General features: G+C 41.9%; 2 protein-coding genes across 2 annotated transcripts; both read left to right on the plus strand.

The window, feature by feature from the left end:
* Window positions 1-764: 764 nt before the first annotated feature.
* On the plus strand, window positions 765-48,942 carry dner (delta/notch-like EGF repeat containing). Its single transcript, XM_070829768.1, has 13 exons — window positions 765-1,121; window positions 25,247-25,591; window positions 25,694-25,791; window positions 30,661-30,824; window positions 32,897-33,045; window positions 33,873-34,026; window positions 35,216-35,329; window positions 41,904-42,137; window positions 46,243-46,365; window positions 46,519-46,632; window positions 46,882-47,013; window positions 47,387-47,633; window positions 48,316-48,942. Exons 1-13 carry the CDS (start codon window positions 765-767, stop codon window positions 48,425-48,427), a joined length of 2,343 nt encoding a protein of 780 aa, XP_070685869.1. The 3' UTR covers window positions 48,428-48,942.
* A 3,871-nt stretch (window positions 48,943-52,813) lies between these two features.
* pid1 (phosphotyrosine interaction domain containing 1) lies at window positions 52,814-82,317 on the plus strand. Its single transcript, XM_070828792.1, has 3 exons — window positions 52,814-52,944; window positions 64,689-64,835; window positions 79,679-82,317. Exons 1-3 carry the CDS (start codon window positions 52,915-52,917, stop codon window positions 80,177-80,179), a joined length of 678 nt encoding a protein of 225 aa, XP_070684893.1. The 5' UTR covers window positions 52,814-52,914; the 3' UTR covers window positions 80,180-82,317.
* Window positions 82,318-144,179: the final 61,862 nt, after the last annotated feature.

Below are 144,179 nucleotides of genomic sequence, written 5' to 3' on the forward strand. Positions count from 1 at the left end.
ATCTTTTTTTTTTTTTTAAACCTGCTCCATCAGCATGAGTCTGCGGTTTACAGACTCGGAGCGCATCACCTCCCTTGTGGCAACGCTGTCTGTTATCACTGGAAAGCAGCTAATCTTACGGCAAAGCTGATGAGGATTTTCTCCACCACCGCCACCACCACTCCTCTTCCTCTCTTTCCCGGACTACAGCCCCCCCATCCTGCCCTCCCCCCCTCCCTCCATGTAAGCTCGACTCCGAGGTGAGGTTATGGATGATGAGACTCCAAATGAGCAGAGCTCCTCTCCTGCTCTCCTCTCACAGTGTGCATGTGAGAGTAGGAAAGACAGAGGCTGTGTGTGTGTGTGTGTGTGTGTGTGTGTGTGTGGTGGGAGAATGAAGAGGGGGGGGTTGGTGTCGTCAGCCATCGTCGTCACTGTGACTCGGAGGCAGGAGAGAGCTGAGAGCCCTCCCCCTTCTCCTCCCCCCTCCATCCCTACCTTCTCTCCCTCAGCCTCCACAGCATCAGCCAGTCTGCTCTCAGTCATTCTGCCTGCGCACAGCTGAGGCTAAACATCCTAACTGCCTCCTCCTCTCCCTCCCTCTCTCTCTCGCTCTCTCTCACACACACACACACACACACACACACCTCTCAGTTGCTGCTGAGCCCAGCCAGCACGAACAGCAGCAGCAGCTTGAGCTCTGAGGAAACGGGAGAAACACACACACACACACTCAACAACACCAACAACGAAAGGAGAAAGGAGACCAGAGTGAGAGGACCGGGATGAGGATGAGTGTGTGCAGTGTGCCGGCAGGTCCCTGCTGCCGTCCCACACAGATCCTACGGAGCTTCACTCCCCCCCTGCTTCTCTTCCCCCTCCTCCTCCTCCTCCTCCAGCTTCTGGGCAGCAGCAGCAGCAGCAGCATCGGGGCCGTCCCCTCGCCCTTCCAGCTGGCCCCGGACACCCCAGCCCCGGCGGAGCCCACCCCGACCCAGGCCACGCCACGTCCGGACCCCTGCGAGGGCCGACCCTGCCTCAACGGGGGATTCTGCCTGGCTCTGCCGTCCGCTGGCAGGCCAGAGGACACCTGGGAGTACACCTGTACCTGCAGCCAGGGCTTCACCGGACGCAACTGTGAGGTAAGAACACCTTTAGATATTAGTGTCATCTACCTGTGTGTGTGTGTGTGTGTGTGTGTGTGTGTGTGTGTGTGTGTGTGTGTGTGTGTGTGTGATCTCATTCCTTAGCTTTTGCTTGAGAGGAGCGGATGCTGAGTGAGCTTGAAGTCATCTACTCCACTAGGAAGGAGTTGATGTAAGGGCTGTTTGTGTGTGTTTTACTCATTACTTCATAAAACGGAGAATAATGAGCTGGATTTGCTTATTTGTATTTTGATGGGAATTATTTCAGTCTGGTGTTTTGTTTTTGTTTTGTTGTTGTGCATATTAGAGTCACTGGGGTCCTCTATCATTTTGTTCTAGTGTTAAGTATCACCTGTGCTGCCCATCATCTCTCTGCTGAAGCCCATGAGGGTTCACCTTTGGATGACGTGTGTGATAAACCTGCATCAAAATCTGTGTTTTGATTTGCATGTGTGCCATAAAGTAGATGACGTGATGTGTGTGTGTGTGTTTGTGTGAGAGTGTGTGTGTGTGTGTGTGTGTGTGTGAGAGTGCGTTCCTGCTCCCTGCTGCCGGATGGTGTTTTTAAAGGGAGCATGTGCTGTCAATGAGACATGGACACGAGTGCTGCGTTGCTGTGGCAACAGCAGGGAAGAGCGGCAGCAGTGAAGAGATGCGAGTGAAGGCTGTAGATTTGCGTGTTTGTGCGTGTTTGTGTGTGTGTGTGCGTGTTTGTGTGTGTGTGTGTGTGTGCTGAGATACAAACTCAACTGAATCTATGAGGCGGTGAATATATTAACATGTTGGGGGACTGCATTCATTAATTGGAACATCTGGTCGGTCATGAATAAGCGCTGCTCTGTTGCAGGTTCCTCACATCCTTAAAGTTATTTATGTCCATCTGGGTGGAAGTGGTGCCTTCACAGTGCTACCTGTCTCTTTGGAAATATCAGTTCTTACCCCGTGTTGTGCACCCAACTGGACCAAGTCTATGGAGACCTGGTCCATCCATCACTAGCCTGATGCAAAAATACAAAATAGAGCATCAAAGCTCCGCTTACTAGCTTCATTTCACAGAAGAATTTACCGAATGGTTTTGCTTGGTGGAAGTTTGCAAAAAATAGATTTTACTACAGCTTTGTCTTTTTCTTCTTTATAAACCACACGTGATTACATTCCTCGACATGCCCCTGTAGCTGACCCACACACCTCTGTGTTTGCTACTTCCACCTGTTCAAGGACATTCACTGCGTTCTGCTGTTTTAACGCAGCACTTCATTGACCTCCACATAAATCTGCTCTTGTGCTGGGATTGCATGAAATCCATTGAAGTTTTACCACGGATGGTCTGTGGCAGAGCCTCTGTAGCAGTAGGCTTCAAAGGCAGCCAGGCCTCTGAGTCATGCCGGGGTGAGAGAGAGCATCCGCCATCAGCACAGAGGATAAATGAGTGTGCTGCGGCATCACGGAGGGAAACGGCAAGGTGACTGGGTGAGTTTCAGCACAGTCACCAACAGGTGGCAGCCATACCCCCCCCTTGTGTTTACATGTGGATATGCAAACCCTATGTGTGCTTATCTTGTGTATATGGACATGACAGTGAAGGGTATGTACAGGTGAGCCTGCTGGCAGTGTGCAGTCAGGATGGAAGCCATTTAGTGGAGCATTTAGCCAGGGACCTGATCACTGTCTCCTTGGCTGTCCTGGTTTCATGTCTCAGAATAGAAAGCAGGCTGCAGTTTGTTACTGCATTGCCTGCTTTCCTGCGCTCTGCCCCACACAAACCACAGAGGACGGTCTTGTCACACAGCCTGAGCTCAGGCTGGACAATACAAGCACTGAGTGGGAAACATTTAGTTTTCATGTTTTTCATACAAAGAGGAAAAAAAAAAACCAAACATCTTTGCGCCCATAGTTCTCTGCAACAACAACAACGTCCTCTCCAGTGTTATCCGTCTTATGCAGGTCCGACGCAGGCCCCAAGATGGGCCCAAGGGGAATCATTGATTTTTGCCTCCCTCCCCTCCCGCTGGTTGTTTCTTCTCCATGGAAACTGGAGCAGCAGTCGATTGAGATTTGGTGAATGACCTGATTGGCTGAGCGTGGTGCTGGTTTGCATCCCCCTGTCCTCTGCATGCGTCACAACACAGATGGTCCAGTGAGGAAGGAGGAGGAGAGATCGAAGGAAGAGATAGAGGGAAGGAGGGAGACATGAGTTGGGGTGAAAAGGGAAGGAGGGATTAAAGGCAGGGGAAGGAGGATAAGGACAAAGCAGACGGAGAGTGAGGGGGAGAAAACTATGGATATCTTCTTAAAAAGAGTAAAGTCCTTGTTTTGGATCTTAGTAGAGAAATAGTCTTATAAATGAGCCTCATGTACTCTCTCCCTCTTCTTTTATCTTTAAATTCTGTGTCAAACCTGGGGCGCCGTTCACAAAGCAGGATTAGAGCCCAAAACCCAGCTGAATCGTTTAAACTAAACTTGAATCACAGGTTTTGGGATTAAAATTCAGTCATGCCTGTTGATTTCAGGATATTCTGCAACATCTTTTTAAATCATCGGGCTAAGTTGCTAATCCTGCTTTGTGAGTTCGCCCCCCCCCCCGGCTGTGTTTCACACTGCAGGAATCAAAGCAGCCTTATGCAAAGCACAGTGGCAGGAAAACAAAACCCACTCTACTCGTTAAACTCACAGAGTTTTAATATCAGCCTGCACCTTTTCTGGATGGCAGCCCGTAAGCTGTCCTGTTGGAATTCACTGCCACTGGTCTTTCTGTGAGTTATTAGCTTCCCAGCCTCTCGCTTATTCATTATTGAAAGGCCTGTTGTGCTCCCTGATGGATTTGGTAAGTTGCTTTACAACACAATGGGCTGTGGCAGTGCAAAAAACAGCCTTCTGTCATGAAGGAAGCCCGGGGAGCTCGTGCTGGGTTTCTCAGCCATTCAGCTATATGAAAGCAGTGGATCATGGCAGGACTTGCAGACTCAACAAGGGAACACAACACGGGATGTATTCTTCATTTTACTGTTATTTGAAGAGGGGATGTGGGACTGAAGGTGGTGACAGAGGCGATATGTCCGGGGCCGAAGGAACTCGGCTGTTTCTGCAGCAGGTAGTTCTGCCTTAACCTACCAAGCTCGCTCAGAGCGCGTCAGAGCTGTGATGGACTGGAGGCATTCTGATCCTCATGATGATGAATTTCAGATCTCAGCTCAGAGTTTTGCTCATCCCAGCTGCTCTCTCGATCACAAGTTCCTCCGCTTTGCTGTCAACCGTCATTTATAGTGACTTTTGTGATATTGTGTAATTAAAGATTCTTGAATTTTGAATTCCTGAATCGTTGGGTCTCTCTTAATTAAAGAGTTTGGTCTTACCTGCTCTTTATGTAAAGCATCTTGAGACTGTTATGAATTGCCAAACTATTCCTTGAAGTGTTATTCCTTATATATATCTGGGCTGCCATCTGCAGGATTAATGTCTATGTAGGAAGATGGACATTGACTCTTATGGTTAAAAAAAACTTCATCAGGGGATGAAGAAACGTATTAATTTCTCCTGGTGCAGTTTTCATGTTTTATGAATTTGGCCTCAGTGAGAGTACGCTGACATACGATGAATCTAAAAGAACTGGATGCACTTCAGCCATATTCCTTAAATAACTTGATTTGCAATGGAACCAAGATAAATTATTTCATACTTGGCAGATTGTTTATGTTCACAAGACTCAGCATGGGACTAAGCATGTTAATTAGATGTAAAGATGGGAATGCAGCGAGAGCCTTCCATCCCAGATCCTCTCACTTGCAATCCAGACAGTTTAAGAAGTGTCAAGTTGAAAGCGACATTAATTTGGCAAAGTCAGAAAACGTATTTTCTGGACGTGACAATCGTCCCACGTACAGGCTGCAGCATTAAAACATCCCCTTCCTGACAGGACTCAGCGGAGGTAAAAAGCTGAATCCTGAAGCGGTTTCAATGTAATTGTGAGAAAGGGGAGTTTTTGTGTGCATGTGTGTGGCGGTCAGCTCTCTCAAGGCCTTTCACTCTGCTGCTACAGATCCAGCCAGAGCTGCATCCAATTAGACTGAGCTCAAAGCTCATCAGCAGCCCCTGGTCTCTTTGATATCCCAGGCTCGTTAGACAGAGGGGAGATAGAAGCCACAGGGATATATGATATGCCCCGGGCTGGTGTTCCCCAAGTCATCTGATTTTTGTTGTGCTGTAACATTTGTCTTAGTGTGCAGGATTGCCGTGCAGGGAGAGTTTTAGAGGCATTAAGCACGGTCTTAACCTTTGTCATTATATAACGAAGGGTTGCGCCTTCATTTCACACACAGAGCAGATAATTAAGATTAAAAATTTACAATGTATATGGTGAAATATATACATACATATATACATACTGTACATGTATAATTCAGTAGTGCAATTCTTGGAATTGCAAGATAGTGGTGAAGATATGGTCTTCATCTTCATCTTCACATTACCTATTCACCAAACTGGTAATTGCTTTTGCAGCCTTGAAATAAGAGCAGATTTTCTGTCCAACATTAAACACTTTAGATGTTCACATGTCAAAGTATCACATCATGTTAATGCCATGGTGGTCAAATTAGAGGCTCCTCTAAAATAATCTATAATGACTTAATAATAATAATGATAATAATAAATGTAATTCTGCTTTACGTTGAGGTCACTGAAAAGGATGTTGAAAACTATATAAAGCTACACTTGCTGCCCCTAGAGGCTGCAATGGTAATTACACTTACACAATCTAAGTAAGGCAAGTTGGACAGAATATTTTGACAATTCAGGGCCAAACATGTAGAGTTTTAATGAGTGTGGAGCCAAAGGATAAGATGTGGGATCATTCAAAAGGAAAGTTGGAAGAATTCATCCTCTTAAAACCTCTTTATGACAAAGGCACAATTAGAGATTCAGATTTTTAGTAACTGACCGAACTGTTGCAGTTTTCACCGTCGACTTGGTAAACAGCAGCAAACTGTTTGCAAAGGGAAACATGTGCATCCTCATGTAATCAGTTCCTGGTGGTTTGATGAAAGCAGGGACGTTACTTTGGTAACAGGCTGCTTATAACCCTGCCGATACCTTTGATACAGCAGCTACCCATCGAAAAAAAGAGACTCCTTTGAGCCGTTATCACTGAGCTATCACTGCTATTCATGTTCAGGTCCTTAGATGTTACAAGGCGAAGCGTGCTGCCTTTGAACAGGAGGGCTTATGGCCAATCACTTTGGTGATTTCCATATCACACATCACCTGGCCTTTTGATCTGTGGGAAGCGCACAAGGAGGTGCTGGTATGATGGGTTAGTGAGGCCTGATACATATGGATGATACAGGCCTGCAGTGGACACGAGCCGCTCAACACTGAGCTCTTGTGCTCTACGAATCGATCGCTACAGTCATCAATGGGGCTGTTATGACAGCTGAAGGTCACATATTGGATTTAGTGCCACTATATAGAGTTAGATATTTGAATTTTCAGCCATGACATTAGCGAGGGTCTATGGGTAGCAATGTTTGTCAGTTCCCAGTGTCCAGTTTTCCTCTGGTGCCACCATGAGGCCGACACTTCAAAGTAAAATACTTCCACCGATGGGGTACCGTGAAATTTGGTTGAAACATTCATGCCCCCTGTCAGATCAATCATAATAACTTTAGTGGCCCCTTTAACTCCGGTGCCATCATCGCGTCCGAATTGAACTTTGTCCAATACTTGAGGTTAATGAGGACGTGACCAAAAAAGTCTTCAATGTTTCTAAGATGATAAACTTTATACCTGCGATTCAGCAGCGTGTCAGCGTCGTCATTGCGAGCATGTTAGTGCGCTGACGTTAGCATCTGGCTCAACCTTAGCTCCACTGTGCCTACGGCCTCACAGAGATGCTGCATGGCACGGCTGCCGACTCTTTCTTTAATAATAAATCTCATTATATTTTAGGTCACTTTACCGCCACCATGACATATGAAAATGTCATGTACTATCTAACTGTGAGACAGCTTTAGAAAAATATTCACAAAACTGGTTACAGAGCAGCACAGAATTCATTTTGGGGGCAACGTGTACGCACAGCTCTGCCAGTAATAGTTTAAATATAATAAAATCTGACTACAGTCATGTTTCATCTCCGCTTCTTTCTTGTTATTTTTTTTTTTTTTAGTTCTTGTTAAATATAGTTTAATCGATTGCTGTATTTTTGAAGCACTCCTGACTGCTCACGAATCCGAAGCCCATATTTCCTATTTTATCGCCGCCGCTCATCATGAAGAGGGCTCTTATCTCCGTGTCATTGGCTCTTTAATTTTGCTTAAGTCTGGCGGTGAAACTTCCCTCTCTGTCCCGGATAGAAGAGAAGTCATTACATTTCTCCCTGTGGTTTAGTTTAGGTGTTTTTTTATTGCTTTTTGTCTGCCCTCTTTGCTATTTATATCTTTAATGGAGCAGCAAGTTGTGTCACCATTCACAGTATAATGTCAAAAAGGGCAGAGCAGCTCTTACTCAGCAGCAATTCACCCTATAATAACCCTCTGCTCCGACACCATCATTGTACCGCCGCTTCTAATGACTAGTCTTGTAGTTGTTGCTGTCAACATAATGAGTGTATGTGGCAGGAGGGAGTTGTGTGTGTGTGTGTGTGTGTGTGTGTGTGTGTGTGTGTGTGTGTGTGTGTGTTCAGGGGGGAAATCGTGAATCAGTTTGCTGATTCGAATGATTTAGTTCAGTTCAGATCAAAGATTCCTAGTCAATAACTAGTTTGTAACTTTTTTCCTGTGCTAAGCAGTGAAGATACACTTCAGTGCGTACAACAGATAAACTGAGCACACCAAATAAATGTGAGATTAAATGAGACATTGTCCTAATTATGCATAACTACATCTGTAACCTACATGAATGATGTTCACACTCCCTCATGTCGCGCCCTACGACTGCTTCTGTTGACTGTGTCTCAACAGCTCCCTCCCACACTCAAATGTTGTTTTTATCTGTGTTCTTCATATTTGTACACTTAAAACTGCAATAAATGTGGTGTCACATGCTCAGTGGACGGACAGCACTCACTGGGGATGCAGCGTGTCCTCTGTAGATGATCGATTCTGTCCGTCTAATATTCGGGCCCCTCATGAACTGCACTCTAAGTGCATTAGATTAAAAATAATTAAAAGTTCCCAAAAACTATTTCCAAGTCATTCGTACACATCAGCTGCCACCCGCTACCAGCTAAAGCGAAAATATGTGAAAACCTGAGGGGAAAAAAAACCGTATTGTTGTACCCACGTATTTAACAGTTTGTTGGAATGAGTGGGACTCAATCTTTGAACACAGTGTCGAGCTCTCTTGAACATGAAGGCCTCATCAGAATCACAAATAAATAAGCTAGGATAGATGTGGGTGGGGGACCTCAGGAGGGGGCAGATCCCCAACAACGCCAACGCCAGTGGGGCTCGGGGCCCGGCTGAGGTCACGGTTAGGCATTGCAGAGTTGGCAGGTGGAGGTTAGAGCTCTAGCAAAGAGGAAACACAAATCCATGGAGGCAGACTTGGACGTGACACAGACTCTGATCCATACAAGTGTGTTTTAGTGTGTAGAGGAGGGGCTGACAGCAGAGTTAGTGTGTGTGTGTGTGTGTCGTACTCGGCTCTGTTGCTCCTTTTCCGTCCAAAAGACGGTGACTCAGTGACAGATGCAGTACTGACTCCTGCTGTCTCCCCCTCAGACACACAACTTGTCAGTTAAGTTGATCTGACAATATGTTATTTAATGAAGCCAACTGGGAGACAAGCCAGCGTGCTGCGATGTGTTTGTGTGTACTGGTGTGTGCCCTGAACATCTTCTCTTAGCTGCAGACAATAAATGCCAGCTTAATCCAAAAAAAAAATCCCCTCAAGGCCGGTAGTGCACCTCCGACAGGGAGAGGAGCGAGGCGCAGTCACCAGCCTCAGGCGTTAGACACAGAGATTAGCTGGTATTAACAGCTGGGCCTGCTTGCCAGTTGATAGGAGACGCTGTGGAAAATTTGGCTGTCTGTAGGGGATTGTGCTGTAAAATGTATTCATCAGAAAGTACATTTTCAGCCTGAAATAATGAACGAGTTCGCCTAAAATTGGGTTTTGTAAAAAGCAATATTAATTGTGGAGGAAGGAGGGCGCCAACAATAGCTTAACACAATCAATTCCAAGTTATTAGCAGATACTGGGCTTCTCTTGTTACATTTACTGAACCAAAATTACATAGTTTACTGGAATTACCACAAGCTGTTATTTTTTCTTTTTAATTCAGTTACATGAATATGTCTTACATAAATCTATTTAGATAACGCGGGATAACCACCGCTTCAACTGGCTGAATCTTTGCTGAGGTGCCGGCAGCATAAAGATTGCAAATTTGATGATCTAAGTCTGCGGAAAGTTTTTTTCATCACGTTAATCTATTTAGAAAAATGTACTTTTCTTCAGGGCTCAAGATCAAAACTTTCATCTTCCAGTTTCAAATTTCAGCTTTTCATTTACAATTTTGTGTTGAAAAACATTTGACCCCAATTTGTCTCCATAATCCTCGTGTTGTAAAAAGAGACGTTAGTGTTTCAAGAATTATCTGAACCCACAGGGGTTTCTGTACAAATCTGCTTTTATCAAAGCAGCGAGTGTTTACGAAGGGATTTTACATCTTGTATTCAGTGTTGGGTAACTGGTGAGCAGTGACGTGCGTTCAAGTTGAGTTTGAGCCGTGGGGGAGAGTGGAGCTCTCTGCTGGGAAGAATCGATCCTGTCTGGAGCTTCGTCTCCCGCTGATTCATCCGCCTCCAGCAGCTCCACTCTGATCACATCAATCCTCATTGCTCAGCAGTCAATCCTTGTTTCTCACTCGGGGGTTTTTTACACATTCACGCTCGGTTTTGGTTCTTCAGAAATGTTCACCACATTTTAGAAAAGTATTGAAACTTTTCCAAAATAAATTGTAATTCAATGCTACTTATTGTGTGTTCTTGACAAATGAACTCAAATAATAGAAAACAAGATTCAACCAGGCGTACTGACTCTGTGCCTTAAACTATATCTTTGTCTAATAATGGAAAAAACAAACTAGAGCTTGAAAAACAGACGCTGTTATTTTCCAGCTATTAAAAAAACATTCATTTATCAGATTTCAGGATTTCAACAGGAGACATGTTAAGTTTAAAGATGCAATGATTTTCTTCATGCGATGCTTTTAAAAAAAATCATTCATTGATTTTTAAAATCAATCAACAGCGAGCTTGGGGCACATTTTTTGAATTTAGAGGCTGCGCATCATCAAAATGCTTAGAGGGTTTTAGTTTGAGTCTTTGTACTTGATGTAAATTTGGAGACCACCCCGGGATAGTGGTGCATATTTTACCCTCTCAAGCAAGTCCAGCAATTAATGAGATTAAAGAAAAAAAAGATTTTGTTGTTAAAAAAATGTCTAGAAATCTTCTAAAATGATCCCCAGTCTACCCTGCAGGACGTGTTCATTTACTAATTCATTCATAGTTTATTTTGAGTCAGTCCCACGTACACCATCCTGCTGCTGGAAATATTTAGAGCACCAAATATGTTTTAATCCACAAGCGAAAATAGTCCCAAACAAATGTGCCATTTACTCATGTTTGAGTCATTTTTGGAGAAAACTGCAGTGTCAAATACACTGAAGTTATTTATCCTTTTTTTTTTGTTAAGAAATGAAACTATATTTGAAACCTGTTTTTAAATATTCAGCAGGAACCAGTGGGCTGAGAGCCACAGACAGGACAGGAAAGTCTTTTCACGGGATGTGTTGATGATGAAAACAATAAATGAGCTTTAGGGAACAACACCATCACCTTATTACAATAGTTTAAATAATCCCCTGAATCATATCTGGTGTTGTCACTTCAGGTCATCCTTCTTGTCATCCCTCTCCCTCCCTCTGCCATTGTTGGAACACGTTCGGCAGGCGGAGCTGCAGATCGCAGTCGGATGGTTTTGCGGCTCAAACTAACTGAAAAGCTTCTTCGCTGTCATGGCTTGTAAAAGCCAAAAGTCAGGGACAGACTGGTGGGAGGACAGTGATGATACACATCCGGTGTCGCCTCCTACTATGAGGCCCAGTTATGGCCCCATTCCTCTTTGAGGGTCTCCATGGCAACAGAGCAATGACGGGATGTAGCCCAAAGATCAACAGGTGGAGAGTACGTAACAGGGAGCAGAAAATGTCAGGGCTACTTGTTGGCCTTGTTTATTCAGAGAGGGAGCAGAACAAATCGTGGCCCACATGAAGCACTCAGAGTCGTCGGTAGTAGGTTGGAGGTAAAACATGTTTCCTGTGATGCTCCTTTTGTACAATTCAGTTTTTAACAGAATTATTCCTTTGCATAATAGCCTTCCTTCTGTTCGCCAACTTCCTGAGAGCCAGGTGAAATTAATGGTGATAATTTACATTCATTTTTCTGGTGACAATGGGAACAGGATGTTCCACTTCCAGCGTCAAAAGGACTAATTCCCTGTGGCAGCAGGACCAGCTCCAGACCCATTTTTAATCTGACATGAAGCAAAAGCAGGATTTTGGTTATTTTAACATCTGTTACGTACCTATTTAAAACAATAAAATGTGACCTGAAAATCACACGCTCAGTTTTCTAAAGCGACAAAAGCCCGACGACACCTCGTGTTTTTGATTTGGTTCCGGAAACTGTTTTGCTTTCATGTCAGTGCCCGTTTAATCATGTCAGCAGTAGGTGTCACCTTTTTTTCTCATACAGTGGATATCTTGTTTTGCAAGGAGCCTTCTGTGTATGTAGGTCAGAGCGAACAGCGAGCTCGTAGATCACCGCACAGAATGACATCCATTTCTACCAGCTGGGGCCTGCGAGAGAGAAAGACTTTTATATTGAATTTAGTGTTTTTCTCCAGCAGAATGACATTTATTTATACTATAATTCACCCTTTGAACACATAAACCACAAACCATACACTATATATATATCCAAACCTGTTCCACTAAATGCACTATAATGTATAATAACTAATGTTCCTGCTCCCCAGTAAGTCGAATCACAGTGGGCAGCAACTTCTTTATGCAGAAAGTAATGATGAAACAGCATGTCATACAGAGAGACAGCTTAAAAGCCAAGAGGAGGGCTTCCATCCAAATCATTTCAAGTCCTCTGTGTTGCACAGCAGCATCTGCATCTGATCTAGTGGTTTAGAGAAGGCAGCAGCGGGAAAATACAGGAAAAAAGCTGGGAGAAAAAAGACCCAGCGGTGTTGTTGCTTCAGTGTCCTTAATATGTAACGTGTGAGTGATACACACACATGCTGTAACTACGGAAGAGTTCACAGTTCGCTTTCCATGCTGAGGAAACACTCCTGCGGGTGATAAACTATCACCGCCACCACGAAATACTGTAGTCCCAACACTGACGCAGGGCTGATGTTAAAAGTGGCGGCTAATCAAGAATAACGGTGGTGTTGTGAAGTGTCCTCTCTGGAGAAATGATGTATTGAGCAGACAGACTAGCTGTCAATGTAATGTGTGGAAGCTGCATACAGGAGATTCAATACCGAACACACGCACACAAAACGCTTCTATCTGTCAGTGCATCTGCTACAAGAGCAGCTTCTGATGTATTCACAAAGAGCCTGAAAGCTCCTCATCCATTTTAGTCCCTGTCTGATAGAATGAGAAGACCGACAACTGTGCCCCAGCCCTCGGGAAGAGACGCCCGAGTCCCCTGCAGCCCCGGCTCTTCTTGGATAGGTATAAATAGAGCCTTGCAGCACCTCCTCTCTTAAATCACTCTCCTCTCACTTAGTATTCTCCTTGCTCCTTTCCTCCTCCTTCTATCTCTCAGTCTATTTTGGCACTCGGCAGAGTTGAGAGGTAATTGTCTTTTGAGGGATAGCGTAGAGCAATCATGGGAGGTTATTTAATGTCATTTGTTTGATGACAGCACAGGGACCCTTGTGGAGCAAAGTAAGTGTCTTCCTGCTGCGTGTTGGCTTTTGAGTGACAGGTTTTGCGCAAACGAAAAATGAAGCTCCAATGAAATATGTTAAGTGTAGGAACGGAGGAGAGGAATAGACAAAGTGCTGAGATGTAAAATATATTATTTGGACGGGAAATTATGAGCATGAAGGGCAGTTTCACCTCATTAGCATGTGTTTTCCCTCTATCTTTCCACTGCTCCTCCATTTACATCCACATTATGCATGAGGGGAAGATTGAAATGTATCAACGTGCTCGGCCATGTTTGTGTAGGCTTCATGGATCCGAACTTTGAAAGAGGGGTTGCTCTTTGAAGCCACTGGGCCAGGAAGTGATGAGGAAGTTTGAGAGCGAGGGAGGGATGGTGGATGCTTTGATGTGCAGAAATAGATAACATTAAAGGCTCTCTGACTAAAACACACTTTCTGGCCACAACACACGCATCGTCCTGTGTTACTGGATGGTACATCAACTTGGATGAATATGAAGCAGATGGTTGCAGATTGAGGAGTATTCATCCCAGAGCGAGTTGGGATATGATTTTTGGAAAATGTAGGCCTGGAGGACAATCAAATTTCTGGGAGCCAAGTGTTGAGAACAATTAGTAGCATATTCATCCTTTTTTGGGGGGGTTTGGAATGAGCCCCTGCATTATTTCATATTTACCAGAGACGATAGTGAAGAAAGATTTGTGTCCATGCACGATTTCTTCCTCTCTTGCTGTGTGCTCATTAAGATGTGCCACATGGCTATAGGCAGAATATTTATTTTGTGGGCGTAAATTCTTCCTATAGATGCAGTTAATGTGCACTTTAAGTGCCCTTGAGCAAGGCTGTTTGTGGGTATCAGCAGGCAGCTCCAAGAGGGAGTGAATGAGTGTAATCCATCTTTCTACTGTTACACCCCCCCCCAGGTTTTTCCATGAATAATTATGTGTTGTTATGAGGCTGAGTCTTAAAGAATCTTACAGAATGAAACACCGTCTCTGTATAAGTGGTGGATAGAACAAAACAAGACAGATGTTCGTGGCTCACATGACTACTTGTATTTGAAAGACTCCCCACATTGTTTTGACTTCCGACTTCACTGCTTTGGTTCGCTCTCACTGCTCCCACCATCGTCTGTTTTCAGTGAAATATCTTGAATGAAACCCACTGATAAACCTATTGGATTTACATTCATCAAGTGGGCAGGAACATGACTAAATGATTCCTAATGTTGCTCTGCATGCACTGAATGCTTACGGCAGGCAGCTGTTTGCCAACATGTTAAAGTTAAAACGTTTTCGCAGGCTTAAAGCTGCATCAATTGATTTTTTTGGCCACTTGGGTGGCAAATATAATGCGCAAATATGACTGAAAATATAACGTGGACATATTATCACTGTATTTAGTTGTTTTGATGTCCTAAGACGCAATCCGCTGCCTGGTTACACTTCCAGCAGACACAGCGCAGTATTAACATTCATTTGGAGTCGTGTTGCAGAACTGTGGGCCAGAAAACCAAAATAATGATAAAAAATAATGAGCTCAGAGATGCAAAAATGCTTCATAGAGCTGAGAAGAATTGCAGTTCTCTGTGGGCCTGACTCTTCGAGCGACCCCTTTCACGCACAAGTAGTCATTAAATCCACTGTTGATGTGAAAAATGAATTTTTTTTCCAAGTCCAGCTTTAAATTCTTGGTGCGTTCTCTCTCATATGAGTCGTCTTTCATGGTGTCAGGGAGATCACCACCTCTTCCTGCTTTAGCTCTGTCTCACACTCGTCAATCATCCCGCAGAAAGCAGCACTGACAGCTGACACTCATCATCCAAGTTTGACTTCACACCCCAAAACGGCTTACAAGATAAAAGCATGATCAAATACATGTTATTGGAGGCCGCGGTCTCATCGAGCCACATATAAGCAAACATACTGAGTAGAAAACCAGCCCTCCTGTCTGAGTTTGCTGAAGGAGATCGATGCAGTGGAGTAACTGAGTGGACAGTCTGCGGCGCTGAGGCTGAAGAGCTGGATTTTTACTGGAGCCGTATCTGTTGCTCCTGCTGGTGCACTGAAGAAAGTGCTTGCTGTGCCCAAACCCTGTAAAAAACATAAAATGACACGAGGGCTCGTTTCTCTTTTCATATTCTTTTTGTACCTTTTTACAAATCATGTGTGACGCAACTTATCTATTTCTTCTTCCATTTCTTGGGATCATTAAGCTCCTACTGATCTCGGCATGAAAAAATTGACAATAGAGAAGTCTATTTCTGTTTTTGATAAATATTCATCTATTAAAGAACTTTGAAGGTGTCTTAAAGCAGTTGGAACTTTTCTCTCTGAACAGTCTTGTTTGCACCTCGGCTCTTATATCACTAGACAGCTGTCACTCTCTTCTCAGTTGATGATTTGATTCATGTCTGGCTACTTTGCACTAAACAGGCAAAGCCTAAGGACTGTTTTTTTTTTTTTTTTTATTACTCTGTTGTGTTTCTTAAACAAAGGCACCCTAAATTGGGTCACTGGTCTGTTTCTGTTGGTTCTCCATATGACAAGAGCACTAATATATTTTAATGAGACTGAGTCCCAAGACAACAACACAATTATTCAGTTTCACTCCGGGGCTTAAGAAATTAGATAGTTTTATTGTTTTACTGAAAGGTAAAGATGAGGATGTCTTTTTCTCTCTGTCAATGGCCGTGACAGAAAAAGGCTTTAAGCAGTCTGCACATTGTAAAGAAAAGTGACAAAAAGAAGGCGCAAGTGCAGAACCGTCCATTTAGCTATTAGCTACTAAAAGTTTTCAAACACTAGTTCAATCACATGCTCCTCCATTCGTGACTGTGATAGAAATGGGAAAAAGTTGTCTTTAAGTTGCGTTTGTGCCGACAGCAGACGAGATGAGGTTGTATCACGAGGGGCTTCATGCTGGGCGGTTTTCTGACTGACGGGTGTAATAAATCATAACAATAATGTCTTCCAGGGATAGTGACAGGATTAAATGCAAAACCGGGAGCTTAAAACACTGCATTACCCTGTCTTTGAATATTATTGTGTTGGTGTGCTCGACAGCGTAAGACAGTGGGTGGGCAGGTGAGTAGCTTTTTATTTGAAACACAAAATACGAAATGTGTCATGACTTTCGCTTATTTCTGCTGGAACCAAACAAGATCATCCATCCACTTTCTTCTCCTGTGCAGGCGTGAAAATGAGAGCCTATCCCAGCGGAAATACATCTTTGACAGTTGTTCAGTCCGTCACAGTGCTAAAGCTTACTTACAAAGTTATTTAAGTTTAATTTTGGAGTACATACATTTTTAGGCAAACAAATTACTAATAAACTTCCTTACTGTCACCATCATACAGAATAATCTGTACTATATCATCAGAAGGTCTGAAAACTGAAAAAGGCCAGTTTGATATTGCCAAACTGAGTCCAAAATTAGTTGAATTATATGTACAACTGTATAACTGACAAGACAATTTTCAAATGTAAACTAACATTTGCAACAACTAACTTTTGGCTATTAGGCAGCAAAAAGCATCAAATCATCCTGTGTGAAACGCAGCCAGAGCCCCAGCTGAGAGATGTCTGCTGTTTAGTGCTGAGCTGGTAGCTTACCGTCAGTCTTTGGCGCTGACAACTGTGGCCTTTGATGATTTGTGACTGCATACAAGCCACACAGCATGGCTGCTATTTGCTGGTGTTTAAGATCACCAGTGATGTAAAATATCAGCCTGCTTTCTAATGTTACGAGCGTACTAGTGGGTCAAACTGTACCTCCAGTAGAAATGGCATGGTGGCGAAAAGTATTTGCTTAACTTTCCGGCTGTGCATTTACATGTAAAGAGATTTCAGAGGCCTCCCGAAGATGGCAGACGTGCTAAATGTCAAACATTCTCCGAGTTGAAGCGAAATGATGCGAAGCATGCAGAGTTTACCTATAAATAGGTCATAGTTTGACACCATCAACGCACTTGTTAGTATTTTTTACACAGTGCAAACTTCAAAACTAAACAAAAGTGTTATTTCGGGGTTTCAAATTAAAGCCAGGCACCAGCTAGATCCTAAAATATTCTGTGAGCTCTGTGACTCATCAGGTTTTTTTCAGTTTTAATCGACACTTAGACAGTTACTCAGCTGGTTTTCCATCGGCCCATTGTATTATGAAAAGGAGCAGAGATTAGACTCGTTTGCAGAAATGTTGATCCTCTTGCCACGACGGCTTGTGAACAAAACCGTCACTTTCCTGCCAAGGATAGAAATGTTTGACACAGTCTTGAATCATGATCTGAGAATTACATAAAAAAGCCTAAAAGTGAGCTTGTTCCTTTGACAAGCTTTACAGTGAGAGACATTCTGACCGTCTGCTAGAGCAAATCCATATAAAACAGTTCAGTGGTTTCATTGTTCCTTTTCCCTTATGTGTGCATCTGGAGGACGTCCCTGTCTGTAGTTTCCACAGAGCCCCGTATGTCTCATAATTTGTTAGAGGGAAACAAAACTTCCGTGTTTGCTTGCAGACTGTTTGGTATTCAGAATTGTATTCGCTCCGGGTTCGTATATCTTGTGTCTTAATCACCAGCCGTATTAACCAATTCTCCGCTTTGTTGATTTCTTACTCTTCGGTTTATTTGGTTTTCTTTCATGCTTCGTTCGGTCCACTTCTGCTGCTCGGCTGCATTTGAATCCCTGAGTCACCCTGCTCATAAATCACGGCTGCACCGGGTGAAAGTGCAGCATATTCCTGGGAGTTACTGTCTGGACACAGAGAAGCTCAAAAGAGTTGTGTACTGTACTTCCACACATTCCTGCAGCTATATGAGAGCTGGTATTACAACAGTAGAACACTTTTCACTTCATTAGTACAGTTAATTATGCACCAGTGGCTATTTCCATAGTTTTCTGAAGTTATTTACTTCATTTCTGGATCTTTTTGGGCTGATCACATCCCAGGGCTCACACCTCATACGAGAGAGAACACCGCAGGGGAAAATGACTCTATTGAGGGATGATTTTCAAGTATTCTTTTGTCACTATCATGAATTAAATATTTTGTTTTAGCTAGATTGCGGGTGCTCATTACGCACTGCACATTCGAGATAAAAATTACTGCTGGCTATATGAAAGTTTAATTTGGTTCATCTAGCTAATTGCTGTGTGATTGATTATATAATTACACAATATTTGTTCCCTGGCTGTTATAGTCACATAATTACGGTTGTAATTCCCTAACCCGCCGTGGTGATGCGGAGTGTTTCACAGCTGCCGATCCGTGGAGAAGGATGTCGTTAAAGCTGTGTGTGTTGTGAGGCACATGGCCTGTGTTGTACTTGTATCTCTCCAGCCTCTGCAATATTTCCTGATATTCGTTCTGTTCCTCTGAGATTGCGCAGTGCAGTGAGATGCTCCAGTTTTCCTCTGTAGCCTTGAATTCTGCAAACAGGGAATGCTCGACAAATACATGCTCAGTCTGAAAAAGAAGATGGATTCAGATCAGACGCATCAATTTTTAAGCACATCCCTCATTAGTAAAACATGAAATATAAGACCCTTGTAGATGCATGAGGCTTCTGCTTATAGCCAGACTGCTGTGAGAGCAGAGCATTATCATAACCTGAAACTCTGGTGCTGAAAAGTTAGGATTCTCTGGTTTTCTTTGCCTGAACTGAGTTCTCAGTTAATGGATTCGCTGTTTTATATGAAATAGCATAATAACTGATAAAAATTCTACGTGTGTTAGCTGATGAAACTTGTTTTCTAGCTACTCAAGTTAGTACAGTTATTCAAAATGTCATCAGGTAAAGTACTCAAGCACTCACATAGCAAAAAATGTTATAACCTTTTGCATTTTGTGTCCATCTAAATCAGAACAAAATAACCTGCACACAAAACTGAGAGGTTTCTTTGCGCTCTCCGCAGCACTCGCCACCTACAGTTTTTAAACTCACCATTAAAAGAGCTGCAGGTGACCCATCTTTGTGTGGCATCACCTGCGAACCGTGTCCTTCCACTCAGTCAGGCATTTGGGCGTGAGCTCTCTCCCAAAGGCCAGCTGGACCAGCTGTACCTTCCCCGCACGGCACATGGCGTGTCAGTGAGGATACGCCTCAACCACTGAGAATGAATGTTCACTCTCTGCAGAGGACGCACCAAATGTTAATCCAAGACTCATGTAGCGGTCACTACACTTGGCATGACTTTCAGTGTTTTGTTCTACTTCCTCCAAGTGGGACCAGCGAGGATATTTGTGTGATCCATCTGTCTCTTGCAACATCTACATACATTTTAATACAGTATGTTCTTTATCTATGACAATGCATAAACGCATAAATTAATATTTTGGGTGAAAAATAGTGTGTCTTGGAAATTTCAACCTCATGACGGTGTGTTATGGAGCTAGAGTTTGAAAACCACTGCTGTTAGAGTGCAGATTATTTTATATTTAATCGTGATCAGTGGCAGTTAATGCATCAAAGTCTGCTTCAGCTGCAAATGTCTACATGTAAAGTGAAGTTCCTAAAGCCCGTCTCATGACATCTCCCCACCTCCGACTGTCCACACGGTAAAACCTCCTCTCATGTCTGGTCGTGATGCAATCTTTCTGCCAGTTAACACTTGTAACTGCAAGTTTTTCCCCATCATCCTTTGGAGTCAACTTAATAATGAGAGAAGCCACGTTTAACAAGAACGACAGACAATCTGCTCCCATCAGTGTCAAGAGCTATGGTCATTACCTCAAATGCAGTTGACAGTGAGTTGTTTACCTCCTTTTAGCCTCAGTGAGGACAGCAGCATGCAGTTAGCTTGCCTGAGACGTTCTTGTTCGGCTCTATTGTTGCAGATGTTGAGGCGACAGTTTAAAAGTTACCTGCCTACCATTCACTGCGCTTTACTGTGACACCACTGCATTACATTAAATGCACTGGTCCAGATAAAATGTTATTGCTAACCAATCTGTGTCCCTTCATCTCTGGAGGAACTTTTTATGAGGTGCATTTATCCTCCCTGCGCTCCTGCTGAGGTATTTTTCAGGTATGTGAGCAAGTGTTTTCATGAGAGAGTGATTAAGCAAATGCTCTCTGTATCTATTCTCCTTCCACAGCGGGGGGGTGTTATCACTCTGACTGACAGAGGCAAAATGGTGATAAACAGCCCAGATGAGGAAATAAGTGGATTATAAGATGGATCATCTCTCTGCAGCACGATGGGACTCTTTAGGCAAATATTGATACTGAGTGTGCAGGGAGCAGGTGTGGTGGGGGCGTGAAATCACACACACACACACGCAGAGTGTGTAGTACTGTGTGCTAATTGCGCTCACGTTTCCTAGCTACTGTATCCATGGCAACACATCTTGATCGTTACAAAGGAGCTGTTGAACAATTTCAAACTGCTGAGTGTCCATATCACACTCTCACCTTTTCCTGTGACAGTGTGTGTGTGTGTGTGTTTGCACATGTTCAGATGTTAGAGGGAGTGCCTTCTCCCTCTTTCACCTTAAATGTATAAAATCAAAAATATGAATGAATGAACGGGCTATAAGCTCCAAAGAAAGTAGCTGTGGAGTCAAGATCTCTCTTCCCATCCCAGTCATTTTCATAGTCCCTTAGTTTAAAACGCTGTTTTCTTCACATGCACAGTATTTCAGTACATAGTGCAGTATTTTAGTGTGCAGACTGAGTCATCACTACCAAAAACAAGTTGTGAACACATAACAGCACCTTTTAAACTGTGTCATGTTTTTATACATCCAGCACTAATGGAGCAACTTATAATTCATTTGGAGCTGTGTTTATTCCCACCTGACAAACACAAGTGCAGTTAGTTGCTAACTGTATCTGTCTGCTGTTTGGTGCTGAGCACGTTGTGTAGCTGGAAAATGAGCTCCAACTCAGTACAAAACTCCATAAAGCCAAGAGAACCTGCAGATTCAGGTGATGCCTCTCGGTAGGTTTGACGTTGTCATTTAAAAGCAGCTCATGTCTGTGGCCTGTAATAAAGCCCACCAATCACTTGATTGTGTTCATGTGCTGCGGTGGAGTGACTCTGGAGGAAAGCCTGATTGGAGGAGGTGGGATATTTTTGGTTGAACACTTTCAAAATCTAGCTACTCTTGCTAGTTTCTCCAATGTTACAGACCCTGCCTTTAATACATTGCTATATAATGCTCTGCTTGCATTGTGTAAATGCACCTTCTCTGTAGGGATTTGCTCCCATTTAGCCACAGGAGCATTGGTGAGGTCTAACACTGGTGTTGTTTATCCCAAAGGCGTTGGATGGGGTTGAGGTCAGGGCTGTGTGCAGGTCAGTCACGCTTTTCTACACATCAGTTTCCTCATGGATTGCGTTTGGATGGGGACATTGTCAGGCAACATATTGTATTCATCAAAATGGTGATGCAGCTTCCACTAAGTCACTGACCATATTTTAGCTTTGTCCTTGGCAGCTTCTTACACAGCGGAACATCCTCATAACTCCGGCCATTGATCTGTCTCCAGATTTCTTTGATGGATTACACTCTGCTCAGTCATGGTCAGGTTAAGCACAGCAACAACAGTTTGTAGAGAGACTAGTTGCTCTGAAGTAGATAAATCATTATATATATATGTATCTGCTTTGCATTTCCTCCCTGCGTCACCTTTTCTAATCACCATCCTCTTACTGAGGCTGAATTTATCACGTAAATCGTCTTCCAGCTGCAATATAGCTCAACCCACCAAGCGATGTAAAGGAGCTAGTAGGCAGTTTAGTAATGTTATCATTAAAAATTGTATATGCGTTATTATTGTACTTTAATTAATCTGTGTGGAGAAATTCTCTTTTTAAGCTCTCAGGGGTCAGAGGGCAGCTTCAGATCTGCTGAGCTGGATTTACTGTAAGACACTTCTGCCAGTTTTCCTATCTGAGCTTCTTATTAAAGGTTTGTGTTGTTAATTAAAGACTCTGTAGCCCAGCTGACCACTCTTTAGTGCTTTAAACACTTTAGTACAACAATGGAAAACATCATCTTACATCATTTTACAGATTATACACATAAAAAACATTTGTACCGCTTTATTTCATGGTATACGGTTTCCATGAGAGGAATAAGTCATAGACTTTGTCTTATCTAAACTTAAGGAAATATGTGTTGTTCTGCTTTCATATAGACACATTTTATGTCACATTTGACTCTCTAAATTATGCCATCAGGAATTCATTAACTGGAAGTATCAATCAATTGAAATAAATCTCATTTCCCCCTACCATTAAAACCAGATATTTACCATGTCTGAGGAAATTATAGACTTGTACAATAAAGTGTTATCAAAATGTTAATTATTGAGAATGTTTTCTAAAGTACAAAAAGCACTAAGCTTTCTAGTTGAGAGTTTTTTTACCCCACACTTATGTATGAAACTTAAAAAATAATGTGAAGCCCCCATCAATGAAGCTACAGCATATCGAATCTGTGTACAAACATTCCCTTTCCTGTCAAGGTGCCAGTCAAATCCTTCATAAAAACTTGACACCACATCGCCGTAACATCTTTGTTAATTGTTAGAAGATGTCAGATTATCAGGTGCGCTGATAAACAGCCTCCGGAAAAAACTTTGCTCAGTTTGCTTGGCCGATCTTGCGTGCTCAGCATTTGAGGTGCAGCTGAACTCAACAAAAGACTTTCAGCTGCAATTATGAAAAAGGGGCATCTCACGCTGGAACTCTCTGTAGGTGCAGTCTCACCAGGTTTAGTCAGCCATTTTTGTGCATGTAACTTACATTATTAATGTGTGGAAGATATAATATAGTGGTCATGTGTCTAGTTTACACTGCTAAATTAGATTATCCATTTGCTGAGGTTCAGCCATCCAGGCGAGGTTCATGTTGAAATCATGATGTAATCCTACAGATAAAACTCTGCTCACTCTCCTCTCTCTGGCTTCCTTTGGTGATTATATACTTCTATGCTTTGTTTTATTCCTTTCATCTCCTTAAATCCAGTCCAATTAAAACACAATGTGCAGAGATGCATATGAATGTGCTCATGTGCATCAGTGTGTCTCCCCACCTCTGTATGAAGAGCGTATCTGTGTGGGTGTGCGGGTGGCACGTCTGCGCTAACTTACTCATCCAGCCCCTCAACCAGATTACATTGATGTTGCCAACAGCTTAGCGTTGCTGTTTCCCTCCGTCTGGCTGTATTGATCCTCCCTCCTCAGGGTGGCCATACTAAATTAGCAAATGGATCACAGCACCTTGTGAAGCAATTAATGTGGCCCGGGAGGATCTCTTTCTTCTGCTTGTTGGCCCATGTGGGAATATAGATAAAGGGACTAATGTGGGTTATTATCAGTTGCTTAGAAGAAATTGATTCACATGGTTTGCCAGAGCCCGGGGCGTAGGAGCTATTTGGTGCTGGAGAGTATCGAGCAACGCCGTGCAGGAAAATAGGCCTAAATACATGGACGCGAGTGGTACCAAGCACCACAGAAAATGCAGCATAAACTAAATACTAACACCATCAAGTTATAAGTCTCGCCTGGATGGTAAACTGCGTTTTAAATGCTCAGAGTAAAATTGGGCAGAGCTTTGCTGTGGATTACGTGAGGTCAGCAAACTCAACACATTGAACCAATGGGAGTGATAAAAGTGCCGGTGATCGTGCCCTGTAAGAAAATCACATCACAGCATGAGAAAGGAAAAATGATGTGCTAATGTATGTTTTAAAAATGTGTTATCGGGATAAATGTGACACGTTTTGTGCTACAGGTTCTAGATCATTTTGTTCTGCTCTGTAATGAGTCCTGCTGTGTTCCTCCCCGTGCTTAGTTAGAGCACATTCTGTGCAGCCTGGATGGAGACTGCAAGGACGGAAGAGAAATCAGCAGTGACAGATTAAAAAGGTCACGAGCTGGACTCTGATGCTTCCTCTAACCCAGACAAGCCAACAATGTTGTTCTCTAAAGGTTGATAAAGTCAATCCCTGGTGCCGTTTGAGTGGAGATAAGAGCAGCAGACTGTGTAAGGTGGCCTGCTGGGACTGCTGTGTTTCAGAGCAGAGAGAAAGTTTGATAGAGGCATCGCAAGTAAAAACCTGAGAGAGATTAGCACTAATGAGCTGTGACTCGGCCGTGGAGAGAGCGGACTGTTAATGACGCTCTGTTGTTCTGCCTCTCACTGTTTCTTTCTCCCTTTTCCTCCCTCTATCTTTCTTTCTCTCTCTCTCTCTCACACACACACACATATGTACATCCACATGCACATACATATGCACTGTGGGATTTGGTACGAGCATCATTACCATCCTTCTGTTTACACTCTCCCCAGCCTTGGTTTCTGTTTTTCTCTGAGTTTTTATTGAAACTGTTATCTGAACACATTCAAATCAGACAGCTGGGGCTGCAGATACCTGTGAATGTTTCAGTGAATTTGCCAAAAAATAAGAGGCGGCAGGATTACAGACGTTCTTAAGCCTAAGAAGGCTCTGAAAGCCAAGCAAAAGGCAACATGGTGTCAGGCATTAAGCTGCCTAAGCAAGGCTTTGTCCCCTTTCACCTTCAGCATCCATACCAGAATGTTTTCCTCCAAATATGATCAATTATTGATGGGGGAAACCAGCATGAAGGAGGCTGTCAGAGTGCATTTTTTTCATTGCTGCATGGTGAGGAAAACCTTGTTTGGGGATAAAAAACAAGTATGTGCATGTGTGCAGGTGTGTGTGTGTGTGTGTGTGTGTGCGTGCATGCGTGTGTGTGTGTGTGTGTGCTTTCATACATATGTCTATGTGTGTGTGAAAGAGAGGGAAATTGGAGCAAGAAGGGGAGAAAAGCAACCCTGCAACAAATTATTAGGACTCAAGATGTAATAAAATAAAAGGGTGTACAAAAGGAAGCTGAGTCAGAGAGCCATAAAAGAAGTCGCTGAGTAACATAAGTGTGGCAAGTGATCACTGACAGTTTGGGCTGCTGATACACTTCCTTCCTCTTCACTGAGCCCTTTAAAATGAAGCTGAATCCCAGGTTGACATTTTGGGCTTCTATTGTCATAATTGACAAAAAGTGACAAAAAAAGGTAGATGACAGCAGTTGCAGCAATTAATGTTTTGTTCTCTCTCTCTGTCTTTCTCTCTTGACTCTTCCTATTTTTATTTATCATCTCTGTTATTTCAGTTTTTCACAGACCCGTGTGCCAGCAGCCCCTGTCTCCATGGAAACTGCAGCCGGAGTGACGGCGGGGAGGAGGGGGAGCCGGCCTACACCTGCGAGTGCACTGAAGGCTACGAGGGAGAAAGGTGCGATCAAATCCTACTGGACCTGCCGGCTGCCGAATGGGACCCCTCCACCCCCTCTGCTCCTGAACTGGCTACCCCGGTCGCCTCCACCACCACAGCCGCCACTCAGCCGCCAGAGCCAACCACCATCCCCTCCACCACAACACCAGCACCTCCCACCCTGCAGCCATGGCAACCCAAACCTGGCCAGAGGCTCCTGGTGGTGGCGTGGGAGGCAGACAGGGTGAGATAACTTCCACGCAGAATTTAAGCTCCTGTGAGTTTATCTTTGAAATGTGTAAAGAAAACACATGTGGTGGTGTTGGTGTGTGTGTGTGTGTTTCAGGTGACGGAGGGTCTGCACTGTGTGAGTCCTGAGCTGTGTGAGCTGACATCAGGAACTCTGACTCTATCTCTGGAGGTGCCTGAGGAGACAGCTGTAAAGTAAGAGTAACATTGTGTACCTTTTATGACTGACTGCTATCCTCTTATAGCAGGACAGGATTAATCAGCTCCAGAGCAAAGTTTAGCTGTGGGCCTCTAATGATGCCTAGTTTCTCCCACTCCCTTTGCTTTGTATCTATCGTGTTGCCTTTAACTACTCATCAGTTGCATTTTCCACAGAAGACAACAGATGGGAGCTTCATTATATTTTGGCCAGTGACCCAGACAGCAACCATTATTATTACTGCTGAACACTGTCCTGCCAAGCTTGTGTAAATTTGATTAACTTCACTGAGGAACACAGCACAATCATACTATCAAAACACAGGTATTAAAAGTAGAATTTGACCACAGGGCCTGTCCCCTATCATTTGAGTCTATTTTGTGTTTCAGTAGCACATGTGCATTTAATCTACTTAATACAAACTGGACTGACAGTGGTACAAAGTAGTAAAAGTACATTTGCTCCAGCTGAAGTGAAATTTTGATGTAGTTGCACTTTACTTGAGTATTTCCATTCTGTGCTACTTTATGCTTCTGCTCCACTACAATTGAGATGTGAATTCTGTGCTTTTTACTCCACTACTTTTTTTTTTTGATAACTTCAACCTGAAAAGTGCACTCAGCAGATTGCAAATCTCCTCCAGGCGATCTCTGCCACGGCTAAGCCCACCATCTTATGGGGTAACAGACTTTGACATGACACCTTCTCCCTTACAGTCAAGACGTTGGTGAAGATAACAGAAACACAACTTATCAGGAATGGAATTAATCTGCAGATGCTCTGGCTCAAAACGAGACCAAACTTTTCTACGAATGACCAATTTTGAGCCAAGTCGAAGTACAAAACGCAACTGACTTCAGCCTCGTCGAATGCCTCTTGCTCTGTGACGTCAAACTGAATCAGTTGTTGTTCACTTGCGACCCGGTTAAGAGGAGTGAGGAGTCAGCAGTCAACGCCTGCATAAAAAAGTTTTCCCAACATTGCGAATCACAGCAACCACAAGAGATCGTTCAGCATAAAGGCATAAATGCGCACAAAAAATATTATTCTGATCAGTCCAGTAGGTTACGGGATTAGCTGCGGACAGACAGACGTACGCACACAACCAAATGCATGAACCCCTCCAGGCTTACGTCTAATGGAGATAATAATTACTTCATTTGATAATGTAAAATATGAATCAACAAATAGAATATGATGTCTTCCATTATATTATATTGTAAGTCAAGATAGGGTGAGAATTCACATGAATGCATCAATAATTATGATCCATTATGCATTATTTACTTTTACTTTTGATACTTAAAGTATATTTTGACATTAATACATTTGTGCTTGCACTTTCTCACAGGACTGAGGTATTGTCACTTTTACTTAAAATATCTCAGTACTTCCTTCACCATTGATTCACTGCAGTAGATTCCACTGAAAAACAAAAAACAAAAAAAGGACGTAGGTGACAGGTGACAGCTGTGGACATGAGCATCAGTGTTATAGTGGTTTTCAGCTTGGTGTTTAAGTAGAGACACAAACTAGCAGAATCTAACCTAAAAACTTTCTTAATCCACCCTGCTCTTTGGATTTTAATCAATATGAATAATAACAAAGTTGTAAATTGTCTGTATTTGTAAAGTCATTTTGACCACTCCAATCTAAGTTTGAGCAGACTGATATTTCATAGACATTCACACACTGAAGATACGCTTCAGGAGCAAGGTGAGGTGTCTTGTCCAAGGACACTTCAAGATGCGGACTTGGAGGAGCCGGGCATCGAACTGCCGAGCTAATGAGTGACGGACGACCCACCCTGCCTCTGATCCAAAGTCACCCCGTATACTGTACAGTATACTGTCTGCTTAATTACCACGAAGAAAAAGAGTCTACATTGCACAGCATTTTGTCTGCATACTTTCCATGTAGCGTGTTTTGCTGGCAACATAACACTTCTAGCTTTTCTAAAAGAATAACCTTCATTTGAATCTCCTCTTGACCCACCTCGGGGACATGAAACACTGTTTTACCTGTATTACACCACTCCAGGTGCATTCCTCTTTTCCAGAACATGTTTGCTCATAAACAGTATTACAATTGCTTGTAAATAAGAGTCAATGAATAATGCAGAAGCAGTGGTCAAAGTGAATGTTGGACGTCCTTGATGCTGCCCCTCATTATAGATGGTGGGCACGACTCTGAGCCCTGATCACGATCGCAGACCGGGAGCTGCGAGTTAATCAGCTGCTGCTGCTTTGTTTTCATTCTGTGTAATTACGCACGACACCTGAACGCACACCCAGACGCAGGCAGTGAAGGACACTTACATACATGCGCCACTTGGAAATGAAAAAGCAGTGATCCAAAAGTGACATCGATTTAGAGAGGCTGATAATAATGTAATAAAGCCCATGTATCCCAAAGGGGGTGAAGACAGTGAGCGAGGCTGTCATACCGCTGCAGATACTCTATGTGTGCAAACAATTACCAATACAAGCTTTTTATGCAAGAATATCAACAGCACTGATGCTGAGTATCACTCATGAGAGTATTAGATGTTTCAAATAATAGTCTGATTCATGCAATTACTTTGAAACAACGATTAATTAAGCTCATAATAACCAATTGGCCACTAAATTAGATTAAAGATGAAAAATTAGATGAAAATACCAACCAAATAAAAGTAAATGAAGCCTTCCACTTTTCTAACACGTTTAACAGATAGAGTGTCATTTTAAATAACTATCCGTCGATTTCAGCTTTAAGTAGCAGTAGTTCGTTCCCCAGATACCTGAGCTCCTCATGTTGTCCCTCAGGCTGAGCCCAGACACCCTGCAGAAGAAAACCCATTTTAGGTGCTGGCAGCCTGTCCTTCGTCTTATTATTTCGGTCACCGCTCGTAGCCTCGCCTTCAGGCTCAGCTCCCTCCTCACCGCTACATTCTGGGACATTTTGTTGATCCACCTGTGATGCTCCAACTTGGCCTCCCTCATGAATGTGACCTAAAACATATCCATCTGTATCCTGAAGTGAGCCCAGCAGGCTTTTTCTGAAAGAAGTAAGGAGCAATGTCAAGTTTTCTCTTTTGTGAATCTAAATGGCCACTTTTTAAAAACTTCTTGAATACTGGCTTTTGCTCAACAGTCACTGAATTACCATTTTATCTCTTGTATACAGGCATGTGTGGCAAGTTTGGTGGCTGGTTTTTCATTTTCCAGTCACATATCAAACAGCGCGTTGTGGTTGTATTCTCACTTTTTTTGTTTTTCATTCTCTTTTTCCCTGTACAGCTCTTTCAGCTGCGTCTCTTTGTATGAAAAGTACTGTAGAGGTAATAATGATAATCACTGGTGTTGTTAGTTATACAAGCAGTCATTAAAACCGATGCACAAAGTCAAGGGCTGAGAGGATGATCACTGATTTTATATTTGTTTTTGTTAATATGGGAATGATCATTTCAGGTGTAGGAGTGAGGTCAAAGAGGTGTTAAGAAGCATTTAGCCTCGTTAAAACTGTTCAGCGTCTCTCTTACAGCCCCGGTTGACAGATTTCACTCTGCCCGGCTGTCTCTCTTTCATGAGGACAGCTTTCAGAGAGGTAACTCAGCTCTGCTCCGGTGTTCGCCGACTCCGCAGCAGGCTGGCAGCTGTTGGAGCTCAGTGTCTCTGGCAGGAAAGAATAACAATACCATGTGGTTTGTTGGGGATGTTGACAGGATTACAGGATGGTTTGTTCTCTTGATGTTTGTTGGCATCAGACAGCTTAGCCTGAGTCACTCTTATATACCTAAGATTTTGATCCTTATTAGGCTCACTTAATTCTATTAGAATGTGTTATGGGCAGATCTATACTATCCCCTCCGTTCAGCCTTAACAATGACATATTGTCTATTATTACCTATATGTCAGCTATCCACCATTAGCCATAGTAGGGGACTCTTATTAGAAGTTTTGCCAAAGTAAATATAATTTCTGCAAAAACCTGTGGGTTGGCGCCAGAGGCAAGCTTATGTAGCACCCAGTACACAAAGGGTTCATCCCATTTGATCTGCCCGCTTGATTTTAATATGTCTGATTGCTTCTTCATGGCAGTGTATGGATGAGAAACCATCGGGTTCATTAGCACAAGGTTAAAAAGGCACAGCATCAACACAAAAAGAGTTTGAGTATCAAAGTATGAAGAGCCCATTCAAGCACTCTCCCTTTTCGAATTATCTCAGTCTTGGTTTTCAATGTTTTGTACAAATTGTCTGAGGTCCTGATGTTTGATAGCCCCCGACCACACTGGCTGTATTTCAGTGTTTCCACAGGAAACAGCATCACCCCCTCTGGCAGCCATTACTCTCACCAGACCTGAACATGTTGGAGAAACTAACAGGATGAGATGTCCTTTATTCATCAGTTTTATGTTCAAACAAAGTGTCAGAGAGGTCACCCAGAGAATGGGGGGATAAGTTATTAAGCTTCTTACTGTATTCCCTCTGAAATAAGGTTGAGAAGAAGTGCAGAGGTTCACATAGACGATTAGTTCGTTTATCTCATCTTTCATGCTGATTTTGTTGACATTTTAATACTGTCTATGAAATATTTCACGATGAATCAAGTGTTTACTTAATGTACAAAATATTGCAGTATGTGGATTGTTTTGTTTCTAATCATTTTTTTCCAATATATTTTATTTATTCTGGGATCAACCATTATCTAAATGATGAATATTTAAACCTGTAGTACAACAGCCGCAGCTGTGATCTGTCACCAGTGAAAAAGCTGCACTCTGTATAAACCAGTAGTTTGGGAGGAAACTGTGGACAAAGCCCACAGTAATCAGATTGTCTTCCTGATTCTCCTCCCCTCTCCCATTTTATCGCTAACTAGGGTGGTGGTAAATGCCAGTGGAGCTCCAGTGCTGTGGCGTGTGAATGAAGAGGGTTTCGTCCGCTCCTCCATTTTGAACGGCACTACCATGTGGTTCCTGCAGGCCCCTGACGGACTGGTGGTGCCAGACCACTCGCTGCCACTGGGACAGAACTACTTCCTCAGTAAGATGCTTTTACCCACACCTGCCACTTTTGCTCATTACTTGGGAGCATCATGTTGCATTTGAAACTGAATGTAACAAATGAGCCAAAATCCTCAGATAGTTCATGCAAAATGTGTCCACATTGACAATTGACATACTGACCAGTGCACAAATAAAATAATAAACACTCACACGAGTGCAAATATTGGATGCTAAATTGCAAACATAGATGTTTTTCAGATCTAACTGGTTTTTATCCAACTATTTGAATCCATAGAACAAGATCAAATTTACAAAGATGAGAAAATGTGTCATTTGAATTATGCTTTAATTATTAAAAAATTATTTTTATCGCATCATTTGTATCCTCGTTCAACCAACAACCATAGAGGAGCTAAATAGGAAATATGTTGAAATACCTCCAAATAGCTCATTTACCACTGAGCCAAAACATCTGAGGATTAATGAATTTGAATAAATTGTATTTACAGCGTTTATTCCTGACATGTCATTGGGGAGAAACGCATAATATTTGCATACATGAGTCAGCTTTTTATATTTGCATAGTGAAAAAAACAGATATTTATGCTGATATTCCATCTGTATTCTTTTTTTATACTGAGCTTCACACACACACACACACACACACACACACGCACACACACGCACAGATTTTGTGAAAGAGTGTACATTGGTGCCAAAACCTGGTGTGAGCTGCAGTGGGTGCTGGAAGGGGGGTAATTGGAGTCTGAGTCTTTGATTGAGGGGCCAGCTGACCTCTGTGTGTGCTCAACATACCTGATGCTGTATCACTACGCTGCCTGTCTGCTGACCTTGATATGTCTGCTAACTCTGTGGCAACACAGCCCCTGCTTCACATGAGAGAGAGAGAGAGAGAAAGAGAGAGAAAGAGAGAGAGAGGGAGGTGACATTGGGGAGTTAAATCAGAGGGGAGGAAGGATAATGGGGGTCGGGAGAAGAAGAGTCAGATAAGGAGGGAGAAAGACAGGAAAGAAGAGATGGCACACAGAAAGGGATTAGAGAAAAGGACGGAGGATGCAGAAGGAGGGAAGAGTGAAGGTCAAACTGCAGGAGGAAGATGAAGGCACATGTGAAGCGTCCGTAAGGAGGAAGGAGCTTTGCACCGTGACGTTGCATTTCCCTCTTCACACGTCACCATGTCTGATTGTTCGCAATGTGCTTTCACGATTTTGAGGAGCGGTGATTCTGCAGGTCCAACATTCGATGTCATTGGGCTGCCGATCATTTGGTCAGTGGTGACAGAGAAGCACAAGTTGTTTCATCAGCCCTCTGATTGGCCGAGGGAGCTTGCATCGTCACCGTCTCGTCATTGGTGGACTCGCAGCTCATTCGCTCGGCTCGGGCTCTAAAAAATAGCAGTTAATATTCACTATGGGGCTATTTTTATCCAAGTGCCCGTGTAGCTGTCAGCTTTGATGGAAGATATGATAAGAAATGTTCTGAACTTATAGACTCAGAGAGATGAGGCGGAGGGCTGCACACTCTATCTGACAATACAGTGAAAATCTGCCTGTATAATGACAGCCACAAGGGAGTTCACTGCAGTTTTTTAGGCAGCAAGGTGGCCTTTACGGGCAGGGAATCTTGTAAAATCGATCCGAAAACATTTGTCAAAAAGAGTCAACAGCCATGCTTAGGCTGACATTGGCTAAATGCTAACACTAACATGCTGATGCTTGTTGTTGCATGCTGAGGGCAATGGTGATACTTTTAGTTTAGCAGGTATTTAGTCATAAACTAAATGGATGGCTAAATGTCAATAGGCGATAGGGGAAAAGTGAAGGGATCACTAAAGTCATAAGGATTCATCCTCAGAAGACCATGAACTATCTATCCAATAGATTTTGATTGATTTGATTTGATCATTTGATCGTTCATAGAGACACTCAGCCATCATGGGTAAATATAGCTGCCTTGTTACATATTATGCTAATAACCCCTCCATCATTAAGTCAGATCTTCTCTCCAAAGACCCGGGGATCATGTACTTAATTATGCCTGCTATCGCTACATTAATAGTTTATAAGGCCCCCATCTCTTCTGTGGCAGGTGTGTTGCGTGTAGGCACCCCCACAGCCCCAGAGGTCACCCTGCGTCTCAACCTGACGGTGAAGGCCAGCAGCTGCGTGGAGCCCGGCAGCAGCTTCAGCGACCCTCAGTGCTCCGGGAAAGGCAAATGTATCACACAGCCCTCTGAGGTGAGAAATAACGGACGTAAAATCATCACAGCAGGGGATGTTTCCTCTTATCAAGACGACTATTGAGCTTTAGTATGAAGAAAAATTTGATTTTATACCAGAATAGGAAATCTAAACAGGAACGGAGGCAGCCAGACCTTCATTCAGCCATGTTTCTTTTTGCTGTTAAAATCATAGTTCCAGCAGTCACTTACTTCACATCTGACTACCAAAACAACTGTGCAACTGCATATAAGCCGAAGCAAACTTTCCATAGTATTATAATTCCACATTATCACTGCAGCTGCATCATTGTGCCCAGCGATGGTACCGCCTTTTGATCATTATTCACAAATGTGTAGCAGAATAAAAACAACCTCTCTCTGGGTTTCACTTAGCGGAGCACAGAAAACAAAACAACAAAAGACAGAATATGCAATGGCACAAATAATAGCGGTGCCATGAGATCAAAAGCTAGTTATGTATTCTAATTGTTGGGATTTATAGTTTCATTCATTATCTGTTGTTGATAGTCAAAAATGCAAAAGCTGACAGCGTAGCAGCCCCCTTGAAGACAAAGGAAAAAAACATGGTGTAGTAGAAGGAAGCACTTGAGACTCGTTAGTCCCCTCTACATCCATGCACTTCTCTCTTTAAAGTCAGTTTGTCATTACCTCCCCCCTCGCTGTTTCAGAAAATATAAAAGGTGTCACCCCTGCTTGTTAGAGCAGTGCTATGTTACTGAATTATTTTACAATCTCACCGCTTTTCCACCGCTGTCTCCCATTGTTTCACCTCTGTCCCACATTGATTTGACGTGTGAAGTTTGTGTTCTTGTGTTTTCACAGAGCACTTTCTTCTGCGAGTGTCAGGACGGCTACACCGGGATCTTCTGCGAGGAATTTGACGCCTGCCACCACAGACCCTGTCGCAACAACGGCACCTGCACAGACGTTAGACAGGGGGGCGAAGGGCGCAACTTCACATGCACCTGTCCCCCAGGTGTGTGTGTGTGTGTGTGTGTGTGTGTGAGACCGTGTGTGCATTATGACTCTCTGTCTAGATGTATTTATTTCAGGGTTGTTTGTCGTGAAGGTCCAGCGGAGCCTTGGCCTTGGTTGGCTCTTAGTTGGTTTGATTACAGTTATGCAGATGTAAAAACTGAATCTCAATCTCTTTGTTTTTAGAAAATGTTCAAGTAAGAACGCAGGGACAGGCAGTGTGTTGAATGTTTGATCTTGTCAGATTTATTTTAGGACAGAGACTTGAAGCCTCTGGTTGGAAGGTAAATGTCAGAGGTGACCACTGATTGCCTGTCACTCTCTATTAGGGAATTGTGCTAACAAGCCCTGTGTGTGCAGTTGATGAGAAGCAGCTTTGTCATATTTAGTTGAATTTAGGTGTCTCAAATCAGCACGTTGTTTGGACACTGATGATTTATCTACTTATTTATTATCTCTGTATTTCTCTATTAGAATCCCCATTAACTCGTACCATGGCTGCTGCTGCTCTTTCTGGCTTTCACAAACACTTTAGTCTAATAATCAAATGAATCAAGTAGTCTGATTATAAACTGTTGCTTTCTTAAACTGAATTGGGCAGTAACAGATTACATGTTATCCAGATTATGTAATAAGATTACAGAAGATTACTATAATCAGACCAGATTACTTTTTTTTGACTACTTAATTACATTTTTGATTATATGTTTAAAATATGGAAATAATAATAAAATATAATTATGAACCTTCTTTTAATGATAATCTCTCCTGTTAACTCATGAAAAGTGTGTCTGTCACATGGAGTTTCTCAGACAAGTGCTCCTCTTGGCAATTTCGCCGTCTCTTTCACAAATTTACACAAAAGAAAAAAAAGTGCCCACAGCCCTCATGTCATACAAAACACACAGAGCACCCGTAGTTTGTGCCAGTCCTGTTTTCATAAGGCTACTTTGATTTAACCAGCTGTACATGCTGAAAACATTTTGAGATGTTTAAGGAGGAAAAATAGAATATCTGTGGAAGTTGTGGAATTTTTTGTGTGGCTGTATCCATGTTTAAGGTGCAATATCAAATTTAATCCAAACATTTTCAGATTAGATTACATCTTCTTTGTAATCTAATGAGGAACAGCCATGTGATTTGTATTCACTAACTGACTACAAAGTAATCTGATCCAACCTTATTCTCAGGTTATGAAGGGGAGCGCTGCCAGTCACTGGTTGACCACTGCCTCGCTCAGCCCTGCAAGAATGGAGCCACTTGCTTCAGCAGCCTGGCCGGACCTAGGTGCTACTGTCCCGAGGGTAGGAACCTAATCGCTGCACATTGAGACTAATCTGTGTTTGAGGGATGGTGTGTGGTGATGGGAGTGCCAGAAATAAATATGTTGTGTGTGTTTAGAGCAGAGATGAGAGCACAGTATTATAATTTAAAAATGCGCAGGCAAGAAATCAATTTGTATGTTACACTCTGGTGTTTGCGTGTCTTTGTGAAAAAAGAGAGGCTGAAATAGACTGAAATAAGTGTGTTCAACCTGCTGATGTTTGTGTATTTTTCAGCTGTCTGATTCCATTTGTCATACACTCCGTGTCTGCTGGGCGTTAAACAGTATCTGTGCCACTGAGATGCCTAATTTAAACCTTCCTCCTCTAGTCTAATTAGTCTTCATAGCCTCAGCGACCTGCATCAGCCTCTCTGGGGAAATCTGTGACCGCAAAACTTCTGCCAAAACAGCATTTTTCAACAAGAGCACACTAGTTTGCGATTAATGTACATCATGTACCAACAAAAGTGTATACAGACTGCGTATGTACATGCAGACGCATAGAGAAAACAGGGAAAACATTAGGTAGCAATGGACTTCACCGCATAAATAAAGAAACAGCAGATGTACGTAAGACCTGGCAGGAAGGCTCTTTCATTGTTGCAGGTACAGCTCCCTGCAGTCAGTTCATTCACAACCTGGAGGAGGCCTCACTCACACTGCAACACCTGACTGTATTGTTAATCTGCAGCTGCCTAAAAACAACAAGGAATGAATTCATAATCCACCACTTGTGTATTTATTCTCAAAAAATGAGAGAAACCGCTGCGAGAGCATTGGTGAGAACCGTGCCAGCACCTCTTAATTAGTGCGAGGACATTTTGTCGAGAGAGCGCTCATAAAAATTTCATGGGTTTATTAGATAATTGTGTGTCTGAGGGAACTTTGACTTTTGGACAAATTAGCGCACTGCGTGTTTATTCACAGGTAGCAGCAGAGTAAAACAGTTCAAGTCCACAAGTCCAAGCTCTTCATTGTCATGTACACAACAGTCATTGGCCATGAATTATGAGATTTCAGGCTCTGATGATCTCTCATATATGTATAAAGAAATATGTTTCAAGAAAAATGACATTAGAAACTAAAATATAAATTATTACAGCAACTAAAATATAGGAATATGATATAGAATAAAACATATAATACAGCATAAAGTAAACTGTAATACTGTTGTAGATGAGTTAGTAATAGTATAAACTGTAATGTAAACACATTGCACAGTAATGTAGTGAATGTATATACATGATGAGAACAGGTACACATATAGATACACTCTGTGATGGATAAACATACACTGTGATGGATACAAAGATTATGAACAGACAGAAAAATAAAGATTTATAGTGAGAAGTAAACTGGTTGTAATCAGGACCTACAAGAACCTGCATAAAGTACTTAAGGGTAAATTGACATCCATGCATCAGTAAAGAAACACAGAGCCCAAGAGTTCAGGTCTTTGCCTTAATCAGTATGTCTTTTTCTCTCATAATTGTTAATAGCTTCAATAAGAAAACATGTCAAACTTTGCAGTCTCATGATCCATTAAATCACAGGCCTTGTTCACGTTTTGAGACATTTTGACATGTCACAGTAGGAAAAGCACAGGTTGTAAATAACAAAGTTAATGATGGCTGTTAACTAACTAACTAACTAAAACAAATGAGTAAAGTTAATGCTTTACTGAGTAAAGTTGATGCATTTCATGTCGGATGTGCAGGGATACCTCAGAAAAAAGAAGAGGTCTGACAAAACAAGCTGAAAAAGAGAAGGATGTCTCAGTATAGCACACGCTGTTCAACAAGGGATGAATCAATAACTGAATCAGAATGCTGAACAGCACTCACACACTCCTGCAGGAAAACACACGCAGCATAAACGAGCATCCTCCTTTTCATAAATCTGTTCACTCAGTGCATCGTGCGGACTCAGGGGACATGTTAGGGTTAGGATGAGGTTGAGTTTTATGGTCCCGCTAAATGACAGCACGGTGTCATTTGTCTGTTGTAACATGAAAATCAGATAAAAAAAACCTGTTTATGGTTAAGGTTGGGGTAGGACTCCAAGGAAAAAGTCATTTGAATGACAACAACCATTCTGCATGCGTGTGTGTGTGTGTTTGACAAGAACGGTGAGATGAAGGGAGATGTGCGTCCATACTAATGAAAATTTCAGGGGAAGATAATTTAAATGTCTGTTTGAATACGTGGGCCACGGGCGAACAATCAAAAGCAGGGGAGATGTTTTTCCTCCAGAGTGAAGTTTTTTAACATGAAAAATGTAGGTGTCCTTTACAGTGATTTTAAATTCTTCAGAATAAGAGAACATTCATCTTGTAACAAAAAGGATTTCATTAAAACTCTAAGTCCAAGAATGCAGTACGTATCCTTTGTGTAAAACCTTTCAGTGTGTAGAACTGGCAGATATGACAATAGGAGAGAGGAGAATGGAAATTTTGTAAAAAAAAAAAAAAGACCTATTGTTTGCTGTTGTTCCTCTTACATTCAATTCCCTCAGGATCCCGTCCTTGTCTCTTCGTCTGGGGCAGCAGTCAAAAGTTATTTTCCTTCTTTTTTCTCATTTCCCTCAAGAACAGAAAAGAATTGAAGGCTTTATAGTAAAATAATAAATAGGACTCCATTTGCACAGTGGTGACCTCCATAGTTAAAGAAATGTAAGCACACTCTAACGGCCAGCGGACAGATTCCCATTTTTGCATGCAGCTTAACCAGGATGGACCCTCCCACCCCCATAAATCACCTCCAGGTTTTCTCGCAATGTTCCTGTGCAGCCGTGAGCAATAAACAAAATGATGGATGGCATGACAACTGCAGCAGATGTCATCAGACGTGTATGAACTCTGTCACCACTGGGCCAACTGTGAGAGGAAAAACCACATTTTTATTTTCTACATCATGAGGGATTCAATGATACTCAAAGAGAGCCACTCTACAGGACTAGAAGGAAACATTACATCACTCCTGTTTGTTTCCCTGCCAGCAGCATATCTCAAAATCCAACTTTTTTCCAGGTAGAACTTCAGCCAAGTAAAAACTAAACAGATTAATGTGGTGTTTGGGGTATTTGCCCACTTATTGGTTTTAACCCATGATTCTGAACAATGGAAGTGATAGAGTTAAAGTTGCATTAATACTTGTTCATCATTGATACTGTGTGTGGCCAACATCCAAAAAAAAGCCTTTTTTTATACACCTAGTCGTCGCTAATAGCTAGCTAATTTGGACCAGGCTATTTCCAGGAACAAAAGCGCTCACTCTGAAAGTTACATTATTGATGCATGAAATGCTTCAGTTGGCTGCAGTGTAAGCTCTCCGGCCACTCTTCCTTCATCTGTTCTTTAATGTGCTGTAGCAAACCTTGGAGAGAGAGCCCGTACCCAGCATGCTTTTCGGCAGTGTAACACTTAACCCTTACATACTGTTCATATTTTATGCCTTCACAGCATGGTCCAAGAATTCCCTCATAGTAAGTGTCTATACCAAACTTTGAACTACAGATCTATTTAGAATGTCTAAATAGCCTATGCACACCAAGTCTTCCTGCCATGACACTGAAATGGCAGCTCAGGTACCTTTATAATGTTATGAAACGGGTCAAATTTGACCCAAGCAGTATGTGAGGGTTAATAGGGGTCCTCTCTCCATATGCCACAATGTTTGCACTTAAATAAATAAATTAATAAATATGTCCCATTGATCTAAAGAACTCACACTTACGACTGGAGAGTGTGAAGGTGTTTGAAGGTCAGATACATACAGACAGACAGACTCCTTCTATTTTAGTGAGACAATGGATGTAATTACTAAAAGGAGAAGTGGAGTAAAACACATAAAAACCCACATTGCTCAGGAGGACTCCCTTTAATAAATTCATATGTACTATTTAAAGCTCTTTTGATGTTTCTCTGTGGGAAGTTATCTTTAGCAGAACTCAATGCTGCGCATATTTACAACTTGGCAATAATGGCAATGGAAATGACACAAACGATTGTAGAATTAGGGATTTATGAATGTCTGTACTCCTTGACTGGCTTCCAGTTTTTACTCCTATGCTCTCAGTTCAGGGTAAAGTGATGATGAAGTCAAATCTGTATGAATACCATTAATAATAAGACTTTCATGAATGTGCTCAAGTAAATTTTCCACTCTGACTCCTCAACAAAGACTACAGCGCTCATATCAACTTTCTTCCACACGCACACGCACACACACACACACACACTTCTTACACACTGACAGAAGAAAAAGTGTGAGTGTCAGTACTTTGACTGCCTCCAGTCAGAACTGGCAGGGCGGGGGAGTGAGTGGGCTAGCTAAATTTAAACTGTGAACTGCTTTTAATGTTGGCAGGTTTGAATGCCAGCAGCAGGAATGAACAGACTCCTCTCTGTCAGCCAGGTCTCAAGTCACAATGTGTGTGTGTGTGTGTGTGTATGTGTGTGTGTGTGTGTGTGTGTGTGTGCGCATGCATCTGTATCTAGAGAGATGTAAAGACAAATAAAGTTGAAATAGAGAAAGACAGACTCAAAACGTGGAAATCCTCTAAAATAACTTCTAAGGCTAAAAACAGAGGAAAGCGTGACAGAACAAATATAAATCAAAAAATTAAATGTATGCAGGAGTGTATGTAAGTGTGTGCGTGGGCTAGCATCTGTGTGTCGGCAAGCATGTACAACACAGAGGGGGAAAAGGGAGAGGAGATGAGGGAGTTTGGAAGGAGGCAGAGGAGTGAGAAAGGAAAGGATGAAGCAGTCGGAGGCAGTGGACACCGGGAGAAAGAGAAGGGTGAGATTTCCACCTGACTGCTGCATTTCACTCTTGTCTCTCTGCTGTGCTGAGTGATAAATGTCCCCCTCACACGCTCACATATAGTCTTGCAGATCAATGGATGCTTCCTAGAGATCTCTTCATTAGCTCAATGGAGTGTGCACTCCTGTGTAGTCAGCACGGGGATTTACTACACTGTTACTGTAAATCAGAGGACACACACACACACACACACACACACACACACTTAGAGGAGCCTAGCTCTGCAGTACAATGGCAGTTCTCATGGGAGGTGAAGACAGAGGAGGAGGAGGAGGAGTAGTGGTGAAGAAAAGAGAGAGGGAGTTATTTTTAGATGAGGAGGAAAGGAGAAAGCAGCAGAGGCTCCCAGGCTAATGAGGGGAGGTGAAGACGAAACCAGTGGCTTCAACACATAACCAGTCACCCACAAAGAGAAATGGAGTGCACGGGTCTGCACAAAGCACACCCCCACACGCAAACCCAGATGGGCGAAAAGCATGAGAGAAATACAACCACGCTCCTTCACAGATAGCGGCGTAACACAATAGTTAGACATTCCTGTCAACAGTAACAATTCATTCCTTGTTAAGCTTCCTGCTTTGGTCTCTAACAACGAGGAGGACGAGATAAAAGAAGGAACACTTAAATTGCTCTGGGGGGTGATTTTTGGTGGTGGATGATGACAGTTTTGTGCAAGCTTGTTTAATGCACTTGTTATTTTTCTGTTTACATTACATAAGATATTGTTTTGAGTCTCCAGAGAATTTTTTTTCTGGTCCGGGAAAAACGTATAATCTCATCTTGTGGTCAAATGCACTTCTAATGACCTGCGCAGTACAACTTTGAATCAACGTGAAATAAATGACTGGTTTACTGGTTGTGTGTGTCAGAAGTACATGTACATTTTTACCCCTGGTGCTGTGTCGTAAGATTTGATTACATGGTACCCACAGTGAATAGAGACGTCAGTAAATACACAGCATAGAGCATTAGAGACTGCATTTGGAACAAACACATTATTCCTGCTGCCCTTAGTTGGTGGCACAGATAAAAACATAGTCAAACATAGTACAAGCAGTTGTGGGTGACATTACTGGTAAGAATCATTTAATCCAGTACAGACTACCGTAAGTGCATTAAAATCATATTTTGATGTCTATGTGAAGGTTTGTGTAAGTTAACTTTTAATCAAAGTTAATCCAAAAAAAAAGACAAAACTCACCATATGTATAAGTATGCATGCATGCCTTGGTTAATTAAAGACACAAACATTTCTGGGAGCTCATTTGCATTAAGAGGTGGTCTTAGTGGGCAGATGAGGAAGTGCAATTTCATGGCAAAATGGATGTCACATATCGCACGGCAGCACCTGGTTTGCACAAATACAACCCCTGCTGCTCCGCTCTGCCCACCTTGTTGTAAGTAGGTTCATTTGAAGCCTCAAATTGAACGAACTTGAGATGAGTTTCATCTGACTTTTGCCTTCAAAATTGGAAATCTGTCTGCTCTTGCGCCTCGGCTTTGTGCTGTTTTAGTTTTGCTTCATGTTTTCCAGTAGATAAGGACACTTGCACATAATGAGATTTAGAGAAACGGTTGCACATAATATTAAGGGAACTGGCAGCATTTCCTTCTCTCCTGAGCATCTGTTTTTCCTGCAGGCATATGAGGACTAGTGGCATTGTAGGTACAGCAATGACATTTGTGTTGATTTCTTTTGATTTCCTTTTCGTCTCTGCCCACTTGCAGGCTACCAGGGTGCTACGTGTGAGCAGAAGGTGGACCCGTGTGCCTCCAGCCCCTGTCACAATAACGGGACATGCTACGCCCAAGGCCCCGGTCCCCTGGGGTTCGGCTGTAGCTGCACAGCAGGCTTCACTGGCCCTACATGTGCCCAGCTGGTGGACTTCTGCGCCCTCAACCCCTGCGCCCACGGGGTGTGCCGCAGCGTGGGCAACAGCTACAGGTGTCTGTGTGTCCCAGGTGAGCGGAAGCGTCAGCCGTCTCAGTGCCTGGTGCTTTTAGTTTGGGCTTAAACCGCTGATGTCATGGTGCTGTGAGCGTCAAGAGCTGAATTTAGCCAAAGTCAGCTAGAGGACAGCTCACCTCGGTTTTTAATTTATTTTGAACAGTATCTACATAATAAAAGGAGCATGTGCTATAGGATTCCTTCTTTGAACCCTCTGATCTTACAGTTATTTTTCACGCAGCGCTTTCCATTTTTATACACTGAGCCTGTCACAAGCTGCGATGGGACTTTATAGAATCTGAATTTATTATTACACAACGAGTGCGTGTTTGTGCTGCAAGTGGATGTCCTTGTCGGTCTCACCTACAGAAGGGTCACCATAAGATCATGAGACAATGGGCTCCTGAACCCCTCATACTTTCAAAGCAGCGAACCCTTCCTCTCCACATCATTCACTGTTGTTTTGCAGGTTAGATTTGTGATGTAGGTTTAAAAATAGATCCTGAAGTGAAGTATTTTGTATTTTCAAGAGATGAAAGACTGTCAAAATCTTTCCCAAAAGCTTCCCTATCACAGCTGATCCAGCAGGACACTCTTCTCCGCAAATATTAGACAAAATATTGTAGAAAAACCTCAAAGGAAACATGTGGTGCAGGTTATATTTGCACCACAGCTTTGACTCAGCTTTTGGACTTTATAACAAGAAATGTTGCATGTTGAATGTTGTTGTAGATGTTGAACTGGCTGAATTCCTGAGCCCTTGGACCCCTTCGGCCTGCGTCCAACATTCAGAATTTATTTGGAAATCCATCCATGGCTATGAAATATCTTCTGAATCTTATTCGGAATCATCACTAAATCTGTCTTTACAACCACCACAAAAGCTTTGCGCCAAGTAAAAAGATGGTGACTTTTAGCAGCGGCTCAGACTCAGAGTAACAGTAAATATAGTCTGGCTAAATGAGGAGTCATATCTAGACGGGATGATTGCCGCGCAGGCACTGATGCCTCTGTGATGAACTCAATTGAGTGGAATGATGACTTATCATTATCCATTGTTTTGCAATTACCTCGCTGAGACGGTGAGATAGATGACTTTTCCAGTGGCCCATAAACATAATTTGACACTTTGCCCCTTCTGCTCTCTGTTCATACCACCTGTCAGTCGAATGTATAAGCCAGTCACCATCTTGATCTCTTATTTGAGGCTCCTATTCATTCTCCTGCATCAGCAGCCTCCACGGCTTCTTCTCTGGCAGCATGGCTTTAACCAGGAAAATATTTGAAATTGAAATAACTTTTGGTTGCTTGTTCTTGACAGTTTCATCTCTGATGAATTGCTACACAGCTGTTCTTTAAATCAGTGACTTGGATTTGGAATGACGGGTGAGCTTTGAAAAGTTGAAGCTCTTTTTTAAACCTGAGAAAACTCTTTCCTAAATATCTGAACAATACAAGTTATTTCTCAAGTTGTTAATCCTGCCATAAGTCACGTTAATTCAAATGCTTTCTCTCTTGCTATGTTCAGGGGTGCAGAGCATGTGTCCTCTGCTTTCCATTTATTCGGATATCTTACATTTTCCTCCCCACAGCCTCGCTCTTATTTTTTTTTCCTATTTTGCATTTCTTTCATATTTTTCTTTGTTCTGCTTGTCCTTTTGTCCTTCCTTGTCTTTATCTTCCTGCCGTTTACCTCACCTCATTTCCCTCACATCCTCTGATGTCTGGTTGCCATGGTAAAGCAGTTGCCTTAAAAGTGTGCGTACGTGCTTGTGTGTGCACGTGCCTGTATGGCTCCCAATCCATTGTCTGTGACTCTGACTGTGGTGGTTGAGCAGATGCTGCCAACCAATCAAATGTCTCTACTCAGGCGGTCCTGTCTAATGGGATTGGTGAAATTGGTGATATGCAATTAGCATCCCAGACACAACAGTGAACGCACATACACACACATACACACGCACATGTTTTGCTCGAAAACTGACCTTTTCTTCACCTCATCAGAATGCCAGCTGGTGTCTGTATGAGTGTGTGTGTGTGTGTATGAAAATTTATATTTTTCTGTGTGTGTGTCCACACACTTGAACACAGTAGATTGTGTGCTCATCTGTCTTGTCTGAGTGTGTGTCGGGGATGTGTAAATGCCTACTGGCTTTTTGAAAGATGGCTGCTGGGGTGCTGATATGTAGAAGGATCCCTCCTCCTGTAATCCAGTTCATAGGAGAGGCTGCCAGCCCACCAGCCAGCCCACAGAAAGCAGACAGAGTCTTGGAAAGGCACTTGACATTTCACTGGCATTTCACAGAGAGGACCCTAGAGCCTCTAACTGGGCTCCTCATTAATTCCCCCTCTCTCCTTCCGCAAATACACGTTAGTGGCCTAGGGAGGCTTTTGTTGAAACTTTGTCAGCGCTGGGACCCAATTGAGAAATTTGGTGAGTCAAAGTGGGACCGGAGCTAATGAAAACAGATTGCTACACTAGTCATGCAAGGACTCAAGAGACACTGGTCCTCTGGTGATTTTGGCTCACAGTCGTAGAGGACAGAACGTTTCTATGAAGCGCAGTAGTTCAGTTGGGAGTGTCAGCAGGTTTTTAATGGTACATCAAATGTTAGATCAATGCATACATACTTAATAACTATTTGTCAGCCTAATTACTGATGATTTAAGTACACTGTGAGGTCAGTTTTATTATAGGGGAGTATTAATACACTGACTTAGAAATTATATTCTGACATTCACTTTATCCTCCTGACAAGTAGCCAAAAAACTGTAACAGTGCAACTTAAACAGCCATGTTCTCTTTTACATTATGTACGTTGCACTTTGTGTTTTTCTTTTCAGTCTCTCAATATTATTGGAGAAACAGAGGAGTAATTGGCTGTTTGTTACTCATGCACTGACCATGTTTTCAGATGTTAGAGGCTTATTCTGCCTCAGTACACAGCTGCCATCCTATGGAAAACACAGTGCACTGCATGTCATTTGACCATATGCCCAGTCCCACTGGAACTGCAAAATCCTGGGCGTACAACGTGTTCTCACACCTATTTATTGGACAATTAATGCTTGTTTAATTGGCTCATATCTGTTTATTGGCGTTGTTTTTGTATCCAAGCAGATCCAAAGGTATGTTGTTGCACTGTTAGCTGTTGTAATGTGCATTTTTTTCCCCAGTGGATCATTAGTGGAAAAGAAATATATCAAAAATGAATGTTGGAGCTGAATTTTTTGTGCAAATGTGCAGGAATTAATGGATCAGGTACAATACAGGTAACACAAAAATCCTGGACACATGCATTGATGGTGGTAGTTAGAAAAGCAAAGTTTGACTATTTGGTGACTGATTATGATCGCCGTGATCTCTGCTCTAACCGTACTGACGTTATGGTTTCACTTGGAAACTCTCTGGCATGAAACTGACAAGTGGTCTGAATTGTGCATAAGAGAAGAGGCACTGATTAAACAAGTATGTGATTTCAGATTAGCTCTGATCAGCTTTGAGAACAGCCAGATCGGATGTTTGGGGAAGGAAATCCAGATCAGGCGGTGGCTGAAGTGCTTATACAAGTAGCTTGTGTTAAGTTCCAACCACTTTCATTAAACAGTGTGAATAATGCGTGCCAGTTGTAGGACACACACACACATATGCACACTTTCTCAAAAGCTAAATAAAAGTGCACAGAGGAAGTTCAGTTTTGATGTCAACCATGGTGTGGTTGTGGGTGTTTTACATGCTAGTCTTGCAGCACCAATGGTACACCGCATGCGGATTTGAGAGTTATAGAGGTCTGAATTTTTGTCATGGCAATTGTTTTATATTGCCAGAAACATGGCATTGTTTCTAATTGAAGTTGAATTTGAGTTTCTAATTGAAGCTTTACTCCGTACTGCCTCACCTAAAGCAAACTTTGAATTTCTGGTGTTCAGCTAACCATCGGAGTGACTTATACTAACTGCTGATCACAGCTGAAAAGCATACATTTTCAGCAAAACTCTCCCCTAGATAAATGAAGGGTAAATCATCTTCTGGGTGCATCAGCAATGCAGCAAAATCACAGGATTAATTCTTCAGTGACTCCAACATTAATACATACTGTATATATTTGTCCCTTAAAGGCTACCATGGCTTGTACTGTGAGGAAGAGTACAATGAGTGTCTGTCTGCCCCCTGCCAGAACTACGCCACCTGCAGGGATCTCATCAATGCCTATGAGTGTGTCTGCACACCACAGTTTGAAGGTACGTATGCATGAATGTGTATATGTATCATATGTATCTATGTGTGTATACATGTATATGAGTGAGTGTGTGTGAGTTGCAGGCACACATCTGTAAATTAGCAATCGCGTGTTATAGTTTCATAGGACATATTCTGTGTATGTGTGTGTGCAGGGAGGCACTGTGAAATCTACAAGGATCCATGTCTGAAGATGCACTGCCAGAATGGAGGCCACTGTGAGAGCGCAGGAAACAACGCTTCCTGTGCCTGTCCTCCTGGATACCTGGGTGAGCACTAGTACCAAGATCAGCCTGATAACAGTAAATTAACTGCCTATTAGTATGTTTCATGTGTATGGTAAATTATGCTTTTGATACACTGCACTACATCACATTTTCCTTTTAAACCCTGAAGTGTTCCTGGGTTTCAAAACAATAGCATCAGGTATCAGAATACAGAGATCCATGCGTCTTATTTTCCGCTCTCGGCTTCGCTGCTATCGCTGTTATTAAACACAACCTTACCTGTCCACCCAGGGGAGAACTGTGAGGTCGACATCAATGAGTGCGAGAGCAACCCTTGTCACCATGGAGGCACCTGCATTGACCAGTCCAATGGCTTCACCTGTCACTGTCCACCTGGATGGGTGGGACCCAGCTGCGAGATCCGTGAGTCAGCCTGTCAGAAAACTCCTGTTCAGCTATTAATCTTAAATCTGACACAAGGAAAGCAATATGCCCCCCTGTGTGTGTGTGTGTGTGTGTGTGTGTTTTCTAATAGTGGTGAATACTAGCCATTACTCAAAGCTACATGAACTTTTCAAATAGTTTATTGCAGGATAAAATACCAAATAAAATCCCATAATTATTGATTTAAAGCACGCTTAACTATGAATCCTAATCAGATACACAGAAAACAAATAAGACATGATGCAAGCAAACAACAGCCACTCAAATGCCACTTTAAGAATATCTGAAATGAAAAATAAGCAGGCTACAGCCTCACATGTTTGTTTGTGTGTGTGTGTGTGTGTGTTTGCAGACCTGCAGTGGAAGCCAGCACACACTGAGGACACCCTGACCAACATGCCCCGCCACTCCCTCTATATCATCATCGGAGCGCTGTGTGTTGCCTTTGTCCTCATGCTCATCATCCTCATTGTGGGCATCTGCCGCATCAGCCGCATTGAGTACCAGGGCTCATCGCGCCACGCCTACCAGGAGTTCTACAACTGCCGCAGCATTGACAGCGAGTTCAGCAATGCCATCGCCTCCATCCGCCATGCAAGGTCAGTGACAGGATTTGTATATATTGACTGAATGACAACAAAGTCTTACACAGGAAGAGTGTTATAGGAGGATATAGGAGGATATAAAAATCCAGCCTTGTATTTTTGCTTATATAAGCATTTATGTGTTGGTACTTTTACTGTATTTAATGAAGTGATTAATGATTTTTGTACACAAAGATTAAGTCAGTTACTTGTGGTCAAGAATAAAGTGTCAAGCTCAAGTCAGTGTACAAGTCATGGGGAGCACCTTGCCTCTAAAAAAACAGTTGCTGTGTCGCTCTGGAGGAGCTTCCTGTTTTTAACGTCAAAGAAATCAACTTTTATTTATTTTTTCTTTGGCTGGGGGGCTGTGGATGTTGACTTTAAATCACAGGGGCATTTAACAGACAGGGAGGGTCCAACAAAAAGACACTACTGCGTTGCATTATGGGAAGTCCAGCGGTTTATATCGAAAAGCTATCTATCTGCTGCATACAGTAAATTTTGACCCTTATTATTTTCCCTCTTTTGTGAAGTTCCTAGAAGTTCAATGCAAAATCACAGCCACATCAAAAGCACTTTTTATAAAAGTTACTGTTTCCTCGTTGCCACCGCATCATTGACCCTGATCCAACACAGGATAGGCTACATTGTCACACCGAATACTTATGCACTGTTTGTGTTTATGCTGTCTTACTAGATTTGGAAAGAAGTCCAGGCCTGCCATGTACGATGCCACTCCCATCGCCTATGAAGACTACAGTCCTGATGACAAGCCTTTGGTTACCCTCATCAAGACAAAGGATTTGTAAAACACAACCATCCCAGCACATCACAAGCTGTACATACACAGCTGCTCATGTACACATGTTCATACACACACACAGACACACACACACACACACACACACACACACAGATATACAGAAAGTCAGTATAGATCTTGAAGTATTTCTTAACAAAAAAAGTAAAAAAATTAAAGAGCAAAACAAAATTGAATGTAAAGTGAAGAAAAAAAATCCAAAACATACTCTGTAGTAGAAGAAATCTGGAATTTGATACATGTATTTTCCTGTCAAAATCCACGATAAGGCTTTATTGTAGCATAAGAGCATACTTTGCATTACCTAAGTTATTGATAATGGGCGACACTACCAGTAACCTCTGATGTACAAGAGCGATGACTTTAGTCTGCACCAGACTGTCTGTCTGTCCACCCAGGAGCCTAAATTTCTTAGTGTAAACACAGCATACAGTACTGACAGCAGTCCTTAGACGTGTTGTAGTAATAGGTGCACTCCTCTTGGTGCATCTTTTTCTATATCTAAAAAAATCTGCAGTAGGTTGCCTTACTTCGTGCATGGTTAGATTTGATGTTCTCTCTGCATTATTTTCAAATCCTTTGTACTTGGTTGTTGTTTTTTTTCATTGCAGTTGTACTTCTCTCTATCAAAATTGTGCCAAATATCTTCTTTTTGGTCATTTGTGGTTAGTAGATCAAATACATACACGAATGAAATACTAGTCACAGAATTTATCTTTTTAAAATACATATTGTCCTGTTCTTTACATGCAAGTTTCTCACTGGTGTATGAATAGTAAAGAAAGTGGGTTTACTGGAGTACTGTGACTCTACCATCCTACTGTATGTATTTCAGTGATATTTAGGACAATAGGTAGGTATATTTCTCACTGCACACAAAAATAGTTGGTTTTAATCAATGTACCTGTTTATGCCAGTGTACAAATTCACCTCTAGTATTGACAATGTTGAATAGTTAATGGATGAGAGTTTCTTTGCTGGAGTGGCCTCCTGATGGCTTTAGGGTGGAGACGAGGGAGGAGGGGGAGAAGGAGAAAGAGGACGAGGAGACTGGGATGATATCTACTCCAGAATATATGTGCTTCTGTGTCCTGCCAATGGAAAACTCTGTGTGTGCAGCTGTGTTGTTCCTCTCAAGGTCAAGCAATGTTTTACCAATAGACTCAACTAGTCCTCAGATTGTTTTCTCTCATTTGAAACACAGCGACCACATGATTACCTATTATCTATGTTGAATGATGTAAACAATAAAGATTCAAATGAACATAATCAACAGTACTCACCTGGTGTCTCATGTAAGTCTTGTTGTCTGAACACTGGCAACATGAAATTTGCACCTAAAAATAGAATAAACTGGCCTATATGTTAATGTGTTATGTGATGTGATAAAACAAGAATATAAATCCTACCAGACATGTGAATACCAGACATATTTGCAACTTCACAATTTTCAAAACGTATTGCTGTGGGCGCGTTTTGGCCAGTACATAGTACATATAGACACCCAGCCTAAACAGAGAATGCAATATCAGAAAATGTAAGTCACTATTTATTTACTTGTTGGGTTGTATAGTTGACTGTCACTTAAATTTTAATATAGTGGTGACACGTTCTATATGTGAGATTTAGAGCCACTAGCTGTTGCACTAGATTAAAGACCAAAGCAAATATGCCCCCACAGCCATCACTGCCACCATGTCTCTATGGCCAGATCCCTCACCTGTGTCTACAGCCTCATGATATATCTAGCATACTGTGCTTCTGTGTTAGCTCACTGAGCGAGGCTGTCGCTGAGCAGCAGCTCTCACTACATCTTTACACAGCAAATAGTTGTTTACTGCTAAATTATTGTCCTGAACGTCGCATATAGGACCTTTAAAGGATAATTCCAGTTTATTTGAGGCTCTGTGAGTCATGCTAACTTTGCACTCGTAACCTCTGTTGTAGAACTTTGGGGAAATGAGGACTCGCACATAGCAAGTACAGAGAAAAACAACTCTGAGACGTCATATTCTGTTTATTTTTGGATATTTTTTGCAAGCAACTATCTAACATTTGTAACTTTTTTTCTCACAAACCATTGTGATTCCAGATTTTCGTGAGTTCACGAAAATATATAACCAGATGCTGGTGTTTATGTGTGGGTCACACACATTCCCTCACATGGCGTTTTACATGTTGTAATCACTTTCAGTTATTGTATGGAGAGCTGACTGTTCGTTCCAGCGGGCCTTGGCTTTTTCTTCCAGTTGGTTTTGAGGAAGTGAAACAAAGTCTGCAGGCTGACAGTATTGATAAGTGCTGCAAATTCATTAGATTCACAACTGGGATCACTCTCATCTGTGGGCACATCTCAATTGTCTAAAACTGGTTAGCCGCAGTTAGTCATAATGGCTGTTCCAAATGACTACTTTCTCAGAGACTCAGGGACAAGTTGTCGAAAAGATTCATGTCAAAAATATGTTTATTTGGAAAGCTGTAGGAGACTCCCACAGCTCACCCCAATATATGTTGTTTTGTTAGTCTTTGTTGCTCTGAATCTTCACCGTGGAGATGGTGAGTTAGCACCACTCATACAGCCACAATATCCACATTTATGGCAAATATGCCAGGTTGAAATAGGCTGTAATTTCCCTTTAACTCAGCCATGATTACATTAAACAATAATATGCTGCAATAAGTTTTGGGCTGAAATAATTAAATTGTTTTGAAAGCATGTGTCCTGATTTAGAAAAAACAAAAGTGTAAATGAAAACCAGAAAAAAAAAACATTTTCTACAGCGTCTGTTTTTCTGCAGTGTCCCATGGTCATACCCACTAGAATGAACTGTCAGCCGTGGGAAAGACCTTTTGTGGAGTGTTAGTGATGTGAACACCCTGAGTGACCTCAGGCTTTATCCAGATGTTCGCCGTGTAAACATCTCTAAATACAGGCTGCGAGTCATGTCACTCAACACACACACTATATTATGTGTGTACACAAACACGCACATACGCACACATTGCTGGAGCAGCAGATGTTATTGATGACGCTCACCTTTGCTTATGGTCGAATATGGAGGCCTTGTGCTTGACCTTTGCCCTCTGAATGCCATGGAGGGTCAGAGTATTTGCTGTTTGGCTTGACACGGGCCCCAAAACACATCGTCTATTACCGACATTCTCAGTCTCTTTCAAGGCCTCCACCTCGATGAACTGAGATTGTCTCACTGGGAACTGTGTCCCTTTTCAGAAGCAAATATTATCCAGAAGTAGAACATTTTGGCTGCAGTGGAATTTATTCAGTCAATATTTTCCACAAAAGAATGGATGATACTCCAGTGGATTCCCAGACCTCATTTTTACAATTACAAGGTCATACGTTTCAAAATGTTTTTGCTACAACTTGTTATTGAGAAGCTTAAGGAGATTAAAATGTGTGGGCAGGACTGCAGCAATTCACCATAGACTTTGTCCTTAGCTACCTTTGTGAAACTTGGGAATTATGAGAATAGAGATTTAAACTAAGCCAGCAGCCACTGAAACAACGCCATGCCATTAATGTTAGGTTTTTATACTCTCATTTTCATTTTAACTACTTTGCGGTGGAAAATAACATTATGGGTGCCTTTTGCTGTCCGGCTGAAAAATGATTTCTTTTTTATGTTGATTTTACATTAAATTAATATGGAAATTGGTTACTTTATCTGAAACTGTCAGTAGGAGACTTGACTTGTTTTAGTAGCTAATTTTCTTCCACTGTAGCCAAAGTTGTGTCTGTGGAGAAGGCAGCCCTAAAGACACTGTCGGTGCCTTTTGGTAAGATACAATAGGGTTTTCAGAACTTTTTCACCAGAAATAATTGGCAGAGCTGCTGCTGAGAGCAAACCGAAACAATGAACTGAAAGAAGCTAAATTGCTCCATAGCTAAGAGCACTGAAGACTTTGGCAGCAAATTCATGTTGGTTAAAGAGCAGAATTTTCATATTATTTATATTAGAATACTGATTAATGCAGCTTTAAGAAACATATTCTAACACTTAAAAATGAAACACATGATTGTCTGTAAACTGGATTTTGCAAAACAGTAACTACTTGTAGCCTAAATAATAACTTGCACAATGTGGTCAAGCTTAAAATAAAACTTTAGAAATAATTTTTAAAATCCCCCACATCATCTAAACATTACGCTATTAGCACAGCAGAAGACGGAAGTCACCACCTCCTCCTCCTCCCCTCACTGTCTGTCGTCTCTCTGACTCAAATCCTCGAATGTCTTGAAGCCCCTGAACGCAGCAGCCAGACACGGAGCGCAGGTACCTCCACCTGCTGGCCAGAGCGATAACTACAGCCAGGCGGAGCAACACATCCTTCATAACCGACCAGTCCAGACAGGAGGAGGACGGAGAGGCGAGCCGTGAAAGCGAACAGATGTGAGCCGGACTACGAAAAGACAACAAGCCGTAGTAAAGCCGGAGCGCCTTCGATTCTGCTAATATGTGGCAACCCGCGTCGGAGCGATTGCAGGTAAGATGTGTGTCTGCATGTGAAAGGCGTCCTGTCGACAGGGGCAGCGGTAAATAAACGCCACAGCCGCGGTCACACTCAGTGAAACCCGCCGCGTTGTGCGTGGCTCCAGCCTGCAGGAGAGACTTGCTACGGTTCCTGAGCAGCTGCAGATGTTTTGTCACCGCAGTGTTTGGATTTGGATGTCTTTACTCGTCTTTTACGCACTACGAAGCAGTTGTAGACGTGCAAACTATCATTTTTTTTCTGGCTAATCTCTCTGTTTCTGAACGATTCCCTGTCGGTGAGACGTTTAAACGCACCTATTCACGTTACGCAAACCGTGGGTACAGTGCAACAAACTGTACCTCCGCTGCATTCCTGCGCGAATCTGCTGCTTTCAAATGTCACAAATAAGCACAGTCCAACAGTCATCACGGCCCACAATCCTGTTTGATCCAACACTGTACCTTCACACTAACCCACCGAGGCCTTCTCCTCATGTTGTCACTCTATTTTTGCTTCATGCTGTCACGTCAGGATGCTTAATCGCTGTTTCTCCCTCCATTCCTGGAGAAATCGCTGTTTTTTTTTTTAAAGCAGGCTCTGGTCGGTAACCTGCCGCCTGCGACCTGTTAAGAAATGGAGGAGAGAAAAAAAAAAGCCCAGCGTTAATGACACGTAGTTTGGTATCCAGGGGCAAGCCGTGCACCGAGCCTGGCTTCACGTCTCCTGCAGACGTAATGCTCTCCAGATGTCGGTCTGCGGACTGCCTGCCAAGTGAACTTGCACAATCCCCTCCTCTGCCCAGGCGTCAAGAATATGGAATCACGAATTATTAAAACCGAGAGTTCCGGTGTCTCCAGATGTGGAGGTTAAGGGGAAGGGGAGGGGTGATCCCATAAACATCACATCAGCATGACCCCCGGACTCTTTGATTAATTTAAACATCCGAGCTGGAGCTGGCAATGGCCGCTGTCTGCGTCGCCTAGCAACCGCGTTCCAGAACGATCACCCCGACGGGCAACGTTCCGTGCGTTCTAAATGAGCCGCCATTGATCGGGATTAATTGAGCGCCGCGCTGTGTTTTTGTTTGGGATAAACCGAGATGCGCTTCTTGCTTCGGTGCCGTGCTCAACAAGTGTCAGGAAGTCACCAAAACGTCTCACATTTTCCGCTGCGTGCTGCTTATGGGAATCTGGGCAATGCACAAGAGTGAGTGCATCGTTACAATCATGCACCAGTGTACACTAAAAGGAAAGGTCATGTGGTGCGTGGGTGAGGTCAGGTTATTGTGCTGTGCAGTGTCACCACCGTGCACTGATTTCTCAGCAGCTCATGGGGGCGCAGAACGGGGGCACCCACATTTTCATCCTTGCACCCCAGTGTGAATGCAGCAAATATGGTTTGACTGCCGCCGCATCTGGGAAGCATTTGGACCCCGATTCTGCAACTCGCACATAAGCAGGACAGAACAGGCAGAAGCTGTCCTTTAAATTGGCACATTTCTGCATTTGAAGATCAGTTTGCTTCTCAAGAGGGGGTGCGACTCACCCCGTGAGAACAGTTGGAGGGTGTCTGAGGGGAGCTCTCTAAAGACTGAGAGAAATAACTCAACATCAGGGTTCTCTCAGCGTGGCCTTGGATACTACAGGCCGTACAAAGTGGGGACATTTATGCTGTGTTCATACCACAAATAGTTTTCATGTCAACATCCAAGTCGTTGTTCTGACTTTTCTGAAAACTCTTCTGGGAGTTTCTCAGTTTGAAAGTCTTGAGCTGTGCTGTGAAGTTAGTTCCCATCCATACGTATGGCTTGAACGCAGCATTACCAGGAAAGGAGGGTCTAAATGACGATATGGCAGATGCTATTGACTTGCATTGTGGGAAATGTGGTATCAGGCTTTAAGGAGGTGCAGCACTTGCTGGAGAAAAAAAAGGTAGGCCTGTGTGTTTTAGAGAAATCTTATTTTTTGGAACCAGCGCTTAGCTCACACCAGCCTACCTCCTGGAGAACAGCTGCTGCCAAAGAGTTTGGCATGTTTCTGGTGTCCACTTTAAAACCATGAAACAGCGAATGGCAACGTTTAACTTGATGGATGACTTAGGAGGAGAATTTGGATCAATAAAGTCTTCTCAGGCTGGTCTGTTCTGTGAATTTCCCATGGTCCACATGGACAGTCAGGATCAATTTAGGTATGAAAACTCTCACAGTGAAAAGTGGATGTAGGACAGTAACAATACCTGCCCATAGCCTGCTTTGTAACCATGCCAACAGCCACGCTTTAGACAGGACCCTCCGCCTCCGTGGAGTCAGAAATGGTGGAGTTTTCTAGGTCTGAACACCAGGTAGTCGATCTAGAACACACTAGTGTTTATAATCCTCTGTTTTGTTGTTTTCATCCACTATTGCATCCGTCCACATTGTTCTCACTTGTGCTGTCTTCTGTTGCCATAGCAACACCCGATGTCTTGCTGCATTTTTGTCTCACTCAGGTGGGAAGAGGAGGGGAGAGAGAGAGATAGATGGAGGTGTGTGTATGTGGGGGGGAGGGATGAGGAGATACAGGTCGCATCACCAATTTCAAACTGCTTCTATACTGACAGTCAGAAGTGGTTTGGAACCAAAGTGTGTGTCGAGATGTTGTGTGTCAGCGCTGCGTCATGCCTCTGTTTTTCTCTGTCCGTCTGTCTCTCTGTGTCCATATCCACGTCCCTCCTACCTCTCGCTGACCACATGCCTCAGTCAGTTTCGGGGGGCCCTTCCTCCCCAGGCAGAGGCCATGTTAGTTCAACGACAGATTGCACAACATGCGCTGGTCTGGGCACAAATGCACACACACACACATATATATACGCTCGTATGCAAGTTGGCAGGCAACATGCTTCCTTTTTGACTATCCCTATGGCTTCCAAACATGTTTATTTCCTCTTTAGGTTCCCAGTTTTGACACATAAATGCGTATGACACTGACAAATAGTGCTGAGCACGTAAAAAGATGTGGACCTGACAGCGCAGAAATAGCTGAGGTCAAAGACGGTGAGAACCAGCCACTGTCTCCGCATCTCTGCTTGTTCCTGCGGCCGCCGCTGCCTGCCTTTGTTTGTTTGTCAGTCTGTCCCTCGGCCTGCCTGCCCGTCTGTCTCTTTGTCCGTCTGAGGTTGCTTTGTGGCCACAGCTATGTTGTTGAGACTGTGGCCTTGGTGGCAAAAGGAATCCACGACTGCCAGACTGGCACAAAATTCCCATGGTTTCCTCCACACAATGTTACTTTTTTCAGCCAACACACATTTGCCTGTACAAATGGCTCTTGGCTCGCTGGTTTGGCTCTTCATCTTTGATGAATGGGCATAATCTCCTGTTCTTGGAAGTTATAATTTGTCAAGAGTACTGCATTAGACAGATAGTCTTGTGCTCCCAGTGGTCAAAATGGAAATATCTCAGCTGTGTTATTTGTTTTTTTTCTTCTCAAGGTTTTACTAGTTTTTTTGTACAGAACACTGCCATAGATCACGTTTATATGAAAGAATGAATCGATGAGTAAAGTGACAGTAAATGAAGTGGCAACTACTTATATAAGATAATCCGTTATTGATTATTTAAGTCAAGTTGAAGGTGCCGATTGCAATTTTCTTGGCCAGTTTCAATGTTTTAAAAGCTTGACTTGCCTACAATTTACAGCTTTCACAAACTTTTTTGTAACTGTCCTTTAATGAATAACTCAATGGTATGTTCAGAAAATTATGAGCAATTCCTGCAGTGTTTTTTAGTAGTGTACATGTTCATTCATCTAATAGGTATGACTATTAAATAGCTTCACTCAGACAAATCCCAAAATAAGACGGTGATCCAGGTACCAGGACAGAGTGGATGAATCTTTATTTTGTCTTTACTGTATTAAATTCACATTCATAAGTAAATAGTTTAGAATTTCACAAATAACCCCATAACTTATTTGAAGGGCAAACGTGATGGTCGTGGTTCACTGTTTATTGTTCATATGATAGCGCTGTCAGCCGCCCGCCGTTCAGCCTCTCCCTCCCCGAGCTAACCTGCTGATCAGCTCCTCTGTCTTTCCTGTCATGGGAAATCTAAGGCACTTACTTCTTTTTAATTGAACTACACTGTGACAATCCATTAGGAAGTCAGCTCCTGGGACCTTGTCTTGTATTAACTGGACTTGTTGATAGATCACTGGTCACGGTTTTGCATACGATACGTGGTCTCTTCTGTTTTGAGGCAGCTGCATTGGTAGTAGGAGCATGATGTCACAGATTATGTCACCATCGCGAGCTTTATCTTTATCTTTTTCATTCATGGTGAAGAATTTCCACATGTTATAGTTTGGACGTGATAATTGTCAGTAATGAAACGCAATTAAATTCACCCTTTTCATCATTTTTTTTGTCATTAGCAGCTGTTTTTCATGGCTCTGTGGAGACTATTTTAGATGTTGCTGCGGGTTCTTTGTTTACGCCAAAGAGTTGTCGATGTCTTTACCGCCAGCCAAAGACTGCCACCTCCAAGCTCTGAGGTTTGTGTACTTTAATGCTCACTTCCTACTGCAGAAGTAACCCACCAATCACAAAATCCAATCATTTGACTTTGCCCCCCTACACGCCCTAGTGTCCCAATCATGGTTTAGAAAAACAGGTCTTCCTGTGCGGAGGGACCTCCCACGGTGCACCCTGGGTTCTGGGTTGAGGCCGACATATTTTGTCTCATAAACTGTCCCAGGATCAGAGGGGGAGGCTGTAAACACATAGAGGGACAGCTTAGAAAGTTAAACTGCCCCGCTCCTTGCCGTGGAAGGCCCTGGAGGAGTTCATCCTACGTTTGGCTTTAGGAAGTAACTGCCACCACATGCTTGGTAAACCTCCTCCTCCTCCTGCTCTACCTGTGCTCTACCACAGTGGATCCCTCCAATAAGGTTACAGAAGGAAGGAGGTGTTTGTGTTCATACATGGTGTCTGAGGAACAAACAACGGCAGACTGACGCAAAGTTTGTCAAGCTTCAAAGTTAAGACATTGTTTGGAAAGACATGGTTTGTTGGTTAAACTGGCCCCGTTAATTTGATGTGTAACTCTAGTCCATGTGCTGTTTACTCCCTGGGAAATGGTACGATGGAGGAAAAGAATGGTTCTCCCCTCACCCATTCACAGGACATTTCTGTATGAGATGTGGTAATGTTGGTTTGAAGGATACTTCTCCCGTGCTTTCAAGGTGCCCTGAGGTGTTTTTGGCCACAAGCAGTGCAACTGGACAATGTTTTGTGGTTGGTTTCATGCCAGTTAATATTGGAGATGTAACAGTAAGTCACGCTACCATGTTACCATGATAAAAAGGCCACAATATTATCACAATATTTGAAAAATGTGCCCTCAGTAGAGTGCAGATCTCTAAAATATAATCTCTGCCTAAACCTAACCTACCTAAACCTAACCTTAACCTATAATCACTGTAAGCTTAACAAGATATTTATTATTTATTTACTTCTTTAAATCTTTTTTTATTACAACCTTTGGCCCCCCCCCAGCATGTTTGTATAGGCTCAAGCTGTGTGCACAAGGTGTCTTAAAGATGTTTATTGTAACTTTTACAATAACATTTTTTCAAAAAGCTTGCACTTAAGATGGCAGTGAAGATAACAAGACCAGGGATTTATTCCATGATTTATTCATGTCAGATTGTTAGTGGGCTATAACATATCAGGTATTTAAACTGCAGATGCTCCGATTCAAAACGAGACCAAACTTTTCTTAGTATGTCAGTAGGCATGTAATACTGCGTTAGATTTCATATTCCCATGACGGCATCGAGACATTTTTTTTTTATCGGCATTTAGACATTTTTATATATGGTTTCCTGCTGTTCCACTGATCAACAGGTGGCCAAGAAATGTAGAACTGTGCCAGCAAAAGGCAGAGACGTAAACATGGAAAACATTGTCTCAACAAAAGTTCTCTAGTTAGGCCTCAAGCATACACACAATTAATTTGGGTGAGTACTACTTACACAACTTACAAGTACTTACTTGAACACCCCTCAGGGCACCTTTAAGTTTTGTAGCACAGGAGGACTGATGTGCAGTTCAGGGTGTGAAGCTTTGTGCACTTCCTCACATCCTCAGTTGTTTGTTCCTCCTCATAGAGAGTTTGTTCCATGTCTTCATTGAGACAAATCATAGGACTCTGGTTTCTTTTAAAGCTCCGTTCTGTATTAACCGTCAGGGTTGGTTTCATGACCATGTAGACCAGCGATGGCAGTGGATAGTGGGCTGACAAGCTGGTGACATTGACAAACATTCGTACCTACCACGAAACAGTTACACTCATCAAGCTGATGGTCGTTGCTTATTGATAACAAGCAGTTTTATTACGCTCTTCTAACTCTGACTCGACACTTGAATGTTGGGCAGGTGATTCAGTTCTGAAAATGAAATGCTGAGATGCAGAACAGATGCTCTGATAGCAAACAGTGATGTCCCACTGTCCTGCTGTCTGCCAGCACCCGGCAAACCTACAACATCTGGTACGGGGCTCTGCGCACCCTTTCATCTCGGAGCCCGCTACATGTGTGTCTGGGTCGGCGTATGCAGATGTGTCTGAGATGGGCTAATGCTGTTGACAAACTGTTTTGGTTTTGAGGTCTGTGTTAAGCTCTTAACCATACTTTACATGATGAACCGCGTTTTGAGTTTTCAGGATGAACCGGTAGCCATTTGTGCATCCAACGGGTGTATTTTTTTCAGATTATCATGGTTTTTAGACATGGTACATGTATCCCTTTAACTTCTGCGGATTTCTTAACATGATTTCCAGCTGTCTGTTTTCTACTGTTTTGTCATGATCACGTCCCTGTAACTCCTATTTTGTGTGTCTCAGTAGGCGTGGCAGAGGTCTGTTTTTACCCTGTTATGCAGTGTCTTACCATGAGATTGACCCGAGAACCTCTTTCCTGTAAGAATGCACCCTCAGGGGGCCGAAAGTTTAACTTACCATCTGTGACCTGTTAAGCTCATCACTGCAGGAGGCAGACAGCACCAAGACACTCTCCAAAGCCTGTCCGCTTGATTTCTCATGGACGTGGATTGTTCGAGTATTTTCCTGAATTCAGTTAATTTCTAAATGCAGATTTTACAATTATCTAAAAGTAGAGACTCTTTGAAAAATTAGTCTTAATGGCACTTGTGATTTCCAGCAGTAATCAGAGACATACTTGGGGAGCAGCGACTCAGAATTAGTTGGCAGCACTGGGTCTCTTGGATTCAACCCTTGGTCGTCCGCCCAATTTTAAATGTTTGTACTTCTCTCAGAAAAAAAAGTTAAGCTTGTGTAAAATGTTGTTGGACAAAATTTATTGGGAGTACTGATTTTAAGCAAATATATATTATATGGGTCTTGAGATCCATAAAATATAAATAACTGAATAGTTGTAAAAGTCACATTGTAGGAGTTCTGGTGATGTTCAGCCAAGTTCCTTGTTAATGTAACTTCTTTGCGCTATTAATACACATTGATCACATGAGTACTGGCAGTAATGAGTCAGTGACGATGCTTTTACCATTACAGCCATGCTGCTAAATATGGAGACCTTTAACGTTATGACAGTTAATGTCATAACTGGCTTAAAAATGAACAAATAGTTTGATTGGATTTACACGAAGTCTAAATATATATATATATATATATAGAAAACTTAGTAAGTATAAAAACATGTAATAATAGTTTGTAATAAGCAAGGATAAATGGAAGTTATGTGAGTTGAAAAGGACGTAGACTAGCTTTATCATTACCATCATCATCAGAATGATAGAAAGTGGCAATATGTGATAATCAAAATAGTTACTGAACATAACAAATACTGACACATTTACTTTTTTCATTCAAGTGCATTGCAATGAATCTTTTTCTCTTAAGTTATGTGAATTCTGGGAAATCTAAATCCAAGATGCATGTGTACACCACAAGCCTAACATGTTTATTTTGTGTAGCCCAGTATGTCTTGGCTCTCTGACTGTAAAGTAAAAGCTGAATACTCTGCAGAGGTTCACTGAAGGAAATTTATCTCAGTGATTGTTTTGACGCAGTCTCCCCGAATCCATCAAAACTGGGAACCTGGTTTTGGGGAGAGGTCGTATGCTTCACTGACTCAGTATTAAAAAGCAGACGAGGAAAAGTTGTGGCAGTTACTGTAAATAAGAGTTACCTTTCAGACACATGTCACAGTCAAACTACTAAATTAATCAAATGATGTTGTTGAAGCTCAGAAGACCCAAAGAGCACAGGACTTGGTGCTGAGGACTTGAAGGTATCGTTCAAGATCCAACCATTCGATTTCTGATAAATGTAGATTTTGATGACCCCTCGAGTGCTCCAGTGACTTGCGTTAATTACTGCACAGATGAACCTGCTGTAACACTAAATACACGAGTTGTAGCTGCACTGAAAGTAGAGCGTTTTCATTCAACAGGAAAATCAAACACTTACATTTAAGGGTGCTCCAATCAGGATTTTTTGGGTCGTTCACTGATTATTAGAAGTAATATCGGCAGATTCTGATCACTCTCAAAATTTGCCTGTGTAAAGTCTGGTCCAGTAACAACAAATAATTTTGTCAGATAAAACTTCAGACAGACCTCCATCTCTCTGGTTTGTCTGCTTGATTGTTAGTTTTCAGGTTTTATCCAGTAAAATCCTCAGTTTTTACCAGACTGGACTTTAAACGCTGTGTACGCTCGACAGATGCTCGCCTTGTTGCGTTAGCCTCAAAGGTTTAAAACAAACTCGGCTCATCATGCCTCTGCTCACCTCTCCACCAGAATGCAACAGCTGTCTCCTTGTCGCCGGCATCGCCATTACATTGTGCACAGCCTGTCAATCACCTGTTTTGCACCATCTCATCCACTTTTTTTTTGTTTGTCTTATAGAAACTACAGACAAATCTATTAAGACTGATGAATATTGGCCGATAATGATTGATGGCGGATTGATCAGAGCACCCTTGATTTCCACAGTATGTTTAGAGGTCAGGCCCCTGAGTGATTCCTCATGTGTCAATCTTAAAACAAGGTTTCATTATGCTAAAACGGGACCATTTTTTTTTAGATCTGAGGTTTCCTTGTGACAGCAGCCATTGTTTAGCATTCAGACCCGAAGTGTAGACAGCAACCTTGTCTTGTAACGTGCCCAAAACCGACCCAACCCACACTGCCCCAACGGTGGAGACAGAAAACCTTCCTGGGTCCAAGTTAAAGTCAGAAATAGAATCAATAACAGCAGTAACTTGATGAGGAGACTGTTGGGACTTGGGAAATAAAAAACATTAAAATGCAGTGAAAATATTATGAATAGAATTCCAGTGTTACTCCAAGCGGCACTTCGCTCAATCCTTTTTGCCCCCGGTTGGGGGTGGAGGAATCGGGGAGCCCGCCACAGGCCCCCCAGCACTCCTGCCCCCCCCCCGTCCCTCTGTATTGGGGCCAACCGCAGGAATGTGAGCCGCTGTCAGGAAGCTGTAAAGTGCTGACGCGGAGGTCAGCGAGCGTTTACACACATGTGGCTTTACTTTCACAACTCCATCTCACTTTTTCTCCTTCATCTCCTCCTTGTTTTTTTCAAGGCTTATCTTCCTCTTTCCTGCCAGCCCCCCCCCCCCTTCATTATTATTCTTTTCTCAACATGAACGCTCTCCAGAGTAGGTGTGTCTGGGGGTCCAGTCGTTCTCTTTCTGCTGCAACAGTTTGCGTGTTGTAGGGCATCAGCATAGAATTAGTTTGAGGGCACTAAATTAGCCTTTTAGCTCTACGGTATGTAACGTGTCATTTGTATGCACATTATTTCACAAATCTGAAAACAACCCTCGGAACACACACCCAGAAATCTTACATTTGTTTCTGACACAGGTGAGGAAACAGATGACGATAACTCTTAAAGGGGTAGTGATTATTTAATATAGAATAAATAGTATTATTTGCTGTCTTTTATATGCAGACAAAGAACCAATGCTAGGAAATGCATAAAAACACTCAGGAAATTTTGGACTTGAACACGCGTAAAGAATTTACATAATAATATTTGATGCAGTGGTGCTGAATTTAGACAGTGGGCACCAAACCTAATTCTTTAAGCTGATTGCTTCTACTTAATTTTGCCAAATACACCAACACTGAGGGTTGATGACAGCCTGTGTTGGCAGGTTGACTGTTTTCTTTGCCTGAAAACGGTGACCACCTGCTGTATAAGAAAGCGACATTGCGCAAATGTCAAACATGGAAGATGGCTTTGAAGAACCCTCCCACTCCTGCTTTTTGTGCTATGCTCTATTTTGTAGATCCTGGGAGCTGAGCTGGTAGGTGGAGCTGGGAGGCTTCTCAGTCTACCTGCCTAACAGGGCGGCGGCCTCCAGAAAGACATATCGCCCTCCCCTTCTGGGAGTCTCTCTCTCTCTCTCCTGGGCGTGCAGCATACCTACCTTTTTCCTTTGTTTGGTTTGTTGCACCATTCAACATGCACCCCACCACATCCTCACTCATCCACACATACTTACATGACTGATCCCCTTATATGAACACAGTTCATTGATGAGTTGTTTAGATTATTCATTTTAGTTGAATAAAATAACTTTTTGCTGCTTAATCTGTGTGAGGCCTCCCTCTTTGTTGCCATTTCTGAGCCACATGGTAACACAGAACAGAGGTCACAAGTGGTCTAAAACACCAAGCACGATGAATTGATTAATAAAGGTGAGAAATAAAAATACACGTACAGACAAGACTAGCAGCTCCGTGAGGCTGTACTTAAACACGGATGTTTTGAGGTAAATGCTAACATGCTGACGTTGAGCTCGTATAATATTTACACTGTTAATTTTAGCGTTTTAGCAATCCTTTCAATAGTTGTGGAAACATTTCACTCAAAACCTCAAATGGCGCAAGAGGAAATGTCAGGCAATCACAAAAGTCATTAAGATTCATCCTCTGGGGAACTAGACTCAAACTCAGACACCTGTAGATGCAGTATTCAACTCAAACTTGCCCAGGTATGAGAAATTCTTTTCATCGACTAGCTGCTATTTCTTTATGATTTTTCTCATTAGAGAATTACAGACATGCCGTATGCCTGATTTTTCCTTAGTTGTGAAAGTCCTGATTTTATGAGCCGCTCAGTTTTGTCTTGACTGTTTTCGAGGAAGCCCAGAAATTCCACAGGGCCAGATCCACCATGTGGTTCTGCTCGGCTTCAGGAAACAGTGGCCATGCCTCCTCTCTTGTTTTGTCGGAGGCAGCGAGGGCAGAGCTCCCTTCATCTGCTCCTCACATTCCACTTTCAGCAGAATAAACCTCTCACACCGTCTCACTTCCAATCTTCATGTCCAGTTTTCACCACTGAGATGTGTGTTCTGTGTGTGTGTGTGTGTTCGCCTTAAATTTCACCCTGGTATAGTTTTTTACAAGTCAAAGCTGAAAGCATAACATTCTGGTGGTATTTCAACCCTCTGAGCCTCATGAAAGTATTATGGTGCGCCGAACAGCATGTTTTTCTACCTGTATAAATGACAGGTGGCGACACTCATCTCTTATTTTGTACTACACACCTATAAAGGACAAATACCATTAAATGCTGATGTTGTTGAGGTTGCATTTTTTTTTAGCCTCTAGCTGTGCTTATGAGGAAACTACTAGTGTTAACCTACAGGCTTATAGCTTATAGTACTGATTGTAAGTTTGCTTAAAGCACGGTGTGTATTTCTTTTCTCCATCAGCACTTCCAGACCATGCTGAAGACCAAGCTGAATGTGCTGACGCTGAGGAAGGAGCCGCTGCCCACGGTGATCTTTCACGAGCCGGAGGCCATCGAGCTCTGCTCCACCACGCCGCTTACAAAGAGCAGGACCCATGCTGGATACAAGGTAGGATCACATGGACCTAATAATCCCCAAATCCACACCCTGTTCCTGAACAGTAATTCTGTAATAGCATTAATAAAACCATAATCCAAAACCATTTTCCCTTTTCTTTTTGGACTCACAAGCTTCATTCATTTCCACAACACATAGAGAGTTTTTGAAGTTTTTGTGTCTGAATCACATCGTTGAATAATTAATATTAAATGTGCGTGCATGGATATATGTGTGTGTGTGTGCGTGTTCTGGGGTGCTTGTTTTCCTCCTCTCCTCTGGCTGTGCAAATGTCGGATGCAGAGTTTGATCCAGTGAGCCGTTTGACGTGCAGCCCATTCTCTTTTCTCTGTCCTCAAAACAGAAAACAAACAGGGCTACAGATTAAAATAGCAGCCTTGCTCTGTTATTACACATAACACTTCCAAACAAGTAACTGAGTTTGTCTTTGTGTATTTGCCCGCCTTGTGCCACAGCAGTGTAAGCACAGCAAATAAACTGAGACGACTGTGGGCACATCTGAGACAGCTTAGAGTGGCTGTGTGGGTACCAGGATTTTGTTTTGTTCGTTAAATGTTGTTTTTGGTCACTTTTGCTGCTCCATTAACAAGCATGTCGGAAAAGGAGCTGAAGAGAGTCCAACATGACCATAACTAAAACAAACAGTTCATACCTGGCAGTCGCCTTAAAATGTGAGGAAAAAATAATTCTCTCTTGAAATTAATGCCAAAACACACACGTGTGGAACGCACAGTCCCCATGCTTGTTGTTGATATCTGTGTTTTTATGGATCACTGTGCAGAGGAGTGAACAGAAACGCACACTAAAATGCTCAAGCAGTGTCACATCCCAAGTGTGCGTGATTGAATGCATGCATGTGTCTATATACGTATAATGTATGTGTCTCGAAAAAAGTCTCTCCCAAGGCAGCCATGAGGCCAAAAGTGCTGAGTCTTCATCAGCACTTCCCAAAAGCTCCTGAAGCTCAAATGTGAACATGAAGTGAAAGTCAGTAAGACGGCCTTCTTGGTCTGGCTGAACAAAGATACACACACGTTGACATGGAGACAAACAAGATGACGTGATTTATAAAATAGAAACTAATGCTGTAGTATTCAAAAAAATTACCTCTTAGTGAAGTAGGATGAGAGTAAAACAGACCACGGAACGAGACGAGAGCCGACAGATGACAGCTTTCTTTCGAGTTAAACCAGTCCTGCTGCTGTGACGCTGTTAACGCGATGCATTATTTACCACAGAGCTTTTCACCTGTAACGCCACTCCTCAACAGCTGTTTGCCTGCCAGGCACAATAACGACATACAAGATTTTCTCGTCTCGTAAATGCTGCAGTGAAATTGTTGAACCGTTTCCTTTCTCAGTGCTCGTCCACCTCAAACCATATAACCAGACCAGTAAGGTAACGTTTCACCTCCCTCACATTCTCATCAATTTTGCATATTAAATGCAACGCTGATGGAAAATGCATCACGTCTACTTCAGTCGGTGGAAAACTTTCCAAAGGTCCAGCTATTTTCTATTGTGTCGCAGTAGCAAAGTTTTTCCAGCGCAGTCCAGTTTTGGATGTCTGAATTTCCCAGAATGCACAGTGGAAACTGGCGAGCTTCAGCACTCAGTGTCCTGACTGGAAATAAAGCACTTCCTCTTTACAATACTTCTCCATAAAATGCACAAAGGTGGATGATGAAACTGACTTATGTAGCAGTTTGTGCAGTTTATTCATTGGTTTTAAAATGTGAAATGACAGTTAGATCATCTTGAGCCTGAAGGTGTTCTACCCACACCTGTTTCTCCTCCGCCCACACCTGTCTCACCCATGGTGTCACATGGGAGAAATCAATTAGTGTTTCCAAATTGGATGTATAGTAAAAGCACAAGAAATGACCGGTAAACTTAGATAATGTTTTGATTTTCAGGTGGCATCAAGAAGATCTAACCAGCTAAACTAAACTAATGATGCACAGAGTAGATATCAAGGTAGCAGCGACACACAGCAGCGTCTTGTATCGTCCGTTTAGCAATCTGCTGTGATAGAAGATAAATATTGATATATTGCCTAGGCAGCCGGTATCTCTCTCTGCCTAGTGTGAATACCAGCATCCACTCGCTGCTAGTCCTCCGTGCTCGCTGCTCTTTCCAGCGCTACAGAGAATGCCAAAGCCGCGTTGCCATGGATACCACTACAGCTATTCAGCAGAATACCAGCCACATACAAAAAAAAAAAAAAAAAATGATTTCCCTCATCTGTCTGCGACCTCCTTATATGCATGTCTGTCTGCCTCGCTGCCTGCATCTGTTGGCTTGTGTAACTTCCTGTCTGAGTCACCACCTGCCAGTCTGCATATCTGTCTGCCCACCTGCTTCAGCACCTCCACTGCCGGACCTCAAACAGACACTATTTTCCTCTCAAGGGTGAAAACCGAGGCAACGACGGTCTTTTTGCACTCCATGCCCCGGATTCCCGCTCAGCTTTTTTATGCTACGCTACAATATAACACCGTTTATTATCCTCATGGTATGTTTTATGTTCCCTCTTCTTCATTTCTCACCCCTTTCTCTTTTACTCTTTTATTCTCTCTCTCTCTCTCTCTCTCCAAGCTCCCAGTTGCGCTCCCCGTTTACAGGCAGGCAGAAAGGCTGGCTGAGAGCTCCTGTCCCTCTGCCAAAGCTAACAGCTAGCAAGGATGAAAGGCCTCCTCTCATTGCCCTGCCTGGCCTGCTGCTGTCAAAGCAGTCCACTTCACGTCCATTGAGAAAATGTGTCCAATGCACTTTACGGCCACGCCGGCTCCACACTCATTCTGCATGATAAATGGTGAAATTACTCTGGAGCTTGCTCAAAATACTTTTACACACCCTTTACACGTGATTTTTTTTTTGTGTGTGTGTGTGTTTGAGTTTTAACCTGTTCCCTAGTTTAAGAGTTAAAAAGAGCATGTATTAAACCCTCTTCACATGTCTCTCACAAAGGAATATGTGGCTCATTTTGACCTCAGGTCTCTGGCCTTGTCTCTTCGGGGTCATCATGTGTTTAGAGTTGTCTGACGAGAACCCCCGCCTGGCCAAACTACGTTTTATAAATGCGCGCTTTCGCATGCGGCCCCCTTGGCTCTGCATGTATACCTTGCATACAGTAAATGAGCGCACAAGCGTCTGATTCATGTCCACCTCACATTTGTAGCAGCCCAGTGGTGAGACAGTGTGTAGACTGTGGAAGTGTTACCATGGATGTGGAAAGGAAACCAAGAGCCTTCCTCTGCCAAAATGCTGCTAAAAGATCACATTTGTATTTATGGATTTCTCAGAGCAGAGCTGCAACAATTTTAGCTGCAAATATTTTATTATTCTCAGTTTTTTTTTAAAGCACAAACGTAGCTGTGCATATGAGAGTAGTATCAATTCAAGCCATTACTGTAAAGATATAGAAAGCCAGGATGTCCTTTAGTCTTGTGTTTCTTTGAGTTTTATCATTATATTGAAATAATCTGGTCAGAAGCTGGACTTAAAAGTTATTTTGGGTTTCATCACAGCGACAACAAGGGAAAACAGGTATAAAGGGAAAAAAGGAACAATGCTCTCACCTGGTATTTGCCTTTAAGGTGTGATGGACAGTCATAAGGCTAACTAGTATTGACAGAATTTAACTCCTGCTATGGGGCATGCTAATTCTGAGCACTGGGCTTGCTTCTTCTGCCAGGCATAATTTCACTTCTGTATCGTAAAAACCAAACCAGTGATAGCGTGTGATTCTCCCACACCGACGTCATTCACACTAGCAGTCCAGGGCATGCTGGTCCTGCCATGTCTTTGTCAGGCACAGAGGAGAGGCTTTTTGTCTCCCTGCACTTGGTATTCTGATGTCAGTCAGTGTGCTGGACGTACCATCACTTCTTCTGCAGTGAACAGAGAACAGAACGCACAGTGATGACATTTAGATGATTAGCAGCCTCCAGGGTGAGAGTGCTCTTAGTTCCCTGGTGAATGTGTGTATGTCTGTGCTTTTGCCTAATGGAGCCTTTGCGTCAGTGGTCTTGCCTTCAGTCAATCATACAATCAATCAGTCTTCATTTATACAGCGCCAATTCTTATCACTTCTCATAAAGAGCAGGTCTAGATTAGGCTCTTTCATTAAGAGAGACCCAATGATTCAAGACTTCAAAATTCACAATCCAAGTATCTCCACACAAGCACAAAGAAAAACACAAATAAACTCCCCTTTAACTGGAAGAAATATCAGACAGAACGCGGCTCAGAGGTGGACGGCTTTCTGTCAGGGGCCGTGTTGGGTGCCTCCATGTGTGTGTGTTAATAGATTAAGACGGGACGGGACCGTTGGCATGTTAGTTACGGAGGTCGCCAAAGTTATAGCCAAGGAGTGCGAAGCTAAGTTTGTGGATTACTTATTTTAAAATACTCCAAAATGTCATTGCATGGTGCTGTTCTGTGTCGGTAGTTAGAACGCCACACTACCTGTAATCTAAAATGGGAGATTAAGATTTTGGATAATCAAGATAATCAAAGATTAGGGGGAATTTGGAACTTGTACTCTTGAAACTAGTTATGTTCATGCTGTGTAAACATAATTTTAAGTATAGTATAAGTATAACGCGTGTTTGTTTGTATGGAAACTGGAAGGTCAAGGTGTATAAAGGCACTGCACTGGGTGCTGGTTTAGGTTGAGTAGCGTGTTATCTCTGCTGGCACTGTTACCCGTCAGCAGAGGAGCCAGACTGGGCAGCGGCTCAAGGCTTCCCTCAGATCCACTGATTGACCCGGACTGTTCTGCGCTTCCAGGATAAAAGACAGTACTTTCTGGACAGTGAGACCAAATGCTCTCTCAAGTTTAGTCGTCAGTTTTTTTTGGTTTTTTTTTATTTGTCTTCGTCTCCCTCTCTTCCAAGAATCTCGATGGCCTGACAAACGTGATGCATCTGCCGTGTGCTCTGTCTCCTATGACATCTTTATAGTGTCACCTGGACTGTATGAATCAAAACCTGATCCTAGGCTGATCCTCATGGACCCCATGTGGTGCTCATGTTCATCGGTTTCATTATTTGTATGTGCCTCGACCAAAAGCATGCCTTGGTAAGGAAAGAAACAACTTTTTGCATTCCCATTGCACATTGGTGTAGTATATGGCCATATTATGTGGCCAGTAATTGAAAAAGTAACTGGCACCAGTGTCCCGAGAGTCTAAAGTTAAAGAGTACCTCAGTTTAGACACACTTTATTACCCTCATTGGAATATGGAGAATCTTACCCTATAGTAGGCTGTATGGAAGGGGCTGGGAATGTGAAAGCTTCTTTCATATACACTGAGGTGCTCCTGTCTTGACATACATTGAAACACTCAGACTCTATTTTGTACTGACACACACACACACACACACACACACACACACAGCATCTTCTGACCGGGCAACACAAACAAGCAAATACACACAGCACTTTTAAAAAAAAAAAAAAAAAAAACACCCTCATCCATCTTTGCATGCCGTGGCAAGCGGAGCCAGCTGTACTCTGCTGATTCAATAAGTTTAGAGGAATGTTAACAACCTCCTCAGGAATGCTGCATTCCCAAGCAGTGGATTCCCAGTCATGGTTCCAGACGCAGGGGCCTGCTGAGGGAGAACGCCAGGATAACCTCCGTCTCTGACAGTGGGGCGTTTGTGTTTTATCTATAGAACATGCTGTAACGGTTTTATACTGGGCTCAGTGACTGTCTCCATCCCAGTGTCATGGCACTGACTGTAGCCTCCACTTGAGCTGGAATTTTGAAGGTTAAAAATAGTTTCAACACATAAAACCCACGCACATTTTTGAGAAAAATCCATAATTATAACCTATATTTATACTAAGAGGGACGTTTTGCAGTTGAAATACTGACTTGTTCTTTAAGTGTGCTGTTCTAAGTTACTTAAAAGTTTTAACACAAGGTCTCTAGACTATTCCAGAGCTTTCCACCACAGACAAAAAATAGAAATTGATCTAGTAAGTATGATTATTCAGTAATACTATTTCGTAGGGGGAAATGTCTTTTTTATGCTTCTGTTTTTGTACAGATTTTTTAGTCCCTACAATTATTTTTTTAACCATTTTATGCCTTATTATTGATGGCTATGGTGGAGAGAGAGGAGGGAAATAACATGCTACTCAAGGCATTTGTGACCAAGTGTGACCAAGTAATCGAAGGCTGCAGCTTTATAGTCACCATACAGACATCTGACTCTAAGTAAGTGAATAAAATGTTGAACTATTCCATTTTAACTTAAGCTTGTGTCAAGCCTCATAAGTGCGTGATTATGCCAAAATGTCCAGCTGGATAAACCTGCCATGAGTCTCTGCCTTATCTGAATGACCTTTCTAGAAGTTACAAGCTTCGTTTTGGACACTGATAATATCTGGCACTTTTATTACTTTTGGATAACAATATGAAATCACCACTGCCAGATATGTTTCCAAATAGTCAGCCATTTAGGCATGAGCACCAGCACTCATATTTTCATGCTGACATCTCATTTCGTGCCATTTGGAAAAGAACACAAACCTTTACTGGTTTACTGGCGAAAAAAATAAGGAAACAGATTGAGATGTGTTTTGTCTACTCTGCACCACCACTTTGTCCTTGGACCAGCGTCTGGGAAAGTGCCTGATGCAGAGACGACGAGCGCCAGCAGTGTAGCCGACTGACTGTACCTTCACATCACAGTCTGTTCCCAGACTTGATCCAGCAGGACCCGAACGCGTTCCTCAACAACTGCCCCCTTGTTCTGCTCTCAGCCCCTCTTCCTGTCGTCTCAGTGATCTTTTCTTCTTCTGTCTCCATGTTCCCAAAGCCTCTCCGCGGGGACAGGTATCTCCTCATTGATTCCTCTAAGCCCCTCTTCCTCCTCGTCCGTCTCTCTTTTTCTCATGCCTCCTCCTCTTTTCTTCTCATCCCCTCTGGTCCTTTCTCTGCTGATGGCCCGACCAGCTGTGGCTCCAGCCGCGGCAGCTGCCACAGCTCTGCAGCCCTCATACACACATGCATCCACGTGCTTCACAGTTATTTCGAGTTATTAGCTTTGCATTCATCGTTAGTTTTTATTTTTATTTCATTTTTCACTTTTTATCACCTCAGTGTAGTTTCAGTCAGTTTCCAGAGTGGGTTTACTCGTTTCGCTTTTATTGTCAGTTGCTTAGTTTTATTTTAGTTTTTATTAGTTTCAGTATTAGATCAATTTTTTCCTTTTATGTTATGGGGTTTATGGACATCATGTTGTTTTTGTGTGAATGGACCGAGATATTCCCTTCTCTCTTCCCACCGGCTCACTTGCTGGGCTGCGGATGTTTTTTCTGTCTCCCTCTGTGTATCCCTCATTTTTCCTCTGTCGCTTTTTTGCATTCAAATACTTTCTATCAGCTTTTCTCTCCATCTGCTCACAGCAATAAGTTTCTCCCTGTGTCTTCTCTCCCCCCCCCCCCCCCCCCGCAGGTCTGTTTTGGTCTCTTTTGTCTTTCCATAATTGCGATTTTCTTTTTTTTTTTTTTGCCATTGTTGGTTTTGCATACAGTGATTTATCAAAAAATGTTAAATGTTAAAATCTGTTTGCTTCATTTATCATTAATTGAAGAAAGCATTGATACTGACACGTGCTTAAAAACAGCGGTGGCAGAGTCAACGTGTTTGCATGCACGTGCCAGTGTATAATGTATATTTCAATGAGTAGTAGTTGTGGACATAGAACCTAAAACATGCAAAGACAAAAGCTAATAGGCCACCATGTAGTGTACGTGTTTGCACAACCTCCCTGATGATTATTATACATGTCTGTCAGCACAGATGGACTAAGATGGAACTAGTGCAGTGACTCCCAACCTTTGTGGCTTGTGGTCCATTAAAATCCGGCAATATCTACTTCTAACCACCAAGAATGAGTTATGGGCTTAGTATGGATGTATGTTCTGGGCAGTTCAATGAAAGAGTAACTTTTTCCTTCTCCCTAGAGGCCTATAACGATGAAAATATCCAGATTTGACCAGAAAAAGATGCAATTTTAAGTCTTAAAAGCAGGGTTTTGTATGTTCTTTTCACTCTTCTTCTTCTTGTGATCCCTCAGGATTATCTGGAGACCTCATGATGTAAGTGTGAGTCTAAGAAGGGCTGATTGCCGGCAACTGGTCCCTGCTAAGATTTGGCCCAGAGATGCTGGTTGGAGGATATTGTTACCTTTGGACAGAGCCAAACTAGCTGCTTGACCCTGTTCCCAGTGTTAAGCTAAGCTAGGCAGTTGCTGGCGGTGGCTCATCCACCTCTCTGCAAGAAAGCAAATAAGCGCAATGCAGGAGAGAGAGAGGGAACAGAATAGGACAATATCCTCCATAAACCAAGAGTCGGTAATGGTGGCCACATGTCTCACCACACATGCAAAAGTTTAAGCACGCTCCTCCCCTCTCTGTGTCACACTCACAAACACTTTCACTCTATTTCTTTGTCTCTCCTACGAAACAGGTATGCATACATGTCTAACTTCTCCAGTGGATTGTTTAAACTTCAGATTTCTCCTTCCCGTCTGTCTGTTTCGGGTCTCTTTTCTGTCAAGGTTTGCTCCCATCTCCCTCCGTGGCATTCCTCCTTCGCAGCTCCCAAGACCTTTGTTCCTGCAACTGATCTTTGTTTCTGTGTCCATATCACTTCATATGGAATCAATATTTTCAGTTTGACAGTATAGAACGTAAGTTAGCTGAGGGAATGTGAGGATAGAGGAGAGGTGAAGGGGGGGGGGGGGGGGGGGGGGGGGGGGAGCAAAACAGATGATGGGTGAAAGAGTGAGGAGAGAGTGGAGGGAAGAGGAGACAACAGAGTTTCAGAGTCGAGGAGAAACACATGGAAAGTTGAAACAAAGGACTCTGTAGATTTCTGGAATGATTTAAGCTGCCTGCCTGACTCGCCAGTGCTGAGACAACTGGTGAGCAGGCCGCCGGAGCAGAGGACAGCAGTGGGGATGGGTATCATTAACACTTTAACCATACTGCTACTATCACCAATACTGCTTATCGGTCCCATACTTAAACAGGTCCTTTTGTTGTTTTTTTAAGAGAAAAAAAAGAAACACAGTAAGAACAGAATGAGCATTGTCGGCATGAACTCTTGTGAAGTGCAACCAGACTTTTGAGTGTCTAGTTCTTGCCACCATTGTCATTAAGAGCAAGGTGTGTGTGAGAGGTGAGAGAGATCTCTCCTCCGGATTGGGAAAAGCCAAAATGCATCATAGAGGATTGCCTTATTGGCAATTAGAGGTGAGATAAAAGGTGCAAAATAATGTTTTTGTTGCCTAAATTAATGAAGTATAAGTGCTCCAATACTGAGAGCAGAACTGGTAGCATTGTGGCTTATCATTCGACGGCCCTTAACTATTTAGCCTGTTGAACACCTGGTTTTGGTAGCCATCCCTAGACAGCAGATGCGTTCTGGTCTGAAACTGGTGGCTAGCTAGAGTGGACAGACAGTCCTCAGGCGGTTTGGCTTGAACCTGAATCCTGAAAGCTGCTAATTTCTTCACTGTCAGTGAGTCCGACCCGAATCACGTCTCATCTCCGGCTGCAGAATTTACAATCATTTGAGTCAGCGCCTCTCCTCGTTGTTCCAATCGCATCCCATGATTTGTACATTTGGAAACCGTCCTGAAGCACTCCCACACTCCCACTAAGATGCTCACACACACTTTAGCTGTTAAAAAGTCACCCACTAACTTGTCTCAGAGCCACCTTTGCTCACTTCCAGACACACAGATGCGCTCAGAACTGCTCGTGTTTCTGTTAGCATTTAAACGCAGTTGCTTCAAGGCCTCGTGTTCAATTCAGCTGGTGTCAGATGTTGGATAAAAAACTGTGCTTTCTCTTTTCATGTAATTATCTGCATCTCTCCCTGGTTTCTTTCAGCCTGCAAAGTATAATTTTCCATAATGTTTGTCTACAAACTCAAACAAGATTAAGACGATGTACGGCACAGTTAAGGCTGTAATAGTGTGTTTTCAGTATTACTACATTAGAGGGTTTGGTTTCAACTCTGAACCCTATTTTTAAGAAAAGCAGGAAAGAAATTTTAGAGGGAAGTATCAAAGTAACTTCTCCAATTTAAAACAGATTTCTTATGATGTGTTATTTCTGCTGGCCCAAGTTCGTCTTGTTGTCTGCTAGATTATCTGCCTTTGTACACTATTTTCTATGTTTGTGGCTCAGCTGTTTCTTGTTACTGTTTCCATGTGTGTTACCCGCAATTTCAAAATATCCCTGTTTTACAAAATTGGCAAGTATTTCATGTAATCAAGGTTAAAAGAAAAAAAAAAGTATGGACAAAATGTCTCTATTGCTCAATTCACTCTGCACAATCAAATTCATTTAAGTGATTAGATCTCGTAGAAAACTTCAAATGTGTTTGTTTCGTAGCTTTCCCTTCTTGTCACTATAGCATGCCTTTGTGTATTACTGGGGACAATCATGCATGCATCATGTTTTGAGGGGCAGACCTGACAATGACCCTCGCAGCCGTTTAGAAAGTAATGCTGCCTGTGCCCTCCTGTGCATGAAATTGTTCCTGACATTTGCCTCCAACATCATTGGTTTTCGTGAATATTGCATCATGCAACTTTGCTAAATGACGGCAGGGCTAGTCTATGAAGGGCAGGAGCGTCCAGTTAATTACTGGAAGGGCAGTCAAACTGGCCAAAAATGACATTAGATTATTCATTCATTATCTATACTGTTTATCCTTAAATTTACTGGGGGGCTGGAGCCAATCCCAGCTGCCATTGGGGCGAGAGGAGGGATATAACTGGTCGCCAGTCAATCACAGAGCTGGTTTTTAGGTTTAGGTTTTACTCAATGAAAATCTAGTCATTTCTTATCATTAGGGGTCTGTTTAGAGGGACGGACATCCTGTGAAGGGTTTACTGTACTTATATGTGGTCTAACTAACAGAATGGTGTAAGTTGTGTTGACGACAACCTCTCAGCAGCTTCATCTATCCTCTCAGGATCCCGCTGGTCCACCATCCCAAGTAACAGGCAGTGGATGTTTTCTTCTATGATTTCTGACTCTGATTCTGGTATTTGATATTTGTTTTTCAGTGGCACCTGTCAGGTTTTTCTAGCACTGTCACTCTAAGTGTCTTGTTGGTACCAGGGAGCACAATTATTTAGTTTATGTCCATTATTCTAGCAGTGGTGTTTCTGCCTGTGGTGATGATGGTTCTGCCCCACAGCCAAATAATTTTGCTTAGGGTGTCTCACACATATTGGATTTATACTAAGCTTTGCTGTTGCAGTAACAGGGCATTAATGATGCAACAACCCTGAGCCACAGCTGTCATTTGTGTGACTCAGGATGCTGGAATGATGGCAGTATATTCAAGCAGATGTCTACCTGTGATTGTTGGCCAATTCTTTCAGTTCTGACTACATTTTCTCAAAGTTGAACCTGTTCACCGTCATTAATCAGCAGCCACGCCTAATGAGCTCAATTCAGTTTCACATTTAGTGGGCGTGCGTTCAGCTTTCCTTACACAGATGCTACGTTCATCTGCAGACCACGGTTTAATACCAGCTGTAAATGGACTCAGTGTTGCCTTTGCCCTGAAGGAAAAAGTGCCAGCACAGTTGAAATGGGTGATTCAAGTACTGTAAACCAAAAAAAAAATCAGAGATCCAGAGTTTTGATGCTGTATTAACACAGCCTCATAAGTAGTTAATAAAAAAAGTAGTACTTATAAGTCAGTAATCTCTCTGCTCGAGCAACATAACAATTTCCTCAGCTGCAAGTTTGGTTTGGGCTGTGAAGATACAAACTCTAGTGTTTGCTCAGTCTGGTGACCTCCACACCTCACACACTTCTCACTTATCTTTCTCTCCACCGTAAACACACACACACACACACACACACACACACACATACATATACATATACACACCTACCTGCCTTTTACTAGCTTATTTGGTTGTTGTGCTTGTCTGGAAAGTTGATACTTGGAGAGACATTTATCGTTCAGCCCAGACAGTTCGAACTGGGCCCTTGCTTGGCCTCTATTATGAGAGTCACTTCCATGTTTCTCCTTCCTTAAAACATCCAATGGATCCTCAGAGGAAGCTTTTTACCCTCCTGTGAATATTGCACTGTTCAAAACCAGCTAACAGGTAATGCCAGACTGAATAATGAAGTCTTGTCATTCACTGTGAATATCAAGCTGCTACAACTTTTCACCAAGCTCTCTTGGCACTCAAAGTTGTGATTATCATGCAACCAGGTGCATTAACAAAATCACTCCCTAGTTCTCTAAGACCAGAGACAGTAGAGCAGATGCATATAGGTTGAGAGAAAACCTTAACCGCCTTTTTGTGTTTTGGCTCACTCCCACTTAAAGAATTAAACCTGGCAAAGCAGTCGGCCTTCATTCAACGAGGAAGTAAGCAATCAGTAGAAACAATTGCAGTTTAAACAAGTAACTCAATATCTAAATAGGAGGGGCAGAGAAAATAAGTCCACAATGATTCTTTATTGCTGTTTGACATACAAACAGCACATTGTGGATGGTTGATGTGTCCTGGCACAGTCTTTGGATTTGTTGGCTGGCTGAGTGACTGACCGCCTTCTGGCTGCAAGCGGGTGTCAGTGTGGTTGACTAGCAAACCGCCCTGCCTCCAAGCTGCTCCTGCAGACCTGTGGTACTCAGCTGAATGATGGATCGGGTGCAAAGGGTGCATGTCCCACCCCGCGGTCACCACTAATGAAAACCAGGCATGAAGAGCCAGCTGCTTTCTCTCCCTGGATCTCTGACTGTTGCCTATAGGAAACTGGGAATTAGTGTCATGTCGCGCTGCATTCAAGGTATTTAGAGACTAATCCACCATAGTGGTAGCGTAGTTATGTCATGTAACTACCCCTAAAACCACAATTTGTCATTTTGTGTATGGATTTAATACATGAGGTACAGTGATCTTTAAAGGTGTTGATTTTTCTTCTTCAGACAGCCAGCTAAGATGTTTCTCTTTGCTTCAAGTCTTTATGCTAAGCTAGGCTAATAACCTCTTGACTCCAACTACGTGCTCAACCTACAGACATGACATTGATATCTGTCTTCTCATCTCACTTTTGGAAAGAAAGTGAATTGGCATATTTTGTAAAATTTTGAACTGGAAATGAAATGCTTGATTATGACTTTTTGCTCTGCGGCTTTGGGGTCACAAAGAGCGCATCATTTTACAAAAGAATTACTCTATGTTGAGTGGAGCCTCACCAAAGATATTGGCACCTGCATCGTGGTAAATGCTACACCTGCCCCCCATAAGACCAATTCTGCTAAAGCATAATGCTGGTGGACTCGACGACGGAGTGACTGGCTGACTGTAAGACATCCTTACTCTGAAAGATCCCATTCAGTCAAAATCACAGCAGAGAACGGGGGCAGGTAGACCTCACAGTTATAGACTAAACAAAACTAGTGAAAAAAGAGAAGCAGTCAGATCATGTGATGAATGAAACAGCACCTGGGCCGCTGCTTTGTATCATTTTCCAGAGTCCTGTGTCAATCTGGCATTAATATCTATTGATCTGATGACTGGACGAATGCTGCTGTGGGATAATAAAATACAAGAACTGAAAAGACTAGTTTACGTAAGGGGATAGAGTTAGAGTCCACAGACTGGGTTGACATTGGGAGGATGTTCACTGAACCTTGAATGCAGGCCACATATTCTATAATTGTTCCAGACTCACATCTTTCCTGTGGTATTCGCACTAACCATTGCACTTATGTTATCTGCAGCCATGTGTCAAATGTGTGCTGCATGTAAGCCAGCTGTAATGAACTCTTGGGAGAGAGGAGTATTCCCCTGCCCCAGTATAAACACAGACAGGAGTGAAAACTCTATGAGTGTTTGACTCGTAGCAGGCTCCTCCTCTGTGTATTTTTATAAAGCTATAAAGAACGCCATGTAGAGAAATCGCACAAGTCAGCCATTATTCCTGGACCGCTCTCGAATTGGCCACGTTCCCATAAAGAACCCCAGCTTTGTTCACTTCTTAACTCTCTCTCTCTCTCTCTCCTCTTATCCCTCTCCATCTCCTCAGTCTATCGCTCTCCTGGTATGCAGTGTCATTACTATGGTATTCTAAGGTCCTTGTTGCAGCCACAGCTCAACATTGTGTTATCTTTCTCTTCTGGAAGCATGTCGGCACAGCAACCACAGAAAATTAGAAAAGCCTCTCATCACCACTACAGACAGACTTAATGCACCACAGTTTTTTAGGTTAATTAACATAAAGATGTACACTGAACATGGAATCAATGAGTTCACAGTGAAAGCTTACCGTTTGCTTCTCCTCGATTAGCTTCTCATACAGTTATAGTACTACTGTAATGCACTTTATGGTGGTATCACTCAGAGAACCCCGGCCTGCTCCAGTTGGTGTTACTTTACAAAGTTTTACTCTCTTTTGCTTTTATTCTTTTTCTCTTCCTTATAACTTTGTAAAGAAGAATGCTTTATAAATAATCCCAACAACAGGGCTCTTATCAATATGACAAGGAGCAGTATAGTCTCATTTTATCTGAGGGGCTGGATTCTGTTAGTTCAGTCAGTCAGTCAGTGTATTTCTAAGCAGATATTTGGTCTTTCCACATTTTAAAGCTGTTTTTGATGGCATCTTTGTTGTTTTCCCTTTGCAGCTGTGACTTTTTACAAACCGTAGCTGAAAGCATAGTGGTGTGTTTGTAGCCAACTGCATAATTATGTTTCTTACATGTAAAAAATGTGGAAAAGACTAGTCTAACAGAATCCATGTGTGTCTCGTTTCCTGCAGGTGGCCTACCTGGGTAAGGTGACTATTTCTGGGACCCAGTTCCTGTCTGGTTGCACAGAGTCAGCGGTGGTGGGTCTGGTGGAGCATCGTGCCCTGGCCCAGCAGCAGGGCACCTGGCCCACAGGCAACTCTCTGCTCGAGATTCGGCCATTCCAGGTGCGTCTTCACCACTTGGACGAGCACGGCGAGGCCTCAGTAACCATGGACACCTACCAGGTGGCACGGATCGCATACTGCACAGCCGACCACAGCGTCAGACCCAACGTATTTGCCTGGATCTACCGGGAGATCAACGACGACCTGTCCTTCCAGATGGACTGCCACGCAGTGGAGTGTGAGAACAAGTTGGAGGCCAAGAAGCTGGCGCACTCAATGATGGAGGCTTTTCGCAAGACTTTCCACAGCATGCGCAGCGATGGCCGCATCCACAAGAGCGGCTCATCGGACGACTTTGCTGAGGACTCATCCACCCCTGAAGACTCGACTCCAGATGACGGTTGAACTAAAACTCACTTAAACTCCTGATCCCCATCCTAACAAAGCGAGGGGTGACTGGAAGGATGGACAGATTACCAGCTCTCTCTCATTCCCCCTACTATCACTTTCTGTTGTCAATTTGGAACAAGATTAACTGACCCTGTGAACCAACACACCCAGGATAATGAAGTAGCTTTTAAATACTGTAAAGGGAAGATAGATGAAAAAGGAGTTCCGAAAGACCCACATTTACATACAGGGATAGCAAAGTGCTGCCACTTTGAATAAATGGCCCTCAAAGACCCAGAGGGGCCTTTCAAGCACCTCTGTAAATGCCCTCAAGAGATTGACTCAACATTTCCATTTCCATTTTCAACCACTGTCACTCCTGCACCCAGCAGAGACACTGTTTGTGGTTCTTAAGCTTTTTCATCCAGAAAACAACAAACTCAAGTCCCTGTTTTCTGACCCCAGCTCCTGACAACCTATTGCTACTCTTGCCATGTAGGGACCCATCAGAGATAGGCCTGTGACCTATTATGGGTCCCAACCCAGAGTTTATAAGACTGTTGGAGCACATAAATTCTTTAAATGTTTAATTATGTGGATCTCTGTTACAATGCCTTCGACCTTGGTAATAGCAAATGAGGATGTGAAAGAAAAGCTACGCCTTTAAGCACTATTCATATCATCGCTTTGATACCTTAGACCAACCCTAAAATTATTCGCCGGCATGGCTGTTACTCATGTGGACAATGGAGCCAGAGCTTCTATAGCCGTCTCCGTTTAATGGGTACTTTAAGTTTAAGAGTATTTTTCAGGCACCTGGGAGAATATACCGTAGGTGCTACATAGATTTTAGAAGTCCTCACTGGGCTCAAAGCCTGGGCCTGTCTGCGACACCTTAAATGTCCACATCTGACTTTTGTTTTGAATATACCAAAATTCAGGCTGGATTCTGCCTGTCAGATTATGTGCCTCACTTTCCTCTCACATTAGTTTGGTCTCTTACCCAGGTCCCAGTGTGTATGTGTGGCCATTTGTGCGTGCCAACCTTTTTCTTTTTTGTTTTTGTTTTTCGGTGTGTGTAGGTGTAATTGCTTACTTCTGTACTTTGTGTAAATGAATGTACTCGTGAGTGTTTGCATCTCTGTGTGTGAAAGAGAAAAGAGGCGGAGGATTATGGGCGGGATATTGAATTAATAGCTGGAAGTGAAAACTTCTCATCGCCCCGGAAGCGTCCATTTTTGATGCTTAAGGAGGCATTTTAAAATCAGACACGGTACTGTGACTAATTGCCACGTTTTCTTACTTTTATCTCTTATGAAATGAAAACTCGAGTATGAGAGTCTGAATGTGCCAGTCACTGAGGTTGTACGGCCCGAAAACGCAGCCGTCCACAATAACAACCGACACCTCCCGGCCTCTGCTGAATGTATGATGAGTCCAGTGTGCATCCAGTCACTTCAGTCACCCATCGTCTCCCCATGCTATCACAGACAGCTGTACAGGGACAGTCAGTCAGTGACCAGTCACCCTGCTGCCCTGCATTACCCCCTCCAAGTGACTGAGGCACCATCGTGGGGCAAAAACTCATTAGAGCTACTCGCCATTTTCCTCTTTTCTAACTGGACTGTATTGAACAGACTGGACGCTATCAGTGGGACACACACACACACACTCAAATATACACACCTACATACACATTATACAAATGTACACAAACGTATTTGAATCTTGCTCAATAAGCTTATGTAAATACAAATGTATCACTTTCCAAATATTACAACATAAATGTTGATAGCTATTTTAAATGATAAAAAAAATGAACCATCATACAATACAGAGACAGTGTTATAAAGCCTACTGTGAATAATAAGTGGAGAGCCTGATAGCGGTGGCTGTGTGTGCGCGCGCGTGTGTATGTGTGTGTGTGTGTGTGTGTGTGTGTGTGTGTGTGTTTGGCAGGGATTGTATGTGGTGGGAAATGTGGTGAGGGGTGCGTATGGACAGGCCAGAGGGGGGAGAGTGTTTATAAAGCTGTAGATTACTATGTCATGTCTGTCTGAAAGCTCAGACGCGCTTTAAATGTTTGACAAATGTTACCTTAAGTGTTTTCTATACAGTGTTTGCAAAGATCAAGAAACAATTGCATATAAAGTATTTACCAAGACCAAGCGTGTGACGGTGTGGTCTGTTTTGTCTCAAATCCTCATCTCCGTCATTCGCTCTCTGCTGTCACCAGATCTTGGCTGAAAGAAGTTTTTATTCTTTAAACTCTGCTTGAGTTTAACTTACTGGATTCCCCGCTGCGGCTGCGTGTGGGAGGATAAATACAAAGCATGTTCAGTTTCAGAACAAACAAAATGGGTAACCAGATGATGCTCTGACTGGGAGCCAGGACAGATGTAAAGCATAACCACTCATTCGACCTTCTTGCACACATGTTGCTGCACGCTGGAATGTGATTCTCCTGAAGGTACAAAATGTGTTTTGGTTTGTCGGAGATGCTTTAAGGAGCGTTTGGATGTGACTTAAAGCCACAATCTAACACAAAAGCTATTCATTCTCTGTTTTCATGGGATCATAAATGCCAAGTGTAGGTGGGGTTGAAATATTTGAAATCGCACACACTTGTAGTACAATCACTACGCCCCCCCCCTGCTGTGTGTGGTCACGATGCCCTGAACAAACTCATAAACACAACTTAACGGTACTTCCAAGCGTGTCTCAGGTTTAAGTGTGACACGGCCTTTGTCAGTCCTCTGAGGGAGGTTTTACTCCCCCATTCTTCACATTCTTCTGACTTCTCAGATCTTCCGTTTATTGTGTTGTTGTGTTCAGGCCTCCAGAATGTGGCAGCCCTTTTCTCTTCAAAGTGCCCACATCAATAACAAGATAACTAGCTGCTCTCTGCTTCTGTGGCTGGCGATCATTTTGCAGCTTAAGAGCTGCAGAGAATTGGAGGCAAAATGGATGCTGTGAAGAATGTTAATGTGCGTTGAATGAGAACACTGCCTCCCTCTGGCAAGAAGGGCTACAGCCTCTTGCTTTGAATATTTTTCCAAAGAGGCCTTTTCATGTTGTCATAAACGGTCCAACTCATGATGATAATCATCACTTTGCATGTGGCAGGAGTGAAACGGATTCTTTTACTGTTGCATCGTTGGTTTATTTAGGGTAAAATATCTAATGCCTTGTTAGTCTTGTACTGTCATCCTCAATCACATGAAATAATTTGACCCCTATACTGATAATCACCTCCGCACTAGAAGTTTTATAACACTATGTCAACCTTCTGACCCTTTCTCTTCCAGCTCACTGTACACAAGCTTCACTGTGAGATGCCTCTTTGTCTTGGATCTCTGCTGCGCGTACAGTCTCCGATCGCTCTTCACTGTGCTCTTGTGTCTGTCTGACCCACTTCCAGCAGTGCATCAGTACAGAGGGGCCCTGTGGGGCCCAGAAAGAGGCCACCACAACAGCCTGCGTCTCCGCTCCACTGAGGCGTCAGTCAGTCAGTCAGCTCACAATACCACTCTGTTACCACTCCAGCTGGCCGCTCTTCCTCCTCCAAGTCCCAGAACCGCCAAGGGCCCACACGCTTGAGGTCCGGCTGGGGAGAGGAGCAGTGCCAACACTGGCCTCTGATCAGACTGCTCTTATTCTCTCACTATCTCTGCCTTATTCTCGTTTTCTCTCGGCTGCTGCTCCCCAAGCAGGGGGCCTGGGCCTCTTGCAGAGAGTGTGGTGGAGTACTGTAAACATATGTGTGTAACATATGTATGAAATGGGCCAGGAACTGCACACATTCTTGCTGCCTCTGGCTTGACTGATAAAGCACAGTTTGCATTACATAATGCAAAGAATTGTGTAGTATAAGTAGCGTTGGGCTCCTTACTCGAAAAATGTATTACTTATTGTTTGTTACTTGTTTTAAAAGTGATATCACTGCTTATTGCTACCTGTGAACAGTAATTTGTTACATTACTCCTGGCATTGCCTTTCCCTTTTACCTCACAGGTAGGTTAATTGTGTACTTTCTTCTGTTTGTTTCCATCTTCTGCTCGCTAAGTTGTTGCTTGCTTACACTGATGTACACTGATGTGCAGGCGCGTCAATGACGGAAATAAATCCGGGGACATCAACAGAGAGGAAGTCCCGCCCCTTCCAGTGGGCCCCATGGGACCTTATTCCAGAAAAAATATTTACAGTCGTCAACAAAGATGAGAAAAATAATTTTTTGATCTCGTTTGAATTGTGCCATGAACGACTCGTATGATGTTCATCAATTTAAAACATAATTTTGCAGGTGAAGAAAGTCACAGTTTGCCGTAAAAACAGGAAAGTAACCACTCAGTGAACTTCATCTTCTCATCTTGAATAATATATGTCACCTGCGTGCTTGTTTGTTTGCTAGCTAACTTTGTTATGTTCGAAGCACAAATGTACCATTATCTTATCTGAGTGGTGAAACAATTTTTAAAGTTTCAGACATTCAATTTTATTTTGTAAGTGGAGAGAGTAAGCATAAGTGTTTGATTGTAGCCAGGCAGCTACAGTAGTAGTCTGTAGTACTGTGTATAAAACCACAATTAAGATAATTGAAAACATAAAAATTAATTCAGTACCGGCACTATATTCATTTTTGTGCACACATTTTCATTTTGCCCTTTTTTTAAGGCTCGAGTAGTTTGGTATGGACAAGCGCCATGTCACCATGCTGTTACAGAATTAAACTTTTGAGAACTTGTAAACCAAGACTATATGTAAAAAACAGTATGCATTTCTTTTTGCTGAAATGTTCTGAGGTAATGTTAAAAAAAAGAAAAGAAAATATGGATAACACTTTACTTTATGGGTCCCTAATTTCACAATAATTTCAGAGGAAGTATTCTGGAAAGAAAGTGTTGTAGTATTGCGCTGTAAGGGGAAAATAGGGATTTTCCTGATAGAACTGCTCCATTTAAACCCCCAAATTATCCATCAATTATTGATTTCATATTGAAAAATGTACGTAATGTTCAGATTTTCCTCTATTTTCCCTATAATTAGGGAAAATTGCATAATTCTTTCCAGTAAACGTCAGAGAGAATCTTTGCGAAAATGCAGACGTATAAAATAAAGCATTACCATTCAGAAAACTAGTTTAAAATGTAAAGTACTGAAGGCAATGTATCTACCAGACGTGGGGATGAATGATGACAAAGACAGTGTCTGTTAGATTCTTTCTTTCTGACATACAAACCATTTCCTCTGATCATGTCCAGATCCCCCCCTGATCCCTCCTGTTGGACGGAGCCCTCAAGCCTTCATATGATTTAAGATTCCTGTCGTAATGAAATGTGGACTGGAATGAAGGGGGGGGGGGGAGAGCGGGTCACAACCTGAGACTCCAGACTCTCTGTTAGCCTAAGCCCTGAGGATTCAGTGCACATCGCTGCTGTAATACACTTAGTCACATACAGATGAGATGTGGCCCTGAACCCTGGGGGACAGGAAATGTCTGGACTGAGATCCAGGAGGAGCTGGTTTGCCAGGAACAGGGGATAAAAGTTTGAGAGCAACAAGCTAAAATGGATTTTGGGGGACAAATGTCAGCGGCTCTGCCTGCAAAGAGCTACTGTGCACCGTTCTGATGCGATTAAAAGTGTTATTGTTCAGAGTTTAATACAAGTGAACAGCGCTGAGGATACTGAGGGGTTCTGGCATGTTTAAAATATATTGTACACGTAAAAACATCTGACTTTTCAGGTGAAATTTACATTTTCATATGATATGAAACTGAATTCAGGGTAGAATAAGCAGCAAACACTAGTTACCTAATAACTTTTTTTTGCTTTCTTTCCCAAGAGTTAGATGAGGAGATCAATACCACTCACATGTCTGTGTGCTAAATATGAAACTACAACCAGCTGCCGGTGAGCTTAGCTTAGCATAAAGACTGGAAACAGGAGGAAACAGCTAGCCTGTCTTTTCCCAAAGGTCACAAAATCCCCACAGCAGCGTTTCTAAAGCTCACTTATTAGCATGTCACGTCTCCTTTGTTTAATCTGTACAAAATCTGTAGCCTAAAATGGTGTGACTTTGTGGTGATTATGTTAGACTTTCCAAAATTTCAAACCATTCCAAAACTAGTACGTTTGTTCTCATAGTAGTTTTTCAATGTTGCATTACTGAACTAAGCAGTTTAAATTATTCTTAGATTGTATGTAATTGATGATTTTATCACAGGGGTTCATTTTGCATTTGGACGCAAACACATTTGGATGATTCAGTGCCAAAGAAAGAAGGGAGAAGTGAGACAGAAGCGGTGAGGAGACGTGGAGGATAGTAGAGGAAAGTGGAAAGGAATGCGTGCGGGAAAAAGTGGGATAAATGGGTGACAGGAGTGAAGAGACACGGCTCATCTGGTTGGGCATCTTGCACCCAGATGTCGAGTTGGGCAATCCAGCTCTGTCACGTTCTGCTGGTTCAGAAAATAAGCAACTGTCCAAACTGTCTCATCGCTTGTCAGTGAGGTCACAGACACAAATAGATAGATGCATGAAAAGAGAGAAAAAATAACCCTTAATAATCTAAACAGAGCTCAAGACTTTTCTTCATGCAGCTGATGTTACTTTCTTTGTCCACTTGGTGTCATCATGGTTCAGCATTTAAAAGCAGGGTGCTCACTGTTAGACTTCAATAAGATTACAATAATGAAAATAGATAAATACTGATAAGAATACAAGCATTTCCAAAAGTTATTTTAATTGTTGAATTAATTATAGCTGGCAACCAAATCTATACTTCGAAGGGAGATCTGTAAATGAGACAGAGTGAAAAATTTGATTATTACATTTCTCGTTTTTGTTTTTTTTACCTCATTACAGTGTGACCTCTTTGATGGTGGGAGATGTTCAAGCGAAATTACTGAAACTTTTCAAATGACTGAGGTAAGACAGACTATTTGAGGAGTCATCCCCTGAAAATGATCTAAATGTTAGAGGTGCCAAGAGGATATTTGAGATATTTCAGTCTCTTCTCAGTCACTGCAGGGTTTCTTCAGTGAAAATGTCATGATTTCTGGGTGGATGCCCCTTCATATTAGCTTCCCTTCCCACATGTCAAAGCCTCTGTGAGGAGCACAAAGATGAGATCACTGAGCATTGAACACATATCAGCGTGGAAATCCACCATACCGCAGATGATCCGGTTTTCAAATCAGAATTCAGCATGTGGCCAGATAAGACCTGGATAAAGTGACTTTCACCTACAAACAGAGATGCTGCTAATGTAAATTTGAACTCAAAACTTAAAAAAATATATATTAAAAGCGTTTTATTGTCTAAGGAGGCAGCAACATTTTGCTTTAGCAATGATGGAAGTGAAGAGAGAATTTCAGCTGAGACGTTTCGCTGCCTTCTGAGGTGGTGGGCTTCCTGTGTGGCTCAGCTGGTTTGATCCTGAAGCCCAGAAAGCTCTGCAGGTTGTTGGGAAGGAGGAAGGTGGAACTTATAGCACATCTTCAAAGCGTCTGTGAACACAGGACAGATCTCACAGCACCGTGCTATCGTTTCATCTGACTGTGTGTGTGTGTGTATGTGTGCATGTGTGTGTGTGTGGAAAGGATTCATAACCTTAATCCAGGAGGGGGAAATGGATTTTGTGTTTGTCATCAGTGATAGGATCGAAATATTTAATGCATACAGTAGATATTAAGCACTGTGTGACACTCTTCCAGTTTCAAAGGCTTAGAGCAGAGTTGGCCATATTGACAATGAGATAATGCTGTGGCTTCATATGTTTTCTATAGAGTGTTTGGTGACTTGAAATCACCCGCATGTTTATGTGTAGAGCAAATAAGAGGAAAATAATCTGTTTTCTTTGCTGACTGAATGTCAGGCTGAAGCAAAAACATTCTTTTGGAATATCTGAGATCCTCAGCTTTGTGTATTTTCAAGGCTTCCATACTGTAATAATGTGGATTTACTGTACAGTTGAATAAGAAATGCAGATGTACAGTAAACTCAGTGAGGCAGAAATAATTCCCCCAACAGTCAAAATCTGATAGAAGTGAACTAAATTCTATTTCAAGAGTTTTGGCACCAAAACCGAACAACTGCTTGTTTATTAAAATCAAACCAGAAGACAAAAGGGTTTACAAATCACTGGTGCCCTGGTACTATCTCAGCTTGGCTTGCTTTAAATCTCAGATGTTGCATTCAAACAAAGACTGTCGTTATTGTGGCACAGACTGCGTTGAGGGATTTTTTAGTTGTTGCATTCCAATAAAAATGATGATTCTTTTATCTGGATTAAAATGAAAAGATGCTCAAATACTCCACTGCAGCAGTAGATAACAATTAATGTAGGAATACAAACAGCATTCTGCTTTTCAGGGAAAACGATGGAACAAATCTTATATAGTGAAAAATCCACAAGCTACTTTCAGTGGGACAGAACCTAACCTGGTAGTAGTGCTCTACTATTGGCCAGTTCAGTTGTGCTCTGTGTTTACAAAAACACTGACAAAGATTTTTCCTGGTGAGTTTCCTCTCCTCCTGGGATATGACTTTTGTACTGTAAAATAATCCGCATTATAATTAGTAAGTAGAGTGTACGTTAAAATAGTGAAAAACACCTTAGAGTCCTTCATTATCCTGGCAGCTTTCTGCTCTATGACCAAAAATGTTTGATCACAACAACATATGATAAAGCTGTGTCTGTGTCCGAGCTCTCTGACATGAGCAGTTACTTCACTGCTTTACTTGAACCTTTGAGAGACGTGATAAATTCAAGAAAACGACTTAGTGGGAAAAGCACAGGTATTACTGATAACTGTAGCTCTATTAAGCCATGACAGCGAGCCAGAGTGCTGAATAACGGGGCCCTGAAGCTGAAGCACGTAAATGGATATTCGACAGAAGCAAAGGATTCTCCCTCATGTCTCTCGCTGTCAATAGTGTGCCACTCACTTATAATTACTATATATGAGCAACAGGATCTGTCAGGTCGTTTTCAGTTAGGATTGTGGTGCAGGGATGCAGCTGGCTCAGAGGCCTCAGAAGCAACGTGGTGCTGTCAAGATTCACCGCTGACTGACTGGCACTGATGCAGGCTCTATATTCTCATGCTCGTTTTCATTCACTGTGTCTGATGATTGTTCGACGATCTGCTGAACGCCCCTTTGACATTGCAAGCAGCTCAGGTGATTCATCTCCATTTCCACATTCAAGATGACCCCGAACACAGTGGGCGCGCTCTTGCAGACATCGAAGGCCATCCGGGGTCGTGTGTAGGAACGTCACCGCCGTTCATTTTACAGCCATCTGGTCAGAGTGAGGCCAGAGTGAGCCGGAGTACAACACAATGCGCACTGACTCCTCTGTAATCAGGTACAGGCTGTCTGCTGTCAGAACATATGGCTGAGCATTGCAGTGTTGTCACTTGTAATAAGGTTAGCCATCGTCTGTCTGCACACTCTATTGAGGATAATCACCCTGTCTCTTCTCTTCACTACACAGGGACTGAAAAGTTCACAGGTCATTCTCTATAGATGACAGGGACGACGCAAACTCTGCTACTGAAAAAAAAAAGCAGCCTGGATTTGCAACCTTTAAAGACGTTCGCTCCTGTCAATCTCAATACACTATACATTCTGACCTCAGGCCTTCTCTGTAATTGCAGGTTACATAATGTTACATTAGTCTTATGTGCTAAAGATGCTTTATAACGTATGTTTTTGTGTGTAAGCGAAACCTTGTAAAAGCACCCTGACAGCAATGAGTCAGTGCAGTCTTTGGTGTAATTTGCAGTAGTTGAAACATTTCAGTTAAAGTGAACCTAAGTACATTTGCTACCGTGGCTCCATGTGATGATTATGTTAAACATTTAAACACAGTGTGACAGTAGCACATGTGCAGCGGGGTCATAAAGTCAACAGAGTGACTCAGTAACATTAGTCATCATAAGCTGCTGCTCATACCAGACTGTGTGAAAGCTGAAGTGAGCAAGAGTCCCTCAAAAGTGACATGATTGTACTTTTACTACTAAGCCACAGGATACAAATGCTGGTCGTGCATTTAGTGTCAAATGTACAATATTCTATAAGCGATTTTATATTTCGTGAGTAAAATCCTTATTTGCCAAATAACTCTAGCTGTCACATCAATGTAGTGGAGTAGTAGTAGTAGTAGAGCACAAGTGTAATCAGTAGCATGAAAGGTAAAAATATATTTTAGTGCAGTACTTGATTAAATGTACATTCCGCCGCTGGTAAGTAGTCTGTACATCTTCTAACTTTGCTTAAATTGTCTGAAATTACCAACGTAGCAATACTGATGTGTGTTATCACCTGCTTTTATCTGGCAGGTCTCACTCAAAGTGTTCTTCTTTTTCTTATGATAAAATGAATTTTACAGTCATATCACTGTCACATTGCTAACTGGTAGATTTAATGAGGAACTTTGCAGTTCATCACTCGAGGAAACTGCCATTAGTCACCTGTCTAGTAGATAACTCCTGTTTTGTCTGGCCTGTGTATTTGCACGATAACTTATACCAGTGAGGGCTTTTATAAACCTGTTTTTCTTTATCAATGAATACATTACTGAACTGAGCAACTCTGCAGCCTGAATTATCATCTCCAGTCTTTCCTGCAGCAGATCCTCAGGTGGCAGGAGTTCTTTCCAGGTGATCTTGTTAAAGCTCTGCACGTCGCGAACATTCACAGTTTCGATGATACAAAGCACAGCATCGCCTCACAGAGAGATGCTGTATGACAACAGAAGAATCTTTGAGAAGCCACGGAGTACACTGGGCTCACATTACCGCAATCCATCTGGCTCAGAGGAATGCAGCTCACAAGATCAGAGGCTCAGACATGTCCGTGGAGTCACTGCATAAAAAAACAATAGATATCCACTTTCGGTAAATAAGACACCCTGCCCTGTGTTTGGGAAACCAAAGTCCACTGTGGCAAAAGCACATTTAGACTGAGTTTGAACCAGAGAAACATGATGCACTGTGCGAACAGGGTCACAGGTGAGTGGTCAGTCTGTATGCTGATGACGCAACACTGTGAAAATCCTTGACTCTGTTTGAACATCATCTGAAATCCGAGTGACTTCATTTGGCCTGTTTTTGTTGCTAAATCGATTTACAGACAGAGAAAACTTCAGTCGTGATGGTTTGGTTGGTCACATATTCGTCTATGTTATTTAGCTTTATGGCGATATTAACTTTGTACGTGTTAATGTCTGTCTGAGTTTGTGCACTTGGCATTCAAGAACAGAGCCAGTGACAGAGAGAGACACTTAGCCAGCTTAGAGCAGGTCCTCAGCCACAAAGGTCCATCACCAGTGATAACACTTCAGACATCTGACACAACTGATTGAACTGCAGAGGGCTTTCTGTGTGCTGCTTCACTTAATCTACTGAATTTATACCAGTAAAGGCTCATTTTACTTAATGGTGGCAAACAGAATACAGTAATGACACTGATTCATTTCATCAATTTGTTGCTGGTAAGAATATCGACTTAGTTTTTCCATCTGTTTTCTCTGCAGGAACCTTAAGGTGTTAGTATGGTAATTATCATTTTACTCTCTTACAGTACATGTTTTCATAAATCTGAACATGGAGCTCTTACTCAACTACTTTGCTGAGTTAACGCACTATTCGATTCATGTCAGTCGATATTGTCATCGTAGTATTTTGGCGTTTTATGACATAATTCTTTTCCAGGTTTTTGCTTTGAACTAAACTCACCTTACTCCCTTGGTTAACCTTCTGTTCATGAGTCCTGCCATGTGGCCGCCTGGTTCAACTCCTATTCTCAGTATGTCCGGATGAATTCTGGTCACTCTTTCCATACTGGTTCAGGGACATCAGCCTCCAGCCAGGGAGCACCAGTTCACTTAACCAACCTCATTTGTTGCTGGCCGTCGCAGGCCAACTCAATCTGTGTTCGCTTTGGCCTCAAGGTTCACAATATTTTCAGTCGTCTGTGTTTGCTTGGGAAGCTTTTTGGGGTTCTGCCCAGCCCGGGAGCCACAGCAGATCCATGCCAAAGTCTTCATCAGACCACTAAATATTAACTTTTGGCCATATGTTATGCAGCATGTTTCCTTGTGAATTTTAACTCCCAAAGCACTCAGCTTTTTTTTTTTTTTTAAAGTGACAGTTGCTGTAGAGGTCAGGACAGCTTGTAAGGTTGTATCTCCATTTGGTGTCACCATGAAGGACAATCTGTTGGTCTATAACCAGATACCTTGTCAGTTATCTTCATCCTTTATTCAAGGACATATGTGTCCTTGTGTGCGTGTGTGTATGTGTGTGTGTGTGTGTGTGTGTGTGTGTGTGCGTGTGTGTGTGTGTGTGTCAAAGTGATTCCTGGAACACCCCCTTGTGGGTTATCGAGATTTTCCTCTCAACATCCCACATCCCACCCCATCTCTCTTGGAGAGTTGGTGGCAGGAGGTGGTGCTAAGGGATGAGTGTGTGTTTGCGTATGCACATGTGTGATATTGGTATCTTAAATGATCATTTGCATTATGTGCATTTGCCAGTAATTATTAGAAACATATTTCCATGGTTTATGCACTGTGCTGCGCCAACATGGATAAAAGTGCTCATGAAGATCAGTAACAGTAGACGCTGTTCCTTGACCCACTGTGAGATGGACAGCTACCTCCAACTAGGTCAGGACACTGTGTTAAGTTGAATAAATAAGGCATGGAAACCGCATCGGGGGATGACAATGACTGGAAAATACAGAGGTAGTACTTGAACCAAATGGACTTCTCTCATGAATAATAATATATCTATGAGGGTAATTTAGGGGACACAGGCAAAGACAAATGTCCCATCAAAGAGGAAAGCCGGCTTCACCTCTGTTGGTAATGAGAGGCTTCCACAGCTTCAAGGGAAGCTAATCCACAGCTCAGGAACGAAACAAGATTTTTTGCAGCAGGGGTCTTGTTTGTGCAGCTAACCAGAATTTGGCTGAAAAGTATCTCCTCCACAAACGCTGTGAAGTAATTCATTCATGTACACATGCATATTTTTGCACGGAGATACTGAGAGTGAGAGGAATGACATGGTTACTCTCTTTAGTGCTTTACACAGCCAGGTGTGGTTTCCCAACACCACATTACCTCTTTCAGCTTTACTTGAGAAAAGGTATAACTACAACACAATAGAGCAATACAAGCTCTACTTAGATTTTTGCTTGGAAAATAAAATGAAGGAAATTTGAAAGCAAGTATGATTTATTTATATTTAAGTTATTTAAATGAATACATTTTTGGGAAATAGGCTTATTTGCAAATAAATGTATTTCCCAAATTGTCATATTATTCCTCCAAAACCAGCACACAATCTTAAAAATGTTTAAATATATATGCTTTTATATTACATGAATTGCTGTTCAAATGCAAATACATTTGCCAGTTGTCTAACACTTCATTTGTTTGTCAGATGCACTCACATAAATGAAACTCATCGGGTTTACTACATATTTAATAATAAATCTTAGTAATAAAACCACATCCAAATGAGCTCAAAGTACGTCAGTGGTGGTGTATGCAGGTTGAAATGTGGACAGGCTGCAGTGCCATCCAAATATAATCACATAACCTTAAACTAGAATATCTGTGCGATTCTCTCCTTAGTTTTGCTTTGGGTGACAGCCAATCTCCACTCCTCAATCTCACCATACTTATTTAATAATATTGGATTTCTTCCCTCCCTCCCCTCTCCTCCCTCCTCCTGACCTTTCTCTGTGATTACATCACAATTCCCCATCACCGTGCTGACATTTCCTTGCCTACCCTCTGTGTTCATTACAGGCCTTGCGGGAGCAAACAACAAGGCCAGGTGAGTTCAGAGGCCAAAGAAGCCGATTGGCCTGCGTTGAAACGGTGGCGGCTTTCGCTGAAGGAAAGAAGAGCATCTGTTTGGCTCCTTGGGACTGAGAGACTCTCAGGATGATAGCAAAACATATAGATACAAAGTCTACAGTGTCAGAAAATGGCATGTCCAAAAGACAGGCTGAGGTGAGCAACTTTTTACTAATCAATCAATACCAGTCAATATTAAGGTCACATAAGTGGTCTGTGTACAATGATTACTGATAACAAGCTACACAGTACTGATACTGCATATCAGTGAAAGTGAAACACTGCAGATACTAACCTTAAATATGACCAAATAATCTTTTTTTTTACCTTTTAAATGCACTTTTAACTCTATAAATGTTTGCATGTTCTGCCACACCATAGTGTCATGTATCATGTGCGGCACTGGTGGGCTGCTGGTTGATTCTAACTAACCATCCTCTTTCGTTAGCTGTGTGGCTGGACTGTTTCACTGTGCTGCACCAGCAGACGGATGTACTAACGATGTCATTTTCAAACATTATGCATACTGGCTGTGAAAAAGCGTTTTATTCATTGTGTGGCTCAGACTGAGCTGGTGTGACTGATGGATTTAATGCGGTTACCTAAAACGATGTAGTGTCTGCACAGAGGGTCTGATCACTAAAAAGGAAAGTGTTTCCCTCTTTGGAAAAGTCTTTTTACAACTTGACCTGTGTGTCAATGTTACAGTCATTTGGGTTCCATCATTGTAGGAGCTTATATACTGTATCTATCTGTATTATCACTCATGTGTTAGTGCTTGCTGTAACACTGTAACGTATTACTTTTGGCGACGTCTCTACAAAAACCACAGAACACAAAACACTGACTTACTCAAGGTCACTCTGACTGCATACGCCATCAACATATCACATGAATATAGTGACCATTTGAATCAGGAGCCAAAGCTGGTGAAGAGGCGATGATATAAGACCCAGTTGATGAGTTTTTTGATATGTGACAAGAAGGGCAGGCCGCTTTCCAGCTGGATTGCAAATTAATTTTTGATGACGCATTTGTCAAATGCGATCGTGATAGCTTTTTTTTTTTTTTGGAAGCTACAAGGATTTATTCATCTTTCCTACAGGACCCTTTTCCTGACATATTCAAAGTAATGTCAATATAATAAACACAATAGATCATCTATACGACGCTTTTATTATTTGTCTGTGAAGTGAGGAAACAATTAAAAGGCCTAAACTACTTCCATAACGCCTTTTAAGAGCTGCTGAACTTGAGCACAAAATAATGTAATATATTTTTTTTATATTTTTTATCAGGAAGCCATGTGACCTTAGGGTTATCCGAGTAATTCTCAGATATTTTTTTCAATAAAAGTTATGATGCTACAAAGTTACATTTGATTAGATAGCCAAAACAACATCTGTTATCTGTTACGTTTGCAATATATTATGCTGTATATACTAAATTTCATATAAAGCAAAACAAACAATAAAAAGAACAAATGTTTAGAATACTTGTGAGGACAAAGCAGCTGCTGAATGGAAGAATGGTGTGCAACATTAGATAACAGAGGGGAAAATCACAATTTTACACTCCCTAATAAAGTGGATGTTTCATACCAAAACAGTGTAAATAACACAACCTCTAAGTACGAACACACTGACAGTCTGACTTGAGTGTGCAGCTGAAAATGCAAATGAACAGTTAAGTATTTTGTTCACTGTATCCTCAGGCTGCCACTGCACTAACGTGCACTTTGAGTCTGTGGCACTGAAAACATCCCTCTGTTTATTTCTAACGCTTAGTGGTTTTGTGTGACTGACTTTGTACCAAAGCTACTGTACCAGGAGCCAGGATTATATTTCATGCCCTGTGCGGTCCATGATAAGGGGAAGAAATGGAAGAGCTGATGGGATATGAGTCATGTCTGGAGAGAAAAAATAACACAAGCTCCAAAAATCACTAACGTCCTCTCTCTCTCTCTGTTTCTATCCCTCTCTCATGCACCACCACGAGGTCAGGATGCATACACTTGAGCACAGTAGTGCCTGATTAATTGCCTCCAGTCTTCAGTGTCTTGGTGTCAAGGGTCACTCACTCATCCTCCGCGACAGACCAAAAGCCAAGAGCATACAGCTGCTTTACATAAGAGCACAAGGTTAATATTCATAAAACTTAATAAATGGAGAGGTGTCCCTGCCATGAGACTTGCTGCTTGATGCATCATCTATGTGGGAGTCTATGTAGAGTTTGGGCCCCTTCAGGTGAACATTAGATGAACAACATCCCTTCAAAGATCTCTTTTTTCTTATAAAGCTAAAATATAGATGCCATTTATGATGTTGTTAAACGATGCAAGAGTGGATCTGTGTCACTGTCACACACAAACAGGCACCGAGCCAGATACCGCAGGACATTTTCAAGTCTGATTTTGTCAGACTCTCTGTAACTCGCTCGTCTCTGTCATATTTGGCAGATGTACAATCTGTTACCTAACTGTACCTCATCTCCACTATCTTACATTTTTTGACAAGCAAAACAAGCAAATACATAGATAATCTAATCTAAATAATTAGATTTACATTATATTTGGTCATAAACCAAAAAGTACTGGACAAATTAAACATTTGAACTGGTGTGGTGTGTGATACGGTAAGTTAAGGGACGGCCAAAGTTATTAGAGGCAGTCCATACAAGAGTTGTTAAGACATTTCACTTAAAAACACAAATGTCAACCTCATGGTGGTGCAAGAGGAAATGGCATTAAATATCACGGGGATTTATCCTCTCACCATGATTGATTAACTTAAACTGCTCTTGCACTCAAGATACTGACACTATCCCTGCCTCTTAGAAATATATGTTTCAAGCACAAGGCTTACATATGTATATTTTACCATCCGTACAGCCAACAGAGTGGAGGACTTTCTGCTGTCTGTAGGATTCTGCCTGTTGGGGCTGTTGGAGGAGCCACAATGCCTTGCTGACTAAAGTGAACACGCCACATGAAGAGCCATTCATTTTCCAGCTGAGTGGTGCAGTTAGCCTTCTGACAGGCCAGTCATCCACATGGTTGGAGAGCGAGGCTGAGAGCTGGAGGGGCACATGGAGGTGGAGAGCCAGAGGGAGAGAGACACAAAACGGACAGAGAGACAGCAAGAGGAGAGAGACCTCGGCTGAGGGGTTAATGAAGTCCAGCAATCCTTGAGGGCAGATTACTCATCTCTTAACGAGCTTGCTCTATCACCCTCTCCACCCCTCCATCACCACCACCCCATCTCCTGTTGACTCTCGCTACTACCAGTCACAACTGATTACTGTTTCTGAGTTTACAGCCGCAGGTATCCAGTCTTTTGTCAAACTCCACATGCATGAGGAAAGTCAGAAAAAGCAATGAACTATGTGGACAGAATGAGCAGAAAAAACTTTATGTGATTAGGTTATCCAAGGCAACATTTGCTTTAGGCCTAACAGAGGTTTAGCTAAACTTTATGAGGGTGGAGAGGTTTGGGACCGTGACTGTGATGTCATGAGCTCTGAGTCTGAACCTGAGATGATTTTGATTCCTTTATCAGGGACTCACCCCAGAAGTAATTACCTCTACTTTAAAATGGTACTCGTGAGCTCATAGTTACGACATGGGATGTCGCACACGACATGCTTGGCATTCAAATGGCTGCGTTGCAAGACCACGATTGCCAGGCAATGCTGCTGGGCAACATGCACGGCAAAACAGCCCGCACTGTTGGCGTCTAGAACATTGATGTATTATCAGTGGCCACTGCAATGAAATGTCCGCTTACCACCATATCACTCTTTGCATTGTATTTTATTGTATTATTTTTGAGCCATGGGGATGCAATGTTTGTAAAACTTGTCCAAACCACAGAAAAGTCTTTTTTTTGCTGAATGATATTACCATTGGAGTAGGCCTACGAGAAAATCACCAGCACGGGTCGGCCAGATGCATGATGGGATGACCGTTACTGCGCACATTCAGTGGGCCGCGTAAACCTAGAACCTAACCCAGAAGCCAGAAACTTTTTTGGCATATGCACCAGGTGAGTAATTCACATTGAACTGACTGGGCTCCATCTTCCCTCAGACATATTATCATTAATAAAAACTAAAATTACAAAATAAAACAAATAATTATGTCCATGGCTTCTGCCATTTGTGAAAACATCAATAATATGTCACAATATAATTTATACATCATAATTCATAGGTTTAAACGTAGCTGAAAAAAAAAAAACAACTAATTAATCTAAGCTGTCCATTATCAGTGATCTGCAACGGAGTCTTGACCTGCAAGTCTGAGATCGATTGCTTTGGTCTCCACCCACTTACCTCGGGGAAATCGCGGTTTTTCATTCAGGAAATAAGAAGTTATCACTGCGGTTATTTCTCCCTGTTTTCAGGTATGTAGACGGTGTTTTACAATGGTGAAAAGTTATAATTATTTTCTGACATGTTCAAGCGTTTCAGGAGTGTTTTCGTTATATTCTGAGTAAGTTATAGCGAGTTTTGTCGGTCTCCTTATTAAGGAAGGTGTGTCCGCCACTACATTCATCCTGTTATGTAGCTATGTTGTTTGTAAATTGTGTTTATGTGTAATTATTATTTTTGAGTAACAGTTCTCATTGAGGAAACAGGAAGTTATCACTTTGTGATTATTTCTCCCTGTTTTTAGGGCCGGAACACTTGCTGCTGTCAACAGCTGTGCACCTTTTGTATTATGGCTAATTTAGCCCTAGCTGTCCTCAGCTTGTTGACACAGGACCAGGTGAAGGTTTGGAGCCTCCCCCCACTAGCATCCCATGTGTTGTACCAGCACTACTAGTTAGCTAGCTTGTAGCTTTGATGTTTAACATTTATTCTGGCTTCTTTTTTTATCTTATATCCATTTCACATGGACAACCTGCAAATATATGCTGCTGAACTAAATAGTCTTAAGGGTAACTTGCTAACTAGCACGCATTTTAGTGCAGCCAGTTTGGTTGTGAGGGAGCTAGCTGGCAACAATGACGGCTAACTAATATCTGTTAACAAGCTGAATCATAAAGCGGAAATGCCAGCCAAAACTAGCCAAGCTATGACACTGAGATAAATGTAGGTACATCTTTTATCAGATGAGCTCCCGGGGGTTCCAATCAGTCAATTAATTGATTAATAGATCAAAATAATACTAAACGGCCATTATTTTGATAATCAATTGATCTTTTTTTGTGGCAAAAATGCCAAATATCTGTTGACTCCAGTGTCTCAAATATTAGGACTGCTTTTGTAGGTTGCAAACACACTGGCTGTAATGAACGGTCAAGAACATGGATGTGTTGCAAAAATGCATTTTTGTATCATATATTATAATAAATTAAATATTTTAGTTTTTTAAAACAAGCAATTCGGGAACATCCCTTTGGGCTCTGGAAAGTTGTGATGATATTTGGGGTATTTGGCATCAGCATCATATCAGTGAGTGGGAAAACTCCTTTAAGCCAGATGCATGTTTCAATATCTTGCCTAGTGTTGCTTTAGATGAAAATAAAGGACCGGAAGATACATGCATAATGAAGAATGGATCTGTTTGTATGTATTTATAGCTACAAACAGGTGTTCCTCAGCATGAAATCAAGATTATTCTTCCGCGGTGTGCTGTACCTGTGCTCTGCACAAAGCAAACTCCAAAAGCAGCACTGCTTTGTACCATCTGAAAAATGCAGAATTCCACACCTTGTCCTAGACATCAAATATTTAAATATGTTCTCTCTAAAATGGAGAGGATTTTGTCTCAAGGAGCAATGAATGACCTTTTGTATGAGTGTGAGAGAAAGTGTGTCACAGCAGCTAGCACTTAAGAAAGACTTGTGTAACTGTCCCTCACACTGGGAGACCCATTTCTCGAATTTGTCTTTCATTTTTGACGCTTTCATAAGAAAGGAATAAAAACAAACAAGTACACAATCACATAGATAGAAAGTTTATTTGTCTACGTGGTTCATGTGCAACACTGAGTCTCCCACAGGACTTTGGTGGGTTGACCTTGGACCCTGTAGGGATCAATACTGTAGGGAAGTATTGATCACCTCTCCCTCCGTCCCTACTCGCAAACTTTGCACCCTGAATTTGGACATTTGATTTTCCATGGCTGTAAGGAAAACTGTTGTAATGCCCTTAAATAGCTGAGTTTCTGTGGGCCCACCCCATTGTTTGAGACCCTCAAGCAGGCAGCCTTGTGCTCTAATGCACCCTGTTATGATGGTTTGACCTGAAAAATGAGGTAACTACTAATTAGCCAAACTGATGAAAATAAAAGGTGAAATTGGAGATCACGGCTTGTACTCCTCTCTTAGTTAAGGTTATGCAGTACATCATTTAAGTGCAATAGTGCAACTGGTTCTCATCTTGGTAACTTCAGTCACACTGCCATGCCCTCTGCCCTCTGCCCTCACCCTCTTCATTGTCTCTCTCACAGTTGATGCATGACTGTAATGACGGGTGCAATTCCTGCCAAACCACAGAGGAATGTGTAGATCTGTCCCCACTTGTCTCACTCACTTTGGTTCTTGTCCTGGGGAAATATTTTTAAAAAGATGTTAATATACATTATTTAAATGAAACAAGGTCTGCCTGCAGGCTACATCGAATGATGATGAGTCCAAATATGAAGATATTTGAGAATGAGTGCTAGGATTTCTCACACAGTTAAGCATGACAGAGTATAGAGTGAGTTTGGTTTATTTTAAATGGAGAATTTCCCAACAGATAACTATAATGGTAAATGTAATGTAGTGTAACTGTGTAGTGATAAGCATTTGGTAGATTTGGGGATTTTAGGCTGTCAAACCTTCTGCAGAATAATAACTGACAAAAAGATAAATTGACACAATAAATGAGATATAATGTTTATGCTAAGGATCATGGTGTAATATCTCAGGAAAAGAAAACCCCAAAGCGCCTTCAACCCAAGACCCAACCCATGTAAAACTCATTTACCTCTCTTGGATCTTGTCCAGTGCTCTTCCTGTGGCAGTTGCTCAACACCCTGTCCTCTCCTGTTCCTCTGCTCCTCATGATGGACCGTGAAGGCTCCAAGTTCAAGGGATTGATCAAGGTCTTGGTGGAGACAGGACAGGAAGAACCCCGGGAGTGAAGTCTCACCTGCATCCTTTGATGTGTCTGAAGGCCTCAGTCATGACAAGAACAGCTGTGAGATTTCTTTGGAGTACCTCAGTAGCCATGTGCTGAGATAGCCACCTTGTGTTTTTTAAACCCGGGAAATAATAAATGTAGAGTTATGTTAGTATAGACTTGAAGTGCTGGTTAGTGCTGAGTACACAGGAAATAGTAACAGTGAATGATATCATATGCAATAATTAATATACCTTTAACTTCAAGTCAGTCGCAGGGTGGTAGCTGCTGCCCTTGGCGCTGTACTCTGGTTTGCTCTGTGATGGACAAACGTACAAATGTAGTCATTGAAAGTGGCTTTACAGGTCAGAGAAAGACAGTGGGTACAGTGACAGCAGCTAGCTAGCAGATTGCGGGTCTGCTCTTAGTATCCCAGACACAAACAAAATTTGAGTGTTGGTGGTTCTGCTGTCCTGATCTGCATGATGTTCAGAAAAAAAATTCATAAAATCCTGCTTCCCATGTCTTAGCATTTTTAAGACTTTTGAAAGACATAAGACATTTTATTAGTAATTAAGGCCTTCCTTTTAGATTATTGAAGTAAATGCCTGTAAGACTTTTTAAGGAGGTGCAGGAACCCTTCATTTGCTTTTTCTGCAGTACAACTTTCACAGCAGTGACAATGGTGTCAGCCTTGCCATCACTGACTGTCACAATGTCAAGAAACTAGTTAAAAATGAGCCCCTCTTTATCCAGGTGACTGAATGAAACCAAAACAGCATGAAGTATAGCATGATAAGGGGTTTGATAAAGATAACTTGAAAAAAAAGGGCGCTGATGGGGGAAATTAAAAAACAGGAATCTCGATTAAGATTAAACATGTATTCCTGATAAAGCATGAAAAATCACATCCCTGCTAATGTTTTTCATGCCTTTACTAGATTCTATTACACCAGCTTCAGTAGAACTTCAGATATGAACCTCAGAGATATGACAAGTCTAGTCTTTTGAGCAGGGTGTGGAAGTGAAAGCATGCATAATTCATTCAGAAATCTGATACAAAACTGAGTATATTTTGCCTGTTATAGGCAGACCGCACTGCAAGTGGGTTATGCCAAATATATAGTGATACCTGATGTGCAGATCAAGCTGACAAAAAAGGGAAACATCTGTGCTTTAATCAAGCTCAAAGCTGATGGTTTGGGAGCTCAGCTGCTCAATGAGAGGCTCCTCGATGACCTTGGAAATGACTTCCAGCATCTCATCAATTATTTGATAAGAGCCGAAGTTGTTCCTGCGATCATCTTTGAAAACAGAAAATATTTTTTTCTCTAGGAATCAGTGAAGGAGAATAAGTTTTATATTAATGTATCAGGGCTGAACAAATTCTTGCTTTTCATCTTAGCACAACTATCAAATCTAAGCTTAAGGAAAGAGTCAATGTAGGAGCCGGGCCAAGCTTAGCTGATTGTCATAGTTGGTGTGGTGGGCTGTCTCATGTCTGACCTACCAATAGAGGCACATGAAGCCCCCCCATTACAATTTCATGCTTGAAAATGACAATAGATGCAATTCACTCGTGGCATTTAGTGCTCTGCTGATGGTGTTTAGTATTGATAGGGTGCTTCAGATAATCCTTTCCGTATTGGACAGGCCCAACCTCCACAAAGGGTCTCACTTGAGGATCATTTCTTACAGGAGACCGGTGCTGCCTGCAAGCACGACAAACCATCACTCCAAGACAGAACAATCAAACCACTGCAATAACTGTATTTCTTTGTAACTCTGAGAGGTCAAGTTGGAAAAAGGACCCAAATTCACACAAAATGTCCCTTCTACCAAATGCAAATCTGTATTTATATCAAACCTACTAAGTGGGGTAATATAAAGCCAGTGTTTGTAAAAGCAGACAGTCATAATTCCACCCTGATTTGTGGTGTTTTCCTGATTCTAGATTTCATAATCAAAATAAATATTTCCCACATTCGACAACAACTACAGAAACTACTCCAACCTACTACTGTCAAACTGACAGCAGACTGTCTGTCACTTGAGGCTGCCTCCTCTGCTGCAAAGAAACAACCTGAAAATTCTTCTGTTAGTCCAGTGTATTTCTTAACGGACTAACTATGCTCTCCTAGTGCGTCTGTAGCTGTATCTTGGTGGTGGATTTTGCTCTCTCATCTTGAAAGATTTAAAAGTGTTCATGATCAGAAAAACCAAGACATTAAGCTTAAAACAGTAGTTTTACTTCAACTTGATTATCATTATAAAAAGCCTAAAGCCTGTAACTGAGTGAAGCTAACGTAGCTTGCTTCCTGGAAATTAAGTCATGAAATTCAATTACACAGAGCTGGTTTGTGCAGTTTTATTGTTATTCTCAATGTAAACTTGAGTCCATGTATCATCTGTTTATTCCGTTATTTTATTTGTTGAAGAAATAAATTGGGTCTTCATCACATCTCAATCATGACTGTGTTCACGTCTTTGGTTTGAACTGGGTAGCTTCAATCTAAAATCGTATTTTTCTTATCCTTTGTTATCCAGAGTGTTGTGAGCCTGTGCCACACACAGTCAAGGTAATTAATGAAAATGGAAAAAACTGCAACATTGGTAATGTGTGATACGTCTTGAACAGTAAAAACAGATAAGTGGAAATATGATGTGCACTATTTGAGTGGTGTTAAGTCCCAAGAGCTCTGGCCCTGTTCTGGTTTGATGCTTATTTCCACAGCTTGACCCAAAAGTTCTGCAGTACTGTAGGGCAAAATGAGTTTTTTGCATAATATTGAATACATAAAATATTTATGTTTGGAATTGGAATAAAAATAAATAAAATAAAAAAATGAAAATTGAAGTTATTTGCTGCTAGGATGGAAATCAATACGAGAGTTTCCCCCAGGAAGGCCTGAAGCTTTTCAATAGTACGATGGAAAGAAATACTTAAAATGGACTAAAACCTCATTTTGGGTGTTTTTCGCACTATGGCATATACCAACCCTTACTTGTGAGTTTGTAGAGAAATCGATTTCTTCCCTTTGCCTTCTTAAAAATGTTTTTTATCCCAGTTTCTTCCAATTCATACATCGTCTCTGAGTAAATGTTCCATGCTGGTTCATGAAAAACAACCGTGCTGCCATTTGTCTCCAAAGAGATTTTCATCTCAGGAGACCGTCGTTGTTGGAGATGGTATTAAGTCAGTAAAAATGAACTCGATCCATTAGCCTAATGGATGCTGTGTGTTTCATTCAGGACAGCATTCTTGACATTGACTGAGTTCCAGTCCTTCCTCTTTCTAGCAGCCGTGGAGTCTCTGGCTGCTGGGCTTTTGATGAAATCTTTCACGCACTGTGAGGAGATTCACAGTCTTGACATAACAGCTTGCATTTGGGGTCTTGGCGAGCTACTCTGCTAGCTGGATATCTGATGATCAGGGGTGTGTGTTGATGCTTGGATCTTCTTTATTAAATTGACACTTGAATATCTATCCTACTCTGTAAGAGGAACTTGGATGCCTCTGCTTTTCTTGCCTATTAATTATTTTCCCCCTTAAATCTGCTTACACATTCTTGGTTTTAATGCCTCACAAGATATCCCATACACTTTATTCCATATTTTTCTCTCTCTTATCTGAAGTACTTTTTATGGGGAGGATGAAAATGATGTTTACGATAAATATGCAGTGTTGTTTCATCTGTGCAAAATCGACATTTCACATTGCAACAGTTTGACTAGATACCTCTGCTGCAGTCTTTACTGTAGGGAATAAGCCATATGTTTTCACGAATATTAGTGTGGTTTCAGAGGAGAACCATGATGTTGGGAAGTGCCAGATCTGCATAAAGTGAAAAATAGTGCTTTGTTTCTTCATAATTGCCCTTTGTATTGAATTTCTCTCATGGTTTGTCAGTTTTTGCAATACTACTCCATTTTTTAATATATAAAAAGGAACTAGAAGGACAAAAAGAGCAGGACTGGTCCTGCCCCACCTGCTGTGCACTCCAGTGGTTCGTCTGAGCCTGTGTTATAAGACTTTATTAGGTTGGCTCTACTGAGACCAGTGTGGGCTTGCTGTGAAAAAGCCTCTGGAACTGCTGCCCCGCAGGGAACGCCAACAGCAAGGTTAAGAGGGGCCCTGCAAAGTCCAAGGACAACCTAAAATGGTTAGAAACACTCAACTGACATCCCGAAATTAGAAAAGTCAAAAAATATCCTATAAAAACCTCCCAAATATTTCACACATTTCTACTCTTCATAATGTCCCACTGTATGTGTCTAATATGACCTCCACGGCCCTCCCATTACCATGTAAGTGTATCACTTTCCTCAAGGGTGTGACACATCACTGCACTGCGGAGCCCTCAACTAGACATGCATGAACTCGCTCAGGACCATCGCCAAGGTCAGACACTACCGAATGCTCAGCTGGCACGACCCTTGCTTCTTTTTTTTTTTCCTACTGGCTTATCATAGGAATGAGTGTGTCTAAGGGATTTTGTGAAACTTTGTGTTATTGTCTGTGTATCTTGGCAAAATTGCATCCCTACATCTATGATTTTGCATCTTGTTAAAGAAGAGGCACTAAGTTTCTGAAGTTCTTGAATTGAAACATCTGAAGCTGTGTCCATATCATGAGTAAATACAGTACTAATACAGCATACTGCGTATACACTGTAAAGTAACACCTACTATAGGATACTTTTGGCAGACTTTTACAGGACCTTTTTTATACACAGCAAGCTGCTTGACAGAGATGATTTTTCAGGAGACTGGTGCTTATACTCTAGCTCTAGCAGTCCTATTAGACTAATTAATTTCAACTACCTCACTAATAAACCTATATCTGTAATTTACAGTATTGATTTCTGTGAATAATATATTTCTGTTAGACAATAAGCAGGCCAGGACTTAAGATAAACTTTTTTACATGCGAGCATGCAAATATTGTAAGCAAACATGCATGTATATTTTGCCCTGGTGCTTCTGTATTGGCCCTCTACAAACATCACATGTTCCAAACATTTGTTATGTTGGAGAAAAGATATTTTGTGTTTAACCCAAACCGTGATCTTTTCCCCAAACCTAACCATGTAGCACTGGTGCCTAAACCTAACCAAACTGCTACTGAAAACTGATAAAATAAAAGTGAAATATACTAGTTAACTAAGTTTACAGATAAATTAATGGCCTCACATGGGATTTGAAACCTCATCCTGTTACTAAACCATTCAGCCGCATCACCCGTATCAATCTGACCAGGAACTTATCGTTATTTATACTGTGTGACCGTCTGGTGACACTTCAGAAATGTACTCATTCTAATATGTTGCCAAAATAACCTAACATGATAAAAATATGTGACCATGAATTATCTCACATTCAAAGTAGTTTATGTCACTGCAAATACTCAAGTGTTTTCTGTAAATCCATTATTATCACTACAACAGGAAGAAGAACATCCAAAAGTTGACCGCCATCTGCTGCTAAACTTTGCCAGTAAAAGTCTGTCCTCCCTCCCCTATTGCTCTGCTCATATCTGTCCTCAGTCTGAAGCCTCTTTTTCCAACCTCATCCTTTTTTTCCCACCTCTTTCTCCAATCTTTTTTCTGCCTCTAATGCCTTCTGCTCTTTTCCTTTTCCAGTTTTTTCCTCCTGTTCTCTTCCACTTCAGCTCTCCCTAAAGCAACACCCTGGCTCATTTTGCCTCTTGGTGTGTGCTCTTCAGAGGATTTTTATTTTACTGGATGAGCCTGCAGTGGAGGACAATTCACTGCTGTGTCCTTATCCGAGTCGAACAAAGGTTGGGGATTGATAGTAATGTGGCTTTTGTACTTTAGAGTTTCATCCATTCACTTGTACCAGCAGCAGCTTGCAACAGCAGCTTCCCCTCCCTCTGTCCTCATCCCCATTCGTCTGGCCTTCAGCTTCTGCTAAAAAAAATTAAAAGAGAGATCACATATTATGATTTGAAATAAAAAATATGTTTCCCAGTTTTTTTGACCATTAGATCACCAACCTTCCCCTGCACATTCCACATATTGATAAAGGCTGTTATATTAAAAGGAATTAATTAAATCCCAGCTTCCCAAAGAATTATTGGACACCTTCATCTGTACTCTTAACATTTCTATCTACCCTGCACTCAAAATGAAAAACACCAGCTTTCAAACCATGATTTCCATATTATCAGTACAGAGAATGACAAATAAGCCACACTTTGCTTACTAACACCACACATGATGTCCATACTGTGAGTGGCTGGCTGCCCGACTCCAAACCATCTTATCATCGACGACTCAAAGAGCCAGTGGCTCAGTGGCTGGATGGCTCATAACACCTACTCCTAAAAGTGTCTCATGATGAATGGCTCCAATTATGGCCATGACCTTTCTATTTGTTGCTCACTCTTTCTCACCACCTCTTTTCATAGACTTTCTGTTGGTGTGTTCACCTTTCTGTCACTTACACCCGGAGACTTTCAGAGATCCTGTGTCTTTTTGTACGTCTTCCTTGCATTTCATCTCTATTTCTATTCTTTTTCTTTCCCTGTGTCTTTCTCACCGTGGCCACATCCCTAGAATCTTGTTTTGAACTGTACAATTTCCAGCAATCCAAAATTTTCCTACAATAAAGAGTGATTTCGCGCTTCCTCTTTGGTGATTCATATGTCATGATAGCACATAAACCAAGCAGCAAGTTATCAAACCTTTTGCCTCGCCTTGTGCCCGTGGTGCATGAGATATTCTATGCGCAAAAATTAGAAATAAAACTAGGGGGTTCTTGGATGGTACAAAAGCACTTGCCCCCCACTTCAGAGACCCAGTTTCAATCTTCAGATGTGACGCTTCAGGCTTGGCTGGGTGCTCTATCAAACACGAATGGCAGTCAGCAAGCTGCTGTGGGCTCACGTCCTTGTTGCTGCACAAGGCAGGCAAAAAGCAAAATACAGTAAAAATAACCCAGTTTTTAAAACCAATCATGCTCTCACCTACATTCTAGTTTCTCTTCATAAATCACCATGATTCCCAGACAGTTTTTAATCTGAGAAGCCGCTTCCCGGTTCACTTCATCCAAACAATTAAGCCTAAATATGAAGCTCTTCTCGCTTACCCACACAGGAGCCACTCGCCAGTCGCCATTCCATTTATCTATCCAATTAACTTCACCCGTAATGCACTGCTTTCATCTCCTAACTGCTGATGCTGAATTTAAATGAGAGGCAGTTGTTGCGGATGTTGCTCGGCGGTCATAGTTCTGACCAAAAAAAAGTGTTGAGTCACACCGTGTCACAGCAGCATGTGCACGATAATGGGTCTGACAGCAAAAACATTTGGTAAAATAGGAAAATGTGGTGAGATATCAGAGCCGATGACGAGAGACATTTAGCTGACCAGCGGGTCATCAGAGCTCAGTCCACTTCACAAGTGCGGCCTCGCTAACAGAAACTACCTTGCCAGTTTTCCTGTGGGGCGCAAGGTGACAAAGACCAGGCAACGAGCAGAACTGCTTTGGAAGAAGCTGAAGAAAAGCAAGTGTATTTCTTGTACCTCTAGTTTTATAAAACACCTATGAAAGTTACCCCTTGCACTGAGCCCTGCGTGCTCATTACAACAGCTTGTTAAAGGTTGAGCAATTTTAAAGGATGAATTGTCTGAGAAGAATCACTTGAACATCTCTTATGTTTAATGTCTCATCCAGTGACAAGGCTTTGTTTGGAATAGATTGTAAGACAAATTGATAAAAACTTTGTACATTCAAGAGTAGATAAAGAAAAAAACAGTTGTAAAACAAACAGCTTCTACAAATCTTTGGAAAATTCAGGGTGTTGATTGTGAGAATTAGGTAGTGGGCAAAGCAGTACAAAGCCACCACAGCATCAGAAAAGATCATTTAAGGCTTTTCTGACATTCATGCGTGCTTTATTTCACTAATTTACTGTGTGATGTGCGTATTACTGGATTTTTATTGACTGTGTGTGTGTCTGTGTGTGTAACCAGCTGCCTCCACCTTCAGTATTCGATTGGCTCCCTCCTAACTTTTCTTCCTGTGTGTATTATCCCCCCAGGCAGAAGAAGACAGATGTCTGATAGGTTTGCAGAAAAATCTGCTGCGGCCCTGCAGGTGAGGGCCGCAGCAGATGAATTGGATGATGGGGTCGCGTAGTGCTTTGGTCTCCTCCCCCCAGACTGACAAAAGTCATGTCTACTTCACAAAGCAACAAAGGAGATAAAGAGCCCATCTAGGACCTCCGATGTCTCTGGTGAGAATGGATCAGTTACATATCAAACAAAATCTTAATGGATCTGTGTGGTTAGATAACGAGTGAATGAAATGAGAACAACTGAAACACACGTCCTTTGTGTTGACACATGCTCCCATTTGGATTGATAAGAGCGCCCTTAGCTGTATTCATTTTGTAGAACCGCTGCAGCGTGATGCCAGATTTTGGAAAAGATGATCTATTGTCTTCAATGTGAGTAAAGGCCAATATATCAACAATCCATCCAAGGTCAGAGGCAGTGTTTGCAGAACGAACATCTCCGTGGTTACAGCCACTTCTTATATACAGTCTATGCATTTGATGAATGATTTAATAAATGGATGATGATGAATGGCCCTGTCAAAAAATGAAATCACAGTGAACAGTAGACACATATGTTCACATAAAAGTTGAATTTAGCTCTTGATTGTTTGGTTTTTTATTTTTTCACTGTGTTGTTTGATGAATGACTTTAAAATATTTGATCCATTTCTTCAGATACTTGAACTACTTCTTAGCTTTTCATTATGTCATGTGATTAGATGTATCTATTATATTTATCTTTTTTACTTGATGGGAATGATTAGTTGTTATGGTGTGAGCATTCATTATTATTCATCTTTGTGGTGCAGTTTCATGGTTCTCCACCACAGACCCTTATTCTTTTACATTTAATTCCTGGCACCATTCAAACCACTGTGAACTGGTCACAGTGACACTCACTGCAGCAGGCCGGTGGCGGGTGCAATGGTTTAATTATTGGTCAAGAGGTGTAGAGAGCAATCCCTTTGGTCAAACAAAGCTTAAGTGCATCGTGGGTCAACAGTGTGCACTCACGCCCAATTAATCACTCCACATCTGCGTGTGTTTTAGAGCACACTGGGGAATTTAGCCTCTGAACTGAGCCATGGAAAACACGTTGCTGTGTCTCCTCTGTGGCAAAGGAGCCAGCTGAAAAAGACGCTCTGTACATCATGTGGAGGTTTTTTTTTTAATGTAGATTTACATCAAAAAGAACTGACAGCTTATCTTTGCTTTGCTTCAATACATAGAAAAAGTCAAGAATTTACACTTTAGGCCCCCTAAATTTATTCTTGTTTTCTTGGAGGATGCCACACTCACATTTATCTTGTTCCTTGCCTCTGGCTGTGTGTGTATGTGTGTGTGAGAATAAATCTATATGAATGATATCTGCATAGCTTTATGCTGATGCAGATTAGTCTCCAAACAGCACACACAGAATGAATAACTAAATTCTGTATTTATTCATTTCATTCTATCTTTATTTATTTTTATTTTTATTTTACTCTTGGTCACTTTGAAGTTTCGGAGCACATTCTGCTTGGTTGACCCTGTAATTAGCATTAGCAGTAGCACTTGCCGACTTTCATTCTGGCGCAATCAATTTGTATGCACCTCTAAAATGAAAATACTGAGAGTTGAGTGGAAATTGAACAAGAGGCTATAAGTGCATTGGTAAAATCTAGCAAATTAAGGCAGGCTTTTAGGTAGCCCAGAAAACCCAGCTGCTCATAGGCCAAGCATATGTGATAGTGGAGGGTAGCCCCCGGGTATTTAATCCGACTTTACTCACGGCAAATGCCCTCACTGTCTGTTGCTGTTAAATATGCTCTTAGTCAACAGACATGCTGAAATAGCTCCTGGCTTCTCTCTCCTGGGAAATATGATTGATAAATATAACAGGGTGCTTCAGATCTATGTGTTAAGCCACAAAGGGGAAACACACAAACATGGAAATATAAAAGAAGGAAAAACAATCGAGGTTATTCAATTATTACAGTTTTGGAATGACTTGAAGAATTTTGTTCATCTAATAAGGATTATGTATGCCATAACCATTTAATTTATTCATGTAGTACTGCTGCAGTATTCAGAATACTGAATATTTGAAGGTTAAATGCCATCTTCAAGGACACGTTGAAGGTTGTCGTGAGAGAGCAAACCAGCAAACACTGCATGCTTTTCCAGGCAGGCCACAGGTGTCCCTCTGCACCCTTTAGGTTATCACCATCCCTAAAAGCATTAGAGGAGTTTGGCTTGTTGTCAAGATTTGGCCTTGTTGTGCTGCCCTGCCGGCCTCTGTGTCAAAGACTAGTCCTGTTAAGGGCTCATCATGCAGCCCACTAATCTACTTAAACTTTCATTGTGTGTGTGTGTGTGTGTGTGTGTGAGTGAGTGAGAGAGAGAGAGAGAGAGATATTTTGTATTCATGAGGAATGCCGTGACTTGGAGAGCTTGAAAAAGTAATACATTTTATTATTTACACCATTTACATGTGTAGAATAAGCTTTGATACTGATAAAGCTGTACCGTCGTTGCAGCTTCTTTCTTACTGAAAAAAAATCCAAATGCATCCACTCCTGACCTGACATGTCTACGATCAATCATTAACTTCACTCATATTTTTCAATTGGAGGCGGGAGAGTATTACTTACATGGCAACACTTAACTGAAAGGCTACCAGTCTGACTGACGGCATATACGGAAATGACTGACAGTCAGCCCACATCGCCCAACTCAGCGCAGAATTATGTGATCAATGTATGCAGACAAGTGTGGGCAGGTATTAGCTGCTGAGATTAGTGTGATTATTAAAGGCAGAATCTGCAACTTTAGAGAAATTAGCAAGAGTGGCTAGATTTTGAAAGAAAAGAAAGAAAGAAAATATGCCACCCCCTTCCCTCAGGCTTTCCTTCAAAGCTGCTCCCCCATAACACAATCATATAAACACAAGCAAGACAACCATCACAAACTTAGCATTACCTTTAGCTCGTAGCAACTTCTCACTCAGATTCTGAGCTTTGTGCTGTTAGCTCGTCTGTCGCTGAGCTGTAATTTTAATTTTGGCTGCACTTTTTAATGCGACTGGCTCGCTAGCTTTAGCCTTGTGGAAAACTCCAGTAATGTGCAATGGATGCACTTGCTGCGTGTGCACACTTGGGCAGGTATATAGGTAGACAGGCACGTCATTTTAGTCAGTCTGAATGGAATGATTGGACGCGTCAATTACAGGCCTGCCACGGCCACAGACACCTGATCTTTTTCTTTTTTTGTCAAACTGCTGTTTCTTTGCTTATTGCAGTCAGGCTGTACAGCACTATAGCAAAAAGTGCGTCTACAATAAGTTGCAGAGCCTACCTTTAATTATGGGAATGTACTAGATGATCTGCACTCACCTACAGAGAAAGGGGTGATGTAACATCAACCTATAGGGAATCTGGTTGTTGAGAACGTGGGCCGCACAGCTATAGGCTAGGGGTATTTCTTGATTATGCAAGTAAAGACCTGTTCTGCTTGATAGGTTTGTAAAATGTAAATGTAAAACTAACCACTCACCCTTGGATCCAGCATGAGGTAACTGGTCCTCACCTCATAACAAAACCCAATTTAACCCCTGTTTTGTGTGTCTAACTCCCCGGTGAACATTTGCTGCCTAGCACCCACTCTACTCAGCAGGGATTAGGCACACTAACACACACACACACACACGCACACAAGCCAAATACCCTCAATCCTAAGTCTCAGTGAGAGGTTGTGGCGATAGAAGCAGCGGGAGAGAGGGGACTGATTTTTATAAAAGTACCTTTTACAAAGAAAGAGAGAGAGAGGGCAGTCCAAGCTCTCTCTACAAAGGCGATGTGATCGACCCTCATGAGCGTGGTGAGTGCTTTTGGCCATCTTGTGATAATACCTGTTGCTGTTTGATGTACCTCCTCTGTGGATATCAACAATAGCGTGGGTGGTGGGTGGGTGCACATGCCTTTCATATTTGTGTGTATATGGTGTGTGCGTTTACGTGTATCAAAGGTCTTTGTGATCAATGCTGCAATTACTTGTTCCTTCTTGCTGTAGTGGCTCCTCACATCCCAACGGTTTAATTTGAAATATTCAGGCAAAAATCGTTGTGTTCAGCTTGAACTCATTTACATCCCTCTTGCATTACGTGACTGTTGTGTTGGCATATGTTTCGCCAAAGCTCACGGTTCTTCACAGGTTCATGGTCACGTAAATTGCTCGGCGTGCAGTAGGTCTCAACATGCATCAAAACACAGCAGAGGTTTAACTCGGCACCGCACACCTGCCACAACATACCTCGATGACCTTTCATTCGCTTGTCAGAAATCATATTCAGTTTTTTTTCTGCTTGCTTGTAATGCTGTGTAACAGTACAGTGGCGTCTGTGCATAGCTGAGTGCCAAGTTAAGTGTGCAGACTCAGAGCGTGTGAGACAGGCGAGCTGCTATCAGTCATGCTGAAGACTCACTCGCACCCTCTGTCTCTCTGATAAACGTGGACATGTGGTGGCTGGAGTGGCAGCAATCAAAAGATGAACTGGTACTTCATACACCCAGAATCCACAATAAGACCATTACACATTTTCTACCATGCAGAGGAGATATGATTTCATCATTTGCAGGCTTGAGCGAGGGGAACACAGGAAATCCTTGGACGTTATCAGTAATTTTCAGTGACAAAAATATTGATTTAAGTATTGTTTCATCTTATTGTAGTGCCCCTCAGGTGCAGGTACTTGCTGGATAATGAGAATTTACCACCAAACAAACTTTTTTTGCAATCATTTTAAGTGTTAACTTGTTCCTTTAGTGTGTTGCACAACACTACTTCAACTTTTTACATTTGTGCAAGGGAACAGTTCGATCTTATTGAATAAATCAGTGTGCATTGTTGTAATGCAAAATACTGTGTTCTTGTTTAAATGGCCTACTGGAACTATCACCAATGAAAGTCTGTGAATGTCTATGTGTGTGTGTGTTTCTAAAAAGTCTGGCCATGTTACATAAATCCATTTAGTTATGTGCCTCCTACTGCCACGCCCACCTTTTTGCCAGTTGGTATGACCAGTTAATCGGCTGTCAGCTGCAAATATGTGAATCCATTTGGAAGTTATATGCCTTTTTGCGACAGGCTGCTCCCATTGCCATGCCCCATTTTGCACAAACCCACACATTTGACCTCCATGGCAAATTTCCTCCTAGGGTAAAAGTGAGGAAATTTGTTGTACCAACCAACCAACTGAGAGGGTGAAGAGTAGAGCTGCTGGTTGCTGCTAAAAAGCTGTATTGTAGCGTATTTCTATGCAATGCACAAAGAAAACGAAGAAGCCATTATCACTTTCAAAACTAATGGTGTTTAGTGGTGAGACGATAAGAATGAGAGTTTACAGCCATGCTAGTGGGTGCTTTGGCCTGAACATCAGCATGCTAGCATGCACACAATGACAATGCTAACATGCTGATCAAGCAGGTGCTAACATTTGCTGATATTTATCCAAGTGCGCATATTTCATAATTTCCAGTGTACAAAACAAAATGCACTTAAATATTGTATACTAAGTGCAGGATACTGTGACAATCATATACCTTTTACACCTCATCATACTGTGTGTCTGCTGTTTTCAGGAGTAGATGTTTGACCTGAGAGGAGAGGGGATTGAATGTTTGTATGACTGATGGCTGCTGCAACTGTTTAGCACAAAGAGGAATTATGAAGGAGCTAACTGGATTAGTGTAAGGCGGTTTAGCTGGAATCCTGCAGCTTCAGAGGAGGAAACACTGACACTGTCTCTTTTTTTTTTTCCTGTCGCTTTTTTCCATTCAAAACATTATTTTGGCTGAACAGTTGAGGGAAAAAATAATTATGCTCTGCAAGCCTCTGCTCTGTTTCATCTCTAAAATCAATAATCATACAAAGAATGTAATATGGGGAGCTTCAAAGAAGGATTTAGAAAGAACAAGGCTACATTAAACCAGACCACAGACAATAAATATTATAATATTTGCAGGATTTGAATATATTTAACATTTTGACTTTTCTGGTTGAAGACACAATATGTGGAAAGAAATTGACAGAACAATTCGCAGAGCAAGTGGGAAAAAAAGAGAGGAAGGAGTAAGAGAAAGGAATTTCTGAGCAATAAAAAGATTGTGATTGGCCTTTATGTGACTTAGTGTGCCACCCGCAGCCCCGCCAGGATCACGGGGAAAATGAGGTGGGGAAAGTGTTCTTTTAATTGAAGCTCCCAAAAGCCAAAGGTTCAGCTTGTTCACTTCAGATTGCTAATATTGTTCCTGTGATCTTTATCCAAGTGAGGATTGCTTCATTTGCTGCCTCACTGCTGCTTTGGCAAAACCTCAGTGCTGCAGCTCACTTGGACACAAATACATAAACACAGACTCATATGAAATATGACACGACAGAGGAAAATTACATAAAGCACCGTCCACACTAAGAAATATAACTGTTAACATGGGTTAAACTGCTGCCTAGGTGTCAGCACATAGCCCATAGGCATAGGGCCTGAGCTATGAGGCTACATAGAGAAGACACTCAAGATGATGCATTACAAGTACGACATCACACTTCCTGTCTCCTTCGAGGGCTTGGTCGCCTCATTGTGAACGTGGCGTGGATGGAGGGAAGCAGGTCTCGAACAGTTAAGTTTCTCCTGATTAATCTGTCTGAAAAATGTTTTTTTTTTTTTTTAGTGTCAGGACATTCAGAAGATATGTGGCGAGATTTGTTTTGGTGTCTGAAGAGCAAAAGAATCCATCATAATCTGTGATCAGATTCAGTTCTCCGACTCAGGTGCTAGTCTGCTGCCAGTCTCCTAAAAGGGCAGGGTAGTGGTCAAACCCACGTGACACAGCTACAGGAAATGACCCTTCAGAGGAGTCAGAGACAGTTTAGAAAAGAGACGGCCTACAGAAGAATCTTTCTGCATCGATGTCACGTAGGTGGACGTAGCCACCGTGACGCCACTCCTTGGTTCATAGACCGCCACTTTGAAGCCTCGAATTTCGCTTTATGGATGTCTTGTCTTGTCCATCTTGGTTTTCAGGAGACAGTGCCATTCATCATCATTAATTCATCAAATTATTCATCAAATGCATTGACTGTATATAGAAACTGGGTAACTTCAGTCATTTGGGTTTGTACATGTTCACAATCACCTGCAGCAGCATCCTGTGATCATGCATAGTCTTGCTTCAAGACCTTTAATATCAAGCTAATCATTGCACAGTTTTTTCACATTTCCCAAACTCAGTGTAGCCAGTTTTACAACCATCCTCCATACAAATACAAAATATTTTACAACATCACCAAAGCACCTGCTCTTTAACAATTTGACACGCTCGTAAGCTGTATCAGCTGTCAAAGTGTTGAGTTTTACCCTCCTGTGCTTCACTTATCCCTGGCGTGTTGAGCGCAGGGTTTTAAACATGATGATCTTGTTTATTAGGTGAAGGGAGGTATTCCACCGCGGGGTTAAAGTGAGTTAATGCATCTGTCAGTGCAGCCATCACTGTTTGCTATTTGTGCTGTGACAGACATGCTTGTGTCTCTTAATCTGTGGCTGTCAAAAGAGCAGAAGAAAGGATGAAATTCCCCGCTTTCATTCAAAGGCGCGATGTCACAAACCAACTTATTGGGATGCAGGCCGCAGTGCATTTTGCAACCTTTATTACTGCTGCAAGCATAGTTTAATGCCACAGCAAACATTCAACAAGCAGCCGCTCTGTCAGAAACACAGCAGAAGAACAACCAGTGTGTCCAAACAAACTCACGTTGTTAAAGACGTCAGTCAGTGAATGGCCCGTTTTTCATCACGACATAAGAAATCACACTCTTATTTCAAGGCTGATCCACAGTCAGAAAATACTGAAAATGACCATTGCGCTGTTTTGTAGACACACAACAAAATCTAGGGAAGGGTAGGAGTAATAGATGAATTGATCACTAATCTGATCTGTACCTGATTATTGTTTTTTTTTTTTTTTTACATTAAATGATTTCCCAGATGTACTGACTAATATGTGATATTGATAACCGGGATGATTGAGCCCAGTGGTTTTGCATGGGACCCATTAATACCATCTGCAGCACATCTGATTCATTTGGAGATTTTATTAACGCACACTGACGAAGAGCGAAGGCAGAAAATGTATAACCTACTCACAGCCATTCTCACAGTAATTCCCACATATTCTCAAATCCCTTCCTACTTTTCCACTGCTTTCTCTCTCTCTCTCTCTCTCTCTCTCTCTCTCTCTCTCTCTCCCTCTCCCTCTCCCTCTCCCTCTCCCTCTCTCTCTCTCTCTCTCTCTCTCTCTCTCCCTCTCTCTCTCTCTCTCTCTCTCCCTCCCAATAACTAGCAGTTGCTCTAATCTTCACAGGAAGCATTAATGCACAAGTAGCTTAATGAACACCCTGATACAATTAGAGAGTAGGGAAATTACTGAGTAGGCCTTTAGCATGCTACCGTGCAGGACAATATAATGCCCCTGTGAATCTCTGCAATGAGTTAATAATAGTTAGGAAACAATGGCATCTGCATCACCAGTCCAACCTCTCTGGCCAATTGCAACTCTCTGCTGTAGCGCTACCGTATTATTCTCAACAATGGAGGATAATTACAACAGAGCCCAACAACAGAGGACTCTTTCATCTCTGTCCCGCTTTGTCTTTCACTGTGTCACTATCGCTGGCCGATGCTCTCATCTGATTTCTAGCTTGCCTCTCTTTCTGGTTACTTATCTCCGTCCTTTTCTCTCCTCTCGCAAACACACACACACACAGCTCCGGAGAGTGGGGCAAATGCGGGGTTTTAAATTATTCAAACTCCTCGCAGAAAGTGTCACCATCGATGAACACAAACACTCTAGCCTCCATCTACAAATGTTCGTTTATAGACTATATGGTCTGTATTACAAAGGCCACGGCTCAGATCATTTCCTGTCCACCCTAGGAGTGTGAAGGAGATGTCTTGACCAGTTCAAATGCTCAGGACAAAAGCTTCAGGTAGCTTCAGCTTGTGTAAAGGTAAAGGCTGTAAGGGGATATTGGTGGTAACAAATGAGAGTACGCACACATATCCAAACCACATAACTAAAAGTCAACAAATCATGAAATAAATAAAGAACTCTCACATTACAGGGCTTCGATGTGCTCTTTAAGTGGTGTTTCATGCACCACCGCTCTTCAGGCGGTGCCATCTGAAGTACACACATGATAGAATCAGATAGAGTCGAGTCTCTAATGGCACATAAAACTAAAAGCATACACAAAACGCACATCCATCCATCCATCCATACATATACATGCACTGCATCAATCCAGGTAGCTGCCGATTACAGTCATTTATTTACACATTTAAACTCTTGTGCAACAAAAACCTTATGACAGAAAGGTTTGACTGAAAACAGTGTTGCCCTTGAATCAGTATTTTTGCAAACCAGCCTTTCTGTTTACCATCCCTGTTTACCACAGCTGTATGTCAACCGTATGTTTTTCTCCTTGAACTCGCCCCCATTAGAAGAAAACTGAGGTTTTTATTTTCATCTCTCCGCGGTGTCACGCTCCTGTTATAAGCACAGGCCATTTTCATTTGGCCGTTTGATTCCCTGTGGTTAATTTTGCCAGCTACCTCAGAGAAACAAATCCATTCTAGTGCACAACTTTGATGACTCTGCCCCCTCTGTCTGTGATTATCCGTATGTGTTCAAGCAGCCCGTGCTATAGAAAAAGTGTAAAAGCAACTGAGATAAACAGCATTCCAGATACTAAAAAATTGATGCCTGAAGGGACTGTTGCTGCTGCAGGAAGAGAGCCCACATTCTGCACATAAATGTGTTTGTTTGAAAAGAAAAGCTCACATGAAACCCATTTTATTATTTTTCCATTTGGAATGGAAATCCTGAGTGCACAGACTAACCTTATAGTTTCATTGCAGTGGTTCTGCTGCAAAAATGACATTCACAATATTGCGAGGTTAGCTGAAATACCCTGGATGTGTATGGGACACATCTAATTGGCAACAGTCTGGCCAAATGGTTATGTAGGAGTTTTGTCTGGCAACAGCTAAAAAAAATGTCTATATTGTGTGTTTTATTTCAAGCATTATGAACCAAATGATAAACAACAGGCAGTGATACACAGGCGGCTTTTCTGGCAGGATGTATTTTTCACTGAAATGCTGCCAACTGAACATTTTGTCCCTCCAACCCCACGGTCACTATAATCTGTTTAAATCCAGCATTTTTAACAAAAGCGTATGGCTGCCTGTCCAATGGGCAGCTTACTGCATCGGGTATTTCCTTTGAGCAGGAAGTTAGAGCAAGTAGCTAATGGGCTTTGTTAGCTACTAATGTTAGCTCTGCTATCCTAATACTCCTGCAGCTTGATGTCAGTACTGTGATGTGTTTCAATACCATGCTGCACTCTTAAATTTTCTGCGTCAATGGTGACATCAGTATGTTTCATGGTGCTATTGCAGGTCTTGGATCTGGGTGGACATTTTATCCATGTGGACACTCTTCACTGCTCGATGTAGGCTATGTCTGTGATTGGAAGACTTGGCGGGGTGAGTCTCACTCCTCCACACACACACACACACACACACACACACACACACACACACACGAGCCACAAGAGCACAGAGGCAAATTTTTTTTGACAGCAATATTGATTTTTTTTTTTTTTTGACAAATTTCTCCCTGAGTTTGATTTGGATGTGTGGTTATCTGAACCCTGACTCCTGCATCGATTTTCTGATTACGCATCAGTTAATCTATGTATGCCAACTGCCCAAGCAAGCAAATAAGATTCTGCTACTCCAGCTCATTGAATTCGACCAAAATCTCCATGGTGTTGGAGAAATTGTTATTAATGTCATATGTCACCCTCCCTGAGGTTGGTGTGATCCTAACCCAGTATCTCCTGTGAGTGTGAACACAGTATCCTGGCAACAGGGGAGGAGAGAGAAAGGGTGCATTCAGAGGTGAAATGGTCCCTCACAGGATCATCCATCACATGCTCAACTCCAGATGGACGGGCAGCGCGTGCGTGGCTTTTTGCTTGTGTGTGTCAGCAGCATATGTTTGTGTGTTTCCATTGTGCCCGTGTCAGTGTGTGAATAGCTGTGCTCCTGCTGGGGGGCACCGCAGTGTACAGAGGAGACTGGTGTCGTGCAGGAGTGCTGTCAGGAGGATCCACCAGTATGAGCAGCAGTTTGACAGCTGACATTCTCCAGAGTGCAGCCGAATGGACAGGCAGGAATAAACAGGATGCCAGCCCAGGAATGCTAATGAGACATGAGCCTTAATTGTGTTAAGATTGACAGTGTGCTTTGTTAATGCATGTGTGAGTCAGACATAGTATGCAATAATGACACTCAATAGTGTGTGTGTGTGTGTGTTAGCCCTGATTTAAAAAAAAAAAAAAAAAAAACAACAGAGGTTTGAATCATCTCTGTTATCTGTTTCTCACAATAGTCAATAAGAAAACTACCTCTACCTCTGTCTGAAATAGACAGAGGTAGGAAGTATCATAATCTTGAGTGGTAAATTTGCCACTCTTATCATTACAAACTGAAAATGCCCCATATGACAAAGCTGGGAACTTAAGAATTCCTGTTTCCTTAATTGTAATTTTTCATTTTTCTCTGTATGGTTGTGATTTGGGATTTCACAAATTCCTCTACCACACCCAATGCTTCATAGAAACGTTGTCAGTGTGAAGACGCTGGTTTTCCGGCGTCCCCTGTGCATTTCTGTTGCATAAACAGGGCTGATTCATTCCGGGTCATTGCTCTGGCCCCTTTGTCTGCCTCTGACTTTCTATCAGCTCTCAGGAGATAACAGGAAACAAGCTGAAAAGAGTGAAAGTGTGTCAGAGTGAGAAAAAGAGAGGTGGGGAGCAGAAGCCCAGGGAGGTGAAGGGCAAGAAAAGGAAAGAGAAGTTTGGGAGAGAGGGCAGTAAGAGGAGTGGATGAGAGAGAGGAGTGTGAAAGTGTCTGAGGATCCAAGACAGAGGTGGAAACATAAAGAAGGGAAGCGGAGGGAGGGAGGAGGGAGGAGGGAAGCTGTCCCTGTCGTTAACTTGTCAGAGAGGGGGAGATCAGGTTGATGGTGTGGTGCTGTCACTCCAAAGAGATTTCCCTCTCTGGTCTTTGAAAAAGGTTACAACATGCCATAGATTTCCTTTAATTGAATCCTCTCACAGTCCCACTATTAGTGTGTTCTTTATAAGCAGGTGTTTCTGAGCTAATCTGCTGTTGCTCTCTGCAGAGCAGCAGGACATGAAAGTGTCTGCAGACAAGTGTCTGCTTGAGTGTCTATATCTGCCACATTTTAGGTGATTTTTAGTATTCATGTTTTTTCGTGTAAACAAACAGAAAATGATTGTTTAAATGATTGTTGATTGTTAGTGGGACAAAACAGTAAATTTGAAATGTCACCACAGCACTTGGAACTTGGGCATTTTTCTCTATTATTCCAGTTTTTTGGTAAAGTTATTAGTTATGCATAAATATATCTTTGGAACTTATATCCACGAACAAATCCTTTAAGAGAAGGGGCCACACTGTAGATGGGAAATGTTGCCACTTAGACACAGCAGTGTTTCTCTTGTTTTATTAAACCCCTTTTCATTGGAGTAGGACAAGAAAAGAGACACTGACAGCAGCAGTGGGAGAAGATATCAAATGACCAGACCCCCCACATGAACCAAATCACTCAGCACAACTCAGCAGTTCTTTTTTAGTGTTCTTTAAAATTATAGCAATTATATGTTGTCAGATTTTTGTTTAATGTAGTTTCAGCTCTCATCTTTTCTCTCTGTCTTTCTGTGCTCCCTCTTTGCTAAAAGATATGCGTGTTTGTGGAGTTTTTCCGCTGACAGGGATGTTTCTGTGAAAATGATAATTTTGCGAGTGTCAGTGTCCCTCAGTATGGAGACAAATGTATTTTCAGACGGCTGCCAATGCATGAGCCTGAATCCCAGCAGTGGGTGTTGTGGGATGAGTGTGGCCTTATCGTAGCCGGCCAAGGAGCCCCCCCCGATCCCCTGGCTCATCACCCAGCAGCCAATTACCTTCTCCCCAAATCTCTTCATTGTTTTCTATTACACTGAGGGGCCCGCGCTGATAAAAGTGATGGAATTTTTAAACTGGCTTCACAAAAAGAGAAATCCGTGTTATCGTAGAATATAACTGTAGGGATGAATCAGGCTACAGGGCTGAGTAATGTTTTGGGAGACGGGTCAGTAACCAAAGGTGCCTGGTGTCTGCTCTGAGGAAGATACTGAAACACAAGAGGCAATGCTGTGTGACCTCCCTGCAGGGTCAGTGAAAGAATTTTCTGATCTAGATCAACACAATATACCTCATTTATTTAGAGATTGATTTTTTGACATTACCTATGAGACCTGTAAAAGATGTCTCAACTCTAAATCAAGTTTTTGTCCGTGTGAATGTTATTTAATGTTGAGCGTTTGCCGTCGTTTGATATGAGGGCCTACATAAAAATACCTTTAATTCTCCATTTGCATATTAATATCTGTGCCAGCTTCGCTCTGATTAGACCGATGAATGAGACGAACGAAGACGTGCAGTTTATTGGACTGTGTGTCCATCAGCTTTCATTATGCAGAACCATTAGGAACGGCGGAGGGAACTTACAGCGACTAGATTGCACCACTAATCTGTCGCATGTATCTGTAAGCCATCATCGCGCTGATATCTCAGTCATCATTATTACACATCAGGAGGACGGTCAGTGATTCATTCATAGTGCTCATATTGAAGCAGACTATACAAAGTGCTTTACAATTTAGGATCAAGTCATTAGTTGGTAAAATGTTGGCTTGACTCCAGGCCTAAATAGAAAGAACAATGAAATTCATGACTCCTAAATAATTCAAAGTTTCTAAATGTGTCTGTGAGTGACGTCTTACAGACTGCTGTGTAGACTGAATAGGTGAACTTGGCAAACAATCTAAACAGTGTGTCTCACCTTATATTTTTTTTTGTCCACCTCATCATTTCACTGGCTGCTATCTCAGCTAAAAGTGTGCTGGTCTGAGGTCTGCTTGAGCTGTGCACATTCTCACCTTACAGTTTTCCTGTAAAAACACCAGTTTATGTGCGCGGAAAAGGTGTTCGCAGGGGTTTTGTGCCACAGCTCATTTCTACATCTGGCCCCAGCTCTGTCGGCAGCTCAGAAAATGGATTTTGATTGATTCTCAGCGTTTGTATTTCTCATCAAATCGCTCTGAAAGTGATCCCAGCGATATCGTTCGCCGCAGTCTTTGCCGTTATAGTTGTGGTTTGGATTCTGCCATCCATAGAAATAGAACTAGCTCTTGAATCCAGCCAGTGGTCTCAAACAGCAATTGAAGAGCTTCTCTGCATCCCTTAACATTAAGTTTAAAAGCACCTTTCACAATAGTAGAAATTTAGCTCCTCGACACCACAGTGTATCTTTCTAAAAAATAATCAGCAAGTCCTCCAAACTTGGCGCCATTAGCAAAATAACATCACTTTTCAGCACCGTCAAAAGCCGATATGTCACAAAAAATTGTTCGTGATTGGTTAATGTAAACTCAGGCTGTTGAGTAAAGGAACAGTGCTGTCTTTTTTGAGGATTATTGCTCAATGCTGCTCGATGCTGCTATTACAACAAACATGTTGCATCTGAATGGGATTTCCCTAAAACCAGACATTAGTGTCTGCAGTTGTTCATACCGGGCTGGTATGCTTTTACTATTTGGCTGATTTCTTCTTCTTTTTTTTTTTTTGTTTAGTCTGTTTTGCTGCAATAATGAATCAATTAGTCGATCAACAGAAAAGTAATCCCCAACAAATGTAATAATCAGTGAAATGTTCAAAATGATTTACCAAACCACAATGCAGAACATTTGTTGGGTTTGGCCATTCAAATGTTTTATTTCACTGTTAATTGAATACTTTGATGTTTTGGACTGCTGGTCCAGTAGAGAGCAGGACAATGCTGTTTACAGTGCAGGCTGAGCTGTGCTGCCTCTCTCTGCTCGCAGTGATTAGCTCCGTTTGTCATAAGACAGTGAGAGAGGGACGTGAATGAGGCTCTCACAAGTGTCCTAGATTAATGGATTATAGATAAACGGGCCTTTTTTTCCCCCTCACTTGGTGATAAATGAAACACTTTATTCTCTTATTCTGCTGCTCTGATGTCTCTCTCTCTCTCTCTCTCCCCTGTGCTTCACTCTTTTTCAACAGTATGGAATTGGTTTTTTTAATCTTGTTCTATGGAGTGTGGTCCGTCCGCTCATGGCTGGCTGCGTCCAAACATATTGTGTTCGGAGAGGTCACGGCCTCTAGGCTGACATCAGTTTGTTGTTGGGTGGGGCCGTCTCATGCCACAGCTCTCTGCCATTCTCACTCCTCTGTCCGTCACCACCTGGCTCTCCAAAGCTCTCATGCTGTCACCTTGTCTCTCGCTTTTTGCTTTCATTCCTTATACCTGGGAGACACCTGTCTATCAGAGGGGGATTCTGACTGACATCGCTGTGCCCCTCCCATGTTGACCTGACGTTGCCTTTGTGTTTGGCTCAATATTGATTTAACCATCCATTTTTAACTGAAACAGCCACATAAAGATGAGGAGAGTGAAAAAGGGCTGAAAATAAATGAATCCACAGAATTTGATTTACAGTATAATTTCAAACTGGCAGGTTGCAGCACGTATGCTGTACTCCCCAACCCATTTTGTGTTACTTAATTAAACCATCAACTAATTATTTTCAATATTGATTTAAACTGTTGCCTGCTTCCTCTACATATGAATTAGTCATTTAGCCTATAAAATGCCAGAAAATACTAAATTATGTCCATCACACTTTCACACGTGATGCTTTCAAATTGCAAAAACAAATCAATGTACAATTATATATAACAAAAAAGCAACAAATCCTCATATTTTACATATCATATTTTAAGTTGGAGCAAGCATTTTTGCTTGAAAAAAGAAAAAATTAAAACAGCTGAAAGCATGGCTCCAAATCTTAAAGGTGTCCTGTTAAGTTTACATAAAAACAATCAAAAGTTAGATGCGCATCTTCGTTCAAGAGACAAACAAAACATGGACCCATTCAGAAGAACAGCTTCATAGCGCTCAGGGGTCAGAAACTCATTTATAATATTTACTATTAAATGCACTGGTTAAATTAAAACATTGTTAGGTATTAAGGTGTTAGCTCATCTAATCCGCTTCATCTGGACTCTGTTGGTGTGATTTGATCAGATTCGACTGGTAGGACTGGCAATAGAAGTAAACTAGATTCGAATAATCTTTGAATAGTTCACAGTGACTATTGAATAAATATATTTGCATGAAATGAACATCCCTAGAAAAAAACAAAACTCACGTGACTTAACCCAAACTGTACTAACTTGGGCCAGGGCAGAAAACTGTCTATTTGGGCTCCATCGTTCAGAATAAGAAGCAGATTAATAAAACATGTTTTCAGGGCTTTTAAGCCACTACTTGATTAAAATGAGTGGTGGGGAATTCACTGACTAATCATTCCAGCACTCATTTCGATTGTATTCTCTCTTTTAACATCTTTCCCTTTCCGACATACACACCTCAAAGAGCTCTTTTGACATCAGTCATGTGTGTCTGTATTTTTCCTCCCATGCAAACCATGACATGTTTACAACTAGACGTGAGTACTGGACAGCGGATTCTGACTAAACTGTGCTGTGCAGAAAGCTGGTTAGAGAGAATATCCTGCAGACAAGTTGTTATTCTGATTCATGCTCCTGTCAATGTGCACGATTTGGCTCCATGGGCTGATACCAGAAAAGCAGTAGTACTGGGGACAGTTCTAGTTACAAAGGTGATGCTCAGCCATGAATGTAACACAGTGTCACCAGCAGATCAGTAAGACTGCTCCTGCACGTGAAATGGCAGCAAAAGAATTCAATTATTCCTGTCAAATATAATTGTCTTCCTCCACTATGCTTCAGGGCTTGGGACTCAGGGACATATTACAAACACACACAGTCTGAACATGATGTGTCGATAAGTGTGTGTGTGTGTGTGTGTGTGTGTGTGTGTGCTGGAGGGGTGGAGGGGATCGCTGAAACTCCCACAGAGCAGAAAAACTGGTGTATTTAGTTGACAGGACGATTGGAGAGATTGGCCAGAATGACAGACAGATGAGAAGACAAGCATATGGATATTGGTATTCCTGTGGAATACCATGCAGCTGAGTCTGTCTCTCTTTCTTTCTTTCTTTCTTTGATGACAAAAAAGCATCATTTCAGACTAAGCCAAATATGAAACGCTTTAAACAAGAAGTACATATTATTGTAACATGGGTTCTGATATCATAGCTCCAGCCTTCGGTTAGTAAAATGTTATCATAAGCAAAGTAATTGCAGTCCAAAGGGGCAAAAACACGAGCAGTCATGCGATTTTTGCAGGTTGTAAAGAAGCCCCCTGGCTAGTCAAAGTCATCTGGAGAAAAACAAACCAAACAACGGTGAACAGTAAATTATAACCCAAAGTGTTGTAAACATCCTCTACAGCCTGACTTCCTCTTTCAACTTACTGTACTTGTTTTTACCTACAAATAAGGTGGAAGGTAATCTCATCTGCTTATTTGTAGCTATTTCTTGGCTGGGGCCGCTAACTTTGTATGAAAGTGGTTTCCTATTAGCGTATTTGTTTTAAGAGACACAATTATAAGCAAAAGCCTTTATTCTGCTCGCATGTTCCCAAGTACGAAACCTCTAACCCCTAAAAGGCAGTGAAAAAGACATACGCTGTACAGTAGTCCTCACATTTCTCTCACGGGACATGAAGGACTTCTTGAGAAGTGGGTACATAAGAGTGCTAACATCAGTATTTCTCCTCTGCTCTATTGCTGTGTCCCTGCACACTGGGACTGAGACAGGCAGGGATAATATTATTTCATTATTTCTCAGTGAGGTTTACAGTAATTTAACCTTTACTTCTTTCCCCTTTGTTTGTCTCTGCTGTTTCTGCTTCCTGTGAAAGGCACGCACACAATAAGTGGAGCAGAGGAGCATTTGGATTAAGTACACGGTGAAATAATGTTCATCTCTCCCCCCATGCATGCATCCAACAGAGAGGGACTTAGCACACAGTGGAGATTTATTTCAGATTGTGTTACATTATTTTCTTAGCCTTCCACCCAAAATAATAGTTCTCTGTTAGACTCTGGGAAAATAATGTGTTGGAGCCTTTGATCCTCTCAGAGACTAAGACAGATCCGTCTTGTTTGTGTTAGGTCAAGCAAGGAGGAAGTTTTTGCCTCAAGTCTCCAGTAAGCTTTGTAAGTTTTGCAAAAACAGGAGCGGTTTTAGCACATTTTGCGTGTTTAATTTGCTGAAAAGAGTTGAGAAACTTCAGCATTGCTTGGTTTTGCTCTGTGCAGTGACATGGAGCTCTGTAATAATTAGACGATTAACCAGTAAATTAGCAGAAAATACAGTTTTCAATTACAAGCACTAACTGTTTAATGGCCATTTTTTTCTGGATCTAGCTTGTGCGTGGATTACTTGCCTCTCTGTGTTCATGCTACATTGAATATTTTGGAGTTTTGGACTGTTGGTCAAACAAAACAAACAATTTGAAGACATTATCTTTGGCTCTGAGCGTTTGATGTGCATTTTTCATTATTTCCTGACATTTTAGTGGCTAAATGAGTCCTTGATTAATCGAACAACAACAACAACAACATATTAATCAGTGATGGAAAATAATAATTAGTTGCAGTCCCGATGACATGTTTACCACTGTGTCAGTACAATTCGGAGAAGTTCAGACACAACGGTCGTCTTCTTTCCTGGAAATCTTCCAGGTGTCGTGTTGTTTGGAAGCTCTTAAGGTGAATAACATAATTACGTTTGCCTACTTGTGAACCCGTAGCAAGTAATTTAACGTTACACATCAGGTAGCCTGCTTTGCATTAACTGCCTGCAGTGTACTTCAAGCTCTGACAAATTGCTTCAGTTACTGGTGTGCTCAGTTGTGACGTGATGAAATATGAGCAATAAGTCAACCCCGTCTCTTGTTTTGATTGCTGCTGGAAAAGTGGAGTGATTTCGACCGTGTTAGTGGTGAATCCTCCACGGTCAGTACCATGTTTTCTAGTTTATTTACTGTTTGAGTTATCAACTTTCCATGAGTGATATTCAGCAGCTGTTTTTACTTTCAATTTCGTAAATGTTGCAGCTTTTTGTTCGGTCATTAGTTTCCGAGTGGAGCCCCACTATATTTATTTCTCTCTCTTGCAATGGTGTTATTTCTCAAGGTAAAACATTCGTAGTAATTGTATTCCTCTCGTTCTCTTTGAAAAGTGACACAAATGTTACACGACTGGCTCTTGTTGGAACTTCACAAGAAAAGATAAGTAAGACAGGCTAATAAGAAAACAATCAGGGAAGAGACTGACGAAACAAATAACACACAATGACAGTGAATGTGCAGCGAGTCTGATTTGTATCACTGTGTGAATCCTGCAGTGCAGCGCAATGCCACGTGCCACTGATCATTAATATGCACTGTGGAGCTACGTGACAAAAGGCCATAGCCAAGGCAATTTCATTTCCTAAGCAGGGCCTCTGAGGAGTTCATTTCATATGCCCTCCAACCACGACTCATTCTGAATTGCATTTGGAGGAAGAAAATGTTGTAATTGAGAAAAAAAAATCAGACTTGCCACCAGTTAAAAGGCAGAAACGACACGGCAAAGCTGAAAATATGAAATGTCATGAATACTTGATTTCCCCTCCAGTGTGTAGCCAATCTCTGTAAACCACCTCTCAATCATCCCCTTCAACGGAGGAAATCGTCCTGCCTCTGGCACCGGTCATGGGGGCTAGAACAAGGACCTCACAACACGATCTCCACTTGTTGCATTTTCACTAAGCAAACTTGCCGCTAACATGGTGAATGCTGCCGCTGATATGGACACTGATGTGCAATGAAATTAAGTTTGGGGCTCTCCTTTTGAGGAGCAGCTGAGAGAAATTGGTGAGAGAGCGTGGTGTCAAATAGGATAAATTGAGATCACCTTTAAGGGATCCTCTGTCATTGTAGGAAACTGCTTGTTGAAAGAAACTCTTTGTTGTTTTTTTATTAGCATAAAACAGAGGTGCGCATATATATTTTTTACTTCAAACAGAGCCAGACTAGCTGTTTCCCCCCTGTTTCCTGTCTTTATGCTGAGGTAAGCTAACCAGCTGCTGGCTGTAGCTTCATGTTTATCAGACAGACATTAGAGTCAGATCGATATTCTCATCTAGAGTTTGACAAGAAAGCAAACATACATATATCCTAAAACGTAAAACTACTGCTTTACCAAATCGATGTTTTTCTAACCGTAGATAAAGTATTTCAGTAGCAAAAACACAACAATTACAAACACCAAACTATTCCTTTAAAGGGAAACTTTTGCTTTTCATTTGCAACCACTTCACTTGTCATCCAACTCTGACAGCAACCGATGTAATAATGAAATTATTACTGTTACTTTTAAGTCAGTTATTGAATTGAACAGCAGCCATAGAGCCGGTAATGAGCTGGAAGCTCTGGAGGACACGGAGGCAAGTTAAACATTGACCATACCACCTGGCATATATGACCAACACTGTAACGAAACAAAGCTAGTTAAAAATTGGCAGAGTATCTCTTTAATGAGCAGCTTACCGACCAAAAGCAGGTCTTTGCACACAGCTCCTTAGAAGTCTTGTGCTCTTTGTATTGGTGTCTGGCTTGCTAGATGAAAAGATGAATAAAGCATGTATAAAATACATACATATCTATATATATCTATATATATATATATATATATATATATATATATATATATATATATATATATATATATATATATATATATATTTAAAAGTTGTTGGGAAGTGTTTTTACTCTTTCATCATATTTTCCTGTTTCCAGTCTTCGTGCTAAATTGGGCAAAAGAGTTTTCTGCTGAATGAATGCATATTAATCATCTCATCTAACTCCAGGTGAGTACAAATAGGAGTAAGTCTTGGGGTATATATTTTTAAAAGATTCACCCTATATTATATTTACCGCATTTATCAGCAAGACTTGACCCAATACCTAATACCCTCACTAAGTAACCAATGAGAAGCACCATCAAAGGTCACCAAACTCAGATGATCCAGTTTTCCAGTGGGGAGTTTTGTCATTGATGAATTCCAAACTTATTGAACCATGTATTCAAGGTATAATGGTCAACATCGAAGCCTAGATTGATACTTTCCCGTATTTTAGCCCTATTCTACTCTGAGGATAAATGGCTACATGACAGTGAGTCCTCTGGTCAGAAGCTTCTACATTGTACGCTGAACCAGGTGCAGTTTAAAAAGGACTTAGCTGCTTCAGAAGGAAGCAGGACACAAAAGGAAGCCAGAGAGAGTGAGTCTGTGGAATCAAAAGCATTTAATTAAATTGAAATGGTTAGCGAACAATGCAATAGATCGCTGGAGCTGCTCCTCCTGCTGCTGATAAGCCGCCTTGCCCTGCAACACGGGTCAAGAACAGAGATTGACTCATGTGGTCTTAATCTATCACAAATACCCACACAGACACACACACACACACTTAAAGCTTGCCTCTGTGCAGATTTACAACATTTTGCAGTAAATGAGCTTAACAGCCAAGAGAAGTGAAGAATCAGCGCTAAGCAGTAAAGAGAGAATTTGTAATTCGATCCTTTGCCATTTCTCCGCTTTGTCTGGTTGTGGCACTTGGATGGATGACAGGTAATAAGTGCTCTGTGATAAGATATTGTTTAGTCACAATAAATGACAGCTGTCATTTAAGTTGTGAGTAAATTGCCCTCTGTCCATTCCCTCTCACCTTAAGATACTCTTTAGACTGTAGCTACATTTTAAATATGCATTTCTGTGTAAGCTGTCTCACCACCAGCTTTTAGCTTGCATGTTTTCCCATCAAGCCTAATATTAGTATGCAGCAGCAAAGAAAAAAAATTACCAACTGTCACAACAGTCAGCCAGGAAGGGACATGGTATATATTTATTGTCCTTTTTTCGGAAACATATTTCCTAAGACGAAGGTGGGGGTGGGGTGGGGGGGTTGAGGTGACTCAATGGGTCTATTTTGCCTGCGTGAGTGCACCCAAGAAAAAAGCAAAAACCAAAAGGCATGCCTTTTTAGTGAAAGGTCAGAGTGGGCTTTTCTTGCTCCCAGTGGGTCCGCCGCCTCTCTCAGGAATAAAGAAAACAGCAAACACTCTTGCTGGGGTGACTCACCAGGCTTTAAAAGGAGATTAAATTCCTGTTTTTCCCTCCTTCCTCCCCCCTCTCTCTCTCCTCAGTAGCCAAGTAATGGCGCTATCTCCCTACAGATCTGGAACATTGTCTCGAGTGTCCTGAGGTGAGACCATCATCTATTGTGGGCAGAGGGAGCTATAGATACAGTATATGGGCAATAGATACAGTATATGGGCAATATTTAACCACTGTGAGGAAACCCGACTGTCATTTTTCACTCAAGTGTATTCTTGAAAAGAAAGAAATGATTGTGTTAGCAGCAGGGGAATCTTTTTATATTTCCTCATTACATCTAAAGGGGACTCATATGGTGAGGCTAAGTGGGGTGATGGCAGACACTGAAGGATAACCATGTAGAGGAGCCAATACATAAAACGAACTATCATCTCAGCCCATCCTGGCATCTGGTCCAAAACTGATGACCTCAGCCTCAAGACAGAGCCTCATCGGAAGCTTGAAGCCTCCACAGATCCCCTGCAGATTGCTCATTTCACGGCCCATGTGCATGGTTTCACCAAGGCCCTCGGGAGTGGGGGGGGGGGGGGGGGTCTAATGTTAAATGCAGCTGGCTTCTCTGTCCTCTGCTAATACTGCCCGCTCACTGCCTCCATCCCTTCCCAGAATACAACCCAGAGATACACACTATTAATAGCTCCAACAGTTAATGGCGCTAGAATCAAAAGCATTAGATCAGTGCTGGAAATTCAAAGCTCACAAGTACTGAGCTTGTGCTTTTTTTCTTTTTTTGAATAGGAAGAAAGTAAAAGAGTAGCTCTGAAGTTATTTCAGGCCTGTCTTTGCTCACTCAGATTAATAAAAGTGTCGTGTGCAAAAGCAGGCAAACAAACAGCAGCAATAGTCAATTCATATTCTGTGACAACGCTGTCACATTACAGTGGTGTGAAAAAGTATTTGCCCCCTTACAGATTTCTTCTGCTTTTGCTTTTTTGTCACACTTACATGTTTCAGATCATCAAACCAATTTTAATATCAGACAAAGATGACCTGAGTAAACACAAAAAGCGGTTTTTAAATGATGATTTCATTTATTAAGGTAAAAAAGCTGTCCAAACCAACCTGGCCCTATGTGAAAAAGTAATTGCCCCCTAAACCTAATAACTGATTGTGCCACCCTTGGCGGCAACAACTGCAACCAAGCGTTTGCAATAACTGACGATGAGTCTTTCACATCGCTGTGGGGGAATTTTGGCCCACTCTTCTTTGCAGAATTGTCTTAATTCAGCCACATTGGAGGGTTTTCGAGCATGAACAGCCTGTTTAAGGTCATGCCACAGCATCTCAGTTGGATTTAAGTCCGGACTTGGACTAGGTCACTCCAAAACCTTCACTTTGGTTTTTTTTAGCTATTCAGAGGTGGACTTGCTGGTGTGCTTCGGATCATTGTCCTGCTGCATAACCCAAGTGCGCTTGAGCTTAAGGTCACGAACTGATGGCCGGACATTCTCCTTCAGGATTTTCTGGTAGAGAGCAGAATTCATGGTTCCATCAATTACGGCAAGTTGTCCAGGTCCTGAAGCAGCAAAGCAGCCCCAGACCATCACACTACCACCACCATGTTTGACTGTCGGTATGATGTTCTTTCTCCCAAATGCTGTGTTAGTTTTACGCCAGATGTAACGGGACACACACCTTCCAAAAAGTTCCACTTTTGTCTCGTCAGTCCACAGAGTATTTTCCCAAAAGTGTGGGGGATCATCAAGATGTTTTTTTAGCAAGTGTGAGATGTGCCTTTGTGTTCTTTTTGGTCAGCAGTGATTTTCGCCTTGAAACTCTCCCATGGAGGCCATTTTTGCCCAGTGTCTTTCTTATTGTTGAATCATGGACACTGACCTTAACTGAGGCAAGTGAGGCCTGCAGTGCTTTAGATGTTGTTCAGGGTTCTTTTGTGACCTCCTGCATGAGACGTTGATGCACTCTTGGAGTCATTTTGGTCGGCCGGTAGTCCTGGGAAGGTTCAAAACTGCTCCATGTTGTCTCCATTTGTGGATAATGGCTCTCACTGTTGTTCGCTGGAGTCCCAAAGCCTTAGAAATGGCTTTGTAACCCTTTCCAGACTGATAGATGTCAATAACTTTGTTTCTTGTCTGTTCTTGAATTGCTTTAGATCGGGGCATGATGTGTTGCATTTTGAGATCTTTCAGCCTACTTCATGTTGTCTATTTAAGTGATTTCTTGATTCTACAGCTCTGGCAGTAATCAGGCCTGGGTGTGGCAAGTGAAATTGAACTCAGCTTTCAAAAATGTGGTTAATCACAGTTAATTCATGATTTAACAAGGAGGGGGCAATTACTTTTTCACATAGGGCCAGGTTGGTTTGGATAGCTTTTTTCCCTTAATAAATGAAATCATCATTTAAAAACTGCTTTTTGTGTTTGCTTTCTGATATTAAAATTGGTTTGTTGATCTGAAACATGTAAGTGTGACAATAATGACAATACTTTTTCACACCACTGTATCCTTAAAGTGGCATCTCTTAAATCTAGAAAAATCAGACATAACATTGGACTGCTGTAGCCAGACATTTTCACTGGCCGTGTGTATTGTTTACGCCTCGGTCCACACCTTTGAATTTGCCCACTCCATTGACTTGACTTGTTCTGGTCTGTCATCATGACATGAAACAGTGGTTTTTACTGCTCTGCTCTGTAAAACACCGGCAAATCCAGTATGTTGGCAAGGCCAGACTCAGAATGTCGTTATATTCAGGAGGACGTGTTGGTCTGTTGTGATTGGTTAGGGAAGATGGGATCCCCTTCCCCCGCAGTTAGAGACGAGACTGAAGATAGAAACGGACTTAGCGGGTTGACTATTCTGTCTGATATCAGGTGACTATTCCTTTAGTATGGAGGGAGTGGAAACACTTCAAAGAGAGACAGTTGAATGCTCAGAGCAGCATACGATGTTGTGAAAATTGTTCATGGCGCTGTAAGAGGAGTGAGAGTGGCTACTAGCAAAATGTGAGCAAAGTGTGAAGTCATTTTACAGTAGCACCACTGGAGGTTACACACACACACACACACACACACACACACACACACACAGAAGCACAAATACTGGAGCAGAGTGAATGTTGTTGGAAGTACAATATTTATTTTTTTCCTTGGAGAACAGGAAGCCATTAAGCGGCTGTCATGCTGCTGTTCTGTTCTGTGCGAAGGAAGCATGTTTCATGTTTCTGTTTATGTAGATTTGGTTTCGTAAAAGACTTTTCCCACCTAAGACGGCCTTTTTCACACAGGTAACGGGCAGAGCTGTTATAGCGGTTTGTCACTCTGTCCCCTTCACGTCAGCCAGCCTCGCTATCGTTCCTTCATCAAGAACCGTTTCAAAATCAAAATGACTCTCTTTAATTTAAATTGTTCTTTATGCTCTTTTAACCTCATTCAGACTCTTATTGGACAGCTCGTCGTGACAAATTGCAGTGTGAGGTGTTGAGAATCTGATGGCTGAGCTTAAAATCTTTGCCGTCATAGGCAAGTCAACAGTTTTATCTCGTAGTCGTAAAGGTGATGGTAAAAATGCATGAAACACAAGACATCTTTACTGCGTTTGTAACGACCTGGTGTCTCCATATTTTCAGTGGCTCCCTGCATCTCTCCCATAGGCCTATTTGTTGTCCTGTGGTTTTGTATCTCAATTAGCGTCTTATAGTGCCTCTCACTCTCGCTTTGTAATGGCTCCGTCTATCTAATGGGGAATTAGTGCTTTCAACAAGTGCAATCAACAGTTGCTGTAGTTATTTGCAATCTATTAATTAGACTAACTGTCTCGTACTCAAAACAAGCTATCGACATGCAGTAAAGAGCGAAAGCCCCTTGAGTATGCGGCCCGCTCAAGAGTAATTAATTTGTTTCACAAAAGCAAAAGTACGATTTTAACTACAAAATAATTCTAAAAGCTTCTTAGCTGTCTAAAAGAGTCAGTGTACTTCGTAGGCTTATATAGTCATAATTATTCTGCTTCGTGGCTCAATCTATTGGACGCTTTGAGAGTGGACCGAGTGACCCGTGCAGTACAGGTAAACTTCCAGAGCAGTGTGCGGATGGGTCAAGCGAACCGTAAATCATATCCATCATTCATTTCCGCCCCTGCTTCTGCCTCCAAGGGAGGACTGGAACAGCAATGTAACCTAAGCATATGCTTCATTTTACCATTAACTGTAATTGGCTCGTAGTTTCATATTGAGCAGCTTGTGGTGACAAACATTCTTCCGCCGAGAGCAACGTAGACAGATGCTCTCGGCCCCTCTTTCTCCCTCTGCATCTGCCGATCTCTGCCGTCTGTGTTGCCTTTCTGCCTCTCTCTCTCTCACTGTTTGTCTCTGTTCCACTTCAGTCTTGCTAAGCTAATCACTCTTTGGAGCATGATGACAATAAATGGAGCAGAATATAGACAGTGCTGGAACCAGTAATGTTAATGAAGTGTATGAGGCAAACCATTTGTCAGACTGTGAGATTTGGATTTGAATTTTAACTTGACACTGAATTGAATGTTTATGTCACGTTGTGGATCTGATATAGTATGCTCTTTGGCGCATGATAAAGAAGGAGATCATCGATGTGTAAAGAATACATTAATATTTATTCTCTATTAATATTCACAACAACTCAGATGAATGTCATGTCAGGATGTCTGGGCTGAGTTACTACATTATTACAAAACTCTTGTTCTACAACTTGATTGCAATAACTTGCAGTAGCCGGTATGTGTTATTATAAGTCTTTTTTTTTTTTCAACAACATGAGGAAACATTTATATTGATTGGATCAGCAAACTATGGACTGTGCTCAATGTTTGTGTTGACTATATTTCCAAAATGTTCACTACCTAGATTTTGGACAATACACATCTTTGCTGTCTTGCTGAGAGTTAGACATGAAAATATTTAGGCAGATGCTATTTTCACCTGGATGTCGTTAGTCAACAACACTATTTGCACCCAGTTGTCAATAGCTAATGTGGTTGTTTACACAAGTGTATGTTGAAAAGAATATATTTTGTGTTTTGTATTTGTATTTGTATTTGACATATTATGTTAAGCCAAACCATCACCACCAAATCTTTTCCTAAACATAATCAAGTAGGTTTGTTGCCTAGGTAGTTTTAATGCCTAAACCTAACCAAACTGTGACTGAAAACTGAAAGCTTCATATTCACAGTGGTATTGACCTTCTCATCTCACTCTCTGCAAGAAAGCACGTAAGTGTATTTCCTAAAATTTAATCAAACATGACACAGGTAGCAATCACTTTTTGATTAGCATCTATTTGTGAAATCAAATGCGTGTGCATTTTGTAGAGGATAGGGTTCCACACAGATACACCAAAAAACACTGAAATGTCCATAACCATGTCCATATATACACACATATATATACACATACATACATGCATTAACACAACCTAAACAAAGTTTTACAGCACCCTTTTTCAAAATTTTTTTCACAAACATGCCCTGCTTACATGCAGGCATGTTTTCCATTTCCGTGTGTGTGTGTGAGAGAGAGAGAGTCTGGTTTGCGGCTCAGACAATAAGCGTGATCACACTGTTTGAAGAAATAATAGAACAAAACCCAGCCCCACTTTGTGGTGCACCAGCTCACTCGAGATCTCGCTGACAGTTTTTACTCCCCAGCTAAATGCTCACACAATTGATGAGTCAGCCATGATACAGAAATAGGGCATTTTTCACGTCTTCTTTTCTCTCTCTTTGTGTCACACATCTTGGATACATGCTCTACATGTTGCAAGCGAGACACAAACTGAGCCACAGTCACCACAACAGAGAATGGAGAGACTTTATTCTAATACACATTTCACGGCATAGATACATTTAATCATGCCAACCTTGTTTTATAGCCTCATATGGTATTTGTAATCAGACCTCTACAATTCGCTGCTGTAAATAGAGTGTAATTTAGCTGGAATAACATGGTATTGTTGTGTTGTGCAGATGGAGGCGCTGTGATGGAGAGAAGAATAATGACTGTGCTCTGCTTAGGAGTAGGCCATATGAATAACTCTGGTATAACATGGTATATGTGATTTTCTCTAGCAGTATCAATATATATCAAATCAGAAAAATGCTTGGAAAATATCAGTAGGGAAACTGCTAATGGGCTAACTAGCCAGACAAGAATATATGATTCAGCTAATTGAATAATCAAAGTGCGTCATTTCATTGGTGCAAAAAACATGTGAAAAAAGTCATACACATTGGTTTGCAGCATCAGCCACACTGATCTCATGCACTCAGTTGTAAAATGGATAAATAAATAGCAAATCTTTAACAGTTGAGAGATTTGTATTGTCCTGCTGTGTATCATCATATCACCTAATTCTACCTCCACTAATAGAACATGAAGAAAAGAGAGAAAATGCATAAAGCTGCTGAAGATCAGTCAGAATCCAATAAACAAAACACAATAAACTGTTTAACTGTTTTGCTAGCTGCAAAATGTGACTGTCATGTGGGTTTTTTTCCAAGGACTTCCAAAAAAATAATAATAATTCCTTCATTTTGTTCAATTATTAAGGTTGTCAAAGCGTTCGACCAACCGGCTGAGAGACATCACTGTCCCTCGAACCAACAAACTGGGATACAGTCATTTTTTTTCAGTCTGTCCCAAAACCCTGTGGTGGCCTGTACTTCAGTTTTCTTTGCATTATTGTGATGTAGCCATGCAAAATTGATGAAACACAGATGAAATGGGTTGTTATGGGAATCAGGTACGCAGTAATGCATGATATCGTGAGCATAATGGTTATTATGATGATGATGATGACGACAGAGCCAAGGAAAAGCAAATAAAAGTTCTTGCTTTCATTCCCTAAGAATTATGTAGATAGATAGATGAATGCTTTATTTTTCTTTTCCCCTCTGAATCAATCAGTTATGCTAACAATATTATCAAAGGGAAAAAATACACACACATTACTTCAGCCATCAATCATCATGGCCAGATAGAACTAATTGCATTAAGGGGTCAGATGCACAATTTTCCACAGAGAGTGGCAGCTTTTTGATTTTCCATTAGGGTCACCTTTCCCACATCACCCAGCTTATATTGATGGGATTTTGGCATCCAATAACAGCTGAGGGGGAAAGAGAGAGAGAGAGCGAGCAGGTCCTCAGGGAGAGACGCCTAAATATGTCAAATTTCTAATGTGCCTGTTAAAGTTTGAAAATGCACGAGTTATAACGTAGATGGAGATTCACATTTACGTTTGCTGCAGCTTTTAGACAAAAGCAGCAGAAATGATGCACCACTGTAATTAGCAGACCCTGCTACGATTCAGATGCGCCTTTGACTTCATTTCTGTCTGTCGTCCTTGCTCTCACTCTCTTGCACTCTTTCGCCGTGGTGCTTTTCTGTCACTTTTTCCCCACGCGCTCCCGCTGCCCTTCTTCCCTTTCATCTTACAACCTGTCATCTGTGCCATCCCTAATTACAGCAGTTAATTACACAGTATTTTCAGAGACCAAATGGATTTGATCTGCTTTGATCTCACATTATTTGCGTCAAAAGACACGAGGGGAAAACCTGTTTTCTTCGCCGCCCCAGTGCTTTTTTTCTGCCCTTTTCTGCCTCACAGATTCATCTGATTTTCGTGCATTTAGACGTATAAACGTGACATCACACACAGCAGACGCTTACATATACATACATAATGCAGCCAGGGTACAAATATAGCCGTAGCTATTTGCTGTGTTCACTCGCACTCAGGCGTAATGCAGGCTGACATGATTTACTGCTATCTACATGCATCAGAAGGATCACGTGAGTCTGGAACATCAATACAGACACAATCAGCAGCATCTAGACAGAAAAGCTCCCTCTGTACTGGATCTGTATTGAGAATATACTGAATACAACATCTCTCTGTGCAGAATCCCCTTAAGACTGACAAGACCAGACACACACACACATCCTCTTTTTCTGTTTGTGTGTTTTTCTCACATTTACACACACACACTCAGCATCACAGGTGTGGGCCACAGTGGTCAGTATCCAGGGGAGACTCCGCTGTCAGTAATGCCTATACTTCAGTTCGCTCGCAACAGGAGACGGAGGCCTATTGATTTGTGGGTAATGCTAATGTATGGCTTTGACTGGCTCCCTCCTGGTTTACCTCACACACACACACACACACACACACACACACACATACTCACATAAACACTATACAGCAACTGAGTCATATATAGAGCTAACATCGGACAGGTTAGAGTGTTTTCCTCTCTGCCCCATGAAACATGATACAAGATTGTCTGCACATGATGCCACAACAGAGCAGAGCAGCGACGACGCCAACATCGACATTTGCCTCGTTTAGGGTTTCAGCAGCAGATTAATGGAATTTCTGTTTCGTCATTAATACATGAAAAGAAAAAGTCACTGTAGCAAACGGGTACGTTTGAAATTCACGATTTGTTAAACACAAGACCACATACCAAACGTGTCTGCAATGTAACTATAAATTGTCATTTTCAAAAATCGTATTAACAGGTGTCATGTATGTATTTGGGAGCAAATTGTGAAACATTAATGGCTGCAACTCATGATTATTTCCATTTATGAGTAGCCTAACCTATTGGTTATGTCTTCAAGGCAATGATTAATCATTTCAATATAAAAAAGTAATAACTATGTCATGAATGCCCGTCACAACTTCCCTCACAGTTGCTGGCTTTATCCAACCACGTGAACCATAGAAATAGAGTTGTTGAGAGCAAGGCAGATTTCTTTGTGCATCAACTACTTTTACTTAATAATTTAAGGCACCTTTGATTGTACTTTTTTACACATGACATCTCTGCCCTCTATTACCCACTAAATAATCAAAGACCGGCAGACAAAGAATTTGAACAAGAAAGGTACTCATACGAGGATGAAGATAAATCGTCAGTCTGGGATAACATGACCATCCACCCTGCCTTTTTTATTTCACAACAATAGTGATGTCAGACAAATGTATGGATATGATGATTGAAGTAATTGATGAGAAGTTAGGCCCTCCCTCACACATTAATTTGATGAATGTGTAACAAAGAAGAGGGAAGAGTGAAGCCACTGCTGACGCATCATGTGCTCAATCATGTACTCTGGTTTTAGCACCAAGAAAGAAAGTAGAGGACGTTTGGAAAACAGTGTTTGAATAACCAAAAAGAAGACTTAATCATGTATGTGATGCAGAGGCACGTGACCAGATTCGATTCATTGCGATATCAATCTGCAGCATGTTTGTGTAATGAAGCAAAGGATGACGCCGAATTAAGTAACTTCCAAAAAGATAGAAGTGACACTTCTGTTCACTTCAGATTTCTAACCTTGTTGTTGGTGATAACACTCAATGCTTCAATAAGGCTTCATCACAGTCATTAAATCAGTCCATCATCTGCCTCTTCAGGTTGACTGGAGAATTAAACTGCCATCTGATTAAATCCTAAGTGGTCTCTGCCCATTATTCTGAAAAGGTGCCTCATTAGGTAAACTGTCATTAAATTCCTCCCACTAAAAAGGGTTTCAGCTCATGTGGTATAAAAAGCCCAGCATGAAAGGACTTCACTCAGAACTGTTTGCTATTATTGATTTTACAAAGCGACATAAAATGTACTATTTGGTTGACATGTTTATTCACATTGCCTGTTAGCAACTCATACAGCTCATGTTTGACCACCTTCCCCATCATCACCATTGATACAATCACTTACACTCAAACTGGAAAATTTTGAACCTGCTGATAGCCCTATAAGGCAAGTGAAGGGCTCATCAAAGTTGCAAGGTGTGCATCCATCCAATGCTTGTTTAGGTATTTCCACATGGAGCAAAGTGGTGTACCAGCTGACCGACAACGCCATCCCTAGAGCCACGCTGCTAGCATTGCTAATAATTAGCCTATAAAATGTAAAGTACTGGAATACTTGAACCCCTTTCTTAAATATTTTGTCAATCCTTGTGAAGAAAACAGAAAAAGCACCCAGTGCATCGGGGATCAGAAAGAAAACATTATCATAGGAGGGTGTGTTAGAGGCTGGGATGTTCATGGCCAATCACATTTGTTACTTTTATCCCCTTTAAACACAATAGTCTCCCCATCATGGCACACTGACAGCTTCAAAATGTGTAAGAAATCTTGTCGATTATGTTAAAGAGCTAACGGTCATCCTGTTTTTTATGTATATGTATAATAGTGAACATTGCTTTATTCAATGTGTGTGTCTCCAACAAGTAAATCAACAGATTTACTGCAGGCCCACACTGCAGCAGAAACGTAGTAGAATAGTTAAGCAAAATGATAAGTTTGATCATCTCATACAGAGGTTTCTGTAGTTGTTTGCATCCATTTTGGCTTGACAGTGAGCAACATTGGTCAAGTTAGAGACTGCAGAAGGAACAGAACTGCCTTCAGGTGTCTGTCAGAGAGTCACCAGAGTAAAGGAAAGACCGTCAGTAGAGACCACAGGCTGTTTTGGATTACAGAGCTGGTAAGAATCACTCATTGATCTTCAGTCTTGTTGGCATAATGAGTTATCAGAATGCGACTTTTTATTTCTGTGCAATCTCATGCCAGCTGGTTGAAAAGCATAAAATGAAAATGGAAAATGAGCACAACATATATTAAATATATAATACATAATATATAAATAAATAAAAGGCTTGTGTGATTGTGAGAAGCTTATATAAGTATGCCTCACCAAATACAGTTTCCAAAATGTAATATAGCAAAAGCGTACTGAGTTTTTAAAGTGCTGCGAGTAGGCAGACGCAGCCATTCTCGACACCATGATTGCAACACACCTCTGGTTTGGCATCACCACACACCTCCTCCCACTGGGGCCCACGGCAAGCCCCCAGAGTTTGCCGATGCGACACTGCGCCATTTGACAACCTCTCATCACAGAAAAAAGATTGAGTTCATCTCTGTGCTGTGCTGCTTCTCTCTCTCTCTCTCTCTCTCTCTCTGCCTGCTGTTTGTTGTGACTGCGTGTTGGTCATACCATGCTTGTCTTGTCCAAGTGTTTACACTGGCATATGATCTGTGTTCAGTGATACTGTCAGTGTCTCTCTCTGTTTCCTGACACCCGTGTAAGAGGCTGTGACTGGCTAATGGGTTTTGACAGGGCAGAAAATTGATCAAGTGGCAGATCAAAAGCTCAGAGCTGGAAGGCTGTTAAGTGACAATATTGGGTGATAGTGAGTGTGCTATATCAAATTAGAGCTCTAGCACGCAGACCAAGGCGGTGCTCACTATCAAAAAAGTACATCACTGGAGTCATGTCCGAAACGTAATTAGGAAGAAGGCTTGTGCAGTGAATAGGGACAAACTGGTTTTTACGAGATTCACACCAGCTTCCAGAGGCAGCCTCGCTCAGCCGACCATATGCTCTGACCTCCATCTGGAGAGGGCAGGCCAAGAAACTCTATAAAGGGATGACAAATCAGATCAAAAACTGTTTTCGATTTGATAAGGGCAAAAATTTCAAGCAGTTTGGCCCTGTGAATAATTGAGGCATGCTGCAAGTGCACAATATGTGGCAATGGATTCATATTTTCATCAGCGAGAGACCAACACTGTAAGACACAGTTGGGCTTCAAACATGACCGATCAATGTACCTGTTTTCCTCCTCTGTACAAACAGTGTGCTCATATTTTGTGTGGGTGTAGAGCGATATCCTGCCATGGAGGAGGTGGTCACCTGGTTCGAGGTCCATCTGCTGCCCCTGTGTGTTAGACGTAAGAGGAAGTGCCTTCCCTTTGGTGTAATGAAACATGTGGTGTATAGCCAGCCTCTTTATATTCAAGCTCTGCAGTTTTCCAGGATCCCAAAGTTGCAGGTTTTGCATATCATTGTCTTGAGGATTTTGGGTCAAATTTCCACGGTGTTGTCATCCGTTCAGCACTTCATCACATTTGGACAAGTTGAATGTATTCAGAGTTGATGAGCCATGAAAATGGATCGTGACATTATTCCTGTCTTTCAGCAGGAAATCATCAGTTATCATATTTCTCCAATGACTTGTGGTTGTATCATCACACTCCACAAAATGAGCTCAGTCTCACTGTTCCCCTCACTGTCTTTGCTGCTCGGGCAGCTTCTGTTGGCTCGGCTTGCTGGTTTGACAGATATTGATCTGACATTTCACACAACAGTTTAGTGGATCAACTTAAGCCTCGTGGCTTACCAAGAAGATATCTGTGTGTGTGACTTTTTGTTGTTTATGTAAATAAGATTAACTGGCAAATCTATGGATTCAGAGTGTTTATTGCTGTGACTGTTTGTGTGCGCTTGCGTGTCTATTTCTTTGTATGAAATATGTGATGTCACATTTCTGAAGCGTTAATTCTTCCACGGTGTTTTCTCTTTTCTTCCTGCAGCACAAACACACACAGACACGCTTTGGGAAGTGTTTTCCATTTTATTATTTAATGTTTCCCTAATTTGTAGTTCTTTTTAAGAATTTCCAGAGGGATGAAGTAAATTAAAGCTTAGTTTTGTTTTCTTCGCTCACATGTCATGTAGGGGAACACCAGGCTGCATAATGCTGCGCAAAAAGACTGTAAAACACAGTGCTTTTTGTTTGTCCAA

This window comes from Pempheris klunzingeri, chromosome 4 (assembly GCF_042242105.1).
Source record: "Pempheris klunzingeri isolate RE-2024b chromosome 4, fPemKlu1.hap1, whole genome shotgun sequence".
NCBI lineage: Eukaryota > Metazoa > Chordata > Actinopteri > Acropomatiformes > Pempheridae > Pempheris > Pempheris klunzingeri.

Excerpts from the sequence above, each read along its gene's own strand:
- dner (XM_070829768.1), top strand. The coding sequence starts at position 765 with ATGAGGATGAGTGTGTGCAGTGTGCCGGCAGGTCCCTGCTGCCGTCCC. Across the intron at positions 25,592-25,693 it reads TGGCGTGGGAGGCAGACAGG|GTGACGGAGGGTCTGCACTG; the intron begins GTGAGATAACTT and ends TGTGTGTTTCAG. Across the intron at positions 30,825-32,896 it reads GGGACAGAACTACTTCCTCA|GTGTGTTGCGTGTAGGCACC; the intron begins GTAAGATGCTTT and ends CTTCTGTGGCAG.
- pid1 (XM_070828792.1), top strand. The coding sequence starts at position 52,915 with ATGTGGCAACCCGCGTCGGAGCGATTGCAG. Across the intron at positions 52,945-64,688 it reads CCGCGTCGGAGCGATTGCAG|CACTTCCAGACCATGCTGAA; the intron begins GTAAGATGTGTG and ends TTTCTCCATCAG. Across the intron at positions 64,836-79,678 it reads GGACCCATGCTGGATACAAG|GTGGCCTACCTGGGTAAGGT; the intron begins GTAGGATCACAT and ends CGTTTCCTGCAG.